The sequence below is a fragment of the Thermobia domestica genome, chromosome 8 (genome assembly GCF_964235325.1).
Source record: "Thermobia domestica chromosome 8, izTheDome1.hap1.1, whole genome shotgun sequence".
Taxonomy (NCBI): domain Eukaryota; kingdom Metazoa; phylum Arthropoda; class Insecta; order Zygentoma; family Lepismatidae; genus Thermobia; species Thermobia domestica.
The window spans coordinates 121,838,861-121,953,809 of record NC_137461.1 but is presented as its reverse complement, the minus strand read 5'-3'; the positions used below and the strand labels follow the sequence as shown (position 1 = coordinate 121,953,809).

At 33.7% G+C, this 114,949-nt stretch overlaps 1 protein-coding gene across 1 annotated transcript; it reads left to right on the top strand.

The window, feature by feature from the left end:
* Nucleotides 1-344: 344 nt before the first annotated feature.
* Nucleotides 345-76,388, top strand: LOC145691833 (uncharacterized). The gene is made up of 6 exons (XM_081767150.1): nt 345-467; nt 36,203-36,293; nt 45,645-45,709; nt 73,101-73,224; nt 74,771-74,835; nt 76,299-76,388. Exons 1-6 carry the CDS (start codon nt 393-395, stop codon nt 76,326-76,328), a joined length of 450 nt encoding a protein of 149 aa, XP_081623276.1. The 5' UTR covers nt 345-392; the 3' UTR covers nt 76,329-76,388.
* The last annotated feature ends 38,561 nt before the right edge of the window (nt 76,389-114,949 follow it).

Below are 114,949 nucleotides of genomic sequence, written 5' to 3'. Positions count from 1 at the left end.
AATGAAGTTGCCAATAAAACACACACATAGTATGCTGTTAACAGGCAAAAAAGTAATATGCTACAATTTCTTATCGAATCGGTTCGTTAATGATTTGTAGCTCAAGGAAACATACACAGCATTAAAATGCATTCCATAAAATAACATTCGTACTGTTGTTGATTTAATGCGTGCCATATAAACATTTCATCGTATTGTCCTTTGTACGTGTTGGATTTCTGTAATTTCTCAAACTATAATATTTTTTTAAAACTTTATCCTTATTCATGTATATCTAGAATTAAATAGGTGAAGAAAATAATATTTAATATTGTTACAAGAACAATATTCCGTGTTACTAAATTTCTCGGAAAACAGATGTTTCAAAAGGCAAGACGAATGCGTCATCAGATATGGCGTACATATTCACAATTATTCTGTTAATATGTTTAACATGCTTTCAGGTTTTTGCACAGGGACAGGCACAGGTAATTATTATTATTATTAATATTATTATTATTTAACTTACACTTATGTATTCATTAATTCGACCTTTCACGTAATGAAAGATTGAAAGTGTAAATTGTATCAACTGATATACTTATCAAAATAATTTTTCTCTACAATTTCAGCTAGTTTATACGTATTAATTGTACATAAGACATGGCAAACTCATCTGATATTTACAAAATAACAACTACTAGCGCTATCACCTTAGCACATGCCTCTGCAACGAATTTCAGCTTCTCTCTACTTATATATGTAAAAATATAACTACATCAGTAATGTGTGCAACTGAATTATAGATTTTCTATGGTAGTCTTTACTGATATGATTACAACACACTTTGTATGTTCTTAAGTTGATATAGTATACATATTTAATTTCAGTTAACTATTTAGCCTAATGAATGCATGAAATGATATGATTTACAAAACATTAAATAGAAAATGAAGTCATTATCAGAAGAAAGAACGCAAAGACCTATAAACATAAAGAGCATTTTTTATAATTGTGAAATAACAGAATAATGTTTCAAAATTATATATTTATCAGTTAAAAGTTTTAAAAAATGAACAATAGAGACCATTAAAATATTTCCTTTTCAAATTTTATTAAAATGTAAAAGCCATTACATTTTATGAGATTGTCTACAAAGTATTAAAATATAGTGATCTAAGAATCTGTTTTTTTTTACAACTTATATAGTCATGGTTAGGTAAATACAATATTTATCATTATATTTGCACTATACAGTATATACAACTTAATAACAAGTAACATTGATGATGAAAGATATAATGGCAAAATATTGCTGTAAACTACAGGATTATAATGTCACAAGATATCAAAGCTGCACAAAATAAGATTTCTGTTTCAAAAATCAATAGCATCAAAATCAAAATCAGTAGAATCAAAACTCAATCATAACTTTCACAACTTCTGCACAAGATTTTAGTGAGGACAATACCCAATAAATATAATTTATTGATTAATTTTGGATCATTAAGTACAGGGTTAGCCTAAAAGAAATAGACATATTTAGTGGTTCCCCAAATGAAGAGTTTTAATGACATGATGACATAACGTGCATGAGCTGTAGGGTACATTTGGAAGTTTTTGTGGTACAACTAAAGATGTTCTTTGTGTGATCCTTTGGTTACACGGGAAACATCTAGTCTGTAGTCCAATTCTTCCCAAACACGCACCAAAGTCTGACTGTCCACCAATGCAACAGCATCTTACGGGGAACTTACACTTTATCATCTATGAAACCCCAAAGAAAGTAATCACACGGTGTGAGGTCTGAACTTCGTGGTGGCCATTGAGTTATAGTCATATTTTCATCAGTTGAACGGCCAATCCACCGCCTAGAAAGAACATAATCAAGGTAACTCCTTACATCGGAATGCCAATATGGTGGGGCTACCCTGCACAAATATGACATTGTCACTATCTTCTTCAAGTTGTGGTATCAACTAAAGCTGCAACATGTCCAGATACGTTCTTCCAGTATCGGTTTCTTCTTGAAAAAAGAACGGTCCATACACCTTTTTGGGCGATACAGCACAAAACACCTTAATAGTTGGGGAGTCCCTAATCTGCTCCACAATCTCGTAAGAGTTATCACTTCCCCACATACGCACGTTATATTTGTTCACGACACCACTAATGTGAAAGGTTGATTCGTCCCCAAATGTAAGCAGCTGAAGGAAGTCATCTTTTTAATCACAAAGATTTTGTATGAACACACAAAACTCTCAACTTTGTTGTTTGTTCCTTTCACTGCAGTAATTGCAACTGATATGGATAGAACTTGAGACGTTTGCGTAGAATGTTCCTGACAGTCTTTTGAGGGATACCAAGTTTCTTTTCTGCACGCGTCGTTGATTTTCTCAGGTTGTGAGCGTAGCTCGCATGAACGTGCTCAACTGCTTCATTTAACACTGGTGGTCTTCCCGTGGATTTATTCTTAGACAACCTATTCCTTCAAATTTATGCAACCAGCCATAAATGGACTGCCGTGTGGGTGGTTGTTTCCCATACTTTGTCCTAAAATGACGTTGCACTACAGTAACTGAATTTGCCTTGGGATATTCCAGAACACAGAACGTCTTCTCAACTTGACTCGCCGTATTCCTCCAAGCCACGTCAAGGTGAAGTTCAAGGGCAAAGCCGCTTACCTCATACACTCGTCACTGAAACAAAAGAAAAACTGTCAGCCGCAAAACTTCAAGTATATACGCATGTATCACAGGTAAAATCTTTTTGCTAAGAAAAATACATTACATTTTATACATAGTACAATTTGTCTATTTCTTTTAGGGTAAACCTGTAGGGCTTCTTTTAATAGTATCGTATCGCTCTTAGGAGAATAATAACAATAAATACAGTATTCTACTTAACAGTGAATGTTTTTACATGTAAAGTGAAAAGGTAAATCATATCATTTCAAATCAATTCATATTCTTCTGTTGCAAAATGAATAAAAACTCTAATTTATTATTGGCTACAAAAATACACACTTGCTCGTCGTAAACTTTTTATTTTTGTCGATTTTTTGTCCAAACTTACAGATTAAAAGAATGTTGCTTCATTCATGTGACTCAAACATGTCAGTTTCTTTTACCATTTTGATGTTCTCTATCGATCCAATACCATATACCTCATCTTTGCACAATATTATATAGTAATTAGAAATCAAAGTTTGATAGGTAATCGTAATTTTCGGATATGTATCGTGTACCATGTTGTGTAGTTTCATCATACTATTATTATATCGAAGATGCTTGACAATAGCATACTTCACGATCAGTTTTATGTCAATAAGTGGTATAGTTTATTGTAAAACATCAATTTGTTAATCTTGATTTTTTAGAAAACTTTCGTGAGGATTGACATTTACTCATAGACTATCATTGTGTTCAGCTCAACGTGATCTATCAATTGGTATATGTCTTATGTTTAAACTAATCTTTTCGTTAAACAATAATAACATTTTAGATTTTTTGTTAACTCGTTTAAAATACTACATACTAAGTTATTAATACCTTTGATTTTCGTAGCAGTCTCTCATTCTGAATTTCAAAGTTGACAATTGATAAAGGCTCAAATGAAGAATTTTCTTCCGTTGTTACCAGTAGTTCCAATGACAGCAAATGACATATTATCATCTGATTTCAATTATAGGAAATAAAATATATAAAACATTTACTCCAATGTTTCCTAAATATGAACTTTATGCCAAAGGAGACATATGATTAATGCAAATATATGAGATGAAAGGAGACCGTCATATTTATTAAATTCAACGTTCTCTGTTTGTTTCTATCTAAGATAAGAGTAAGAAGAGTAAAGGACTTCCAACTCTTCATTGTAAAAACTTAGCATGTTAGTTATGTCTAATATCTTGACATCTTTTAATTTTAAGCTCTCAAAGCAAACACTTGTTTTCTTAGACATCAACGCAACAAGTAAATGAGCTAGAGTACCTAAAATACAAATTCTTTAACTTTTAGATGACATTGGGAGTGTTTACAAAAGCGTCGATGCTCCATTTAGGAAAAGACCTCTTACGTTATTAGAATGAGTCTGTTGGTTCAGTAGCACAATATATCATATTTGAATAGCGAGACAATGATAGAAATGTCACAAGACTATAAATTACCCTTGCGAGTTCCTTTAGTTGATTATAAGGAACCGTTCGGCTTATTGAATATCAATGAATTATTAACACTTGTAAATGAAGTGACGTCGAGAAAAACGTTTATCTTAGTTACCAACAGTGTCTATAAAAAAGACAGTAAGAATATGAAACTGTTTGGTCGTACAATCTGTAAGAAAATTTCAGAAGGATCTAAGACAAGTTGATATGTAAATTATAAAAGAAACGAGAAAAAAATCATATATCCAAGATAGAAGAGCCTAACTTGAAGAGCAGGAAAGTATGATTGAAAATGTAAATGGAAGTAACAAAAATGGTGTCCGCAGCTTTACAAAAAAATAAAGAATAAAATATTTTTTTTTAAAAATGTGGACTTAGAGGAAGGGAATAGGTATGCCTCTTGCTCGAAGGAAAGGTGTCCCTGGATGACAATCCTAAATAAAAAATTGAAAAATGTATTAAACTGGCTTTGAGTGGAACCTGTACGGCTAGAAAGGATGTTATTTGTAGTAGTAGTCCCCCCCGTTGGCGCGAATGACTCATCCTCACTCTCTTTTATGACCGGGGTGAAAGGTCAATGACCTGGCCCGGGGTCAATGACCTAGGGGTACCTAGGACCACCCCCTCTAAATTTTGGCAGGGGTACCTTGGCCCACCCCCTAAATTTTGGCAGGGGTACATAGGACCACCCCCCTTAAATTTTGGAAATTGCCAAATCTAAAAATTTGGTATGGTAGCCTAGGACCATAGTATGTACCTCTATCAGTATTGGGTGTCTATGTCGTTCCCTTTTATGGGTAAAAAATTGCCAAAAATTCAAATTTCGGGGTTTTTTGACCTAATTTATCCCCTTTGATGAGGTGTTATTACCCTATATAGTTATATGGGTGTATACAGGGGTCCATTACCTTTCATAACATATGGGTATATTAATGCACCCCTTTAAATTTTTGGGAGGGGTACCTTGGCCCACCCCTTAAATTTTGGAAATTGCCCAATTTCAACATTGGGTATTATAGTATAGGACCCTAATATGTATTAGGTTAAATTTGGGCGGTCCACCTCATTCCCTTTTAGGGGTACAAAATTGCCAAAATATAAACGTAAGCAATACGTTATACCACGTGTTTGGTTTTTGGTCGATTTTATCCCCTTTGATGAGGTGTTATTATCCTATATAGTTATATGGTCATGTATAGGGGTCCATTACCTTTCATAAGATATGGGTATATTTGTGCACTCCTTTAAAAATTTGGGAGGGGTACCTTGGCCCACCCCTTAAATTTTGGAAATTGTCCAATTTAAACATTTGGTATTATAGTACCGGATCCTAACATGTATTATGATAAATTTGGGTGGTCCACCTCGTTCCCTTCTAGGGGTACAAAATTGTCAAAATATAAACGTAAGCAATACGTTATACCACGTGTTTGGTTTTTGGTCGATTTTATCCCCTTTGATGAGGTGTTATTATCCTATATAGTTATATGGTCATGTATAGGGGTCCATTACCTTTCATAAGATATGGGTATATTTGTGCACTCCTTTAAAAATTTGGGAGGGGTACCTTGGCCCACCCCTTAAATTTTGGAAATTGTCCAATTTAAACATTTGGTATTATAGTACCGGATCCTAACATGTATTATGATAAATTTGGGTGGTCCACCTCGTTCCCTTCTAGGGGTACAAAATTGTCAAAATATAAACGTAAGCAATACGTTATACCACGTGTTTGGTTTTTGGTCGATTTTATCCCCTTTGATGAGGTGTTATTATCCTATATAGTCATATGGTCATGTATAGGGGTCCATTACCTTTCATAAGATATGGGTATATTTGTGCACTCCTTTAAAAATTTGGGAGGGGTACCTTGGCCCACCCCTTAAATTTTGGAAATTGCCCAATTTAAACATTTGGTATTATAGTACTGGACCCTAACATGTATTATGATAAATTTGGGTGGTCCACCTCGTTCCCTTCTAGGGGTACAAAATTGTCAAAATATAAACGTAAGCATTACGTTGTACCACGTGTTTGGTCTTTTGGCCCAATTTATCCTCTTGGATGAGGGCCTATTACCTTATATGGTTATATGGTTATGTATAGGGTCTATTCCCTATTATAAGACATAGGTATGATCTGTCAGGAAAGTAAATGTACACCTATTTTTCGAGTCTGGCATTCCTGCACTCCATCCGTGGAGAGTATGAGAATTAAATCAATCAAATGCTTACTGAGGGGCAAAAAGAAAAGCTTAATCTGAATAAGACATTGCAGAGGGGCACAAGCTGTGAATACGAATAGTGCATTGTGTAAATAAAGGACGACACCGAAAGAGAAAGCCAGAAACAGCTGTTAAACTTACAAAAAAAGAGTAAAAATTGTCGAAGTGGGAACATAAAACACAAATACAAGAAATACGCCGACAACTAAATGCTGAAAATGCCATGGTCTTGGTGTAGTTGTTAAGGTGCTGGCTTACAAATGCAAAGGACGCAAGTTCGAATCCTCGGCAAGGACATTTTTAAAAATTTTTGTTAATAATACATACAACTCATGAGAGATGGTAAAAGAGGTCGTATTTAGTTTTTCGTAGTAATTATTATTGGTAATGTTTAGTACTGATAATACTTTTTGTCTTTGCGTATTGCTTTTGTTCTTGTCTTCATTTCGAAAGAGAAGAATATCCGAACAAATGCCACCAAAATTCCTCATATTTTGAATGTAAACGCCATTTGCAATTAGTAAAGAATAAAAATTGAACGTTCCGAAGTAACTGCAAAAAGTAAAAGGAAAAACATGGAAGTGGACCATACTCATGGTTACTAAAAATACAATTTCTACATGCCTTACACCTCCCGACCACGTTTCTACGTTAGCAAGTAAGAGGCTTGTGTTTAGGTTAGGCTCGTCAATACGTTTTGCAAAGGGGCCCGGTTTAGCTCTGACGCACCACAGGTGCGAGAAGGGAGAAAAACACTTTTTCTCTCTCCCTCTGTATGTCTATTTATCTATCTATTTGTATATATATATCGCTATTTGTGAATGCCATAACCACCCTAATTTTCAGCGGATTGAGACGAAACTTGGCACAAACATTAATTGTTGAAATATCTTGATGAGTTCGTTAACCAGAATAATCAGATGAAAATGTTCAAAATGGTGGCCCTTCAAACTCTTAAAAAGTTCCAAGGGAACCAAATTTCGCCCATAAATAGGTATTCAGAAAGTTTGAATAAATTTTCCTCTTTTACTGAAATATTTGTGTGCAGAAACTTATTGAAATATTGGCCCCGATTAATCGCCTAAAGAAGGTTCACACCCTTTCGCTACTGTTTTTTTTTTTTTTTTTTTTGCATGAGGGGGTTATTTTCCTATCGGAACAAGATGATTTTTAGTGATGATATGAAATTACACATTGAAAGTGAAGTAACTTGTGTAACGTGTTATTTGAAAGAATAATATAATAAATGTGCATTCCTCTAACACAGAGAACTGTAAATCATGTATTTCGAGTCGGGAGCCTGAATGGCGAGGAGTGTTATTTGATTTGCTTTTTAGTAACACATTGCACTGCAAATAAAGGTAGGCAACATTAGTGGTAAGTAAAATAATAATAATAATAATAATAATAATAATAATAATAATAATAATAATAATAATAATAATAATAATAATAATAATAATAATAGGTGTTGTTTGTGGCAAGGCAATATCTTCCTCAGTTCTTCTTCAAACGTAATGATTGTAACGCCATATCTCCCTTACAAACAAAATATTAGCAATTTATATCGAGAGAACGGGAAACTGTAGAGCGATGGGACCAACGTTGGACAGTATGCACTCATAGTACTCAGAAAAGTAAGCGATTTCAATGCAAAAGGAACGAAGAGTCATTGTCATGGGTACTCATGGGGCCACGGCAGAGCCCTCTTTAGGCAAAATGTCGAAAGCTTATATCGAGAAAACAGGAGGTGATAGTGGGATGGGATCAACGTTGGACACCGTGGACCCATAAGGAGCATCGAAAAAATTAGGGAGGCGGGCGCCAGCCAGCCTTACTTATTTCCACATAATAATATAAAATTATATTGTCGAAATACACACACGAGTTAGCTACTAATATTTCATATTATTATTATCATCTACAGCGTCTTTTCATTACGTGAGCATGTTTGACATTAAACCAAAGAGAAGATCCATCCTGTAGCGAAATCAAGCCGAGATTGATTCGAACTCGCATGGACGGCGCGAAAAGCCAGTGCTTTGTCCACTATTTTGTTAACTGACTCACCGAACGCGTTTCAGTAACTTACTTATTGCTAATTTTACTTGCTTCACTCGTTTAACTTGCTTTTTCTAATAACTTATAACGACAGGGACACGAACACAGAAACATCGAGAACAGTTAAAAATGATAGATTCTCTCCCGCCGAGAATCGAACCCGAGACTCCATACACTCAAGGCTCACGTGCTAGCCTCTAGACCAGCGGAGATGGCAACGCTCACTCTCTGTGTCGTTAGGGATTACGACCACTGTATTGCCAGCTATCACTTCTGTGGGTTGTATACTATGATCACATGTTTCTTCTTTGCTGGAAGAGTAAAACCTACATTATATGTAATACATGAGGTATTTAGACCTACATGCTCTTCATATAATGTAATAAAAGGGTCATGATGTCGGATTTTAATACATGACGTATTGCAGAATACAACATGCTTTGCATTACTTGTTTGTTTGTAGACAGCTACTAGCTTAGTGTTCTGAAAGGTTGTGTATAAACTAGGGAGAGCCCGTTCCGGAATTATTAGTTTTCGGACTCCCGAAAGTAAAGCCAGACAAATTCCGGAATTCGGAAAATTCCAATTTTGTAATAATTTCGGATTTCGGAAAAATCCGGAATTTAGAAATTTCTGATTTCGTTAACATTCCGGAATTCGGAAAATCCGGATTTTTTCGAAAGTCGGAGTTTTTCTCAATTCCGGAATTTTCTAAATTCCGGATTCTTTCCGAGTTCCGAAATTCTTCTGAATTCCGGAGTATAACTGAATTCCATAATTTTGCGAAATCCGGAAAGTGAAAGTTCCGCTTCCGAAAAATGAATTTATTTTGGTTAATATGAATCGTGGCGGAAATAAGACTTTGACCAGGTAATGGCGACTGCTTTGAAAGAAATGGGAAGTATGAGAATTCAATCTGTCATATTTGTAGTTTCGTGTGGAGAAAGAACGAACTTGTGAACCAGTGGTTTAAGAAAAACTCAAGTTATTAATGTAAACTTTGCCGACATCATAAAAGAAATACGAAAGACATTTTGAATCGAAAAATATAACATACAAGTTTGCAAGCGGAGACAAAGAAACCTAACGTAACCAGACTAAAGACGGATCGTTTACCGCGTAGCGATCGCGGTTCAGTGGTCTAGGTGCTTCTGCGAATGCACGTTGCAATTTTTTTTTTTTTTTTTTTTTACTTTAGAATTTTTGATGGCGATTGATCAGCGATAACATACGTTTTATTATATTCAGATATTTGAATACTCGGATGTTTCAATACTTGAACTATCAAATCTTCAGGAATAATAATAGTAATAATAATTATTATTATTATCTCGTAGAAGATTAAAAGCTAGAAGCTAAATTATCGCTCAGGTCATACCATTACAAGGAGAAACGTGACATTTGGAAATAATATTTCGGTTTGGTTTAATGTTGCTCACGAGAAGAGGAGTTTCTCATCTCGTTTCTAAAACAAATAAAATAACATGAGAATTAACATTTTACATTCGAGACGGGTCAGGGCTAAATCAAAATTTTCGTCTCTCTTTGGAGATGAGAATCGAGACGAGACGAAAAGTATCGTAAACATTTCCTGTCTTGTCTCGATTCTCGAAATAGTGTATGTCCATTCTTTAAGTAACAATTGCTCTGTAGACTGAATCTCATAGGCTATTTCGTTACATTGTATTTCAGAGCTCATTGAATTATGCTCTGTGTAGGTATTTTTGTAGCAAAGCTTTTATATTTACCTCTGCATATTCTAAAAATTAGTTTATTATATGCCTTACTGTCGCGTGATATTCAGTTAGAAAAATATATTTATTACAGTTATTTTCCTCAAAACATACTTTCTACATGAAACATCAATGAAAGGTTCTAGTTTAAAATGTTGGTAGTTGCAGAGGTGTCTTGAAGGTACGGAACCCTTTCCCCGAAATCTCTACTTTTAAGTAAGTTTTGCCAAATTTCAGGGCAAGTTTAAAACTTTTATTATTATTATTATTATTATTATTATTATTATTATTATTATTATTATTATTATTATTATTATTATTATTATTATTATTATTATTATTATTATATCAACTCCATGTATAATCTTTAAAAGATATACGGTTTGTATCTGAATAGTAAAAGCTAATTGACTATCGATCTCGGTCGTCTGGAAGTCTTCAGGAGGCAAAAATATCGGTCACGTTCTGGGTTTGAGTTCCGAAGGGGCAAGTATTCGGGCTCGAGCAAAAAATTGTTAAAAGTTATAGGCTTCATCCAAACATATTCAAAACAGCTGGGACCGGGTTTGGGCTTTCCAACGGCTCGAGCGGCTCGGATTACAGCTCATTCAATATCGAACCGAATCGAGAAGTGAGCCGAGCCAACAGCTCACCACACCGAGCCGATTTGAGCCATCGGCTTAGTTGAGCTGAGTCGAAACGTGCTGATGAACTAGTTTCAACTTAGCTGGCTCGAACCGGTTCACATGAGCCGAGTAGGTGACCCATCCCAACCGAGAAAGCTCGAGCCATCGGCTCAATTGAGCTGAGTCGATGGCTTGTTCCAACTAAGCCGGCTCGGGTCATCGGCTCATCCCAACCGAGCCGACTCGAGCTGTTCGCTCAGTTGATACGAGCCGAGCCGGTTGATATCACTACCCGAGTTGGTCTTCTGCTTGGGCTCAAGAATTCGACCGTGCAGATCTCAGCCTTGATTTTAAGAACTACAGTATATACTTATATTGGTGATTACGACATTTGAGGCTGTCTCGTAATAATAATAATAATAATAATAATAATAATAATAATAATAATAATAATAATAATAATAATAATAATAATAATAAACTCTTGTCTTCTCGTTATCTAGACGAGACGAGATACACTAAAATTGCCCCACGAGATGCACTAAAATTACGAGATGAGACGCACCTCTGTCGTGAGCAACACTAAAAGTATTCCACATTACTGCTTACATTCCTCATGGCTTTTGCTTTCCAGTCTGATCAGGCCAATATTTCAAAACGAGTTAAAACGAGCTGAACGAGCGAGCGAGCCATTATCAAACTCAACTCAACTCGAAACTCGACCTCGAAAACAGCGACTTGGCTCGGAACTCAATTCAAGAAAATTACCTTTGACTCGACTCAAATTGTACTCGAGTCGAATTGAATTTTGGCTCCACTTGTGCTCATCCCTATTCGTGTTTGTATTTTATGTTTCCACTTCAACAATGTCTACTCTTTTTTCTCCTTTTACCTGCTGTTTCTGGATTTCTCTTTCGGTGTCGTCCTTTATTTACACCGTGCTGTATTCTTATTCCCAGCTTGTGACCCGCTTCAATGTCTTATTCAGTTTAGGCTTTTCTCCTTACATTGACTTCACATGTGATTGATTTAATTCTCACTTTCCGCGCACGACCGATGAAAATGTTTTATTATTATTATTATTATTATTATTATTATTATTATTATTATTATTATTATTATTATTATTATTATTATTATTATACTATTGAACTTGCACGGCGAAATTACTGTATAATACGATATCATTTCTGTAATTTTACTCCATTGTATGTTATTTAGTTTATTAATGGGCACTAAATTGTCTCCAGATCAACGAATAAATTAACTACGGCATGCACTTTGCTGGAAATATCATTACAATAAGATTATTGGTTCGTTCCAAACATGTTCATGTAATGATATTTCCACCAAAGTGCATGCCGTAGTTAATTTACTCGTTGATCTGGAGACAATTTAGTGCCCATTAATAAATTAAATAACGTACAATGGAATAAAATTATTGAAATGATATCGTATTATACAGTAATTTCGCCGTGCAAGTTCAATAGTATAACAATAATAATAATAATAATAATAATAATAATAATAATAATAATAATAATAATAATAATAATAATAATAATAATAATAATAATAAAACATTTTCATCGGTCGTGCGCGGAAAGTGAGAATTAAATCAATCACATGTGAAGTCAATGTAAGGAGAAAAGCCTAAACTGAATAAAACATTGAAGCGGGTCACAAGCTGGGAATAGTGCATGATGTTAATAAAGGACGACACCGACAGAGAAATCCAGAAACAATAGGTAAACGAAGAAAAAAAAGAGTAGAAATTGATGAAGTGGAAACAAAATACAAATACGAATAGGGATGAGCAGGGGTCGAGCCAAAATTCGACTCGACTCGAGTTCAATCCGAGTCGAGTCAAAGGTATTTTTCTTGAGTTGAGTTCCAAGCCAAGGCGCTGTTTTCGAGGTCGAGTTTCGAGTTGAGTCGAGTTTTGTAATGGCTCTCTCGCTCGTTCAGCTCGTTTTAACTCGTTTTGAAATAATGGCCTGATTAGACTGGAAACCGAAAGCCATGAGAAATGTAGGCAGTAATGTGGGATACTTTTAATGTTGCTCACGGCAAGGGTGCGTCTCCTCTCGTAATTTTGGTGCATCTCGTGGGGCAATTTTAGTGTATCTCGCCTCGTCTAGATAACGAGAAGACAAGAGTTTTTTTTTTATTATTATTACGAGACAGCCTCAAATGTCGTAATCACCAATATAAGTATATACTGTAGTTCTTAAAATTAAGGCTGAGACCTGCACGGTCGAATTCTTGAGCCCAAGCAGAAGACCAACTCGGGTAGTGATATCAACCGGCTCAGCTCGTATCAACTGAGCGAAGTTGTTGTATTACTATACATCTGCTTCCGCCCCTGTCAAATCTGGTCGATCTCGTTGACGCGACATATTAGCTTTTTTATACCCCTTTCTTCGTTTACTGAACAAAACAGTAACTATTCTGAAATATACTACTGCGCATGCCTCGTAGAAAAATATTTCTGATGCCAATAGTTTCCGTTTTGTCCAAGGAATGTTCTTTTTCTTATTCCCAGCATGACCCTTTTATTACATTATATGAAGAGCATGTAGGTCTAAATATCTCATGTATTACATATAATGTAGGTTTTACTCTTCCAGCAAAGAAGAAACATGTGATCATAGTATACAACCCACAGAAGTGATAGCTGGCAATACAGTGGTCGTAATCCCTAACGACACAGGAAGAGGGCGGTGCCCTTCCCGCAGGTCTAGTCGCTAGCACGTGCACCTTTGGTGTATGGAGTTCCGGGTTCGATTCCCGGCGGGAGAGCATCTATGGTTTTTTACTGTTCTCGATGTTTCTGTGTTCGTGTCCCTGTCGTTATAAGTTATTAGAAAAAGCAAGTTAAACGAGTGAAGCAAGTAAAATTAGCAATAAGTAAGTTACTGAAACACGTTCGGTGAGTCAGTTAAAAAAAAAAGTGGACAAAGCACTGGCTTTTCGCGCCGTCCATGCGAGTTCGAATCAATCTCGGCTTGATTTTTTATCCATTTGAGAGAAAATATTGCTTCTTTACGCTACAGGTAGTCCACTCTTTTCGTATTTTTCGCTGTCGTTCACAGTTAAAGTAACTGACTATTATTCTTTCTACGAATGATGGATCTTCTCTTTGGCTTCATGTCAAACACGCACACGTAATGAAAAGACGCTGTCGATAATAATAATAATAATAATAATAATAATAATAATAATAATAATAATAATAATAATAATAATAATAATAATAATAATAATAATAATAATATGAAATATTAGTAGCTAACTCGTGTGTGTATTTCGACAACACAATTTTATATTATTATGTGGAAATAAGTAAGGCTGGCTGGCGAACCCCCCCCCCTATTTTTTTCGATGCGCTTTATGGGTCCACGGTGTCCAAAGTTGGTCCCATCCCAGTATCACCTCTCGATATAAGTTATTGACACTTTGCCTAAAGAGGGCTCTGCCGTGGCCCCATGAGTACCCATGACAATGACTCTTCGTTCCTTTTGCATTGAAATCGCTTACTTTTCTGAGTACTATGAGTGCATACTGTCCAACGTTGCTCCCATCGCTCTACAGTTTCTCGTTCTCTCGATATAAATTGCTAATATTTTGTTTGTAAGGGAGATATGGCGTTACAATCATTACGTTTGAAGAAGAATTTATTAAGATATTACCTTGCCACAAACAACACCTATTATTATTATTATTATTATTATTATTATTATTATTATTATTATTATTATTATTATTATTTTACTTACCACTAATGTTGCCTACCTTTATTTGCAATGCAATGTGTTACTAAAAAGCAAATCAAATAACACTCCTCGCCATTCAGGCTCCCGACTCGAAATACATGATTTACTGTTCTCTGTGTTAGAGGAATGCACATTTATTATATTATTCTTTCAAATAACACGTTTCACAAGTTACTTCACTTTCAATGTGTAATTTCATATCATCACTAACAATCATCTTGTTCCGATAGGAAAATAACCCCCTCCTGAAAAAAAAAAGCCTGACCGTAGCGAAAGGGCGTGAACCTTCTTTAGGCGATTAATCGGGGCCAATATATCAATAAGTTTCTACACACAAATATTTCAGTAAAAGAGGAAAATTTATTCAAACTTTCTGAATACCTATTTATGGGCGAAATTTGGTTCCCTTGGAACTTTTTAAGAGTTTGAAGGGCCACCATTTTGAACATTTTCATCTGATTATTCTGGTTAACGAACTCATCAAGATATTTCAACAATTAATGTTTGTGCCAAGTTTCGTCTCAATCCGCTGAAAATTAGGGTGGTTATGGCATTCACAAATAGCGTTATATATATACAAATAGATAGATAAATAGACATACAGAAGGAGAGAGAAAAAGTGTTTTTCTCCCTTCTCGCACCTGTGGTGCGTCAGAGCTAAACCGGGCCCCTTTGCAAAACGTATTGACGAGCCTAACCTAAACACAAGCCTCTTACTTGCTAACGTAGAAACGTGGTCGGGAGGTGTAAGGCATGTAGAAATTGTATTTTTAATAACCATGAGTATGGTCCACTTCCATGTTTTTCTTTTTACTTTTTGCAGCTACATCGGAACGTTCAATTTTTATTCTTTACTAATTGCAAATGGTGTTTACATTCAAAATATAAGGAATTTTGGTGGCATTTGTTCTGATATTCTTCTCTTTGGAAATGAAGAAAAGAATAAAAGCAATACGCAAAGACAAAAAGTATTATCAGTACTAAACATTACCAATAATAATTACTACGAAAAACTAAATACGACCTCTTTTACCATCTCTCATGAGTTGTATGTATTATTAACAAAAATTTTTAAAAATGTCCTTGCCGAGGATTCGAACTTGCGTCCTTTGCATTTATAATCCAGCACCTTAACAACTACACCAAGATCATGGCATAGTGATGGTTTAGTTGTCGGCGTATTTCTTGTATTTGTGTTTTATGTTCCCACTTCGACAATTTTTACTCTTTTTTTGTAAGTTTAACAGCTGTTTCTGGCTTTCTCTTTCGGTGTCGTCCTTTATTTACACTATGCACTATTCGTATTCACAGCTTGTGCCCCTCTGCAATGTCTTATTCAGATTAAGCTTTTCTTTTTGCCCCTCAGTAAACATTTGATTGATTTAATTCTCATACTCTCCACGGATGGAGTGCAGGAATGCCAGACTCGAAAAATAGGTGTACATTTACTTTCCTGACAGATCATACATTTGTGCACCGGGAGGGATACTTTGGCCCACCCCTTAAATTTTGGAAATTGCCCAATTTAAACATTTGGTATTATAGTACTGGACCCTAACATGTATTATGATAAATTTGGGTGGTCCACATCGTTCCCTTCTAGGGGTACAAAATTGTCAAAATATAAACGTAAGCAATACGTAGTACCACGTGTTTGGTTTTTTTGTCGATTTTATTTCCTTTGATGAGGTGTTATTATCCTATATAGTTATATGGTCATATATAGGAGTCCATTACCTTTTATAAGATATGGGTATGTTTGTACACTCCTTTAAAAATTTGGGAGGGGTACTTTGGCCCACCCCTTAAATTTTGGAAATTGCCCAATTTAATCATTTGGTATTATAGTACTGGACCCTAACATGTATTATGATAAATTTGGGTGGTCCACCTCGTTCCCTTCTAGGGGTACAAAATTGCCAAAATATAAACGTAAGCATTACGTTGTACCACGTGTTTGGTTTTTGACCTAATTTATTCCTTTGGATGAGGTCCTATTACCTTATATGGTAATGTATAGGTGTTCATTCCCTATCATAAGACATAGGTACATTGATGCACCCCGGGAGGGGATTCGGTATCATAGTACATGACTCAACATGTATTATGATAAATTTGGGTGGTCCACATCGTTCTCTTTTAGGGGTACAAAATTGCTAAAATATAAACATAAGCAATATGTTGTACCATGTGTTTGGTTTTGGCCCAATTTCTCCCCTTTGAGGAGGTTCTATTACCTTATATGGTTATATGGTCATGTATATAGGTTCATTTCCTATCATAAGATATGGGTACATTGATGCATCCTTTAAAAATTTGGGAGGGGTATCTTGGCTCATCCACTCGGTTTTAGAAATTGTTTAATATAAGCATTTGGTATCATAGTACAGGTCTCCAATATGTACCACTATAAATTTGGATGGTCCACATCGTTCCCTTTTCATAGGTAAAGAACTACCAAAAATCAAATTTCGGAGGTTATTGACCTCTATTTAGCATGTTATATGGATATGTACAGAGGTTTATTACCTTTATATGTTTATGTTCCCTTTTAAATTTGGGAATTATCAAATAACAAAATTCGGTAAACGTTTTCTAAGCCCCATTGTAGATGTTGATGTTCCTCTTATGGCCAAATATTCAAAATTTAAATGTTATTGACCGGCTTTATTATTGAATAAGTACAGGATTTATTACTTTTTCATAAGACACAGGTGTATTTGTGTACCAATCTTAAATTTTGGAAGGGGTACATTTCTTATTGTCGTATCAATAATTGGTAATTGGATAGTATTTCATTCATTGGGTAAATCATTAGGATCACGTGATCGGTTATTGACCTATGATGGGATTAGGAGTCCAGGACATTGGTACATTGAAACTTTGTAGGATAATTTGATAATGCGTCATTGGTTTTGATTATTCCAGCCAAATATAAACGTAAGCAAGACGTTGTACCACGTGATTGTCCTTGATGAGGTAGTGTACAGGGATTCATTTCCTTTGTTGTGGTACTTCTTAAGTTTGAGTACACACACACACTTCTAGAAAACAGTTGGTTCTACTCAGGTAAACAATTGACGGACATTATTGACCTTATTGATATGATTAACTCTAAGACTTAGGTATATCAAGAGAAGTATTCTTTAAATTTGGGAATGGTGATAAACAGAATTTTAACATAAGGTGTGAAATTTGAAACAATACATTGAACTTTAGTCACAGCTCATAGTCTAAGATCATTGGTGGTGATTGATTTGAAATCTGATAGCTAACCTTATTGAATCTTATGATTCATAGACGAAAGGCAATACATGCTACAACAGTTTAAAATTTAATCATAAGGTGATGTAATCTGACACTAGCAAAGTTATTGTTAATGTAATTTGATTGGATGATCACTATCTTTCCTGCAATCTGATTGGTTGATCACTATCTTTCGTGCAATCTGATAGGTTGATGAGTTTTAAATCTTTTTCTGCATTCAGTTTTGTTTTAACATTTAAAAAATTTGAAACTTTGGTTTGACATTTTTTCGTTTCCAAATTTTTTGTTTAAATTTTTTTGTTTCGAAATTTTTGTTTGTTTCAAAATTTTGTTTGAAACTTTTTGTTTGAAATTTTTGTTTGAAAAATTTTTGTTCGAAAATTTTGTTTAAAATTTTTCGTTTGAAATTTTTCGTTTCCAAATTTTTTGTTTGAAATTTTTTGTTTCAAAATTTTGTTTGAAATTTTTTCGCTTCAATTTTTTTGTTTGAAATTTTTTGTTTGATTTTTTTTTTCGTTTCAAAATTTTGTTTCAAAGATTTTTGTTCTAAATTTTTGTTTTCAAAGTTTGAGTTGACATTTTTAAAAGTTTGTGCACTTATTAGTAAAGAACTGGAACTGTTTAGAACAAAAACCTTTGACAACATTGTGGTGCAATAGTACACGTCAGAACCTGGGGTTTACTTGAAAAAACACAATTCATTGAAATGGATCATTTTATTACACTCCACATACATCCATACCAGATAGTGGTTCTGGATATTGTCGATACAATGTATTTTGAACTTCTTGCACTAGTTTGTCTTTAGCATATAATTTTAATTCCAGTTGAAGTCTTTTAAGGTCTAATGCAATATCAATTGGTGGAAACTCAATGTCCATTTGATCACAAATAAACTGTTTATCAATACAGTTATGCACCCAAGAACGATGTTGACAACCATCACAATATCTAGATACATGTTGTACAATATGCATAACACATTTTTCAAAATAGTACTTTTTCAGGAATATACTAGTTTTGTTGCACACTTCCACTGCATGTTTCACACACTGAAATACGCTGATGAATTTGTTCCATTCCGTTTGTGTTAGATACACCATGTTGCGAGGGACATGAAATGTACTCTTTTTACGTAACAGCACCATCTTCTCTTCGAGGACTGTACGCAGCACCACTTCATGATTTGAGCCTAATGATTTGACTATGGTCACATTTAGCTCATCATGAAAATAATCGTTCATTTGGTCGATTCGTGCCATTCTTCACAGGTCAGTTGTACACCAAATTGTTCTGCTTTGCCCAATCGAATCACAGGTTCAAATGTTTTAGCACTGATACCAATCATCACATGTTTTGTTTGAAATATATTTATTGGATAATAGCTTGCGAAGATGAACTCTTTATCGTTAGAAGTACACATCTTTCCTCCTGAAAAGCACTTGCTCAAATGATTTCGTGGGATGACACTGTATTTGCTGGTTTATAGTTATTGCTGACGTCATTGGAAAGGAATGTGCTGACGTTTGAATTCAAGATTTCATCACAGTTGCTGACGTCATGCCGACCAACCAAATTCATACAACTACGGCTGACGTCATTGGAAAGAAATGTGCTGATTCATGATTTCATCACAATGGCTGACGAATCTGGCTGTGTACTAAATTCAAGTTGATGACTTCGACCCAAGAATCCTTTGTAACATAAAGATACAGATCCAGTATTTAAGAAACGCAGCAGTTCTTCTTGTTTTGATGCTTCCATGGGTAAATATCTTGCTGGTAAAATTATATTCTTATCATTTTCAAGCTTCACTACGATTCTTAATCCAAACTTTGTAGGGATCATTTGGCTAGCTAAGATTCTATAAGGTACATTCTGTTGTAAATCAGTAATTTTGGTAAATGATTTCATCACATCACGCGTGTTTAGAAACTGCAGACAAGTAGCCATGATGACGTTATCATGAATACTAACTCGAACGATACTTATATATGATGCAAAACTGATGACGTTGCATTATCATGTTCTGACGTGCACCACAATGTTGCCAGAGGTTTTAGTTCTAAACAGTTCCAGTTCTTTACTAATGAGTGTACAAACTTTTAAAATGTCAAACAAAAATTTCAAAAAATTTCAAACAAAAATTTTCAAAAAAAAATTTGAAACAAAATTTTCCAAACAAAACTGTTCAAACAAAAATTTTTTAAACAGAAAAAAATTTTGGAAACGAAAAATTTCAAACGAAAAAATTTTAAACAAAAAATTTTGAAACAAAAATTTACAAGCAAAAAAATTTCAAACAAAATTTTCAAACAAAAATTTTTTCAAACAAAAATTTCAAACGAAAAGTTTCAAACAAAAAATTTCAAGCAAAAAAATTTCAAACAAAAAATTTTACGTTTCACGGTTAACCGTCAAACTTTATCCGGTTTTTAACTATTCATTAACAAATAAACGGTTTTGATCATATTTATCAGTGAGTGCAAAATGTTGAACGAAACCAAGATTTTTAAATGTTAAACAAAACTTAAAACTGAATACAGCAAAGATTTGAAAATCATCAACCAATCAGATTGCACGAAAGATAGTGATCAACCAATCAGATTGCAGGAAAGATAGTGATCATCCAATCAAATTGCATTAACAATAACTTTGCTAGTGTCAGATTACATCACCTTATGATTAAATTTTAAACTGTTGTAGCATGTATTGCCTTTCGTCTATGAATCATAAGATTCAATAAGGTTAGCTATCAGATTTCAAATCAATCACCACCAATGATCTTAGACTATGAGCTGTGACTAAAGTTCAATGTATTGTTTCAAATTTCACACCTTATGTTAAAATTCTGTTTATCACCATTCCCAAATTTAAAGAATACTTCTCTTGATATACCTAAGTCTTAGAGTTAATCATATCAATAAGGTCAATAATGTCCGTCAATTGTTTACCTGAGTAGAACCAACTGTTTTCTAGAAGTGTGTGTGTGTACTCAAACTTAAGAAGTACCACAACAAAGGAAATGAATCCCTGTACACTACCTCATCAAGGACAATCACGTGGTACAACGTCTTGCTTACGTTTATATTTGGCTGGAATAATCAAAACCAATGACGCATTATCAAATTATCCTACAAAGTTTCAATGTACCAATGTCCTGGACTCCTAATCCCATCATAGGTCAATAACCGATCACGTGATCCTAATGATTTACCCAATGAATGAAATACTATCCAATTACCAATTATTGATACGACAATAAGAAATGTACCCCTTCCAAAATTTAAGATTGGTACACAAATACACCTGTGTCTTATGAAAAAGTAATAAATCCTGTACTTATTCAATAATAAAGCCGGTCAATAACATTTAAATTTTGAATATTTGGCCATAAGAGGAACATCAACATCTACAATGGGGCTTAGAAAACGTTTACCGAATTTTGTTATTTGATAATTCCCAAATTTAAAAGGGAACATAAACATATAAAGGTAATAAACCTCTGTACATATCCATATAACATGCTAAATAGAGGTCAATAACCTCCGAAATTTGATTTTTGGTAGTTCTTTACCTATGAAAAGGGAACGATGTGGACCATCCAAATTTATAGTGGTACATATTGGAGACCTGTACTATGATACCAAATGCTTATATTAAACAATTTCTAAAACCGAGTGGATGAGCCAAGATACCCCTCCCAAATTTTTAAAGGATGCATCAATGTACCCATATCTTATGATAGGAAATGAACCTATATACATGACCATATAACCATATAAGGTAATAGAACCTCCTCAAAGGGGAGAAATTGGGCCAAAACCAAACACATGGTACAACATATTGCTTATGTTTATATTTTAGCAATTTTGTACCCCTAAAAGAGAACGATGTGGACCACCCAAATTTATCATAATACATGTTGAGTCATGTACTATGATACCGAATCCCCTCCCGGGGTGCATCAATGTACCTATGTCTTATGATAGGGAATGAACACCTATACATTACCATATAAGGTAATAGGACCTCATCCAAAGGAATAAATTAGGTCAAAAACCAAACACGTGGTACAACGTAATGCTTACGTTTATATTTTGGCAATTTTGTACCCCTAGAAGGGAACGAGGTGGACCACCCAAATTTATCATAATACATGTTAGGGTCCAGTACTATAATACCAAATGATTAAATTGGGCAATTTCCAAAATTTAAGGGGTGGGCCAAAGTACCCCTCCCAAATTTTTAAAGGAGTGTACAAACATACCCATATCTTATAAAAGGTAATGGACTCCTATATATGACCATATAACTATATAGGATAATAACACCTCATCAAAGGAAATAAAATCGACAAAAAAACCAAACACGTGGTACTACGTATTGCTTACGTTTATATTTTGACAATTTTGTACCCCTAGAAGGGAACGATGTGGACCACCCAAATTTATCATAATACATGTTAGGGTCCAGTACTATAATATCAAATGTTTAAATTGGGCAATTTCCAAAATTTAAGGGGTGGGCCAAAGTATCCCTCCCGGTGCACAAATGTACCTATGTCTTATAATAGGGAATAGACCCCTATACATAACCATATAACCATATAAGGTAATAGGCCCTCATCCAAGAGGATAAATTGGGCCAAAAGACCAAACACGTGGTACAACGTAATGCTTACGTTTATATTTTGACAATTTTGTACCCCTAGAAGGGAACGAGGTGGACCACCCAAATTTATCATAATACATGTTAGGGTCCAGTACTATAATACCAAATGTTTAAATTGGGCAATTTCCAAAATTTAAGGGGTGGGCCAAGGTACCCCTCCCAAATTTTTCAAGGGGTGCATTAATATACCCATGTCTTATGAAAGGTAATGGACCCCTGTATACGCCCATATAACTATATAGGATAATAACACCTCATCAAAGGGGATAAAATCGACCAAAAACCAAACACGTGGTATAACGTATTGCTTACGTTTATATTTTGACAATTTTGTACCCCTAGAAGGGAACGAGGTGGACCACCCAAATTTATCATAATACATGTTAGGATCCGGTACTATAATACCAAATGTTTAAATTGGACAATTTCCAAAATTTAAGGGGTGGGCCAAAGTACCCCTCCCAAATTTTTAAAGGAGTGCACAAATATACCCATATCTTATGAAAGGTAATGGACCCCTATACATGACCATATAACTATATAGGATAATAACACCTCATCAAAGGGGATAAAATCGACCAAAAACCAAACACGTGGTATAACGTATTGCTTACGTTTATATTTTGGCAATTTTGTACCCCTAAAAGGGAATGAGGTGGACCGCCCAAATTTAACCTAATACATATTAGGGTCCTATACTATAATACCCAATGTTGAAATTGGGCAATTTCCAAAATTTAAGGGGTGGGCCAAGGTACCCCTCCCAAAAATTTAAAGGGGTGCATTAATATACCCATATGTTATGAAAGGTAATGGACCCCTGTATACGCCCATATAACTATATAGGGTAATAACACCTCATCAAAGGGGATAAATTAGGTCAAAAAACCCCGAAATTTGAATTTTTGGCAATTTTTTACCCATAAAAGGGAACAACATAGACACCCAATACTGATAGAGGTACATACTATGGTCCTAGGCTACCATACCAAATTTTTAGATTTGGCAATTTCCAAAATTTAAGGGGGGTGGTCCTATGTACCCCTGCCAAAATTTAGGGGGTGGGCCAAGGTACCCCTGCCAAAATTTAGAGGGGGTGGTCCTAGGTACCCCTAGGTCATTGACCCCGGGCCAGGTCATTGACCTTTCACCCCGGTCATAAAAGAGAGTGAGGATGAGTCATTCGGGCCAACGGGGGGGACTACTACTTTTGTGCCTTTATGGGACACTAAATCTTAATTCTAGTACCTTCCAATTTACTCATGGTTAATACTCGAACACACCTTAATTTCAACCAGGAATCGAACTAGAAATACATAGATGTGGATAATTTGTAAAGATGACTCCAAAATACTGAATCATTTTCTTCTATTCTGGCTTCGAGAGTTCCTTTAAGAATTATGTTCTGCACCTTTGCTCAACATAACGCAAAGGGAGTAGCTATACAAAAGTAAGTCATGTATTCAAAACAGCAACTAAAGTGTAGAAACATAGTATTTGTGTCCTGAAAAATAAATATTTGTTTCTGATTGACAATATATGAAAAGCTTATTTGTCAAACGTCATTTCGTCTATCACTCTTTTCAAATACACTTAAGCAAATAACTTTATGAATGTCGTCTTTCTTTACCATAAAACTGCAAATAGCATAGCTTATAAACCATTGTCTTACTATGTACACTGCATAATATTGCCTTCCGTCACGTTTCGCTCGTCTTTGTACGGTATTTACCCCTATTTTTTATATTCTTTTTATTACTGATATAAGAACAAAAGAATATCCACTAGTACTACCGTAACAAATCTGTACAATAATATTATTAGTTAGATTCATCTCTCTCCATAACCAAGTGTAAGTAGCAAAAACTGTTGTGGAAACAGTAAGAGAAAGAAAAAGCAATAAAACAGTGTGCTTACGAGTCCTCCCTGTAGGTCAGTTATCTATCTCATCATATTTTCTCATATGAAAATAATGGCATTACAACAAGTATCACCGTTAATGTAAGATATTCAAGACTATAAGGAAAGCTTCCTTCAAGAGTGTGCCGTGTCGCAATGTTGGTAGCCTTTGTGGTACTAATTCCCTACCAACAACACGAGAATTCCCCCCTCCTGTTAAATTTTCCCTACCTTGTAAATAGTATTATTCTTGCGTTTATGGCTTTTGTCTAGTTGACTCATTCATGAGTAGAGGAGAACAGAGCTCTGCCCTAGTTTGTATTTCCGAAACTACCCACTCCTCCAAAAGTAATGTAATCTATACTAATGTACAAAAGAATCTACGTGTGTGTGTCTGAGAGTCTGTTACAAGATTTTCAAATAAAAAAAGAGTCACTTCATCGAATCATCAAATTTTGCGCATAAAATTAAACCAAGTTTAATTCACCACCAAGCAGTTTCTTAAAAATATTTTTTCGAATCGAGAAGATATTACGGAGTCAAATTTTATTTAAAAATTACGTAGAGTGAATCATAGTACCTGGGACGTAAGCAACTTTTTACCTGTGGTGGAGGTTATACTTCCCGTTATGGTTGGGACATTGCGTAAGAAGAGATTGCATCATGAGGGACGTCCTAGAGGGTATGGTGGCGGGAAAGAGAGGGAGGGGGCGAAGGAAACTACAATTAATGGATGATATTAAAACAGAAAGATCATACGCGGGGACGAAGAGGTTAGCGGAGGACCGTGGAGCATGGAAGCTTCTCAGCTGCGGTAAGTGACCTGCCAATAAAGGCAGAATACCTATGATGATTATGATGATATACAGTCCGGTCCAAACAAAATATCCCCACTGTCAATATTTACTTTAAACGTGTATTTTATTTCAGATTTTCAAACAAATTTATTTCTTATCATGGGTTTTAGGTTAAATGGATATTGTAAATAATTCGTAGTATACTTAGGAATAATTCTATTGATATTGCCTCTAATTTTATTGATTTTGTTAGAGAATAGATGTCAGGAAACAGGTTGGCCTGTCTTATTTAACATATTGTAATATGCAATAAGTTAAAATTACAGAAAGATTTCATTCCAAAATTTTAAAATTAGTGCAACAATCGAATTGGAGATGACATTCGCGTCTTTTTAGTTTACAAAAATATCCCCTAAGTGTCTTTGCTAATCACCATTTCCTGGTCTTTTCCGCTAAGCACGATTTCCCGCTCGAACACTTTCCCGCCATTTTCAGTCAGCTGTTGTTGCCGAGTGATGATTTTTCAGTGAACTGTTGTTCGATTCTGAATTTCACAGTGCTGTAGAAGTGTATTTGTGTACTTTAATATTAATTTCACTCTAAATTTTCAGTGTTTACATCATGGGAAAGGCGAAAGACCTGTCTCCTCGGAAGCAAGGAAAAATTTTAACATGGAATTCGGAAGGGATATCTAACAGGGAAATTGCTAGAAGGCTACTCATTGATCATAAAACAGTTGGTAACATTTTGAAATGTCAGGCAGAAACCGGAATGTCAAGTTTAAGGTATAGATGTGGGCGTAAAAAGAAGACAAACGACTGCCTCTGTAGGACAATCAAAAGGATTGCTAAGCAAGATAGGAAATTAAGTTCCAGGCAGATTGCTGTTAAGATAAGTGAAGAAGTAGGGGAGTCAGTTGCACATCAAACAGTGCTCCGACGGCTTTCTGACACGAACATTAAGAAGAAAAGTCCTGTAAGGAAGCCACTTTTGTTACGCAAACACTTACGGGCAGAACGCGATTCGTATAAATGTTTGAAAACTGGACAGCCGAAGATTGGAAGAAAGTAATTTTCTCAGATGAGAAGAAATTTAGTGTTTTTGGGAACAATAGTGGTGTGAAATTGTGGATGGAGCCTGGAGAGAAGTTGCAGAAAGAATGCATCAAAGAAACAAAAAAGTTTAGTGATAGTGTTACGTTGTGAGGAGCGATGTGTTCAAAGAGAGTGGGAAGATTGAAAGTGTGCGTTGGTTCAATTGATGGTTTGAAATACTGTTAGATATTAAAAAGGGAACTCTTATACACAGCCAGGGACCATTTCAGTGGAGTTTACTTAAGACCGTTCATTTTCCAAGACGATAATGCTGCGTGTCATCGCTCGAAGATTGTTAACAAATGTGTGTCAGATCTTGGTATCCAGAGATTTTGGTGGCCTGCAAATTCACCGGACCTAAACCCTATTTAAAATTTGTGGGCCATTATGTCGACTAAACTAAGCAAATATTGTATTAAAGGGAACTAATTGAAAAAAAATGTTCATGTGGGTATCATGAAATCGAGCCAGGCACTTGTGACAATCTTGTTGCGTCAATGCTGAAACGAGTACAGGCACTGAAACAAGCTAAAGGTCATCACACAAAATACTGAAATCGATGTCAGATGTGTAAAAAAATTGAAACTATGTAGTAAAATAAATTGCGAAACACATCATGCACAATCATGTTCAAATAGTCTCTTATTATAGTAGCAAAACTTGTTTTTCAGCAAAACATTCAAGTGGGGATATTTTTTTTTGGACCGGACTGTACTTCCCGTGGGAGATGGGCATGTTAGTCGGTACAAGAATCAATAGGAACAATGTTGAGGCACCCCCTCATGATTATATATTTCACTCATCTCAGTTTCAAAGATTTTACATAAATATTGTTCCTGCCGAGCTTAGAACAGGGGTTTTTATGAGTTTCGTAAGTACTTATTTCCAGCTACCAAATTAGAAAATCTGTTGCCCATCTGTTCTTAGTACAGTACAGAATGAAAATTGTATACTTTCGTCAAGTATTTAGACTTCGTTTAAGTTACAACGATCAAATTGTCTTCGATAAATTGATCTAGCAATGAGTTGCAGGTACAAAAATTTCATAGTTCAATACAAGTTTATGCAACAGAGTAATTCGAAACTTTTATAATCTGTAATGCAGAAACGCGCATCTGGGAAAAGAACCAAAATATGCCACTTCTATGCACCAACCTATCCAGTTTAGGTGTTAATCAGCCCCTGGAAGAGGAAATTGAATTTGAACAAGATGTGGGCTCTATTTGACCTAAAGTGTGTAAGCTTTGTCATCAGTTCTTGTTTTCTCAATAATTCAATCTTTTCCCAAATTAGTAATGGAAGGTAGCGAGATACAAGTCTGGGTCATTTATAAGAAGACTTCCAAGACAATTAAAAATAATTTAGTTTTATAGATTGTTATGAATTTTAAGTATGGCTCAAAGCAATGAATTCTTTGAGTAACATGAATTCTAATAGTACATAGACAAGGTAAGAAGTATCGCTATCTGTGGTACTTACCTACCAAATATCAGTAAATGTAGCTAGCGTGTAGTCAATTTGCAGACTGATAACTATTATGACGATGATTTAATTGCAACTTAAGATCTGCATCCTTCAATTTAATCATTTCAAAATGGATAATGATGATGAGGATGTATTTTGCTGTTTATTATTAGGATTAGTCAAATGATTAGAGATTTTAATTAAATAGGATATTAATTTAGAGAATACAGAGAGCCAGGGACAGCGATTAGAAGGGCAAGAGGGGGCAGTTGCCCCTTGCAACCAATGGTCACAGTTAAGGTAGTATATATATATATATTTTAACAGTCCGGGTAATTTTTGATCCTACTGTGTATTGTCGGACTTTACTAAATAATTTTCGGTTTACGTATTAAATCCGTTTGCTTCTTGTCCAAATCAAATTTAACCTAGAAGCTTAAGAATAATTAGGAAAATATACAGGTATATTTTGGGAAATAATTTATTTATATATTATTTTATCGTAAATTTCTGTTATGGGCACCTCACTTGGATGATTATGGAAATTATACATATTTATTTCCATGTAAATGATAGGTCAACAATTGGGTAGAATTTTCTGAATTTGTGCACCAATCAAATATTTGGTAGAATATTTTAAACTCCCTTCGTCCCTCTGAGATGCCAATATCCTGCTAAAATCCGGTTTGATCCAGTTTTCACTATTTTTCATTCGCTTTATATTTTCCACCGCGAAAATTCTCGTGCTATGATTGCGAACTATAATCTACTTCAGTATTCTGGCGCGATTTGCCTCGTCTTTGTTTGGAAGCAATCGTCAAGTAAATTTCGTAGGTCTCAGTGATGCAGTAAAATGACCTAAAAGGACAGAAATTCCATTTAGTAACCAGGTAATAGTAATTGATTTGATAAATAAACAGCTTGGAAGCCTGTGAGAGTTCTAATTTGTTGGAAGAGCGTCAAAATTGGGCAGAAATATGAAAAATGAAGCTGCATGATGGGATCGCCATATTTGATTTCAAGGACAGAGTGATATGTATTGGTTTTCCGATTTTAAGTGATCTACAAACTAAGATTTGGTACTTTAAAAACGTTTAGGACATTCCTTTCATCCTCCTGAATTCAGCTATTTTGCAGAAGCCTGTTCGATACGGTTTCTCTAAGTAGTTTATGTGGATTTTTTTTTATGGCGACATATGTAGGTTCTTTGGTAGTTAAGTTTCACCATGTCAGAGTAAACTCGAACAGAAACTCCTGTTTTACTCCTGAATTGATCTGGATCCCACAGTAGAATGGGTTAAATAGTTTCGTAAAGGTTCCTTTCCTTTTAGGATAGGAATCTTTCCCTTAATAGTTTTGATATGTCCCTCCGGGGTCACAAACAATACTCTCCTAACTGAGAACAAATGGGTGAGAACAAATGGCTCTAAAATTTCTCTTCTTTTTTTAGCATCAAAGCCGATAGAAAATGTGCTGATGTTTAGAAATGTTTAGTGTAGATACGTAGAATTTGAATTTCTATAGTAATATGTATTATATGTGTAGTTTAATATATTGTGGTTAGACGAAGTGCATACGTGAGAGTGATGTTAACTTGTTTAAGGACAGTGTATTGTTGGTTCGGCCTAACATAATAAGTAAATTCACCCGTAAGGCAAATCTTTAGTGATTCTGTACTGTTATCTCGTAATATAGCTAGGTTTCATTATAGTACAAAGGGTGTTCTTCAGTGCAAAGTTTACTTTATACCATAGCGCCATCTCGCGTTAGGTAAATAACCGCCCGTCGTTAGTGTTTTATGGTAACTACGGTATATGTGAATAGTCAAATCAATAACATACATAACGGATTAACTATACTGGAAAGTACAAGACATCATGTAGTTTAGTAACCAAATAATAGGAAAAAATCAACTTCGCGTTTATCGTTAACTATAAAGCCAATAGATATGATGCTATCTTCATCCTTAGATCATAGTTTTAAAATATTCTTTCTTTCTTTCTTTTTTCTTTCAGTAATTAATTTCACTGTTGTTGTCAGAATACAAGCAAATCTGTGAAAGTGTACAGTAAATAATATTGAATTTTACTTGCGTATATACGATCTTTAAGCTGTGAAATGTAAATATAATGTGGCTTCTATTGAAAGAGTTGAGTCTTGGTTCATGCGAGTTCTCATTTATCGGTCAGTGAGCGATAATTTCTTTCGTGGCATGCAGATTTTGAAAGTATAGAATGTGACTGCTTTGAACAGTCTAGAGTATAATTTAAGAATAGGGTGTCTAAATGTGAATAAATTTGTGTAATAATAATAATAATAATAATAATAATAATAATAATAATAATAATAATAATAATAATAATAATAATAATAATAATAATAATGTATATATAAATAATATAGTGAGTGTAACTAATGATATAACACCTTAATATATATGAGCCCAGTGTATTCTTTGAGACTTGCTAAGAATTGCTAAGGTTGTGGTAGTGACCTCTACATCGGAATTTCGTATGAGAAAGAGTGTTGTGTAGAAATGACCGACTATGTTTCCACTTCGTAGCTTGATGATCAATCGTAATCGTGCGTATTGACTGCCTATCTTGTCTGACGATGTGAGTGGCGTTTATGTAGTAAATGTTTTTGGATAGCTTAAAAGCAACTACAGAACTGTATAGCTCTTTCATAATTGGTGCAGTTTGAGTATACTTGTCAAGTCTTATACTAGCAATAGTACTTGGTAGCTTTGAGATTTTTTTTTTCAACGTTGCTTTACTAAGCCGAGTTCGAAACTCTTCATAAATGTGACAGAATGAGTAAGAGTAAATAGTATAGTAGATTCACTACAGTATCCGTACCAGACTCCAATGTTTTCTTCCCCCTTTTTTTCTTTTTCTTTACTGTATAACTATTTTTGAACCATGAATCCAAGGATAGCGCGATTGGGAGCTCTAGCAAGAATTTGGCACACAACTTGCTAGTACAAAATTATTTTATTTATTTTTTTAACTTTGGAAACTCCAGTTAGGATTTTCTTTATTTTATCAACTTCTACGCTATTTTTTCATACTTTAATCTGAACTCTTCTCAGTTTCTGAGGGATCGGATATATATATATATATATATATATATATATATATATATATATAGTATTAGAAATTTGTAAATTTAGAAACCACATCTACGTCCCGGTATTTCCGTGGTCTCCAAAATTACTTTACTAATTGCATGTTGCAGGTTATCCTAACCCGAAGTTATCATCAAGTCTATCCTGAATCCCATGAACCTGGAATTTTTCCATGCATTACTTTTTTCATTTTCCTTGACATATACAAAACTTTAAAACCCGAATATTGTGCCATCGTAGTAATTGTGGTCTTGGTGCGAAAGTGAGTAACAACTTCTGTAATCTCATACCAATTATCTTTCGATATTGGTAACAAAAATCTCTACGAATTTAGAAAATTTTGGTTAAATCGTACTAATATGACCACGAAAGTGCGAGTGTGCAATAGAATATAATATGACTATAATTTGGTATTGCTAACTAAGTAACGATCGAAGTAATGGAAGGAGTGATTCAGTGAAATCGAAAGCCAATGACAGAAAATTTTGTCGTTATTAATTTACGAATAGATAAATTATATAAATATGTAAATCCATAAACTGAATGTGTGATAGTTGCACATAAATAAATATTATTTCATGTGTATATCCGAATAAATACGAATTACGTGCATGGACGCCAAGTAGGTGCAGTATGACACGTGAAACAAAATGTTATTAGAAACGATGAGGAATGACTCATTTGACAATTATTAAAAAAAAACTATTAATATACGAGATACAACTTGATGTTATTAATGTCTAATCTATGTATATTTTTTAGTTTTTTCTTTCTTTTTTCTAACATTAAATTTATATTGACAACTTACCATTCGATATACAATGATATAACAATACGTGTACTTATTAGTATGTAATTCATGTCTTCTTTGTGCTTATTTTTAATAGGTGTAATAAACATTACCAAACTGTAGATAGGTGAGAGTTTCCTTCCAAGCAAATCTTAACCTACTTACCCGTATCAATACATTGTTCTGTATGTTTGTGTGTGTGTGAATGAGTGATAACTTAGCTTTACGTGGTAATCTCTAATGTTAGTCTATAATAATAACATTTCTTATGTATGTGTATGACTATGACATCTGTATATTGATTCGTGACCGAGGTCGTCAACGATAACTAATTCTAAATTAATACAAATCGGCTCTGAAAGGCAAGCCGAAACAATAGAATAAGCTGGGATAATGATAATCTTTTCAAGAATTTCAAGAACTCCGATTTGTGGAAGACATGAGCATCATTTTGAATCTTTTCTATCCTTGGCTAACTCAAACGTGTGTTCGACATCCATTATGTAACTTGCAATCAGTTATTGGATGAAAGTTATTTAATACTCAAAAATAACAGATAAACGAGTAAATTAATACTTCTCATCATCTCAGCTGGGTCAGAGTAACACCAACTTGTGCAGTTACTTGGAGCCAGGTCAGAGTAGTATGAGGGACTATGCGTCTAATCAGGAATAGTTCAGAATTGATTCCCGAATAATAAAATTCGGATCACCTTTTAGCATCTATTTAAGCTTCCTTACTATATTTCCATAATTATCCAATATTTCTTCATTTCTATTTTCTTCTTTCTCCTCTTTTTCTTCTTCTATATTAGACTATCCAGCATTCCTTCTCTGCAGCGTTTTCTTCCGGTCTCTCCCGACCTCCAACATAATATCTTTCGTTAGAAACTTTACCAACCCTTTTTCTTCCCTCTATTCTTCTTCTTCTTCTTCTCCCTCTTCTATCTTCCCCTTGACTTCATATATCTCTTCCTCAGTCTTTCCTACTTTAATGAAACTGAAGAGAATTCGTGACTGGGAGTTGTCACCATAAATACGGTCAATGGGTTCAATTAGATTTTTCTTCGGAAGTAAGGTATTAAATAACCAAATAATGGAACAAATGTAGAACAGCAAAAATATAAATTATTTTAGTTTATTTACTGAATTAACAGGTCGGGGTTCGGTTGGCGACAACCAGAAGGGTCACTTTCTTTTTCCCAATCCAGAGCGACTTCTCTTTTTACAGCCTACTTTTTTTGAAGTGACCCTTTAATGCATATAGTTTCATTTGGAAATTTAAAGTTCTTGTATGTATTAATGGTTCATAGAACAAAATGATCCCATATAACATTTGCCTTTGCGTGAGAAGGTATTGGTTATTTGTTTTTCCGTGTAGTTAAAAAAAGCTACAGGAATTGCTGTTTAACATCAATTCAAAGCAATTAAAATTGCAATTGCGTTTTTCTTTAAATGTCGTAGCATATGTTTGTAGCATTTGCTATCCTTCATTTTCTAAGAGTAATAACATACATTTAATGGTATGTGTGAAATTAAAAATATAAGTTGCTCATTAATCCCCAGTTTCAATATAACTTCTACAAAACAAGCCTTATTTTGTATTACTATGATTAATATTATCCTTTCTATTTATTTGTTTGGAAATTTCATGTTAAATAATCTGATCAGACAAGTTTCCAGACAGAATTTTAAAATAAGAAATCAAATCTCTTCTTACACTTTTGTTGTTTAAGATTATAAAGGGCTAGTACCTACTTATGTTGGTTTTGTCAATTTACTTAGTAAAATATGAAATACGATATACGGTATTTTAACCGAAAAAGATACTATCCTATTAGTTATACAACATTTCGTCAAACAAATATTAGAAACAACCAGGAAAACTAACATTGATATACAAGTATTCAGATCAGCCCTGCCTCCCATCCCAATTTTAACGTAAAATCGTCGCTACTGCGAAGAGCGAAAAGCTTAGGCGCAACAAATAGTAGAATGTAGAAAGAAATCAAGGCCATAAATTAACAAATAGTAGAATGTAGAAGGAAATCAAGGCCATAAATTCAATCTGCAACTCAAAATCAGCCTTTTCCTTACATTTTAGCATTTTGTCCTAAGAATTCCCTTTATTCCAATTTGATAAATTATTTTAGTAAATTTCCCTAGATTAGAGAAATTTATTTAAACTACGAACTTGCTGTCGAAGACAATTAGGTAGGTCAGATAGGTAGATTTCAAAGGCCGTTTTACTGAACTTCAATTACTATAGCTAGTGAACTTCTAATTTCTAGTAACTAATTGATTAAAACAAAGAAAGCAATGAAAAAGAAGGATCTTTAGAGTATTGAATTCATTAATATTGAATGCACCAAGGAAGACTTACTTCCAGCATCTTTTCTTTCCGTTGTGTTTCAAACAAATGTGCTATTCAGATTTTTGAAAGGAGAATCCTTAGAGAATATATAAATAATATATAATACATATAAATGAAAATGTATGTGAATGATATACCAACCACTTATACCTACTATATTTTCCTACAATTGTTTGTTTCAAGTCGAAAATTTAACCTTCGGAATACTTACATTTTAGTTGCCAGAGAAAGTAAAGTCATTACTTGACTCATCTGTTTATGTGGATGTTCTCTTTGGTAGTTTAGTGTTCGCACATATCTTGTTTTTACTTGCTTTTAGAATTCAGATTTGGCAATGTATGTGGCAGAACATACATGATCCAACTTGTAAGGACCAATTATTTTGTGGAATGCACGAGAGGTGACCACAACGTTCTTACTACCACTATTATAGAGATGTATATAGTGTAAAAATTTGAACAATGATAGGTAGCCAACTCACTAGCATGTGAGTTTTGTTTAACGGTGTGAAACTATGGTTGATTTCCAAACTATGCGAATAAAATATTACACAACTGGAAGTGGTACGTATAGAATTTTCTTGTTGCAGTAGATTAATAAGATCAAAGATAGAATATGTTCCTCGAATGCTGAATCCATATCAAAAAGTCATTACTCGCTATATCTTACTATTTTTTGAACAATGAAGATCAAGATTGAAACCAGAATTAGTAGTAAATTTCTTAATAGTATATAATACTAAAATAGTAGATAGTATATTTCTTCAGATTAATGATAGTATCTTCCTTCAGACCTGAAACAATCCCAAAATCTACTTACTTGGCGCTTTCTATTTCCATGTTTATTCTATGGCCATCAACATTGAAATCGGAAACGATTAAGTTCTGTCACTTTCAAGTTGAATAAAGGGATAACGGTGGAAATGAAATTATTTCCCCGAACTATGACTTTTATCCAAAAGACCATTTCTCTATATTTTTTACTGTTTTTGCTACGATATCTATGATAGACAGACAGATGGGCTGGTCAATAAAACTTCCGATAGTTACGCATATAGTTTGGATATCTAAATCGTCTGGTAATTTGTGTCCTTGCAGATCCTATTGAATTGATATTACAGCAGGAAATTAGAAGATAGCATCATGTTAGACGAAATCGAATACCCAGATGTGATCAGGATACTCAATACTCAAGGAAAATTGGGACAAAAGGTACATGAGCAGATGGCAACTGTGTATGATGAGAAATGCCCATACTATGGTGCAGTGAAATGCTAGAAGAGAGAACTCAAATATGGTCGCATAAATTTACAGAATGGTGCAAAAGAAAATCGTCCCTTTACAGCTACAGAATCACGCATGTTGGTAAAATTGATGAGCTAGAAGTTGAACATAAATTTATAATCATAAGTGTTTAGCTAGGGAAGTTAACATTAATAGAGAGCCCTTCACACCATAACATATGATGTTTTGCATACAAGCAACATATTGATACCTTTTCGAAATATTTGCAATGTGCACAACGCATTTTGAAACTTTACCACTAATATGAAGATAATGGACGAATGCTAGATTATCTATTTGAAACTGATTTAAAAAAGATTGGAATATATAATTAGAAACATACGTCACTCTCGTCTCCGAAAATGATAAAGTGCAGTATTCATCCAGCAAGATCATGTTGTTCAGGTTTTGAGACCATCAGTGGCAAGTGATAACTCAAAAATGGGGATACAATCACAGGAACATGAGTTTCTGCTAACGAACAATAGCAAAAGCTCACAATTTCTTATTTCACTAATTTTCGATTTCAATACTGTAATATTGGAAAGCAAACGGCACTTCTTCTAATTCAAAAATAAGGCTATTTTAATTTTATGTTTGCAATTATGTTTTAGTATTATACTTAACGCTGGACAGATATAGAATAACCTAAAACGTTTTACTTTTTAAAGGAATGAATCTAGGAAAAATGGCTATAACGTAGCTACATTGACTTCTTTTTACGTCTTAAAGCCTTTTAAATATTAAATTTCTATTTTTCTTTTTCATTAAAATATTGTAAAGTATTAAAATATAGTATTTTTACTTTCTTATTATTTATTTAATCATTTCTTAATGTTAAGTACATAATTTATTTCCTCATACTTACAGTATCCGGATGAGGATCCTGAAATGGAAGAAGTACTAAATGCTATAATAAAGCATTCAGATGAATGTAAGAAAGTATTTCCTGTAACAAATGGTAAGTATGAAATACTCACATAGTTTTTGTTTTAATGTAAACCGTCCTAGTGATAATGGAAGTACTACTTTCAGAAACTATGCAATTAAATAGGTAATTCTACAGGGGTAACCTAGTACTGGCCAGTACTTGTAAAGGCAAATCTTCAGTTTTCTCAAAAACAGAAATCGAAACAACAATCTTTTTCTAAACTTTCAATATTCAGAGCTTACAATCCAGAAGATAAGTTGCAGCAAGCCAACAATTAAATCAAACTTTAAAGCCAACAATCAATCGATTTCCACATATGTTCTTTCTGTTGTATCCCTCGAACTAGCGTGTTCCTTGTATCAGGAAAAGGGTCGCCATATTGCAAGTAGGTGTGTGGCGTTACAAAGCTCTATATATATTATACAAGTTAATTTTAAATTGAAGAAACTTCACTAAAAGCCATGGTAAAAAAAAGTAACCAGATGTGTAATTCCAGTTACATTTTTGTTTCATACGTTTGATAAAGTGGATACTTTCAAATATCCAGAATCAATAATAACAGACGAAAACCATATTCAAGCAGAAATTAAGTGTCGGCTAAAAGAAGGGATTCGTGTTATTATTCAGTACAAAATCACTTGTCGTCGCGAATTCTGTCGAGGAATTTCAAGCTTAAAATATATAAAACGATAATCATGCTTGTTGTTCTGTATGGTTGCGAAACACAGTCGATTACTCTGAGGAAAAACACATACTCAAAGTATTTGAGAACCAGATCCTGAGACGAATATTCGGACCCAAGAGGAAAGGGAATGGAAAATGGTGGAAACAACATAAGGAGGAACTACATAATTTATACTGTTTACCAGACATTGTTAGGTCCATCAAATCTAGAAGGCTCAGGTGGGCAGGTCATATAGCCGTAGTGGAAGAAAGTAGGAATACTTTCAAAACCTTAACTCGAGGACAAATCGCAAGACGACCATTAAGAAGACTTAGGCCCAGATTGGAGGAGAATGATAAGATGGATCTGGCAGAAATAGGAATACAAAGTAGAAACTGGATTCAGTTGACTAAGAATACATGTCAGAGGAGAGCTTTTGTGAACGAGGCATCGAACTTCCGGATTCCACAAGCCATAGAGTTAGAGTTTAGTTATTTCATGTCGAATAATATAATTTATTCATTAAATTATAAGTTTATTAAATTCCTACTTTCATTTGTGTTTGAGTAATAATTAATGTTTTTTATTGTTTGTTATTCGGACGATATAGGACAAATATACTGCTGGCAATATGGGAGATCATTGGATCGGTCTTCTTTCTTTATTCGTGTTTTTTTTAAAATTTGTATGGCTTTTTATTAGTATTAGCTTTGGATAACCTAGTACAATAAGAAGGTTTAAATGAAAGAAACCATACAGAAGATTATTATGAGAGAATGGCAACCAGGAAAACTAGTAGAAGATATTTGGATCTTTAGGAAATATGGTTAGCACAGTTCTTTAAGAAACAGGGTAAGGAACTTTTGGGCAGGGCAAGAAACATGAGTTATAGGATATTCATACAATAATGAGACACTTTAAATACTCCAATTAGAAAGCATTACTGTCACATAGCCATATTAAGATTTGATGTAACCAGCTAAAATCACTTACGAGGAAGGTCTATAAACCATGAGAGTTGAATTTTGACGACAATTAGTGACATGATTCAGTTCGAGTTTCTAAATAACGTGGTAATAGTCACTTGATGCGCAAATGCTTCGGTGAGCTGCTAAATTGATGCCATGGTGCCGTAGTGATATTCACTTTTGCATATTTATTGGTATTATGGAGTAAAATGAATGTAAGAGGATTTCATTTAAAATACAAAGAGCGCTGTTTTTTCTATTTTGACTTTTGTTTCTCTGGTAACCTATTCACCTCCCTTTTTCTTTCCTGTATTCCACTACAGTATATTTATTGGGATATTATAGAGCTTAGAGTTTTCTTAATTTAAGTGATCTAGTAACATGGTTTGAGTCTTTTGTCAATATGTCATGTGACTGCTATACTTGTATTTGATTGGTTGTTTATCCTTCCGATGAAGAAGCCATGAAAACAAGTGGTTGGGCTCATTACTTGTTCTCTTTGCTAGGTATGTGTAATACCATATTTTGTATTGTGTGTATTATATTTTATTTGTGAATTTAAAAATCATACTCTTGTTGTTATACAAAAATGTAGATAGAAAATTGCTGAATTGTCTAATTGATAAATCAGTTTAATTATTGTTATTGAATTACAGTGATATAGGTAATTATATTTCAAAAATGGTTCGCGTTCAATATGAGTTGCTATATAGCATGAGCCATCTTGGAATTTTAATTCATACAACATGTGCCTGACGAATTTTTCAGTAATGTGCAGATTTGTTATGGTTTTGCATGAATCGAATTTATTTAAATCTAGTGGTTGAAAATATTTTTTGTCAAAATCAGACAAAATTTTTCGAACGTTACAAATTCGTTGTTCTATTCAACATTACATATTTTTTTATTATTTTTGTTTAATAAAAATAAAATTTGTTAATGTTATCTAAATTGCTTTTGTGTCGTTTATCAAGTAGTATTAGTACGTTCCTGTAACCTTTGAAGACATATTATTATTTGTTGGGCTTTAGCATACCATTCTTTTTCAGTAACCTTCATTTTTGCGTGCGCTAAGTGGCGTTGTGAACCACATACCGGGCCGGAAAACTCTTCTCGGAGAGGTTACTTGTTTGTGTAGTGGGAGGGGAACACAATACTTTCTTTCCTGATTTTCAAATAATTAGTTTTTCTGAGAAGGGACGGTATAGCAACATTACCAACCTTGGTTGTTACACCGTCTTGAAATCCAGTAGGCAATGTCCAAGAATACATTTTTGGCACATAAATGGAAAAAGCTTTTTGGTAAATTTAATTTCACTATTGTAATCCGAGATAGAGCATCTATATGTGGGAGAACTTCCAGTGCATGATTGCCATCTTGAAAGGCGCCATCTTCAATCGCGGTCAAATGTGATAAACAGCAAGGGAATCATGTGGAGTATCAAATAGCACTGGAATTTACTTCTGAATCCATTTCCGTAATCAAAGTTTAAATATATGTTTTCACTTCAGAGTTAAGAGCTCTTTCACCCACAGGAACATATAAAAACTGTTAGGTTTGTGTTATGAAACGCGGTCTTGTGAGCAGTTGCATTGTTTTAACTAAAGCAGTAATAGTCACTTCATGTATAATAGCCACTATACCAATCAGGTTTTGAGTCTAGTGAGAGAAATCGTTAATTAAATTTGAAATTCTTGTAGTGAAAAATTGAATAGCAGTATGCTACAAATTATAGGTATTTTGAAGCGCGATGGAATACGCTGGTGGTCGATGAAACACACGTTCAATAGTACTGACGAGCAGAGAATACCTAAGGAATTGTTAGGATGTATATTAGAAAAATGATATAAACTAGTGCATATTAGCTGAATGAGCAAAGTGGTTCGGATTCCACTATACTCAGTAGGTCCAAGTCTCCTTCAGCGTAGCAGGGACAAGTGTGGGACATTAAACTTAATCAGACCAAAAATCTATTTTAGGCAATTTTCCATGGTCCATTATAGTTTGTTAAGCTTTCTTCTCCAATCTTAAAACTTTACGCAAAGACCCTCATTGTTGCAGAATATTGCATTCTTTTCCAATACCCATAATTGATACGAAGTTAAAATTCTTTAATGTACTTATTGTCAGTTTGTCTAAATAAAGTCAATTTATCGCCGACGCATTGAACAATGAAGGGGATTTTTAAAATTACCAGCTCACAGCCTATTCTTAGAAGATACACCTGGAAAATTACAATTCACTTTTCTTGTGTCCGTTCTGCAATTAGTGATAAGAGAATGCATACACCTGCTAAGCATAGATAGTAATAAAGATTATTATAAGATTCGATACCAAGTTGCAATCCATAAAAGAAGTATCTTTCTTGCTTTTTTCTTCAATATTAAATAATTAAATAACTGCATATTTCCACCCTTAACGATAAAAGACTCGCTTATAATAAGGGCAAGATTAGTTTTCATATGAAAACTGTGATAAATAACTAATTGTAGCAGGTATTCCTTAAAGTCGTAGGATTTATGTATTATTTAAATCACGTACTTGACAACTCAAGAAATTAATTTTGGGACTTGTTTATTCATTTGCTTTAACACTCACGAAGATTGGTTAAAAAGGAAATATTTATTTTAAAGAATACATTTTATCATATATTATAATCGTGAATACTTTTTTCCAGTCTTTTCCACTCCGTGGAAATGCATGATTTGCACGTACGTTAGAATCGGCTTGTATTTATAAATATTATTCTAACACATCACTTTTGCATCTTGAATACAAGTTAATGTCTCAATTATGTGATACTTGCTCTATAAGATTTGTTTTCAACGAATCTCTATATATTGCTAAGTTACGAGCATTTAAACTGATATGTATTGCTCTTTTTTGTGTTTGAAATACTCTATGGGAATGTAGTGAATTTCCCCAATATTGTACTTCGTATTATTAACAACTGACAAAGTAAACTTATTAGTTCTCTTGACTTTAGACTATTGTTTAGGGTTTTAAGACATAGCATGCAGAATTTAGAGTGCTTTCCTACAGGCAATTATAACATGGGTGTGCAGTGCAGTGTATGGTATCTGCCTTCGAATGACAAACGATAGTATTAGTACAGCAGTTTTGGTGCGGGCAGGCGTGTGATGTTCGGTAAGGACGCATTTGTTGGTCCAGTGAAACATTCCTTCCGCGCATAAAATGCAAACAATTAATCCGATAAACGTAGGCAACATTTTAAATCAAGCAATGGTGGAAAAATATAGTGTCGTGAGTGAGACATTTGCAGGCACATTGCTTGCAATGATAGCAAGCAAATATGATTGTGTCTTTTCTATAACAGTTAGTGACACATTAGATGTAGGCACTGACACAGAGAGTAAACATAAAGATTCTACAAACGAAATGGATTTGGAACAGATAACTAGTCCATCAATTAGTGACAGTGAGTCTTCTACGAGCGAGTATGAGATGTAATCTCCAAGTCGAACTAAATCTGTAAGTGTAACAGAAGCTGTCATCAACAAGTACAAACAAATTCGAGAGCACGTTGCAATATTGAAAAGGAATGGGAACGCAACACTGTTGCAGCTGCAGCGAAGAAATTCAAATGACATACGGCGTTTGTGTGTAAGGCTTTGAAATTCCATTACAAACCTCCTCGTTCTCATGTCATGTCATAACTAAAATACGAAGTACTGAAGACATTCATCATTTATCGCACTAAAGGACTTGCGGTTCTTGATTATCATTTGAAAATGTGAATGTTACTGACAGCGAGGAAATTGAACTATCCATCCCGCGCTTCTCGTGGTTTCATTACAAATTAAAGAAAAAGAGAGTACGTCACAAGAGCAATAGTTGGTTCATTTACAAATATTCTGGAGACTACGTTGCAAGTAGAAAATAGTGTATGTGGTCATGCAGATTGTGACGAAAGTACATTTGTTAACTGTTTGTACTGTTCCACGATGCTGTGTGTTAATCACTTCGTTATGGATCTCCATCATCACAACTGAAGAGCAAAAGATTTGTAGGTTAATATTTGCTTATGTCCACCAGTTTATATTATTTTTTTCTAATAATATTTCTATTATACAGTCATATGTGCCGTTGCACCTAACTTATACTGTAACTTATATATTACAGCATATATATATAGAAATAGGTATAATTTGCTATAGGTATAATAGAATAGGTATAATTTGCTTCGAAATAGGTATAATTTGCTACAGTGCTGCTATTCAATTTTTTACTACAGGAATTTCAATTTAATGAACGATTTCTCTCACTATGCTCAAGATCTGATTGGTATACTGGCTATTGTACATCAAGTAACTACTACCTACTGCATTTGTTAAAACCCAGAAACTGCTCACACGACCGCGTTTCATAACACAAATTTAACTCCCACAATGTTTATATATTACTGTGGGTGAAGGAGCTTTTAATTCTGAAGTGAAAACAGATATTTAAACTTTGGTTATGGAAATTGATTCAGGAGTAAATTCCAGTGCTATTTGATACTCCACATGACTTCCTTGCTATTTATCATATTTGACCGCGATTCAAGATGGCGCCTTTCAAGATGGTGATCATGTACTGGAAATACTCCCATATATAAATGCCCTCTCCCGGTTTACAATGGTGAAGGCAGATCTAACCAAAAGCTTTTTCATTTTTGTGTCAAAAATGTATTCTTGGACATTGTCTACTGGATTTGAAGATGGCGTCGGTGTAGCAGCTCAACAAAGCATTTGCGCATCGAGTGACTATGACTACGTTACTTAGGAACTCGTACTGAATCTTGTCACTATTTTTCATCAAAATTCAACTCTCGTGGTTTATGGACCTTCCTCGTTAATAAATCGGGGTTTTTGAAACCATAGTACCAATCTGTAGAGAAGCTGATTATCAATCACTGTTTCACCAAAACCAAAAAAAGTGGACTATGAAGGACTTTTATTATGATTTCATTAGGAGATTTAAATTTGAGGACAGCTGAGGTTTACAAGGAGCAAAGGGCTTCCATGAGGCTATGGTTCCCAAACTTTTTCTTGACTGGCTACAGACTTTACTGACTATTCACAACATCATGACACACTTGTTTGTTTTTAACGATTTTGATTTACCAAAACTCCACTAAATGTTTACCCTGTCTGTCTGCGTATCAAAGAGAGAAGAAAAACTCATTAACTACTTGATGAATCATCACCAAATTTGATCAGAATGTAGAGGTTCGAAAGTTAGGGAAAAAATTATTTTCGGAGGTGATATAAAAACGGGAAGTGGTAGACATCAATCTCTTCAGTTTCCACATTAATCAGTATAGGTTATAAACACGAATAGATGCAGAGAAATGTTTTTCTGCAAGTTATTAAACGTCCCAAGAAAATATTTTATCTTGATCTTTAACATTCTACAAAAACCGCAAATGAAAGTAATCCACTACAATTTCCGGTTTCAATATTGATATACAAATTAAGAACAATAAGAGACAAGGACATTTAAAAAAAAAATCTATTTAGTGTTCTATGAATAAGAACCATCTTCTCTCTGCGTGTCGTATCGAAACCAGAAGTGCCGGAAAACAACCACTTCAAGTTTTGCGTTGCTCATTATATGGGACTCAAATCTTTTCAGTTATCATTAAGTTTCCTTATAATTAATTGATGAATCAATTTTTCCATATTCTGTGTATATTCTCCAAAATGATTGTTTTTAGTGATATTTAGTAGTCATTTCTTTCGTAAACCTACGGTAATATACGAAAGAAATGCTCCTAATTAAACGTGTTAGGTTAAAGTTGTCTCTTATTTATATTTATGGGATTTGTTCCATGAAGGATATTACATCACTGACATTACACCAATTTTCGATATTTGTTCTTGACTGAAAGTAAGAGAAAATTTATTCGTGAAATGAAATATTCAGATTATAGATTTTTGTAATATTGTCAATAAATAAACTTGCGTAGGGTTTTTTTCTTATATTAAAAGAATAAACATGATAAGTTCATGGAGAATTCAAATTTCAAAGATATATTCCTTAACCTGTAGTTTTAATTGGCAAGAATATGATAGCCTTGTTCTTGTTGAAATAAGTTTCTTTCTATGATACCGTAATATAAGTTTATCGTACGGACATTACAATGATTTCTGGAACATTCACTTTCAATACTGACTGCTTTGGTTTGAGTTGGTTGAGATTTTTCATATAATGTGTTTAATACATAATCTACATTCTGGTGGGTAATGCGCATATTTTGTAAATTTGCCGGATAATAGCTAATTTTCTATTGTATATTATTGTTCCGATTCACAGTTTCGATTACTGTGATTGTTTTACGTGTCTCTTCATGTACTGAAACGACTTGTACTTAAACCAGTGAATCGGAACATTGAATCATGTGTGTGATAAACTGTCAATGCTCCGAAATATTCTTGTTTAATAACGAATCAGGAACTTCAGTTGCTTTTACGACTATTATCGTCATAGTACATACATAGATTATGTGTTCATCATCATCATCCGTCTACCTTCAGCCACAAGTTTTCCCCAAGTACATATTTGACAAAGATCCGGATTGAACGAGAATAGAATTAAAGAATTGTGCAGGTATATAATCTGAGAACACACATAAATTTATTACATCTTTACTTGTGTCTTCTGGAAATGTGCTTGTAATACGTTTTAACATTGTTTCTGCTGATAGGAGCTGCATGTCTGGATACAGATTCACTTTAGGATGGTTTAAACGTCATGAGTATAAATGTAGCGTCCTTTTGGTAAAATATCATAAAAACGACAGGAATTAAAGTGCAGAAAGCACTAACCAACTAGTGCTAAGTAGTCACTAAAAGCAAAAGTTGTATCCAACCCAGGTAATGGCAGGACGATGTTGGTGGACCCTCGCATGTTATGCATCCATACGGAGCAGGCGCGCTAGCGAGTAAATGAAGATAGTGAAAGAATAGCATTACATTTTATTATGTAAATCTTAACAATCTATGTTTGAATATAAGGAAAAATGCTTATGTGATTCCATGTGACAGTTTTGGGACACTGTCATCGTTGGTATTCATTAACTTTTAATTGCTTCGAAATGCCATATCTGTGGAACAACTCTGGGAGACTTTTTTGGTTACGCATTATGCTTAGCATACTATCTTTATGCATTACAGCTTATTAGTACCCTGTAAAATATTGTGTACCTAGATGTATTACGTATTCCCACTTCGCGCATGTGACATGTAAAATCCCCATATATTTTGACTATTTACTTATTTCTCCTTTTAAATCAGAATAGATATTTCTTCTACATTTTATAATCTACAATCATAGATTATGCATCAGCTTCCCAAGACCCATTGTGACTCACGTTGTTCAAGTTTTAGAGTGTTTTTTCATAATTTTGATGAAACACTTGAACATGTTTAGAAGTCCTTGCTTAGTTTTTGAATTAGTTTACTGTATTCAGTAAAGACTAATGTTAGTAAATAATATGATTGACTCAAGATAATCCATTCAATAGCTCTAAGAAGTTTTAACTTTGAATGCGAGCGAGAACTTACTGACTAAAATAGCTGGAAACCAATCATTTCTGATTGTTAGTGATCGTAATTGATTTTAGCGACAGTTCGTCGAAATAATCTCACAAATGCTATATAAAAATTAGACTGAACTTCTTTGTTAATGGAATGTTTGAGAGTAAAGGACAGTTTTCTATTAATGTGTTTTTCTTTCCTTTACAGAGGAGATTCTGTTTCTTGTGAACATTAGTAGTAACGTCAATGACACAAAATACAACCAAACGAAGGTGGGGTTTATCATCAGGTACATGATATTCTAATTTGTATGTTGTTTTGCAAAATATTAAATGTATATAAATAGAATAACTATAATTGAGCAAAAAATACTTTAGCCTCTTTGTGCATGCGTCAACAAGTGACAAGAGATAGTTGATTGGAGCTATTTTCAGCCCTTTTAGTGTAAAAGATTACATTATTGTGAGAAGATAGCACTAGCCACAAGAAATAATTCTTAACATTCCAAAAAGTACCTTCGATTCTTTCCTGATTTGTAATGATTCTATGTTTTATGCTGTATTATGAAGTCCATTTAGAGCTAAATGATACAAGAAAATGTTAAACATTAGGGAAGTTGGGGAAAATGCATTTCTTTTTACTCAAAATATCATACCATTAGAAATAAAGAAGAATCATTCGTTTTACACAGTTTTTCTTCTATAGCGTTAAGGGTTGAAAACCACAATTGGTTGACTTCTACCACTTTCAGTCTGAAGGGAAGATTAACGTGCCAGAAGAAACCTATTTTTGGAATGTTGAATCGATTCCGAAAATGCCGTTTCTCGATAATATTACTAGTTTTGCTTTACGGAGATCAATATTGAAACCGGAAGTCTTAGTAAATTTCAAGCACTTTCAGTTTTTGTAGAATGTCTTCTTGAGACACTGAATCGATTCCCGAAACCACTTATTACTTTCTGTTACCATTTTCGTTCTATGCTGATCAACTTTGAAAAAGGAAACTGTTGATTTCCACCATTTTGGGTTTATATAGAAGGTTGACAGAGGAAATGGAATATATTGTCTGGATGTTAAATCGATTCCTAAAATCGCTTCTTAATGTGTCTTACTCCTTTTATTCTGATGCCTGACGACAGACAGACTGACATTCAGACGAAGCTATTACGTAAGATTTCCAATGCTTATGCATAGCATAATTTGGAAATGTGAACATTACAGCACCAATCAAAAGATATTGGAATTGCTGATGAAAGATTTGAAAAATCAATGAATTGATTGTTTTGTTATTCAACTTATCTTTATGTCTGTATCACTTAAAGCCATTCAAGTACCAGAGAACATACCTGAACTTATGTTCTATAATATTTTTTAACCAACTCTAATTCGGCAGATGAAAACCATTAACGTAAGTAACCGTCAATGTTGATGATTTTGAAAGTTGATAATATAAAAGATGAAACAGGAGGCACCCGCTAATCTAAGTAAAGTAAATCTAGTTTTCTGGTTCTGATATCTATGTCTGTACTAGAAAGTATAGTAGTTAATGTTGTGTGTAACTTCATTACTGGTCCTGATGTTAAATAAGAGAGTAATATAGGGACGCATATTGCTGAACAATTTGCTGCAGTTAGTGTTTCTTAGTTCTGAAACACTGCGTAATAGAGATTAGTCGTGTAAAGGATTGTGTAAAATTTGTATATGACAATTACAAACCTATTATGAATTTTGAAATATAATTCTATAGTAACACTAAACACTACACTCTAAACGGATGGTAAAGTCACATCCCATAAAAGCTTCACAGATCTGTGTTATGTGTGTGAACGCAAGTAACTATTTTTCCCTTTGCATACTGGTTCAATTTAGTCCACTTTTTTCCTTGTTATTAATACTATTATTCGTATTTCCTGGCTTTATATGCGTTGTAGTACTCTATGGCTGTCTTATTATTTATTATACGTAAATTATTAATCTTTATAACTGTAGCCTATATTGAAAGCTGCTCACTAATTTATAGTAGTAATTTAACTGAAATACTTTTTAGCAAAGGGAAAAAACGTTCATATACTGCATATGAGTTGCTCTACTTCTTGTTTGGAGATTTACCTTAGATAAGAAATTTCTGTTTAATGTTTTTCATTCAAATTGTTTCGACATTACTGCAAACTCTTTTCTTTTAATGTTCTGGTTAAAGTGTACCCTATTCTATTTTAAAACTGAATACCACAGGGGTTCTACTCAAATAAAACGTTACGTTCTACGCTGTAGGCCCTTCTTGAATTTTAAAACTCTATATTGTCTTGGAGATTCCCATTACTTAAGCCTGAACATTACCTTCCCTTACTTGTACTATATGTGTGTCAATGCAATTTATACTTCAAGAAAACATTTCTAGCTTCTTTCTCTTTTTGTTTGGTGTCAAAGAGATGCAAGAAATAAATTTCCATACTTTTAGAAATCAGTCTCCAAAGATTCTTCTTTTTCTTCTTTTTAGAATTTATCAGTTTTGCCTTTTGTTGTAAGACTTGCTACTTCTCTCCCAGGCTGTAATAAGTTATTTTCTGCAAACTCAAAGATTAAGAACAACCAGTTAGAAATCATTTAATAAACTGGTTCAGGCTCGATTTAACTTGGGTTCTTGAGTTTGTCCGATGACAGACCTTTATCTAATATCATTTCACTCAGATAAATTTAATCAACGTTTAGTGGAACCGTGCTGTTAAATCCTTTGCAGTAATAAAATAGTTATTACTTTAGTTCATATGAATGTGTTACTTACCATTAACAAATGTAGAAAACATACGAGTAATAAAGTTATACTTTGCTGTTTGAAGAAAGGCAACAAAATATACTTTAAGTTATGTATCTGCGAGAGCTGATATATCTGAGTTTAAATTGTGTTAGTAGAAGATATACACAAAGGGTAAATGATTAATATTTGAAATCTATTAAATAACACTATGGACTAAGAATCAACTGAATTAATTGATCAACTGAAAAGAATTATCCTACCTACCAAACCATTACATGCAGATTTCATATTGCCCACTTCACTAATATAAAACTTATATTATTCTCACGGTCTCTTCTTTAGGTGTACCAGATATTTTCTCTAAGAAGTTTTCCAATGAAAGAAAATCTAAGCATTCCAAAGAATTAATAATTATGCCACTACTAAAAATATGTACACTAGGATAAATTTTTAATTTCATTTTTACACTAAATTGAGGATGCTGATTCTAACTAAACTATTTTTAAATATATCTGTTCATGAGGTCACGAGAAACATGACAAAAATTTCTAATGAAACCGTTTAATAAAATGTAACTAGTTCGAAACATATGCAACTAATCTATACCTAGAAAATTGATCTCAAATTTGGGATACAAATAAATATAAACTCACAGTTTTGATGTAATTTTTCTCGTGATTCCACTGACTGGTATGTTTGAAAATACTTTCATGGGTTTCAAGATCGTATAATTATCATACAAAGCGCAATTATAAATTTATCCATGCGTAAACACCTTTCACTATTGCCATGATCACTAGTTCATTATTTCCCATTCTAGCTAAGTGCTCTGTTGTCCGCTTAAGTGCTGATTTAATACCTTTGCAATATGTTCAGTTAAACAAGTAATACTAATAAACATTTCTAGTTCCAGCTGACTGTAATTTTATTCTCAGTACTGCTATGTCCAAGGGAGTGTTGTAATCTCAATAATATCAAGTTGTTATACGTATTGTGGAAGTTCAAGAAAAGTTTTATTTTAATTTTTCTGCAACTTACCATTTATCGCCCACCGACCAATTATAGAAATTCTTAAGCTTCCAGAGAGATTCACACTTGAATTACATAAAATTTAAGTAATTTAAGAAAGGTGCTGGACATAAAAAAATGATGCAGTGAATTCATATTCTATCCTACCAGTACATTCAACAAAAATCAACAGGAGTTAATCTGAACTGTAAAACTACACAAACTATGTTTCCTAAAAGAATGGAAGAATCTTTACTAAACTTATCATATAATATACGTACATTTTGAATAGGATCAAATTCATCGCTACAATAATCATACATTGCAAGATTAAGCGGCAATACAGATGATCGATAATCCTCAAAGAAACTAAAGCCAGATAGATAGATAGCACTAAACAGAATGATAGAATGAAGCAGCAAATTGCACCGAAATACATTTTTTCCCGTAGAGTTTTACTAAAACACTGTTTAATCACATATATGTACAAGCAAACTTTAAATATAGTATTCGTTTGATTTTAACCACTATAATGTCGAACCTCAAATAAAGAACTTATTTTCTCAGCTTACAGGAACGTTCAGAGCACCAAGTTGACCTGTTACTGAAAAGTAAATTTAATTGTTATTGTACGTATTAAATATGTGGCTTATCTTGTACAGTCAGCGACAAAAGTTCTTTCCGTTTGATGAAATTAGATTCGTAAATAACTTCAGAATGGAAGGACGATTTGAGTACAGTTTTCAGTAAATTAAAAAGAATTTAATTTTCTGTACGTTCCAGCTATACCACCGTTATTCCCAAAATAAATGTTGCCAAACGGAAAGAACTTTTTCTCTGACTATAAGTTACGGTAATTGTGTATTCTTCCAATTGGTATTTATAAAATCAAAATTAAGAATTAAAACATAATGAAACATAATATATACTTACCTATTGTGCTATCTGGATGTGAAACTTCTTGCCTAATGGCACTAGCATACACAGAGTGAAGATTTTTGAAAACAAAGTATTGCTAAGATCTAGTGCCTTAACAAGGTCTTGAAGTAAACGCATGGTGCTAAAAGAAAGTTTTGGAGAAAAGAGACAGCACAAAAGTAAAGCTCTGAAGAAAATATAAACCAAAAAAAGAAAATACTGAAGAAAATATATAAATGCCATAACCAAGTTTTTAGAAAACCATAAAAAGAAAATCTCGAAGCAAACAAAAATGACCAAAATAAAGTTTTGACGAAAATATATATACTTATAAAAGAGTTTTGAAGAAAATTTGTACTGCAGAAAAAAAGTTTTTCAAGGAAATGTACAGAGCAAAAATAACGTTTGGAGGATAATATACAGTGCATCATTTGGAGAAAATAAAATATATCGTTCCAAAACTGTTTCGAGAAAAGATACAGTACAAAAGTTAATCTGTAAAAAAAAAAACTATATACGGCAAAAGGAAAGCTTTAAGAAAAATATATATCATAATATAATAGAGTTATATAGAAAAAATAATGGTAAGAACCAAGCAACAAGCGGATGAAAATACAGTAGAAATTGATATAACACGAAACTACTCAGGTAAAATGATGTTACCTACATATAAACGATAAGTAAGGTGGAAGCATTTATGTTGGGAGACACGTCGCTTTTACCAGAAATATAGGGTGACATACATTGTTAATTTGAAAGCCTTTAGAAAGAGGACCCGTCAGTATCCTGAGACTAATACAGACGAAACTTTAGGGAAAACATAATAAAAATCCTGATTGTATTAGATTGCACGAAACTAGAATTCAACCATGTGGCATTAGGTTTGCTTAACTTAATGATTGCCTTGCTACGACGCAGTAATAAAGATAGTTCATTTTTAGATTGTATCAACAAGTTGCTTCATACTTATGATTATGGAATTAGCATACACTCAAAATTATAAATTTTAAACTTCTTGTTTTTATAGTGCTTCGGAGCCTGTCTTTATAAGAGACTCGGGTGGGTAAGTAGGTAACCTACATTTTAATAATATTAGATAAAATCAGAAAATATTTCTAATTTGTTAAAAATAGTCAATACATGTTCGTGATCCAGGTACTTGTCAAAATAATGGAGAACATTAACAAAAAAATCTAACTATTTTATGTGCAATTGAACAACCTTTTACGTCTGTAGTACAACTTGTATTTGTAGCGGAATTGAGATATATAAGAAGCGAATCGTTTCCAAATATCAGCAAATCATTATTCACGAAATTCAGCGTAAATTTGAGTCAGCGTGATGAAAGAGGAAATCTTTCCAGAACTTGTTGCTCTAAAACCGGCCATGGTGTTCAATAACATCCAAATTGGCGTATTGACCGAAACAAATAAAGTTAAACCCCGCAGTATGTTTTATGTCGGACATAATCTTTTTGATGTCTATCTCCCTGATCAGACCCACCCACGTCTCATTCAGCTCTCATTTGACTGTTGTAGAAAAAGATATGGCTTCCCTAAATGCTTGAACTCTGCAGTCAGTTACGGAACATTAGATCTACGATCGTACTTTATGATTATCCCTTTGAATGTTCTAAAATTTGCCACAACTTAGATTGGTTTCGTTCATTATTCCTCTTCTCTATTGATGTCACGAATTTTGTATGTCGTCATTACTTTGTACATTATTGCTCTAAATATACTTAGGATGTTGGGAGTCTTGGATGCATTTGCTGTAAATTACGATTCACTTAATTCGCAATCTTTGAAAATTGGAAAAGTTACCCATTATGTACGTCTTCCTCGCTGGAATTCTTACTACATTACTTCGCATATTACACTAGTTAACAAATTTAAACTTTTTGTTTGTTACATGAGAAAAATCACCTGATCTTAGAGGAACCTTTTGCGCTGAATTCGAATATGCACTCGGTTTCTCTCCATCACGTACAGTTTTCCCTAACAGAGGGATTTTCGGGAAATTCCCTCAAAAATTTCCCTTTTTCAGATATTTTATTCCCCTAGCTCCTGTCCCCTTACATATAGTAACATAGAAATTATACCTAAGTATACCTTGATTTATATTTAATAAACCCTAAAAGTTTCGTAAAAATCGCTTTGTTCTTTCTAGAGAAATAAATATATTTTTGTATGTATACTGTGTGCACTGTTTATTGCACCTGATAGTAATGCTTTCAGATCTCCTGAGTTGGGGTAAAAACGATTTGCTTTATTACTACAAACACAGACATAAAAATGAATATTTACAATAGTCAACAACACACTTGTATTGCTCTCTGTAAATTAGAAACGTGTATAAAAATAGAATGTACTTCCAACGTATATTTTTTTAAACGTACAGTATATATATATCTTAATACATGTACATATATATACAATTCTCCAAGTTTTTTCGTTTTGTTCATGAAATGGTTATTAATATTTGTTATCAAATGTAACAGAATGCAAAAGAAAGAAAGAATGGAATACAGACTCATTGTTGACAACAATGAACTAATGCAGTCTAAATTTTCCACTACGGTATCGTTTCCCCCCTCCCCCCGCGCATTTCTTTCTTTCTTGTGTTCTTGAACCTGGTGAGGGAGTTTTGTACATTTTTATATTGACGTGTGGTTTAACACTACTTCACTTTCAAAGTTGTCTTTGCTGCTAAGAGTGCTTTCATGTTTGATCTTAACGGCATTATACCCAACTAAGACCAGAAGTTTAGTTTGTGATCAGTACAATGGCGTCAAGAGGACGGCGTTCGTGTGTTAACTCACCAAATAGTTTTTGTTATGTGTGTGGCCAGTTTGTAGTTAAAGGACAGTGTAGATCCATTACGCCATCGGTGAAACTAGCATATTATATATATTTCGGATGTCGTGTGGGAGATCAGGACAAAACTTGGGCACCCAACATAATTTGTGCTACGTCACTTTACTTGCATGGGCCAAAGGGAAACGGAGGTTCATGAAATTTGCTGTCCCAATGGTGTGGAGATAACCCACCAACCATCTGGATGATTGTTAGTTTTGTCTCACAGTAGTTAAGGGACATTCTAAAAAAAGCAAATACACAATAAGTTATCCCAACGTTAAATCCGCAATTAGACCTATTCCGCACGGGGATGAACTTCCACTTCCCGAGCCACCTACCAACTGGGAAGAGATATGGCCAAAAGACTCTGATGATGATCATGACCTTGATGAACCATCGACATCAACATGTACATCCAAGGATCCAACGTTCATCCCTGACTGTGTTCGCGAGCCACATTTCATCCGGCAATGTGAACTTAATGACCTAGTCCGTGATTTGCACCTGACAAAACAAGAGGCGGAACTTCTGGGATCAAGGCTCCAGCAGTGGAACTTATTGGATGCAGAAACGAACATATCAGTGTACAGGAAAAGGCATGTTCAATTTTCAAGCTATTTCTCAATGCAAGATAATGTGTGCGTATGTACGGATATAAATGTGTTGATGGCGGAGCTAGGAATTCCTTACGTTCCAGAAGAATGGAGGTTATTTATCGACGCGTCAAAGGTCAGCCTTAAAGCTGTCATTTTACATAATGGAAATAAAAAAACCTTCTATACCACTTGCGCACTCAGTGAAGATTAAGGAATCCTATGACACCATGTCAACTTTGCTAAATCTTATAAATTACAAGGACCATTGTTGGCAAATATGTTGTGATCTCAAGGTAGTTGGTATTTTATTAGGACTGCAGTGCGGTTACACGAAGTACCAATGTTTTTTATGTTTATGGGATAGCCGAGCTCATGACAAACATTATGAAGTGAAGGAATGGGAACCTAGAGTGAATTACGTACCTGGAGAATGCAACGTCAAATACGCTCCTTTGGTAGATCCTAATAAGATATTACTACCGCCACTTCATATCAAGTTAGGACTTATGGAAAACTTTGTCAAAGCCATGGACACATCTGGTGAAGGTTTCAAGTATTTGCGAGATAAGTTCCCTAACCTGAGTGATGCTAAGATTTCAGCGGGTGTGTTTATTGGTCCCCAAATTAGGAAATTAATGCTTGATGATAGCTTTGACAGCAAGTTAAACAGTGCTGAGCTAGCTGCCTGGACAGCATTTAAGTGTGTTGTGCGCAACTTTCTGGACAATAACAAAGCTGAGAGTTACACAGAAATCGTACAGGACATGATACAGAAATACAAAGAGTTGGGTTGTAGGATGTCTTTAAAAATCCACTTTTTGCACTCCCACCTCAGCTTCTTTCCTGCTAACCTAGGTGCTCTCAGCGACGAACAGGGGAAAAGATTTCACCAAGATATAATGGCAATGGAGAAAAGGTATCAGGGACGATGGGATCCTTCAATGATGGGGGACTATTGTTGGGGTCGTTGTTAGAGAATGCAACATTTCTTACAAAAGAAGAAAGTAGTGTACGTTTTTGTAACCCAATGGAAGTTTCATATATTGTGATAGTTTTGATTGTCTTTTCATGACCTTTTGGTACATTTGTATTATTGTTTATTGTAAACTAGCAGCGTTCACCCCGCTTCGCTGCGGTCACCCCGGAACGCAATAAACTTTGTTACTTAGATAATTTTTACTTTTTCGCTTTCAAGTGATATGATAAAAACCATAGTAGATTGCAGTAAATGTTAACATTATATCGCCTGTCATTTATGTTAACCCGCCGAGTGACACGGTCATGCGGGTTGCATATAAATACGTTTATTTTTACCTATGATGAACTAACAAAGGATTTGTACGTTATGGACACTTGAATGGTCAATTATCTCAAGACACTGGTAATTAAAAATTAAAGTGATATGATAAAAACCATCTAGGGTCCAAATCCTAATAACCCCCCAAAAATGAAAGAAATTGGTTCAGCCGTATTAGCGTGATGAGGGAACAAAGGATTTGTGCGTTCTCTTTTATATATAAGATTGTCACACTTGTAAATTATATTGTATTATATTTTATATATGTGTTTGTGGTAATAAAGCAAAACGTTTTACCTGAACTTAAGAGATCTGAAAGCATTACTATAAGGTGCAATAAACAGTACACACAGTATACATACAAACATATTTATTTCTCTAGAAAAAATAAAGCGATTATTACGAAACTTGGAGGGTTTGTTAAATATGAATCAAAGTATACTTAGGTATAATTTCTATGTTAGTATATGCAAGGGGACAAGATCTTGGGGTTTAAAATAAAAGAAAAGGGAAATTTTTTAGGGATTTTCCCGAAAATCCCTCTGTTACGGGAAAATCGTACTTGATGGAGAAAAACCGAGTGCATAAAGTTCCTTTAAGAACAGGTATTTCTTTTTATGTAACAAAACCTTTGTTAACTAGTGTTATTCATTATCGCTCAATACACATCGCAGTGCACAAATATTTAGCATTGCTAACTTCCAAATATTACTGCTACAGTACCTTCCATTAATGTGATAACTATCCTATTTATTCGAATCTTCTAAACATAAATGGCCACAAATTTTGATATTATCAATAAAACATAACTTTGTGTAAACAAGTCATAAATATTTTAAACGTAGTTTCAAAGATATCATTATGTTGATCTTTCACAAATTGTAAAAACAGTGTCACATCTATTACTTGTTTATTAGATGAAGAAAATATGCAAAGTTTAAAATATGTTGTTTATGTGAATGTAATTTAATCTTGTATTCAAGAAAACGATGCTGTAAATCATTCGGTGCATTGTATGATTTGATTTTGTTAGTACTGAGATTAATAGAAATCAATTATTAATAATATCCTTTGGTTTTCTGAAACGCTTTTAGTATGAAGGAAACTGGATTTTTTTCTAGATGAATGAGTCTGGGTAAGTTTCGTTTTTCTAGATACACTAACACAACCGTATAACATGCGTTTCCTATTGAGTAAATGGTTAAATTTGAGTCTCAGTGGAAGTGCATGTGGTACATGGCCATATAGGGTGACGTCTTATATAACTTGAGTATTTTAAATGAAAGAACCAAGCATACATGTTTTTGTAAATTTTCACATAAGCACAGCTGTACTTAATTTTTATTTACATATTTCACGTCTTCACGTCATTTGATTACAATTTGATTTCGAGAGAAGGGATGTTTCAGAATATGTGCGAAAACTCAAATGCACCATTCTCAACACTACATATGCTTCACCTTTTAAGAATAACCAGCAATAGGATGCAAGTTATGTGAATGAAACGTAATCACATCAATCGACAGGTGTTCAAGATAGCCAAGACAGATAACTAGTGAACAAAACAGTGAACAAACAAACTAGTGAACTTTCTCTCTCTTATAATATTAGGATTTGGCCGAACTATGAGAAAAGTGCTTAGGAAAATCATACATAGATATTAGTGCATTTTTGCCTACATAATAAAATGCAATTTGTCTTTACTGTTTGAGTTCTCGTAATCTAGTTTTAAGCAGTAATTAGCAATTAGTAAATTGTTAGTAAAATGAGTTCCAAAATATGAATAGATGTACCTGGAAGATTGAAGAATTATCTTCTATACATGTTTAATTTTCCCTGTGGAACAATAAAAGTGTATTGAAATACATTACGCTACAGTTTTAAAATTTTGTCTTAGGATATTATACAAATTTCGCTGTGTGTTTCATTCATTCATGAGAATTATTGAAGAATTACGAAGATCATTGTAGGAGAAACAGCTTACAATTACAACATACTATCGTATATTAACTAACTCACAGTTTTGAAGTTGTTTATATATTGACAAACTTATAAAAAATATTGACTCCAGGACGCTACCAACTATATTTCACAATTCTATCAACAAAGAACGAGGAAGAATGCTATATGAATTTAAAACTTCATACTAAGGGTTTGTATAATTATGATGATTTAGTTCTAAATATTAATAAATTTGTTTCTCATCTCATAAGGTATTATTGATATCATTAGCAGCACAATTTGTTCAAGTTTGTCATGTATGACCATAGTTCATTTCTGATACTAAGTAATGGACCATGACACCAATTTCCAAAATACCATCGTAGAAAGAGAAGGCTTTCAGCCCATTCTGGGTAGAGTTGTCGAGATATGTAATTACAGTCTAGCTTGAGTTTCGATTTTTTTTTTAATCTTTGGATGAGAGCAACTAGCCAGGTGTACCGACACTTTATAGAAAATTATAGTTTGTCTATTGGCAAGAGACATGATCAACCTTGTGTTTCTGATGACAATTTTCAAAGAGTAAGGAAGTAGTTTCAGGAATATCAAGGAAGTCAGGGCACTTAGTAAAAAAATAAACACGCCAGACATATGATGCTGTGAAAGGTGTTACGAGAAGTCTAAAGCTTAAAGAGTAAGGCATATGATTGGTGTAGATAATTATACGAGCAGAGAAAGTGAAAATTGTAAGGAGATGCAGATGAAAATTGGCAGAAACGATTTCGTGGAAGAATTCATTTTATCCGATAAAGAAGCATTTCATATCAGTGGTAAAGTGAACAAATACAATCACCTATCTGGGAAATTGACCAATTTCTGCACAGATACAGCACCGTCTTGACTTTCAAAGGTCATCTATGAAAAAGTACACCGCGCATTCTTCACTGAATTAATTGTGACTGATGGCTCATTTTAGGAAATGCTAGGAGAGTAGTTATTACCCAAGCCAAGCAATGATCATAATGAATACATTCTACAATTGGGTTAGGTTTGTTCGATTTTAACGTAATGTGCTCTCACAGCCTTGGATCGGAAATAATCATATTTTGCCGTAGGGCTATTCCTTTCACTGAATCTAACACCATCTGATTTCTTTCTTTGGCCTTGGTTAAATACAGTGTGTATGTACCAAGTTTCTGATCGGATAACGCATACACTGTAGATCATTACAGCTGACAAAGTCTGAGAAAAGTTTAGTTTCCATGGATGTATATCGTTTGGCCTATGTGCATGTGGCATGAGATATTGTTATAATTGTCATTGCCCAAAGAATGTATTGTGTGCATATCCAGTAAGAGTTTTTAATTATATTTAGAACTTCCATTCCTTTTCTCATCCTATACGTCATCAGATCAATAATCATACACATATTATTCATTATAAACAGAACATAAAAGGACTAACCCCTTCTTGGCTAGTAAGAAAGTAACATAGTTAAAAGAAAGTAGAACTTCATCTGTGATGATGACCTGAAAACACTAGTTGAAGTAACCATTCAATAACTGATCAAAAACTTGCTGCCAAACTGGAACTAGAAATAGCCACAGTTTTATACAATTTACCGCTCTGGAGAAGACGAAAAGCTTGACAAATTGGTTCCTCATAAGTTGACAGAAAGGCATAAGCCAATGTTTGGAAATCTGTTTCTGACTCGTTTAAACACATATGGCAAAAATTACATAATCTATGATACTTGTACACATTGAGCACAATGGCTAGGATTGATATCAAAAGACAAAACATACACTGAAACCAAGTTTAAACCTTTGGAAGATTGCGCTGACGATTTGGTGAAATCGAAAATGAGTTATGAACCACAGCTTCCTATGCGTAGATGAAACCATTAATACTGTGTAATTGTCAACAGTTTGATAATGTGCAACAGAAATTGTTGTCCTCAAAGCTAGTTTTGATAAACAGAATACAAGTAATTGTTCTCCGTGATGATGACCACATGTTTAGCGAGTGATTCTATGGAAAATATGGAAGGAAGTTTGCTTCATACAATATACTGACGAAGTTTATCCCTTACTGGCTACCACCTCTTTAAATATTTGGATACTTGCTTTCTAATCAAACACATTGTGAATCAGAAACAGTCAAAACAACATTTGAAGAATTTATTGACTTTAAAACTAAGGTAATCTTCGAAACTGGTATAAAAACACTTTGTAGTCGAAAAGAGGGGTATATTAATGCAGAAAAAGGATACTTTGATTAAATATTTTCAAAAATTATGTGCTTATAACTAATGTCCGGATTTGTATGAAATTACATATTTTTCCTTCATATGTAGGTTCGTCAAATCCTTAAATGTTTGTGATTTACACCTGTAAGGTGCTTCAACTCAAGTTTAATATTACATATTTTTACATATTTTTGCCAATATTACATATTTCTATGATTTCTACATATTTTTTTAAAGATAAAACTGTCTTAAAATTTTCTGTTTACTGAAATTTTAATTTAAAATAAAAAATAAACTCTCCGAGCTTGCATCTAGATTCAATTTTGTCATGTCTATCTTTTCGTTTATTTACCGAAAAAGAAATCTCTTTTTTTTATTTGTCAAACCATGTTTCGCAGATTTTTGAAGTAAAAATCCTCAACTCTGGAGGAAGACAGATCACGTGCCTGACAGGCGACTGGCTAGGAAATTACTAAAATGAAATCTATTTGATTGTTATCAGGTCGGACGGGAAAAAGGATGAAAGTAAATCCTGCAATTCAAGTTAAAACTGTATGCTAATGTGCTTCCAGGAAGTTACTGCAAGAGTTCGTTCCAAGAAGCTGGCGACAAAGGCAATATCAGAGCAGGTAACCTAAGCATTCAAAGAACTTCGCTTTTTCAACTGAACGATAGGAGGACAGTACTCTAGTATTGCAGTTGCAAAACGCACGTGTTCTGTATTGACCGTCGAAGTTAGAAATGGCTCCGGTTGGCTCGACTTTATCGCGAAATTGCAGTCGTGGGTAACTATCGATGATGCATTTACTACGGACGGTAAAGTGGTGTTGTGCCAAGTGTGTTATAAAAAAATTGGATGTTCAATGAAATCTCAGTTAGAACAATATGTACGAAGTGCACTCCATGCAAGAAATAAAACTTTGCGAACTACAAAAAAAATGTACTCTTGACACATATGCATCAAGATACTTCAGTGAGAGAGTTTGTCAAAGACTTGTGCCAAGGAATGATAGCAGCAAATATTCCTTGGGACAAAATTCAAGTGTCAAAATACCGTGCTTTTCTGGAGAAGTACTGCGGGCGTCGAATTCCTGACGAATCCACTCTTCGAAAATGTTATCTCGAAGTTTATTATAGAGAAGCTATAGATATCATTAGGGAAGAAGTAGGTAGTTCATATATTTGGATTTCTGTGGACGAAACAACAGACGTTATGTAGCAAATTTAATGGTTGGAAAATTAAGTGATGATGCTCCATCTAAATCCTATCTTATTCCAAGTAAATTGCTGGAACGCACGAATCATTCCATTATTGCTCGCTTTGCAAACGATGGTCTTAAAGTGTTGTGGCCAGAAGGAGTTAAGGAAGAAATAGTCCTTGTTCTGTATACAAATAGTGCAGCGTACATGTTAAAAGCGGCTAGAGCACTTACAGTATTTTACTGTCCTTAATTCATTGCATCTGTATGGCCCATGCTCTTCAGCGTTTTGCTGAAGAGGTGAGAGACAACTTTTGCGAAGTAAATCAACTAGTTTCTTTCACGAAAAAATGTTTGTTAAGGCGCCACAACGTGTTCAAGTTTACAGAGATCAACTGTCAGACGTGCCACATCTTCCGGAGCCTTGTTAACGCGATGGGGCACTTGAATACAGGCAGTACATTTCTACAATGAACATTTTCAAAAACAATCAAGCCTGTTGTTCATTCATTTCCTAACATACATACGTATTATACGCCACTAACGTCAGCTATATTTCAGCTCTGGTATATTACAATAATTTGTGTTATTCTATTGTTAATTTATGAATGCAGATATACTCAAAAATCTGCACCTATAAACTAAATCAATATAATTACGTAAACTAGTTAAGCACGCCACTTGCTGCTGCAACATAAAAAGAGGAGGAGAGAGAATGGAAGCTAGACAAAATTAAATTAATAGAATAATTTGTACTTTTCTTATTTATTATGAATTAGCGATGTGGAGTAGCAAAAATACTTGAAGAATTACAGAGGAAAATAATATATGTAGCTAATTGAGTGATCAAGCAATAATTCGTAGTCAACGAGTCGATGCAATTACTACAAATTAGGTATAAAATGACTGCTACATGTTATATCCGTTTTATCTTTTCTTTGGGTGTTGAAACATTTCTGTTTATGGAGTGAAATAATGGAATCATGGAGGCAGTTAGGTGCTACTAACGGTTTATTATTTCCACTGCAGAATAGTATGCCACCAAACTTAATCTTCACGACAACATACACTGATATCTGGATGACAGAAGTCTTGTGAAATTGACATTCGGAATGAACAATTAAATAATCATCACTCTTGTTCGTAGCTTTCAAAAATGTTTTACTACAGCCAAATTTATTACTTATTGGAACAAATTTACTGCATGCTTGAACACATTTACTTTATGATCGACAACTGATAAGCACTAAGGTTATTTACAAATATCAGGAGTAGTAGATGCTTATATTCATGTTATGAGTAACTCATAATATTATTGGTTTATTACGTTGAATAGGGGTATTGGTTTTATACGTAATTCCTAGATATCATGAACAAGTTTGATATATCGTTTGTTGATCTCTCTCTTGATTGAATCATATTTTCAACCTGTAAAAGATGATTAAATAAAATTTTTACTCATTAGAAATGACTTATCGAGAAACGAAGTACACGAATATAGCTAACAGTAAAATTATTGACATGTATTGTAATAAATAGAAATAATTGAATAATAATCTCTAAATATAATTGAATAATTTAAAGGTGAAAGGAACTTGTTATGCTACTTAAAAATTTTAAATATATATAATAATGTAAATGAGTTTACTTACCAAATTATTAATAACATACTTCAGAACAAATGATACGTACTTTGAACATTGTAGTTAAATATCTGAAAGAAAACAAAATAATACATATTATTGCAATACATAAAAATTTATCAGTCTACAGTTTTCTAATAGCTAAATAATAACGTAAGCTAATAGAAATGCCACATACATGTAGCTGAAACTACAAGAAAGCCGAATGTTAATAACAAATATATACTTCATACTTCTGTTCTGAACATAGTAGTTCAAGTTAATATATTCTACATTATAAACTACTACTATATGCTACTTCAGCGAATTACTCTTCCAATGTACAACTATATCATTATACAACGTTTGTATTTCAACTAAGCATCTAAATATATATTGTCCTACACTTCCTTCTTATTTCTATAATAGTATCTACTGGGCAGGCTGAAATTTAAAGGTATTTCTATTGGCGAACACTACTACTCCAGTTGTCCAAATAGTGGTTGTGATCTACCCAATTTCTGTAATCTGTCTTATTTTTCAAGATATGAATTTGTCTAAAACCTCTTTAGTGAACTTAAATAGTACATCTTTCTTTATTATTTAGTAGGAATAAAAGTCATTTCAGTATGCTGGGATATAAAAATGTACCCACCCTAAAATTCCAGAGAAAGATTTTGGATGATCTTTTTGACAATCAAAGAATTTGTTCGTCGTATGTTGAAGGATTGATGGGGAAGATTGTTGTATGATTGGAAGTACTTGTATACAGCACTGACGTCCTGAATATACAGGGTGGTCCAAAAGTGTGGAAACATCCGAATAAAATGCACACGTTCAGAAATGGTAAAAAAGAAAAACAAATGATGACAGACAAGGCAGAAAATCTTTTGAGACATATGGCACCATTGGTCGCCATCTTGAAAGAGCAGGAGCTTTTTAATGGGAATCTTATCGTGTGATACATCAAATAGAACTGAAATTTGTCCAGAAATTTAGCAGATGAAATGTTTTTGGTTCTACAACCAACTGTTGCAAAGTTTTAACACATACTCTGCACTTATCCGGAGATAACACTACAGGCAATGTATGGCTCACTGATAACGTTTCGACAATTGTTTAATGTGCCGTTCTTCCTGAGGAATCGTTACAAGTATCCGGTGCTGAATCTCATCCCTTACCCTGCCAAGCATGTCCTTAGGAATGCTGACACTCGCGTTAATAATAATGCGTTGAAGGTGGTTGATATCCTTGATCTTGGTAGTATGCACAATGGACTTAGCGGAGCTCCACAGAAAAAATCCGATGGAGTGATAACTGGGGAAAGCAGGACATTATACAGGTCCTCACTGGCCTATCCATCTCTGTGGGAATTGCTCATCGAGGTACTCACAAGCACGTAATTCGAAATGAGGTGGTGCCCCGTAATGTTGGTAAAACAAAGGGAAAGAGCCTTCTTCTAATTCGACGGACGGCAGGGACTCCTCCTCAAGTATATTGCGATAGGTAATTGCATTTTAATTGCCCTCGATAAAGATGACCCCACCACACGGGTACCCCACATACCGCACCATACAATCACATTGTCCGAGCCAACGACCCGAGAATCATCGTGTCAGTGTGGATTGTTGTCACACCAATATTGGTGATTTTGCTTGTTCACTTTACACGCTACAAAAAATTGGTCTCGTCCGAGAACAGCACGTCGTATGCGATTCGAGGACTCTGATTTTTTCCGAGGCTCACTCACAGAATTCGACTCGACGGTCTGGATCATCCTCGGTAAGATGTTGGAATAGCTGCAACTTATGCACAGATATGATTTACAGGAAGGATGTACGGAATACGCTACATTCTTGGGCTAGGGGACGGATACTGTGGATGGGACTTTTCGCGAATGATTCCAACACAGCAGTGGATATCGCTTCGTCCGTCGCTGTACGAGGCCTGCCTACTTTTGGTTTGTTTTCCACTCATCCGGTCTCCTTGTATTTTGCTATAACTTTTCACGCTGCACTATGGGAAATTGGCTCCCATTCTGGGTGACAAGCGTTGAACGTCTGTAATGTGCCTGCTGCTGCGCTTTCCTGAGATCAACACGATCTCTATCATCTATCCCTTGTTAATGCCATTATGTGTTACGCTACCTGAAACAAAAATCGGTTAAAACTTTGGAATTGTTGGTCATAGAGCGAAAACATTTCATCACTGGATTCCTGGAAAACTTTCAGCCGTGTTTGATGTACCACATGATAGGGTTCTCATTTTAAAAAGTTCCCGACATTTCAAGATGCTGATTTCAAGAAGACAGCCGATGTTGCCATATGTCTCAAAATATTTTCCCCTCGTCTCTTATCGTCACTTTTTTTTATTCCCAATTGTGATTTTATTTTGGTGTTTCCACACTTTTGGAGCACCCTATTCAATGCTTATATATTTATAGGAGCCCGGATATAAGATGAATCCATACTACCAAGAGGTAGAGTCCAATGACAAAAACTTGGCATCAGAATATTCCGTAAAAAGTTGAGGATGGGTTCCAGTCGGACTTTAGGTGATATTATCTTCTGATGTAACCCACACAGGTCGAGCACAGGACGTATACAATCTGATGATTTCAAAATACAATTCATCAAGTTTCTTTAGGGGGAAATTTCTCCTCTGCAATTGTATTCTTAACTCGTTTCGTTAATTCTTTGCAAAATTCGTATATTCCAACTGTTAAGTGTTGCAAACTACGCACTAATCAGAAATAACGAAAACAATGAATCCTTCCCTTCTCATATTTCCTGTCAGCACTATAAACAACATTCTACTACAGTATTATGCAAATAAAGTTCTAGAGGGAGGTTTGGGGGCTGCATCCCTATCAAATACATGTTTATGGAAGATCAAAAATTACAAAATATGTAGAATGTGTTTCTTTCTTGAAGTAAGTTGAAACACAAGAGATGTTTATATTCATGAAATATGAACTTCCCTTAGCTGGAAATGCACGCTTACTTCCTTAGAAAGTGTTTCTTAAGAGACGAGTTGTATTAATGGGGGCAGATTGACTTTAGCAAGGTTGATTATAAAACAACGTGTGCATAATGGCATGAAAACTACAATGAATAAAACACAAACCTACTTGCACAAGGTCCAGCAGGTGTCCACTGAAAAGCACGAATGTTATCTAACTGTGTCATGGCAAAATCGGAGCTTGTTATCAGAGCAATGCGAGGGGAATGTCCGTAGGAAGCAGGTGCGTCAATGACTTAAGATATTCAAATAAACAATGATAGTGGAAAATGTTTTATAAGGCATAAAAACACATGCCTTGTGTGTGGCACAAATTTGCGAGACTTCTATAATCATTTTGTGCATTGCCTTAGCATAGCACATCACTATCGAATACTACGTGCTAAAAAGCATATTTTCTATTTCGTATTTCAACCTTAATATACATAGAAGAGGTTTCATCTCGATATAATTATATAATTTGTAAAAACCTATTGTGAAATCAAATAATATATTTCTTCTGCGTATTTTACAAATTTGTACCTCTACAAAATAAAATAACACTGAGAATGTTGTCCCATTCCATTCCTACATTTGGTTCACATACAATTCCCTTTTTACTAGTTTCCGCTCTACATTTCTCTATTTCTTTCCGTTAATGCATCATATACTCCTTAATTTAGTTATATATACAGCGTGTTAGAAACACTGCCGTATTATGAAGTATTGCGTATTATCTAATATCATATCAATACGAGAATTCATAAAATCCAAAATGTAACTTGACTTTTCTCAGTAATTAATCATCCTACACTGAAGACCTTCATTACTTTTTATTATTCCCATGCTGACATTTCGTCTAATTATGTTCGTTTCACTATAAATTTTGTACTTTTGGTTCTGCATCTGTGGCAGTTAATCCTAAGTTTTATTGCGATTCTATATCATGAATTGATATTAAATTACAAAAGTATTTATTAGCGCAGTGATATTTGTATAGCTTTGTTTTTCTATTTTCGTTGCGCCAGCACATGACCAGTTTCACCAGGTCACATAATTATGCTGAATTATTTATAATGCATAAATATAACAAAAACATTATATTATATGAAATTAGGTAAAAGGAATGTAATATAATTCTAGCAGGACTGCAATGCCACTGACGTTACTCCTTCATAATACAGGCTGAACCATATATCATGAAACGCCTTTGTAAATTTTCAACTAAATTTCAAAAAGCGATGAAATTTTGTAGTACGCAACTACCGATTGGGAATACTGTTAATATACACTGCAATATCACCCGATTATCAACCCTGCATAAACTTTTACCTTTTAAATGACACAAAGTAAGATTATTACTTATAAAAAGCTACATGTTAAACGAAAGCAGCATTACAAACTAAGGACGCTACAGTATCACAAACATACTTCAACATCTATCTCTACAGTAGTAACAACCAAGTCAGCAAGATGTAGACGTGTTAATGCACTTCGAGAATACCTTATGGTCGTATACTTCGACTTCGATATTATGTATTTCTAACGTGTCACGAATTGAAAATTCCAATTTCTTCAACAGGTTTAATTTAAAAAATGTTACGTCCAATCACTTAGATAGTTTACTAAACGTGCAGATTTGTCATCTCAATCTGTTCCGATTTTTGAAGCACATTGGTAGAAATTAATATACTGCATAAAATGCCATAGTTGTGAGAAGTTGTTATAAATGTGACTTTCGTCTGCTTCTATGAGATTATAACTACAATTTTGGTACATCTAATTAAAACAAGGAAAGAGGGATAACCTATCCTACCTACATGCGACTAAATTCCTAGCCATTATTGACTGTTGACGATCAAATGGCCTGGCCTAATTCCGATCAATTTTGCTTCCAACAGGGGCTAACAGGTTAACTTATTCTCCTGACTCAAAATTATGTGTATTACATTATTACACGTGGCGACCAAACAGTGATTGTTGCCAATCAAACGTGACTAAATGATCATCAAAAGATTTGGCCGGATTAAAATCATTTTTCTTCCGTTGGGGTATTAACAGAGTAAATACCTTATACTGTGAGTCGTAACTACAATACTAAGCTTCCGAAATTTTCAACTAGAAAGGTTTTGAAACAGTGATCAAATTTATTTCAAGATAACTTTTTTAGAAACTCTTTCAAAAATTAAACAAATATTTTAAAGTGATCAGCGAATCAGACTCACTAAGAATATTTTTCCACAATGACATTAGACTACGAATCGTAAGTACAATCCTAAGATTCAAAGTTTGAAGTAATTTAAATATGCTAAAAGGTTACTGTATTTACCTATCAGGTTTTGAGTTTAAAATTTGAAGTAAGAGATAGGTAATTAGATTTCTATCTGAAGAAGGGAACACACAATACCACGTGAATTTAAATTGTTATATACTAGAATAATTAGAAGAAAGAAAATGATCGATCTGGAAGATTTTTTATCAAATTTTTAGCGATTTTTGGAACCAGATCTAGTAACTTTTTGTAGTCTTTTATAGCCCCTTTTTCAATGTTTAAAAAGAGTAAGAGGGTGTACTCGTTTTCTTTTATAACACCTATTTTCAATTTCTATATAACATTGCAGAACATATAATTACTTTTCGCAAGCCCTATGTAACATAGAGAAAAGCTACTAACATAATAGAGGTGTACTCATTCTCTTTTACGACCACATTACCCAACACTTATGTAACACAGCAGAGATTACTATGTAACATATCAAAGACTACTAACACAACAGACAATAATCGGGGTGTAAAAGTTCACTTTACGACCACTTTCTTCAACCACTATTTTAACATAGCAGAAATTACATAAAACTACGAACACCAATATGTAACGTGGCAGAAATTACATAAGAGTACAAGCACGTAGCAGATACAATAAAGGAGTATGGAATATTTTTCCACCCCTATGTTATCATAGCAAAAATTACGTAAGACTATGAGCACAGTCTATTATTCTTTTACGGGGATAGCTACCCCCAAGCCTCCAATTTTCTCATCCAGGACTTGGGACTGGTAATGGCGGAGTTAAAAAAAAACATAAACTATCGCAAGGATTTAAAAAACAACATACACACACACACATTCATGGTTTACGGAGAACTTAATCTCACGCCAATTACCATCACACACACTGTTTACGAAGACGTTAATCTCGCTCCAGTGACCATCATATCCTCATAAACGAATAAAGCATATCATTAGCATTATTAGTGGTGAATGAGCATCTGTTTAAAAAATCTCTTAGTGAATAACCAGAAACACGACATGCTAGATATAGAATATAGTAATGTCCGCAAAATTGAGAAAAGTCACCTTGAATACGTCTATTATTCCATGTATAATACAAACAGTTTCGTTTAAACAAAACTTATATGATATTGTATGGAAAAGAGTATACCATAGCTATCGAAATAGTCATCCACACGCATATTAGATATATCAATTGCAACATAATGTTCACCAGGCTTATTACTAGAATTAGTATTTATGATTATGGCTGCCGGAAATGTGTAAATAAACAGAGGTAGCTCATCTGCAGCATATACACCTATAAAATGATTTCTAGGCAAATTGTGTTTTAGTGCCTCATAAAGTTCAAGGGTATTTAACATTTTTAAAAATTAATTAATATATATTTTTCTCTGGAAATCATTTTCTAGTTCTGAGGAGAATTAACCGTAAATAATTTCTGTTACAGGAGATGGCAGTACTTCTTTAAAATGAACCTCTAATCGTAGACTTCCTTGACCTTGTAGACTAGTATGAAATGCAACATTAACACTAGAATCAGAAGTAAAATCAAACACCAGCAGGGCATAACCCTTAGGATTTTCGACTAATGAAATATCATTACCTTGATTAGAATAATAAATACCAGAACCTGAAAACAACGTAGAATATCCTTGTATATGTAATTTACTATAAACCTCTGGTTGTAGCGGTTTGGATGGTACAGGTGTTCCATCAACACACAATGTAAAGAATGACATATTACAATGCTTAAAATTAAAAGGTTTTGTCTGATAAGTACCATTTAAAGCAACATTAAGTACCATTTAAAGCAACACAACAATATTAGTTACAAACCCAATAATAATACGTTTAGGCACTATGCTGGATAACAGTGGAAGTGTACTATCCATAATTCCTTTAGATAAAGTTTCTGTCTTCACCTGCACTTTTGTTATAGAATATTTCATTCTAAATTTAGGATTTTGTAATACCTTATTTTGTGCTATTTTAACCGCGGGTGTTACATCAACTTTTTTCGCAAGCAATGTTGCATCTGTAATAACTTTTTCATCAGCATTCGCTTCACCCATTAGACAAAATGCAGGTTTAGCTGGAATTAGTTTAATACGCAGTTGTACACCATTCATCGGAAATTTCTCCTCATTGAAAATATTAACATGAATATAACCCAATATTTCAAAGGACTAACTTAAAGAAGTGAAAAGAAACCGTTGTTTAAATCCTAAATAGTTATCTGCCGCACTGTTCACATGACCTGCAGTATCTTTAAAAAGCATTGATGTTTGAAGATGCGTTGATTTAGCATTAGCATTAAAATTTTGTAAATTTTCAAGATACGATCAATATGGACATGTATGTCAGGAGTAGGAAATAAATTGATTATTCAAATGTATTTGCACCTCGCTCAATATTACATTGAGAAAATCACTTACAAGACCAATTTTCTTATCAGCAGAAGTTAAATTAGAAAAATCTATTTTAGTAATTTTACCTTTAATATGTAACATTGTATGAGGTAAATCAATATAGTCGTCCCCATGACCAGGGACTACAAATTATATTGGTGCATTAGCAGATATTGAAGCGACAGGCTTATATGGAACTATTTTATTACCTGTAATACTTGTCTGAGTGGATAAACCCGCAAATAAATCTAATTCTGATTTCATACACTCACACTGCATTTTTTCGTACTATTAATACTCACACAAGTTAAATTTGCAATACCGTATTACTTGTGCAAAAATGTAATTTTACACATACACTCCAATATTGAAAGGGAAGTGGATTATCTATACTATCTCGTAAATCAATAATAACTTGATCAGACCGTTTACGTTGCACCGGGACATAATGAGGATTTTTAAAACTATTTACATTATTAACGCTATTCTGTGTAAGATTTGTGTTTATAATAGGTAACAAAGGAGCTATGGTATCACCTACCGGTTATGGTTCTACAATATCACTATAAATATACATGATTGTCGGTAGCGATTTTTGTAAATCTGGTGAATAACGAGCATGATGCACACCTACAATATCTTCTTGCTGTAGATGATCAAAACCTAGTATTCTGACTTGTTCGGGAGGTAGGGGTACTTCTATATGCTTCTGATCCTGATTTTTTAAAACTCTACTCACCTCAATTCGTTCTACCGATGCTTCAACTGTTAATTGAATCAGTGAGTAGGAAAAGGAGAATATTCCCCCAACACGTTACTTTTGAAAAACGAAAAGTAAAACTGCTTACCGGAAATACCATTGCTTACGTAAAAACTTCTGTATGGAAGATTTGTAGCTTTAGTTGAGACCTTTTATTTCCCAAAATTTCAAAAACGTAATGTGATTGGAAATTTTGTTATAGAGAAATTGTTACCGTGGAATGTTATCCTATCCTATCCTATATAACTCTCCCAAAGCTCGAAAAGGGAACATCAATGTACGCATGTCCAATATAAGAGAACACACTCTTTTATTAAACCATATAACTACATAAGGTGATAAATCATCATCAAGAAGTATAAATTAGGTCAATTACCTTCCACGTTGTACTGCGTATTGCGTAGGGTTATACTTTTGCATTTTTTACCCGTAGAGAGGGATAACTAGGACGAACTAAATTTACAGAAATATATATTTGGGTTATGGAGAACATTCACTAAATTTTGTTTTTGGTAATTCGTAAATTTAAGGTGTGGTTCAATGTACCCTACAAAATTATAAACGGATGTGTCATAGTACCCATGTTATATTGAAGATAATAACCCCTATACTCATCCATGTAACTATATAAGGTAGTAAAACTTCATTAAAAGGATAAACTAGGTAAAAATCTTCAAAATTTAAATTTTTGGCTATGTTCTTTTAGAGATAGATTACACAATAGAGATAAATTACTCACACTTACAGACATATATATTCTGGCTCTTTACTATCATACTAAATTTTTAAATTTGGCTATTTCCAAATCTTAAAGAGGGTAATGATATGTACTTCCACAAACTTTAGCGTTGGCCAACATACTCATTCCCAAAATTTAAAGGGTTAGTCCTATGTACCCTTAAGTCATTGATCCTGATCAGACTCTTAATCATTGACCACTGTATCCAGAAGATTAACTAATGAACCGACTACTAACGATCATTCTTGGCTATCAAATCATATCAAGTGATCCGGTCAAATTACGATCAATTTTGTTTATATTGGAGCTAACATGGTAACTAGTTAGCCCACCCTAAGAATTACGCATGTTAAACTTTATGTGTAACGTTTATGTGCAATTGTACAACGAGCAAGGATGTGGTCCTATCCGATCTATTTTGCTTCCAAAGTTTGGTTTACATGTTCTTATTAGCCCTCTACAAAATTATGTGTATTACGTTACTGTGTGTGACAATGAATCATGATGAAACAATCTGACTTAATTCCGTTCAATTTTACTTCCATAGGGAAAATAATTTAATTATTATCCCTGCGATCAAACGATATGGCCCAATTTCGATCAATTTTGCATCCGTGAGCGACAATCAAGTTAACTTGTTAGGTCCCCAGCCACAAGATTGTGTATTACGTCAATATGATTACCAACCAAACGCTGATTTTTGCAGATGAAATGCGATTAAACCTTCTGGCCAAATTTCGGTGAATTTTACTGAGCAGTGGGTCAATAGATTAACTTCTAAACCTACTAAAATTCTGCGTTTAATGTTACTTATCATCAACCAATAACGTCACTTATGATCAAACAATCTGACTTAATTCTAATTAATTTTATTCCATGAAGCGCTAGCAGGTTAGCGAGTTAGCACACATACGATATTAGTCGTATTGCATCTCTACACGTAGCGATCAAACAATGATAGTTGATGATCAAATGAGATCGAAGGACAATCAAACAAACCGTCCAAATTCAAACCAGTTTACCTCCCATGAGGAGCTAACAGGTCACTTTGTTAGCCCTACTAAAGTATGCGCTTTACATCACTACACGGGATGATCAAATGCTGATAATTCACTATCATACTCAGCAAACGAGGATCAGATTATCGATTAAAATCCATTTTGTTTCCATTGTGGGGCTACGTTAAGTTTTGAGCCCTCTACAATAGAATGCGTATTATGTAACTACACGTTCCAATCAAACGAAGCTGAACAATCAAACAATCTGAACCAAATCCAATCTTTTTGATGTGCTAGGTTAAGTTGATAGCCCTTCTACAAGATGATACTTTATTATGTTGCTAGATGCTACGATCAAACTGGTTTTGGCTATGAAACGCTATCAAACGACTACTGAATGATCTGGCCTAATTCTAATGCATTTTGTTACTATAGGTCTACAAAATTGGGAGTATTTCGTCATTGCGCGTGTTTACTAAATGATCTGCCCAAATTCCAAGAATCTTGCTTCTATGGGGAGGTTAATAGGTCACCGGAAAGTTTATGTTGGGTTACCAATACTGTTAGTTGAGTGCTGTTGCAGTGTATTAACGTCTGCCTGTCAATATTTGCATGTTACAAAATTTCATCACATTTTCTCTATTGGTTTAAAAGTTACAAATGCGATTCAAGATAAACGGTCCAACTTATATTACCATATATATGAACTGCTCGGGGAAATAAAACGATGTCATATTTTTTACTTTCCAATAATTGGTAAAGATGTTCAACATTGCCATTCAACGTAATTTAATTATGTATACCAAACAAGCTATCCCTGCCACATGCAGGTAAACTTTCGAAATTATACTACATACATACAGCTGTGTAATTTGCTGCCAAACCCATTCCATCTCAAGCTCAATTTCATTGAAACTGGCCCTTCTAGCATGGTCGCCGAGCCGCTCATATATATTCTTAGTACGCATATTTTACGCAATACATATTCAAGGAAGATTTATGCATAGTATTTTTGTACTAGATGGATGCTTCGGGCCACATGAACATGACTAGTCTAGTGGAATACTTTAAGACACACCTGTCAGACGAAGAGGAAACTGTAAAAAATTTAAAAGTGAAAGTAACGCAATGTATTCAAGAAGCAAGTAAGTGTAAATGGTTAATTTCATTACAACACCTTTCACTTTGTTTGTTTTTCGATTATTTTTTGCCTCAGAGTTCTATATTGTCTTACAGGTTAACTTCTACATATTTCGTGGCTGTTAATTACCAATGAACTCGAATTTACTTCATGCTTAATGGTGTGATTTTGTAATATCTTATGCCAAACACTTTCAGTGGAGTGTTAAAACTGATTGCGTACAAGTACACTGAGTTTCATACATATGAGTTTTATTTGATGTTAAATGCTTATTATATAATTAATATAAAGAATTATACAGAATACACAATGATATAGGCTATAGAGTACAATTCGAAATTAATTCTTTAAAAATTATACACAAGTTTGAATGATTTAGACTCAGCATCTAAACAAGACTCCAGTTGTAGTTTGTAAAAACTTAGTGACAAATCTAGACAACAATAACTGGCTTCATTTATTAGTTTCATAGGTTTTAAGTGCAAATGTTGCCACAATATTCAACAATTCCCATCATGGAACATACCATTTGTTTTAAAGTATATATATCCAAGAGCTATATACTAGTAGGTTGTCATCAAACACAATTACTAGATTACACTAGCAGGTAACGAGGTGGTAAGTAATTAAGTGGTTTGATTTTTTTGTGCTATGAAGACGTTTTTTTAATATTTGCATACATTTATACCTCTTTCAAAACGGAATATTTGACGTTTAAACTGTAACCTAACTAGCATGGAATTTCATTTGTGAAATAAAACTTTAAGGCACTATATTTTCTAAACATATTTTCGTATTGCAAAAGGGTGACTCATAAATACAGGGAAACGAAGAATGTGAATAATAATTATTGTATATTAGAATTAAAAGAATGTTACTAGGTATGGAGTAGTAACTCATCTGCGGTGCAAAATCGTAACACTTATTCTTGTTCATATGTTACAGAAGCAATAGAACAATGATTGTATACAGATCCTGACTATGTGAATATAATGAATGGCTAAAGAAAGAAATATCACGTCAACAGATTGATGATATGCCAGAGAAGAGTACTTAGGAAGATTTCATCATCCATCATAAAATTCATGAAAAAGGGTCGAATTGACTTTGAAACAACGAAATTCATTTGAAGAAAGACAAACCAACTATACTGTTCATGAAATACAGTATATCTTAAAAAGATTCTCAAACTTTTAAATTTATAAAAATATTTTGGCGGAATTTGAATTTTAAAGGCTCTTCTGTTATTTCTAAATAAACAAAACAATTATTTCCATGAGTACTTATTAATAACATCGCCCTGTAAGGAACAACGCAATAATTTAACATAATTGTCCAAGTTTCGACATAAAAATGTCACCTGTACAAATAACTTTATCACAAAACGAACTTCCTAATGTTTAACAATAGAGTAATTTGAAAATATTTTACTCCTTACTAAACTAATTATCACATAATAATGTTGTACTTACATTAATTGAAGTCAAATTATATACTAATAACTAATGGAGTATAAGAATAATTCATTATCTAATATTTCCCTTTTGCAGCAAATCAAGACTCTTGTGAAGAATTTTCACTTTATACAAGGTGTATGATTAGATCAGCACCAAAAGTAAGTACATTATACTTTGAAAATATAAGAAAGCATTTGTGTAAAATGTTTATCTTTTCTATGTGATTTTAGCGCAAGTAAAACACTGAACTATTAACAATATTGAATAAACTAACAAGTTTAATAAAACCCATTTCCACTGTATATAAAGCTTGTGTACAAGCACTATACACGATGATAGTATCACACTTTTCGCATAAATTTATCGAAATAATTTCAATCTGTCCTTGTCAAAAATAAATTTTAATGTTAAAGTTAGCATTCCCATAGGAATTAGCCTGTGCATCATACAAAGTTGTCATTACATTTTCTATTTGGTCTTTAAATTTTGATTTACAACGTACAGTGTTGTATAAAAGTTCTTGACATTTATATATCATCGCTTTGAGTTCTTAACTATATGAGAAAGTAAATAAAAAGTGTCCTTTATTTCGACTTTGGAATTAATTCTTCTCGAAAAGAGGCGCATAACCAGTTTGTTTAAAACAAAGGTATATCTTGCACGCTAGAGACAATGTGTTATTAGTTGTAACGAAAGTACTACGAAATTTGGGATTTTTGACTAATTAATGTTATGATTTACGTATTTAAATACGTTTCGAACGTTACAACATGTAACACATGTAAAGAGAATTGGCTGCCAAAACAATCAGTCAAACCACTGACATATTCATTGCTGACATAACAAATTCTGATATCGTCATTATTTGTATGGTGAACTCACAGATGTTACAGCCTTCTGTCTCAGGTGTCAAAACTCAGACATTTAAGTCGCTTTTAACTTATCGACGATAGTGCCGAATATTCTACTTCAATAGCTTAATAACGCATAATTTATCACCGGAATTATATATAATTATTTCGAACACTGCCCTGAAGTAATTTTTGAAGCTAAAATTAATACCTTAAAAGATCTAGAATGATTAGAATTCACGTTTTATGAATGTTTATGTTATGAAGTTGTGAACTTTTGAGATCAAGATATATCTAAAAATAAGTAGGAATAAGGATACTCACTTAAGAGCAAAGGGTACGGGATGTACTGTCAACCAACAGAAAATGTTTTTCTTTGAAGTTCTCTATTACATTGTATTTTAAGGACTATATTTAATTATAAACTAGTTGTTATATGGTAGCTGAAATTCAATAGATAGCACTAATTTGAGGCCAAGAAACTGTAGAAAGTAGTTTTGTTCAATTGTAATTAATAAAGTTGAGTTATATTACGAAAGAAGACTATAATTTAAATTTACTTGCCACGAAAGGTGACAAGAACATTAAAGTTTTTAATTTAAAATTTCGAAAGACTTAAAATTATAAGATAGTAAATAACTGAAAGTAACATTAACTTTTATTGTATAAATTTTAGGCTTATAACCCTTTGTAACTATATTGTAAATAATACTGTTCTTCAAAGCAGAATGTATGATGTTTCTAACTTATGGTCTCACGATCTTTTCCAGGACGTGAATGCAGTGAACTCAATTTTTTGATACAATTTCAAAAATAATTTAAACTTCCCTTCGTATTTGGACCTAACGAACCCACAAACAAAATGGATAACTTTTAAAATATTATTATTAATAATATCACAATTGGTAACAACAACAAAATTTACAAGATATCCTAACTCATGTATGTATGTATATAATAGTGTAATAATCTTGACAATTGTTTTGCTAGTAACAGGTTCACTTGCTTCGTCTGAGGTAGGTATCCATTCTATTTAATTTGTTGATCATTGAAGTGAGTAATACAATTAATTGTCAAAATCATCGCTAACAAAATTATCACTAAACATGTTACTCCGAAAATATTAAAATCTTTTGACAATAATATATTATAAACTATTTCACAAATAAAAATAAAAGTGATTACTAATTGTGAGATGTTTAATACAAATTAATACCAATGTGCGTAGTAGAATCTATTATAAACGTAAAAAATATGAGTTATTACTGTGTATTATGAAATCAATTAGTTAAAAATTAATGCTTTAGAGACTTATGAGTTGTAGGTGACAAAGTAACAACAATACTGAAAAGCGTCAGTAACCAGATGCCTACCAAGCTAGCAGATAGGAAATGCTTGTCACGTCGTAAGTCATCATAAGATTAAAATTGTAATATTCGGAGATTGTTTTGAATCAATAGTAATAAAATACTTTCAAAAATATAGAAAAACTGTCGTGAATATGGTAAAATTCATTGTATGCCTCAAGTCAAATTACCAATATTTCCAATACTGTACACCACGCATTTTCAGATAAATTTAAGGTAATATTTAAAGGTGTGATACACTTGTCTTAAACTAATATAAATACTATTATGTACTATACTATATTTATTCTAGGAGGAATATGCTGGACCTGCATTAGATGGAAATTGTGTTTTCTAAATAAATACATATGTTGTGCTTATGAATAAATGTGTATATTTATAATTTATGTAAGACTATTATATAAATCAAGTTTGCCAAAAGGACAATACCTTTACCTCATCTACTTCTAAAAATTCAAAGAATAATCTGTGAGTATTAAATATCAGAATTGATAGAAACAAAACAATGAAATTTGTGAGAATGTGTTAAACCAATGTACAGAAAGTATCAGATTTGCTTTCTAAAGTATTTATGTCACTTGTTACTGTCTCGAAATAACATTTAGAAAACTTAAGATTTTAACTTCTGAGTTTCCAGGGTAATATGCTCTGTTGTCAGATAAATGAAAAATATTAATAACCAAATTTTATCAATAGTAATATAAACTATTGAGTAAAACTGTAGACACTGAAAGATAAATAATATTCAGTATTCAGGAAATTATTTGATATATCAAGTTAAATTGATATCTATGCTGCTTTGTCGTTTAGGTAAAATATAATAGGAAAAGGTAAAAAAAAAGCTACCAAAATTTACCGATGGTGAGAAAACTGTTCTCATACTGTATTTAAGGAAGTTGTGTTTGAGAGTTCTAAATCACTACTTTTTAAAATTGAAATTGTTTTATTTGAATTTAAAATATGACAACATTCAGAAAATATGACATATATTCAGATAACAACATTCCTTATCTTTAAAATATTCACAGCAAACGTTTATATATCAATATTTATATTTTAAGTACGTATCTTAATTTAAATTGTTCTTTCAAGTGTAAGATTTTGAACGATATATTAAATATTTGGCCGATGGTTATTTATATTTTAGCATTTATTTTAATGAACACTAAATGTATCTATCAATGACATACATTCGTGATAAAGCACACTTTAATATGGAAAATATGTTATACACTTAGTGTAAAATTTTTCTCTGTCCTTACCTGAAAAGTTTTTTCTCCGTAAATCAGGACTCATTTTTTGGATAATGCATATTAAAATATGTCTTGTAAATTATGTTATGTTTAAATGTATACAATCATTTGTAGAATATATGATTTATGAAAGTATTAAGGCAGGTCATATTTGTCCCTTTTAACATTATACTTAATAAGTATATATCTGTGAAGTCATACTAAAGCAGATAATTAGAAATGCTATCCTGATATTCTTTGCCTACATTCTGCTATCGTTCAATTACAGGTCAAAATATCCATTTTTTAATGAATCGTTCAACGTATAAAAGAATCCATGAGATGTGGCTTCCTTAATAAAACTACTAAACTTCACTTGGTGATGTCACCATTCACAAAGGAACAGGTTCGCCACATATGCCTTGATTGGCATGATTATTAGAAATAACCAGATGACAATTGTTATTTTAATATTGAAGCAGCAATTGGATTTGATCAATACGCAACTATAACTTTCGAAACTGACGTCTCTGGTTGGTTACTTTTTAATTTAAAACCGCCAACCAACGATCAATTCGGTGGTTAAGATTAATGTCCGCTTACTGAATATACTGAAACACTGAGTTCACAATTTCCTATGTACCTCATTCATAGATGGAAAGTCCGACAATGGCGATATTACTATCATATTCTTCAAGAAAATAGGATAGAAGACCAATTCTAGTAAAGGTAAAACTATAAACAAAAAACTATGAACAAATAGGAGGAAGTAAACCCAACTTGAGAACAACAAATACAAAACAGATAAACGCGAAGATTGCTGATGCTGAATTATATATTGAAACAGTTTCTTCATCACCTTGACTAAGACTGAAGAAAAGACTAAAGTAACCCCCAATTAGAATCTGGAGGATAAACCAACATATAAGAATTCCAAGATTACTTTGATTCAAGAAACTATCTTTCGAAGAGCCCTTTCAATGACGGACCTTCAAACAGTCAGAATGATAAAGACAAACTCAACGAAGTAGCTATTGAAACAAAGAAGGAAAAGCTAGAAAAAGGCAGCACTTCAAGGCAAAACAGTTAAATCAGAAGACTTCACTACTATTTCTACTCAACTAAAAAGCTGTAAACCAATATACAACGAAATTATCAGCTACTCTGTTTCTTTGTTAACAGACATTGCATTTCTATAAAATATTAAATGTAACACAAAACTGTGTCGTAAAATACTAAAAAGCTGATGCATAAGAAACTGTGTTTTCTAACTGCTACAAGAGGTTGGTTCTACTCACATTTCGCCCACAAGAATAATTCATAACATTCTAACTTATTATTGCGGGTTTAATTTCCTGCATTAATAGATTTTCAAATTCAAGAAGTAGCAAATTTTTATGATAACAATACACATAAAATAAATCTACAGCCGTTATCAGAACTATGACCGACAAAGACATTGTAGAAGATATGAGAGAAAGAAGTCATTATAACACCGAAATAAAGATCATACCGATAAGACAAGGTTAACACAGATCAAATAACTTACTCTGTTATTTCCTTAGTGTCTCTCTTAGAACAACCAGGGGTAGCAGTTTACAGGGCAAAAGGCCACAAAACCAACGCTTCACGCTTGCTTCTTGTTCCTATTCAGAATGATATATGTTCATATCCAAAACATTATAGAAAATGCATTCGAAAATAGCGTATCTAGCTAGATGTCTTCTCCCTGATAAGAGAAATAAAATATACAGTGACGTTGATTTCCTAGATAATCTTTTCTTTTTTCAGCTTATGTAAGTATGAGTTACGTAATGTTAGTTTTAATATTAATATAAATATGGCTTAATATAAATAATATAATACATTAATATAAATATGCGTAAATATGGCTTTTAATGAGCAATATTGTTTCCAAATTTACTATCTCGATTATTACAACTATATCAAAAACATTAGTATGCATATTCCAGATGTTGGTCTATGAAACTTAACGTTAAAAGCAATGTAAATTATTATTGTTATATCATTATCGGTATATCGGAGCCTATTAAATTATAGTGTTAAGACCTTTATTTATATTAAGATTTCTTTCTGTGGCACTGCAATATCGCTTACATTATGATCATCTGCTTAGTCTTTGGATATGGTCCATATAGTATTAAGGAAATAATAGCATCTAACAACTAGGAAATAATAACACTGTTAATCAAGTTTCTTCATATAATTAGCTTATTCATATAAAAGGTGAGAAAGTATCATTATAACACACTCCAGCTCATAAATTTACAATTCCTATTGCATTAACATTAATGATAACCTAATACAATTCATCATTTTTGTACATATCTCACTAACGTTATTTTAATAGAAAGAGTATTTCAGCTCACCAATACTTCCTTCGTCAAGATGTATCGTACGAAATCCAGAAACTACATACAATCAAGCATAGTGGACAATTTTAATTCAAGAGCAACGACTTTTAATTCATACCTCACTACAGGTTTAGTTAAGTGAGCTACAAAAGATGTCAAATTTTAACTGTTTTTCTCCTAAATGACTTCACGTTCATATATTGTTAATTCTCCACTGTTAATATCACAAGCGGAAGAAAATCATCTGTAATATTACTATAACTTTTACAATAATCTGCAAATAATATTCTTAATTTACTCATAGATATTTTATGAGGTAGATCAACACGAAACAACGCAGCAATTTAAGACCATGAGTTTCGATTAATAAGCAAGGTTTTCGTATCATTAAGGTATTTTCAGCATGAATAATGTTCACACAACATTGTAATTTTTATGTGGGATCAGATTTTACACGATTATAATACATATAATATCATATTATTGTGCTCTATCTCGTGCATCATAATAGTGCTTATTTATTTGTTGCTTCCAGATGAAGTTTGTTGTATTGTGTTATATTGTTTTTGTTTTATAGTTTATAGTAAAATTCACCACATTGGAAAGTATTCATAATGTTTATAGCTACCAAGAAATACCGCAGCTGGTTGCGATAAGAAAGCACATGGTAAAATTTTAGATGTTTGATGGATTGAAAACCGATCAACATACTCTTAGTATACACCCTGTTTCAAAAAGAATATATGTATTATGAAGAACTATTTTGTCCAAACTATCGATCGCTGGGCCTCGGCTCGGCTATTGGAGAAACGAATACATAGTATAGTTTATATTAACAGCCGCTAGATGTCAGTTGTCTTCTTTTTTGCTTGGTAACCGTCATATGTTTAAAATGGCTACTTCGCAGCAGAAATCATTTTGTGTTCTCGAGTTTGCGAAGTGCAATTCCGTGATTACAGTGCAAAGACGTTTCAGGTTGAGATACCAAATTGATCCTCCGAATGGGTGGAACATTCGTAGATGGTACCGACAGTTTGTAGATACAGAATGTGTATGTAAAAGAAAGAGTCCTGGCCGCCATCGTGTTCCTGAAGAAAATGTTGCACGAATTCAAACTGCTTTCCAACGTCGTCCTTCAAAATCAACTCGTCGTGCCAGTCGGGAGTTACAAGTGCCGACAACAACAATTTGGCGTGTTTTGAGACGTCGGTTGGTTGTGAATCCGTACAAGTTACAGCTGTTAGAAGCTCTGCGTCCTGATGACAAACGCAAACGTGTAGCATTTTGTAACGAAATTCTGGATGCTATTGACAATTATAACACTTTTGCACAACGCATCGTGTTCAGCGATGAAGCGACTTTCCTTGTTAGTGGTCAGGTAAACAAACAAAGTGTTCGAATTTGGTGCCTACAGAACCCACATGCAGTCATTGAACATGTACGACATTCGCACAAAGTCAATGTGTTTTGTGCGATATCCTGATCATATGTTTACGACCCATTCTTCTTTAATGGAAACACGGTTAACAGTCAGCAGTATCTCGTTATGTCACAAAACTGGTTGTTTCCGAGGCTGCACCAAGACAACTTCAGTTTTCAGCAAGACGGGGTACACCCTCAATGGAGTCGCCAAGTGCGTGAATATCTGAATGAAACTCTAAAGAACCGTTGGATTGGTCGTCATGGAGCTGGCGACTTAGCATGTCACAGTTGGCGTCCACTGTCACCGAATTTGTACCCTGTGACTTCTTCCTGTGGGGTTTCGTTAAAGACTACGTTTATGTACCACCACTTCCACAGAGCCTAGAAGAGTTGAAGAACCGGATCCGTACTGCCATAACATCAGTGACACAGGACTGCTTACCCGAGTATGGGAGGAATTTGAGTATCGATGTGATATTGTTCGTGTCGCTGATGGAGGACATATTGAACATCTGTAATTTGAATTTTCAACTGTAGTTTGAACTTGAGAGGTTTGTAAATATGTGTGTAAAATTTCATATTCGTATGTCTTAAAGCTTAATAAATATGCATTCGAAATACGTATATTCTTTTTGAAACAGGGTGTATTTTAAAGCATAAAGCGAGAGTGAGACAACAAGTTTGTTTAATAAGTAGCAGATATTTGTACTTAAATGTAATTCATTTTTATACTTTGGAACAATTTTTACTTTACGCAGTTTGTGCTTTATTGTGATTTTTATAACATACAATTCTAGTGAAATATGTGTGTCCAGTATCAAAATCTTTCTATGTCAATTTAATAGTTTAAATAATTCAGTCTGAAACAGGCAATTTCGGACTCATGTCGGAACATTTTTCCTGTCGTATGACGTGTAACTATTGATAAAGTTTGACGCAATTTGCATCAATTTAATTTAATTATGGTTTTAATACAGACTGCTTTAGCTTAAGTCTGCAGTCATATGGTTGCGCGTGTTCATGTAACGAATGAAAGAACATAATACAGAATTGTTCAGAAGATATTCACGAACATAACATTACTATACCAGTAATTTCGCATTATTCTTGCAGAAGGAATACGTAAGGAAAATAGTGTTTTTAGAATTTAGAAGATCCAAAATCTATTCATTATATCTTTAAGCGTCAAACTCGTTTGTGTTGGGTAGGGAGACAATTTATGATGGCAGTGTGAAGAAAATGTTTTTTTTTCTTCCTGAGAGCATTCTACCTCTCCCCGCCCTGACATTAGAATAAAAATACAGTTCTCTATTCAATGCTGTCCCAGTTTAGGTAAACATGTTTACATTCAGAATATATTCACTTCTTTCATCGGTATTTTCACTGCTATTGTCTTACACAGGAATTCTTCATGGACGGTTGGCACCACTGCGAGCAGAATAATTTAGAATGGCTTACCAGTTATGACTGGAAATAGATCGCTATGGCTTATGCCATAGAAACTATAATACAAAGAACACCAACCAACTTATCCGGGGAGGCCACTAAAAGCGAGAATGCTATCTAAACCATGCAAGGTAGGAACACAATAGTGTTGGTTGGTTCTACTGCAGTGAGCAGGCGCGTCAGCGATGGTGGGTATCCGGGATCGTAGAGAAAAACTTTATATGGCTTAAAATTACAAGCCGTCATTACTACAACTTAACATATTGAGGACCTCAGTTCACTTCACTTGTTCATGGTTTTCTCATGAAGTATTTCGTAGTAGAGAATACATTTTACATGTCGTATGTGTACCTTACTATACTAGTGAGAAGTAAGATACCGATATGTTTCCGGTACTTATACAAGGACTGAATAAAAAGTAATGGCCACATTGTTATAATGTGTACCTGGCTTTATGCACAAAAGAACACCTGTTACATTCCTTTCATGTAATTGCCTCCTATTTCATTCACCTTCTGCCACACACATGGATACATATCAACACGTCAATCTTCGACAATGTCCTACAGGGACAGCAACATGGCACGGATGGGATTTTCCTGTGTTTTATTGCTCCCCGTGAAATGGTTTCTTCATTTTGTCTAAGAAGTAGTCACGAAGTTCATGAAAAAAATGTTGTGCACTGCACTCACGTGTTGTTCAATGTTGATCCAAGCACGTCGTTGATCTTTTCAAAAAAAATGTTATAGCGTTTCCAAATTCCTCTTCAATTTTACGGCATTGCTGCTTTCCGCTGAATAACTCTTTCCAGCACAGAAATTCAGTTTTGTTATAACTCACAACTTTCATTTATCCCATGTTACATCGGCGTAGTGCAGCGTCGAAAACACACTCAATTAGTGTTTCAAGTTTTTGATTGGTCAGTAGGAGGTGATGATCCTAGGTTACTACTGTGCCACAAGCTACATCTTCTGGAGGAACGATGGATGCAATTGAGCTGTTCAATAATAGAATGTTCACTTCTGGTGAGTGGATACTTAGTTTCATACCAACTATTATTAAATGGGTTTATGGTGCGTTTTCTCGAGTCACTCTCTCAATTCCTTCCTCTTTCTTCATTCAACCATTTCATTCATTCTTATCACCATACCGTGTCTCCTTTAGCATACACAGCATAATCATTTGACGCAAAATTGAAGATTCATTTCATTTTTTGTTAAAATTTTTCGCTATGCAAACACTTAGGCACTTAACAGGTGCTGTACTTCCATGCAGTTCTAACTTCTTTATTGGGAATGTTGATATTTTATGTAAAGCTTTGTACTTTTTAATTGAACTCTACTGGCAACATAAGTTTATTTTTCTTGTACAGAAATGAATTTACGCTTCCTTATAATCGCACGTTCATTGACGGAAGTGGCAGCTTCGATTCCTTATGTTACTGAGTATCAAATCATCTGTAACATTACCAGGTGACGATGACGCTGTTTTTGGGGATACTGTGTACTAGCACTCCTAAGTCTATAAATACTTTTCTAATTTGTCTCGGTAATTCAACTTAAGTCTCAGGATTAGTCACTAAACATAAGAACTGGGAATTCAGCTTTAGATTGTTCATTTATCATTTATGTCCTTAAAAAAGTTACCGATTTCGCTTTCAGAACTTGACGGGAAATTTTTGTGTAAATAAATCATTGACATCCAGAAGTCTCTGAATTTCAAGGGATTCAACGCCCTTCTACCACGTCAAGTCATTTGTAAAGGATCACAATGTTTCCTCAGTCATCGGACTTCGAATGTTCAGAAAATACAAGAAATATTTATTTACGTGTTTATACAGATAATTGTCACTTGTAATTCATAAGAAGAAACAGAAATGATTATTTTCCAGGAAATATGGTACGCATAAAGCTTGATAATTCCAAAACACTATCTCGAGTTTCATCTAAACATAATATCTTTCTGGCACTTACAGCACATATCTAATATTCACTGCAGAAATTTGCCCTATATTTCTGACTCTACATTAACATAATCAGAAATTATTGAGAAAGCACTCCTTACTCTTTTTTGTTATTATAATTAATCCAGTAATAGATTTATAATACATCTTAGTGATTTTACTAATACGCGTGCTTACAGTGTCGGTGGTGACGGGTCCCAACCGTAGTGGGAGCATAAAAATAAGAATGTCTTCACTACGCAAATAGTATTTTTAATTTCATAGTAAACAAGAGCTAGGACACTTTCTTAGCCTCAACGCTACGTAAGAATGTACAGAAATCAATACGTTTACCTAAAGCTGTGTAGACAAGTGAAGTAGTATACCTATTACTTTTTACAGAAATAAATGCAAAAAAAATATATGTATTTTTATAAATGTTTATTATTAACTTCTTACATATTGTTTATAGTAATATTTGAAAAACTGATTCAAAGTAACAGCATATAAACGATTAGGATCATGCAAAACTGAACATAAACGATATTTAGAAAAAGAACTGACAAAACAATTTCACAAAATGACAAATTGCAATTTTGTAAATTCAGAACACTTCCTGATTTCATTGAAGATGATTTCATATTTAGAACACTTCTGTAACAGTGGTGATCTCGGGTAACCACCTACTTATCACTAGTGTTGTTAGTATATCAATTAGTGATTTATGTATATAGTAAAGCTACAAAACGTGAACTTCGAGAGAAAATGTTACAAATTTTACAAAATTAAAGTTTACTTACCTCAAAATTAAAAGAACACACACAAGTGATGAATCTGCATTCACACTTAGCAACTAAGTCTACCATAATTGATACTACACGGCTTCAGCATCGTATAAGCTAGCTTCCATCTGCTGACAACGAAAACAAGCTTCAAGTAGTAAAATTCTGGCACCAAGACTGTCTTAACATCACATGCCTCAACCAACAAGAAAAAAATATCAAATATGTGGCAAGCCACGGTCACCACGGTGCTTCAAAGAGATAATACACAGTTGCTATCACTCTCCATACTTCATCGTCTCACATTCCCTTATGAGTTACGGAACTCTTGTAGCGCTGAGATTATAACATGTTGGATCCGATTTTTGTAGCTGTCTCCATTTCAGAAGGCAAATTCATAACAAGTACATTGAGTCCTAGGTTCTTTTCAGCGACCAGTGTCTCCGCACCACAGCCAATATAGAATCAAATTAATGAGCATTAAATGTCTCATTACGTTGCTCCATTCAGACAAGCTCATCTAACATATAAACCAAAATAAATTGTCTTACTCTATCATGAGACTTAAGACTACTATGCCATTTGCTTTCAATACTTCAATTCAAGAAATTTAATGCGTTTTAGTTTTCTTACACTTTATTTGCGACGTGACTCTTATTTAGTCTTCTTTTTTTTTATCAGATGCTTAAGTTATACTTACTGTTACACATCACAAATTAAAATACGTAATTCTTCAGAACACTAAACTGTATAATAAATTGAGGGGGTTAGCGCAACAGTGGTGTAACCCACATTTTGAAAAATGGAGAAAAATCAAGTGAAACTTAAACACATGTGTTTTTCTGTACAATATAACAAAAGCAAGCACAAGTTGTTGAATGTGTCATACATTGTACATACATATATTGTAAGAAACACATGTGTTTAAGTTTCCCTTGATTTTTCTCCATTTTTAAAAAATGTGTGTTAGACCACTGTTGCGCTAACCCCCTCAATTTCACTATGAAATTATTTTACCATTATGAAAATTCTCCTTTTTATTTCTTTTAGCCCATGATTAATAATGACGTATTCGCTCGCAAGTAATTACCAATTTGTACTGAGTTCGGTTAAAAGAGTGAGTTCTATAGCCGCGATTTCACTTCTTTTTAAAAATTTTCACTAAATAAGTATTAAGAAGCAAATAAAACATTGCTTTTAAAAATTTAGTGATAGTTTCCACTTCAGATCATTTGAATTTATATTGAAAGTTTTGACGAAGCGGACAATTGGGTATTCTTCACTGCACTTTAGGCGCCGAACTGAAGTTGCACACTTCATTCACTTATATTCCTCTGCCGATTGAGTTTTGCACAATCCGTGATGTCTTTGAGGGGGGGGGGTATGAAATTTTCATTATATCTAATATGGTTATCGTGCGATTCAGAAACTGCATACGTATATTGACACTGCTAGGGGTTGTTTCAGGGATGACTGCTGCATTACACTCTTAGAAGCGACAACAATTATCATAGGAGGCACTCAGAGGATACTCATAAGACACATCCATTTGAGGTAAGAACAGTGTTGCCACTGCTTTTTATTCAATCTATTATATTGGTCTTCGAAACTAACATAACACGTGTTTTGTACAACTTTAAGAATCTATGTTAACCTAAACTGGGACAGAAACATCGTTTCAAATCAAAATGTTTGAGTATTAAGTTTATTAAACTGCATGCTAAATCACAATGTCATGTTCTAGAAGTTCAATATGTCGTTCTGTGTTGCGAATCAGGAAGCATGAAATCATTCAATCTGTCTAGTTGCATGCTGTGCTTTCTTTTATAAACAACACATATGCTTTAGAAAGTTTTGTAAAGCTTAACTTTATCAGAGAAGGGTCCAAATAAGAAAAAAACTTACAAAGTCAGTCAATAAATTTTGGAGTGGTATGAATTAAACATAAGGGAGTACTACATGGAACTGTTGTATGGATATTTGTTACATGGTATGCATTAAGGCTTCGCTGTAGATAAATCATACTAGTACCTGGAAAAAAATTTAAAATATATAATTAAATAAAGATAAAATAAGTGGAAGGAAATATTAAGGATAATACATCCCGGCAGGATCTTATCTGGTTCGGACTTCATGTTGAAAGAAAATGAAATGAAATCTTTCAGTTTTAATTAACACAGTTATGCTGGTTAGGCTAAAGAAGACGGTGATGATGGGGAATGAACGAAATGGTGGAATGAAGAAAGTGGGAGGTAACGAGAGAAGCCCGAGAAAACCCACGAGCACGGTGTTTGTCCATCACAAAATCCACATGCCGCAAGCTGGGATTGAACCAGGGACCCCAAACACCGGAGGTGAACGCTCTACCACTGAGACACCACGCCCCTGGATTTCATTCTAAGCTGTAGGTCTACCTCTTATGTAGCCTTGTTTCTGTAAGGAACGGTAAACTAAAATTCTACCAAATCCAACCAATAAGAATAATAGTCCATTATGTGGGATTACTATGAATAATATAATATAATATAATATAATATAATATAAATGATTCGTACAACTATTCGGAAAGAACACTATTTCAACAGTAATACTTCTCTACTACGTACTATTATTTATGCATGATAACAAATAAACCTAACATAGTACAATCTAACACAACAACCAAGCATAATAACTAATATATCCTAAGATTACAAACCAACTCTTCTAGAAGAATAAAGTTACTAACATCAAATATTCGCAACTAGGATTTGCTTATACTAATGAATACTATGCTCACCTCTGTCTACTGCTACTGTTCTGTGAAAATACATTGCTAAAAATTAATAACAGCAACACTATTACTGCGATTCTATAGTAATGATAATAAAACTAAAATAGTACTTACTACATGTCTTCCTGCGGTCTGCATCTGTATGTTTTACTATGACGCACCTAAAATTTAACATATTTAAAGTAGAAATACTAACCTTCGATGTGTCGTTGCATACTTTGAGTAAAAGTGTGAGGAAAATAGTTTTCTCACAATGTTAAAAATGTAACATTATGAAACATAGGTTTTGACAGTGTGTGAAGTTAGAACCACGGGTTATACTAGGAAATATACCATCAATAAATCATTCATAAAATAACAAAATTTGTTTATGTCAGTTATTTTAGAAAAGAAATTTTGCCATTAAATAGGTATAGATGATGAAGAAAACATGAAGAAGAGAAGAGGTAATATCGAACTCAAATATTGTTTTGCAATACTAAAGAGATAGATTCGTAAGTTTGTGTATCGAGTTAGTTTTTTTCTTAGTTTAATGTTCCACGATAGCCACCGAGATTAACGGAGATTATGATGATGAAATGGATTATATTGGTGGAATGATGAAAGGATGAGGAAACGGATGTAACCCAAGAAACCGAAGAGCACGGTGTTTGTTTACCACCAAGCCTACTTGGTGGTAAATGACACTAATAAAGAAGAAAATTTTAATTTCAATTTTGTTTATTTTAATATTAGTGTGGTTTATTTTAAAAATTACTTTTCTTTCATATTTTGTTTTAAATATTTTCCACTTGCTATAACTATTCAACAAGTTACACTACTAGAACAGGTAAATTCCATTTTGGGTGCCACGAAATTGTTAGGGAGCCGGAGATTAGCGTCCAGTGGCTAAATCCTTACCGGAATCAGAAACAACAATGTAAGGAAGAAAGAGCGGAGATAGCTAGAAATAAAACTAAGACATTCCACGATACGTGCCTAATGCAGGGTCTAATAAACTAAGTCTTAATGTAGAGTCTACTCCAGACCGACAGAACTTGACTAAAGCATAACAAACATATCATTTACTGCCAAAAGTTGTGTACAGCCCTAATAATAACTGAAATGTGTTGTTTAAACGGAGCTCAGATTAATGTGTGTATGTTGCCGTTACAGGTGGATAATGAAAAGAACGATGGCAAGATTTACGTTTGTTGAATTAAGAGGCATACATATCTACAATGAAGCTACACGAGGGAAGACTAGGGCGGCGCAAAGAATTTATCGTGAATTATACCCTCAGCCACAGTGTTCTGAATATTTACTGCTCATCATCGAAAATGTACTGTTGTCCATCGTCGTCTTGGTGAAATGGAAAATATTCAAGGAAGGAGAACCAATGATGGACGAAGGCGGACAATGTGAACACCGTACATTGAGGGATTATTCTTTGTTACTTTGAAAATTACCTTATATATGAACACAAAAATGAACGCCAAAAATTAATTAACATCCTCAAGATGAGAGTTGAACAGCTCCTGAAGAAACGAATCACGGTCCTACTGTCCAAAGAGGAGAAACTCTACGTAGAAAGCGATTATTTCGAACGCTCCAGCAAAAATAACTTTAGCAAAGGGAACGTCCCCAGTAGGAACAATAATTCAACACATTAAATATTATGTATACCAACATCAGATGATTAAGTATTAAAGTAATGGAAATCGGATGCTAGGCCAAAGGACAAGAAATAGACGTCATAATTGTTAATGAAGGATACCTGACAAAAAGCATATAATACATATAAATGGATATGCAGGAGCCACAGCTGACAATAACACAGCAGACGGAGCAGTTACAATCTTTGTAACAAAGTAAATCCCTTTCAATATCACACCTTTCTCGCGTAATTTTCAATACCCAATCAAGACACAATTGATTATTCAACTGAACTTGAGAGAACCAAAACACACCACTACTATTTACAACTTCTCAAATACAAATATAAATAGATCGTTTCAATTTCCAGACTACCTCAATACGTTCAAAAACTTATATTTGCAGCCGATATAAACTGAAACCACACAATGATTGGAGACCTAATCACCAACAGAAGTGATCGAATATTCTGTCCGTATCTGACTAACTGCTCCATCATTCAAGTACAAGCTAATGATCCAACTAGAAAAGCACAACATCCCAGTCGGGACCAGACAAAGTAGCGACAACATCAAACCTACTTTATCACCAACCTAAAACTAAGACAGACTTCCCATTCAAATCGGACCAAGGACTGATCATCATAACTTTAACCAGAATTCGCAAAAGAGTCAAACAAAACAATCAACAACTTCCATATAATTTACTGGAATAGCTTCAGATAATGTATACTCGATAAACTGATACAGCGTAACTCTGTCGAAGGAATAGAACACACAAATAAAGCTATAATAGACGCCAACAAACCAGCTGAAAGATCACACGTACCGACCTCCAAAATCAATACCTAGGTAGGACGCCTATCCGTGCCGCTACTGGCACAAATAAAACTAAAAGGATACATTCTTAAGCAATACAGCCACAGTAGAGATGCAGCTACAAAAAAGTCACGTAAACCATCTAAACAGAAAGATAACAGAAAACATCAAAAAGTACAGAAAACATAAGTTTGAAGATCGCTGCGCTACAGGGGAAATCTACAGAACAAATCAGTCTAATTCTGACAACGCTGTTATATAAATACAGAGGGCAAAACACGACACAGATTTCAGACGTCATCGACGATAAGCAATATACCTCGAACAAAAACTTGTTCTTTTCGAAGAAGTAATACAAACAAATTCAAAGAAGAGGAAACATACGAGAGGAGCATAAGTACATAAATAAGAAGGCAGAACTGATTAGAAACATAATAAACCACCACGAGAAAAATCTACTAGATGAGCAATAGATAAATAGAAAGTTACTGGCGCCGACCACTAAGGAAAAGAAGGAAGCGTCTGCATCAGGGGCGGACGGCTGAACACAATCTACATTTAAAGAATCTCCAGATATGTATTCGAAGTTCGCGCTCAATTGTACACAACTAGTGTAGACAGAAGATACATTCCCGTAAACAAGAGAAAAATTGATGGGATCATGAGATTGACCATGATGTTATCATGAGGTAACTAGGGGAAGACAAGTCCAAATACGAAAACTACCTACCTACCACCGTCACTTCCATATTATCAAAATCTCCGGAAAAAATCAAGCCTACGCAAATACCTAGATGAAACAAACTAGATGAACCCATATTAAGTCGGTTTTAGGTCGAAGCATGGGAATGTAGACTGAATAATACGGCTAGCTAAAGATAAGAGGTAAGTAACACTTAACAAATTCAAGGGGGGAACACTACCTTTAGATCTCTCAAGCGCGTTTTATATCGTTTGGTATGCTGGACTCCTGATAAAACAAATCAAACTAGGTCTCCCGACGACAATCGTCAAATGGTTTCACAACTTACTGCATAATATATACATTTAGGTCAAAATTCAAGACCTAACATCAGAGGTAATCACACTTTAAAGGGGGTAGACCCTAACTCAGGATACTACAACAGAGCCATAACTCTACACATTATACGTCAACGGTACACCGTTGAAAGCAAACCACAGATGCCAACTAGGCTTATACATCAACGACACGGCTCACCAAACACGAATAAGAATGCCAAAGTTGAGCAAACAAATCAAGGTCTTCGCAGAATTGTGTAAAAATGGCGGTTGATAATTAACTTCAAAAGGCCAGAAATAATATTATTTTATCCCAGCAATATAGGTACACACAAAAGCCTCCAGAAAGAGATCATCCTAAACAACACACACATACACCCTAAAAACACTGCTGTATGCCTAGAAATACAATCGAACAGCCGCCTACACCTCCGTAAACATATAACAGAAGCAAAAAGAAAAGCCGAAAGAGACATACCAGCTACGAACATTATATAGTAGGAGCCACACTTAACGTGAAAAACAAATTTCATGTTTAAAAACAATAACTAGACCAACTCTCGTATATGGGCATCTTATCTTTGAACAATAAACCCAGAAGAGTAACACGCACGGAAAGATATTGGCTTCACCTAATGCTGAATAACTATACAGTTGAACCCAGGACAATATAAGGGTGTTTCAAAACAACACCGACAACGTTTGGGAGGTGATTCCTGACAACGAGATAAGACAAAAAGTATAGACCAATCTGGGTGCTCCAATGCTTCCTTTCGGAGTTATAGGTTGCTGGAAACACACACACACACAAAAACTTTAAACGTCCATACCTCCAAACGTGCCTATCCTTCGGCACTTCTACAACAATTTTTATAGAGGTAATTGTTGAGCACTTCAAATTATATGCCCGTAGCCAAACACCCTCTTTAAAAATGTTTACGTGAGTATTTTGGGAATCTGAGACATGTATTTTTGGATAGGGCACATATTAGTTTCTAAGTGAAGTCTTGACCCGACTACGATAGGTCCCATAATTTCGGAGCTATGGACCTTGACATTTCATTTTTTCAAGTTTTCGGCAGCCTATAACTCCGAATGGAAGCATTTGTGCATCCAGGTTCGTCTATATTTTTTGTCTTATCTTGGTGTCAGGAATCACCTCCCAAACGTTGTCGGTGTTGTTCTGAAACACCCTGTATAATGAAATAGGACTTACTTCACTACCAGAAGAAATTAAGAAACTGAGCAAAAAACTATGCTAATAGAACCAGACACAATAGCGTCGTCACATAAAACTACACTGTTCAGGAAATGACGCAGGAAAATCTAAAAAAAAGAAAGAAAAAAAGAAAAACCTTATCTTAGTCCCAATTTAATAGTACCAGATAATGAGCAATATTGACCACATTTTTAAAGCAAAATTTTAATACCAAAAATTGCATTACCAACAACATTGTAAATTAAAGCACAACAGAAGAAGAAATAAAATACACCTCTCAATTAACACACATACACACATACACACGAAAGAACAACGTAAACAAATGAACCAAAATAATTTACACAAAGAAGAATAAAAACAAATAAAACTGAAGAGTACATACAAAAGAACATAAAATATGAACACCTGAAAAACACAAAATACGCAAAAAAAAAAAAATACATTTATCCTTCGAATCTTCTTTTTAAAATACCTTGATTCCTTCGGAAATATACAGCATAATGCCAAACATGTAGCAGCAAATTTCATCACCGTAATACAATTCTGTATATCACAACTAACGTGACTTTTGGAGCCGAGACTTGGTGATCCGTACGCTACTGTGGTTATGACTGATTTTTCCTCTTGCTAGATAATCTATTAACCTTGACAAATCCTTGTAACCAGACACAATTACAAATTTTTACATATCTTGGATAAAATACCACTAATATCAGTCTCCTTTGGAAGTTAAACCTATTCCTCTCGGTTCGGCCCTCAACTCCTCCGTATAAGTTTGCGCTGGGACTGGTCACCCTTACCTATCTTCTCCGGCTGAACTTCCCAACCCTCAACTGCTGTAGGATAGAGGTTCTCCCTGACATTCATTTTATAAGCCCCACAACTATCAAGGGACGTTCAAAATAATCTTATTGATCTCAGTTTGATTTTAATTTGATTTGATTTTGAGTTTACCCGTTCAGAAGGGAGGCTATATGAGACGTGAATCTACAGTTTAAAGTGAGATCCGTATCACATGAGCTCCCGCAGGGAATCAAACCAGGGTCTCCTACGCCAAATGCAAAGACGCTAACCGATTAGACACGATGGAGTTCTGATCTCATTTTGTAAAGACGCTGTAACAACGGTGTCTTAACTTTTAATACAATGTTTTTTTTTATAATAATCAAAATGAGGGAGACTAAACCCGTGTACCATTGATTCTACCAACACTAGAAGAAAAAATACTACAAGATTATCTCATATGTAAAATGCAATATTACAATATGATCTCTCATTTTAATATAACGAATAAAGAAATTGTGGACAATTTATATTTCGATGGACCCCTTACTAGTGTCTTGCATGTTTACATACATACTTACTTCGTCCTCCCCTTCCATATTAGTCTATGTCGTGTATTTTTTTTTTTTTTTTGTACCTATAAACACTGAATTTTGAGGAACTGAAAATGTTAATTTCTATAAAATGAAAGAAGGTCTATTTACGGTATTCCAGTTGTTCTAGTAGACGGAACTGCATATCCTAACCCTTCTACAAAAATGTTGATGAAAGGTATTTTACCTAGGTATAGTGAATGCTACCTTCTGGGAAATTCTGAAAACGTGAACATTTGATTATTTTGTTTGTTCTTTATTTATCTAAGTTTCTGGATGCATTTGGAAATTATATTCTAGAAATAAATATGTTTGAAGAAATTCAATTAATTAGTTTTTATCATCATCAGGATGATCTTCAATATCATTGATAAAATATTTTTCATGTAAATATGATACAAAATAATTCATAGTTCTATGTTTATAACTAGTTATTGTTTTTGAGTTGTTAATGTTATATTCTTAGGCCTAATGCTTTCTTTGTATTTTGAATAGGTCTTTGGTAGTTTATGAATGTTTTTTCTTATTTGGGGTCATCGGTCACAATGTTATTGTGGCTAAACCTCTGAAATTTGGAAGGAATTCTCAGGTTTTATTTAGCTATTTTAAGTTTACTCTAACAAAATGGCGCAGTCAATCGAAGACATCTAAATAAGACAGAAAGAAAGTATGGAACTTGTAAAGGAAGAAAACCTGTTATAAGTTGATACGTTTTTCTTGAAGCTTGAGAATCGAGGTAAAAGAGGAGAAGAGATTCAGAATAGTAGTTGAAAATTAAGATATGGATATTCCCAAGAGAGACAATTAAATATAAATCGTGGTGATGTCCATAAGGGACTTTTAAATTAATAGGTTGATAATGCAATCAAGAATGGAACATAAAGGAATGTCACGGAACGGATCACTAGGATCATGAGTACATGATGTTTGTCACCTCGTGATGTGGATACGTTGCAGTTTGATATGCTAATACTGCACTATTTTGTTTCGAAGAAACATAGTGTTCCTTGTCCATACTTTACCTGTTAGTTTAGTCATATTCCACTGTTTGAGTGTTGCGTAAATCACCCCTTCACAGTTCTGCTCTATGTACTGAATCAAAAGTGCTTTTGGCTTCATGTTACCGTTGTGCCACTGAAATTGTAATGGTCCACGTGTCAAAGTGAGCATTGCAAATGCTATGAGTATTTTCCTTATTCGTTCTTGGTGCTACAATTTTCACAAACGCAATACATTTAGTAACAAACTTCACGATAAATCGAAACGAGAGTAATCCCGAGAAAGCACACTATCCAAATATGCAGAGCACACAACTGATGGTATGATCACATATTGATGTGCATGAAGGTAGAGGTGAAAGTGTGTGTCAATGAAATTGAGATATGCATATAATCTGGCGCACGTACCGCAAAATAAATACATAAATGCGTTTGAAGGGATAGTCGGAATAGTGGTGATCATCTTCGTCTTTGGTTGATTTATGCTTTCGTAATTTTGATTTGTGTTTATCTAAATACAAAAATTACTTGTGTATGAGTTAGGAGATTGCAGAGGCCAAGACTGCGTAGTCCCTGTGCTGATGATTTTTTCGAATGTAGACATTGTTGAATTCACTCGTAGTAATAGTCGATGTTGCTGTAAAGAATGTGGTGCTATCCTGTTAAAATAAAAAAATAAGTTTGCGGTCAATCATCTACGATAAGTTTATTGGTAGATATTGAACATTTCTTCTACGTAACTTTTGGAGCTGACTATTTATTTAAAACAAACATGGATACAAACTTACACTATGTACTATTAATCAAATATGGAATCGTATAATGCGTATTTTCCCCAGACCAGTGGCTAATATTCTGCGAGTTCAAGTAAGTTAATAACCAGTTGAAATAAATCACGGCTCTTGAAGTAAAGAGGTACCTTTTATTTTTGTAGTAACGTTTCCCTTTCCAAAATCTGTATTAACGTAGCCCAATCTACTCCATATTAATTGTGTATGACTGTTACGTTGTACAAATTCCATTTCATATTTTGTTTCATGACTTTCATGGCTGTTGAATATGTAAAAGTATGTAATTCAGCGTATTGATTTGTTGGCTTTTCATCCATAGTTGTACGCTTATCTGTAACAGTTTCTAAAATACAAGCTTGTTTTAGACGGTTTTATTTAGCACTTAACATAGATCTTGTTTGGATGCCATTTCGATAAAAACTTGTACATAGAAAGATTTGTCATATCTCCCAGCGGATTCGTAATTCAACTGCCAACAATCTTTATGCGTTTTCTACAACTTACATTCGATATAGCACTTAGCTACAAAAATTCTCTGTTTCAATGTAATCACCATTGTCTATTTCAACAATTTTATCCACTACAAATCTACCTCCGCATTCTGTATGTTGACAATCAACTCCAATATCCTTTCTCCTGCAATATAAAGAAACTCAAAACGTTAGTGTAACAATTAGACACATAATACACATAGCCTATATATTAACAACTAGCCTATATATCATGTCTGAGCTACTTTAGAACTCATCCTAAAGACAACTAAATATTATGCAATAGAGTACTTAAAATTTGCTAACTCTAACCAATATTTCAAAATGTAATATTAACTGTTGTAACTAAGTAAACAACAATCCATAAGAACAGTTCTCATATTACACTTCTAGAATACAAAGAGCAGTGATGAATTCGCTCTAAATTGGATCATTTCTTGCAGAAAGATCTCATTGATTTAAGAAGTAGAACGTGACTATTAGGAGAACGTATCTTTGTCCAATCGCTAATTACATGCAGATAAGATAAATTAGTATATTAGAGATCGCAAAGATACCAGTATATGAATATTATAGGACTAAGTCAAATAAATGTTTCTATATAAATTCAGCAACAAAGTGTTATTCATTTATACACTGTAGACTTAGATTTAAAAAAGAATAAATTACTGTCAGCTATCCTAACCCAAAGCTAACATCCTAAATACTTAAATTACATATTGAATTGCTCTTCAATGTTAGTTTCACTTATGTGATAGGCAAGCTACGGGCCATGGGCCACATGTGGCTCCCGTGGACACTCCAAGTAGCCTGTGACATGATTGTTAATCATCTGAATAAAGGCATTGGGTGCCATTGTTCTTTCTAACAGATTTTTCTTCCCACATAAAGCATATGTTTCTTGTTTGCCTCCCTTCTTAAAAATTTTCTGCAACATAAGTTGGGGTGACGCACATGTCATCTTCAATTAATCATTTAAGCAACAATATCCACGCTCAAAGATAATCCACAATACGGCTACAACGATAAAATGTATTTACTACTTTTATTTTACTTTATTTGGTGGACAAAAGTGTTATTTTATCTGGTAATAGTTACGAGTTCGAAGAAGAAGAAGAAATATTATAAAGATGTCAAGAATAATCTCGATTTTTGTAAATGTTTTATATTGCTGCCACTAGAGGTCAATGTTTGTATATACGTCATAATCCGGTTCTTATGGTAACAATTCCTGTTACCATGGTTTTGTTTGTATATAAGTTTAATATAACTTAGAAAGATGCCATATAAGTTAGAAATGTATGGAATCACTAAGAATCAATTATCAGTTATTTAAAATATGGTGTTCCTAAATAATCAAAATAGTGTCTAATTATTTGAATTATCATCATAGTAAAAGGTACCAAATTGTAATAAGCATATACTAAGGTTAAAATAAGTAAAACCCATCGAACTGGTGAGTGGGGTTATACAGCGCGACCATATATATATTTTCATGTAAGGAAATGTGTTATAGTCTTATTATATATGCAGTAAACTTAATCCCTATAAATAAGAGTAATGTTTTCTCTTAATATCTGCTTCTTTCAATATATAATCTCAGTAAAATTAACATATCAATGTTACCTATAAGACAAAGAAAAAAGAGACCTTTCAGAATTTTTCCTCTGTACTATATGTGTAAAGTATTTATGTCTTTAGAATTTGCACATAAAACACATATTTCTCAAGTTATCAAAATTTACTTATACGGTTGTAAATTTTCCTGACATGTTCTGCACTGAATTGTATAGTTATTTTGTGTCAAAAAGTAGGAAAAGAAAATACAAAATTTCTAACTTAAAAAGTATGCGTAATAGTGCCAATTGTTCCCTATCTAAATTTTACATCGAGCAATCTAGAAATTGTAACTGAACGTGTTCTTTCTCTATGTACATATGATTGGCGTTGCAAATATGATCAGATTCCGCACATATATTATATGTGTATAACTTATAGATTTTTTTTTGTTCCCGTCACTTTAAAAATAAACACACCATAAATTTTATGTGTATCATATGAACCATATTTATGTGATGTTGAAAGAAAAATAATAACACGTCCGATTAAACACAATAGGTAAAATTACATGGGACTCTAAAACGATTCCTCTATAAAGAAAACAAAAATGTTTAGAATCTCAATGATTTTTTCTTTGTTTTCTTTTGTACTCTTGTTTTTCAAACAGCATAAGACGTGTGCATGATCTGCTACCGCTATATGTTCTCTACAAGAAATATAAAAGTATTTACGTACAATATTTAAGTATAGAAAAGAATTCCAATCAGAACATTCGTAATGAGAAGATTTCTATTTGAATACAAGGCAGTATGCTGCTGGACATTTTTCTGACCATACTTTTATTTTATGTAGATTCGTCTGAAGAGGTAATCATTGTTTTGTGTTTTTATACTCTAAAACTTGAAATTAGTATCAACAATTCACAGCAATACACATATAATACAAATTTGTTCTAGTGTGTTAACATGGAGATGCGTATACATTTTGTATACGAAACAAGTTATTTTTATTTTAGTATCTACACATGACGTGAAGAGAAATAGCTGTTACGTGCGTTGTTTCATTGTCTTATTATATTACGATAGTTGTTTCCTCTCGACTTTTACTTAATTTGTATAACAATAAAATAACTCTATATTTATATTATAGATCAAATATTAACAAATATATTATTTTAGTGTAAATTTTAGTTTCTCTAATTCTTTAGCATCTGATGTACAAGGAGAAATCAATTCTTAGTGAATAATGTTAACCCTTATGTAGTGTCAAGGCTTTCCATGTCCAAGTGGTTAACGGATGTGTTTTATGTGTTCTGGGTTCGATTCCCGGTAATAGTTTGCTTCAGACACAAACCCAATGTATGGTTGGGATTCCATTTAAAGCAACAAACCTCATCTTCTGTAGCCCTGGTACTGAAGAAGAGAAGTCAATTTCTAATCAATCAATCTTAAGAAATTGCATGGATTTTTTACTCCATCCGAGTTTTTACAATATTTTCCAAAATAGGTTGGTTGCACTGTTGTGTTTCCAGGCTTTTCCTCATACAAAATTGGCATCGAGCTGGTTAAAACTAGATGCCTAAAAAGCCATCAGTTACAAAGAAAATACATAATTTTTGTGTAACAATTGTTTAATATAATCATAGGCAACAGTCCTAAATCAACAGTTAGAATTATTAAAAATGCAATTATTTTGCATTTTTAGTTTATGTTTATATTTACTCATTAGGTTCAGAGACTATGTTCTGTCTATCGGGTCAAACGGTCGAATAAGTTAAAACTGGTCAAACGGGTCAAACGTTCCAAACAAAACAAATCGCCCAAGTGGATTTAACGACTCATATGGTACTATCTAATCAACCTGTTTCATACTGATAAAAGTGCAATATTGATCCAACGGGCGTATAAGCAGGCTGTCCAGAATCGATTCAATTTTTCGAGTACTAATTCAGATCATAGTACTCCCTCTCATACACATATTTTTATTCTGCCAACAGTATGCAGTATTGCTTCTGGAATCCGAACGCTCCAGAACTCAAACTTAGAATACGAACATCAAATTCGAGCAAATTGTGTCTCAGAATCCGTACATTCCTTTCGAAAGCAAATGCTCGCCACGGTATTCGTCTGTGTTTAATGAGTGCTCGACATAAATTTTGTTGTTCAATTCATTGTTTGAAACTGTAGTGAATGTATTAAATATTCCATGTGATTTTTCGCCGCTGATTTTATGTTTTCGTCCCTGTTTTACCTTATTTTATCTTGTAGAACATCTGAAATAATTTTATCTGTAATATTTTATCTTAAAATCTAATTTCTTTACTGTTAAAGCCAATTTTAAAATTGATAAATCCATTTCCTATTGATTTAAAAAAAATGGTCTTGGATCTCGGGCGGGGTTTCCAAAGGTATTACGCTTGGATTTCAGGGTTCATTGGATTTCTTTTTATATATAGTTTCTTTCCTGTTTAAAGATGCCGATCTCAGTAAACAAACAAAAATTCATTTATCTAAATATGTCTATATAATTTGGTTGACTACAAACATAGTAACAGTTTCTTTTCATCTTGTATCAAAATGACTGAAGTACACTTCTAAATAATGGTAATAGTCAAAGCTGAATACAATACCACACAGCTTTAAAATTAATATATATGCATCAAAACACTTATTAATCTTCTGCACCAACACATGTAACAAGTACAACTTAAACATTAAACTATACTTCAGGTTTGACTCACTTCTTTGATCCATTGTCAAATAAATACACCCAGAATTCATTCGTTATCATTAATGAGTTTATAAAATCGTCCATGTTCTCGTGATATAGGTTCAAGATGATTTGTACACATTGTGACGCACGTTGCTGCTTCTGGAAATATGTCAACAATCGGGGAATCCACCTTGCCGCTATTTTGCTCATACGCAGAATGTCATGTAATATGGAACGTGTTAAGATCTATTACAAATACACAAAATTGAAATCTTCTCTTATCCTTTATTCTTAATCTGTGCCTTGACTATCTTCAGAATCTCTTAAATCTTTATCACTCATAAACTCACTATCTTCTAATCCTTATCGTACTTCTAAACATATATAATCTTCCATGTAATTTTAAATTACAAAATCAATCTCTCTTCCAACTATATCTCATTTACGTTCTATTTACACATACTAACTCCCATTTTCCTTAGCAACAGTTAGTTTCAAATTCGTAAACACTTTGAACCATTTTCTACTCCAACACTTCTCCCCCCCCTTTACAAAATCAGTACTTATACCACATGCCTTATAACCTTATAACCTTACAGCGAATACACTAACCACTCTAAGAATCAGAATAAAATCCATTATTTTCCCATTTTTCTGACTTTTTCCTCTTCTTCCGCTCACACCATCTATTCATCAGGAAGTCAATCTGCGCCTGCATGATTTTCTGGTTTTCAATGAGTCGGGAAGTACTTTTGTTTAGATCCTACAGGTGATCGGGCATAAAGATGTTCTTCGGAGTTGTAGTAGAACCCCTCTGGATATTCTTTAGATCAGTGGTATTCCTTAGTTCACATCTTTTACCTCTGTTAACAAACCATTTGGAAAATACTTGTTTAGTTCGCTTGGGCGAAGTAACTTGATTAGTATCAACTGTGTCCATGGACAGGTAGTTGGCTAAGTTTCCTTCGCTTAGAACTGACGTAGACGGTAGCTCGAGTCCCACTTTTGCCTTATCTGTAACTTCCATCCTCATCTTTCCTTTTTCTTCAGCCTTCTTGACTTTTTTCAATGATGTTGGCGACCATTTACTATGGTCATCCATTCTATTAGACTGTGCAAAATTTTTATTTTCTGCAAGATTTTTACTTTCTTCTGCTAAGCCTAAGTGGTGGGAATATCTTCTTTGCTTGCACTGAGCTTTGTTATTGCTTGAGTTAGTATATGGTTTCTGGATAGCGTGCGTTTCAGACAGAAAACCACAGAACTCACGATCCTTGATACAGTTCTGTTATTTATAAGCTGGATTAATTCTTTTGGATAGACACGCTCGAGCCAAATGGCCAAAAAATAAGCAACGATGACATCTTTTGTTTTTGGCAGGGTAAAGTTTGTTTCCATGTGCTGTACTGCACCTTTTGCATACATGGGCTGTTGCAATGCTCGATATCATATGTCCAGCGTAGCTGTATCTTTGATTCTCGTTTGAGACACCCTGTTTGTACATTATTATCTGTTTTAGGATCGAAACTTCCTCTTTTAATAATGCTATCTGCAAGTCCGTTGCTCCAGTTCCGCTGTCACCCATCTTCTCGTATCACAATCTAAGGATTTATATTCTTCTGCATATGATGCTGAAAACATAACTTCGTTTATGTGCGACTGCGCCATTGTTAAGATCTATTACAAATACACAAAACTGAAATCTTCTCTTATCCTTTATTCTTAATCTGTGCCTTGACTATCTTCAGAATCTCTTAAATCTTTATCACTCATAAACTCACTATTTATACATATCTTCTCATCCTTATCCTACTTCTAAACATTTATAATCTTCCATGTATTCTTAAATCACAAAATCAGTCTCTCTTCCAACTGTATCTTATTTACGTTCTATTTACACATACTAACTCCCATTTTCCTTAGCAACAGTTAATTTCAAATTCGTAAACACTTTGTACCATTTTCTATTTCAACAGAACGAACGGATTTCTAGCTAATTTTCACATCCATAGCCAGAAAATTTATATTAACAACTCTACGTACAAGTACTAGTTGCTCTACCACCACACTTGGGTTTCTATTTATTGAAAGATGACTTTCCCTTGGTTCATACTGTAGATTTGTACGAGTACATTTGAATTCTCTTTTCCAATGTTTAACTGACAATGAGACTTACGGAAGTGTCATTCACCGACTTGAATGAAACTTTGCATACTTGTAGAACATCGAAAAATAATCGACAAGTATTTATTTTTTGTTTTTGTTTCGGAAATGGTGAAGATTTAAGGGTGCAAACCACGCTTTGAAAATTAAGAGTAATCTCTAATCATAGACAGAAAACAATCATTTAATATAGAAGAAAACATACTGCCAGGGGGGTAGGACAGTTGATTCAGAATCTGACGTCAAAAGTACAAAATTCAAAATTGGCGGATTCAATATAGTGATTACAATTACAAAATGTCTTCTGGTTTGAAATTCTCTGCACTTAGCCAAGAACAATTGCAGTTGTCAAGGGTTACTACGAAAATGTTGCAGACCGATTTGAAATCCCTTTCTATTGATTTGAAACTCCTTTATTTTAACGGAATGCTTGATTAAAGTGAGTCTCTGAAACCTCTCACTATGTCAAAACTTCGCATATTCTCAATTGTTATAATTATGAATTTATTGAGATAAAGCTTCACAGTAATGTTATTTCGTGAATAAAAAAAAATGTGTGTAATGTATAAATATTGTTTACACAAAGCTCACCTTAATAAAGCAATAACTGTGAAAAATCGCAAAATGCAGCACAATCTTCTTCCAAATAACTGTTTTTGTATCACACATATCTAATAAGATTTACAAATCTCGGAGAAGAAAACTAATTATGAATCAGTGATTTGGATCTAAATTATATTATTACGGAGACGTAAAAATGTGTTATAGTTGTAGAGGACAATATCAGTAGAATGTCTCAAGAAGTTTTTCCACGGACTAAAGACGAACACATCAAGAGACTGAATCCTATCAGTTGTTAGTGCCGAATGGCTTCTATTTTGAGGTATTCTTTCTGTTCTTAAAATAGGTTGAAAAGTTAATTAATTGTGACCACTTTTCGAATCTAATAACAAAATAAACTTTGCATTAGACGCTGGGAGAAAAAACATCTTGTGATCATTATCTTACAAGACCTGGTGTTAATTTTCCTGAATTTGATGCTTACACAAGGACAGTTTCAGATTAGAATAGGTTGTTTCGGATTATAGAGCCAAATGTTCCATTCTTCTTCTGCAAAATAATTAACAACGGTGATTACAGAACATCATTTCCAGAAATTAAAGGCTGTATGGTGTAGCTGTGAGTCATAGATTTATTGACTATGCTACACTTTGTACTGTTTGTTCCTCAGTAAACGCTATATTGAGAGGTGCAGAGACTCACTTTAATCAAGCATCCCATTGAAATGAGTACAGAAAGGGATTTCAAATTGGTCCGCAACCTCCTCGCACTAATCTCTCCCAACCAGAATTGTTCTTGGCTAAGTGCAGAGAATTTCAAACCAGAAGACATTTTGTGATTGTAATCATTCTATTGGATCTGCCATTTTGAATTTTGTAGTTTTGACGTGAGATTTCCACCCTTAAACCTTCACCATTGCTGAAACAAAAAAAAATACTTGTCGAGTATTTTTTGATGTTCTACAAGTATGCAAAGATTCATTCAAATCGGTAAGTGACACTTCCAAAGTCTCCTTGTTAGTCACACAAAATACTTCTCACCATTTCCAACCGCCATCTTTTCGTGTATTGTTTGTCCCCATTTTCCTTATATATGTAAGAGATTTTGTGTTGTTAATCACAGCTCACTATTCAATTTTGTTCTACATACTGCTGCTGCAAAGTTTTCTGGCTGTAACAATTTACGTTATTAATACATGTCTATGCATTATTTTTTCATTCTACTACTATATCTCTATCATGGTGAGGGTAGGAACTTTCTGACCTTTTCTCCTACCCATTGAACCCTCAACAAAGTGAGCTTTCCTTAGGCGTTATTTTTATCATATCACTATAACTGTTCTGGCAGAGCTAGTCTGCACACAAATAGAAACTGTGACATCTGCAACATATAAAATTAAGTTTCATCTTTATCATTAGGTGAGAAACTAATAAGACACATAAATAGTTTTTCTATCTTGGTGAATTAACTGAAAAACAGTGTCAATAATAATAGTTTTATTTCGCTTTAGTTATTAACTGAAGTATTACTGTATGGCACAGTTGAAGGAATCAACATTTTTGTAGTTGCTAATAATTGGCGCCAAAAATACTACATCCGTTTAGAATCGCACATCATAAATATTAAATATCTTATTTAGAGTATTATCTTGTATTATGGTATAAATTAAAGGTACACTGAAATTCAGTTTCCTTTCGAAGAACAATTTTAAATCATATTTGTACTGATATTTGAGATAAAATACATTTTGTCAAAGTTGTTAAGAATAACTACTGAAGGGTACTAGGACCCTAACAATGAATAATCTTGCCGACTTAATTATTATAAGGAAAGTTGATACTTACATACAACTGAATGATGAGATGTACTTTTAGTCTCAATTATGTGGTTGTTTCATCTGACTGACTGATTACATTAATCCGTCTCTTTTTGTATTTGCTTTAAGGTACTCAATCACGTGTCTAAGATTGAGTAACGTAGTGTGACCTACTGCATTTCTGAAAGGTTAAAATTATAACAATTTATCAGTTATGGTAGAATTGAGTGGTGTTATTTCAACATAACTACTTAACATTGATTTTTAAGAAATCATGATTTCAAATCGTCTGAATTATCTTTATTACTTTTTATCTGTTCACAACCAGTGAGTGAAATATAAATTTGTATAATAATAATAATATTTAGAGAATTGACCTATTATAGAATAATGTCAGCAATATTATTTTGGTTGTTATTTTTTATTATCTGTTATGAGTGAGGTTTAAGCTTGGAACTATTTAATACATCGTATTCTTGCTTTGTAATGTGTGTTGTAGGTAGTTAAGTTCATTATAATGGCAGCAACAAAGAGATCTCAGAAAGTTTACTATACCATAACTATGTTAGAGTTCAATGTAGATGACAAACAAACATGTTTTTCTCTAAACTTCATGGCAATTTTAATTATTTCTAACGCGTTTATTTTCCTTTCCTGACTATAACAAGTTGTAAAACAGTACATATGCTACGTTTTATAACCAGAAAAAAATCCTGGTCGAACGCTGAACATATAATTCTCTCCTCTCCTCAATTTTACTCGTATCTTATGAGGTGAATTCGTTTTGCGGTACAGTGACTCCATAGCATCAGATTAATTCCGTATAAGATCGTGAAATTAATACAGAAGTATCACGTGATTCAGAAGTACAGTAATTTTGATGAAAGAACCGAGTCACATGGTATGGTTCACTGATAGACCTCACTTTCTTTAATAACAATAATAAGAATCTTAATCCATAGCACAATAGCTCGATTTCCAAAACTTGTCTTAAGAGAAGAATTTTCTGGTACAATTGAACATAAACGTCACGCTCGGACAAAATACCACACCAACGATGTGGTACTTAGGTATGAGAGGAATGATCATAATAATATCGATGTTGACAACTTATTCTAATCTGCACATACATATAAACAAGCATACACATTGTGTTCGGAAACAACTCCAAAACGTTTTGGGGGTGATTCCTGACACAACAAAAACGTAAAAAGTATAGACGAACCTGGGAGCAGAAATGTCACTTTTCGGTTCTAAGGTCAGTCAAAAATTTTGTCGAAAAGATATGAAAACTTCCATAATTCGACAAAAAACGTCGAATCGATGTTGGATATAAAGAAACATTTACTACTTTTAGTTGTAGATATTGGTCCATAATATTATTAACGCATTAATGCGTAGCTCTCCAAGCTCTCCAAGAAATTAAGAAATTCTAAGAAATATTGCCCGAAAGGTGAAAGCAAGAAGAGCATCGGTTTCTATGATAAAGAATATAACACCCACATTCTGGATGCAGGTGAGTTTCCACACTTAAAAGAGTTCGAAACATACAAGAATGTATTCAGATATAACAATAAAGATTTTTGGGAATTATTCCTTATGAAATCACAAAAAAAGCTTATAGCTCATAATAGGTGCACAAATGCCTCAATCTATAGCTGTAGCTCACCGAAAATTTGACAGAACGATCCTGAAAAGTACCATACTTCAAGAACAAAGTGTTGAATTAAGGTTTGGTTTAAAACTTTAGCAATTATTTAATTATTAGGTTTCATTAATGTACCAGTGGATGTAAAACAGGGGTGGTGCAAGGATTAACCTCTAAAAGGAGAAGGAAGTTGATGAGGTCTTCTACCAAAAAAAGAAAGAAAGAAAATAATAATAAATCTGAAATAATAATAATAAATCTGAAATATTTAAGATTAAATGTTTTGAATATATTTAGTAATAATCTGAGTAAACAGGAGTGAACGATAGGGGATTAACACTAGGGATAAACTTCTGAGTAACGGAATAACTGGGAAAGATTCTTGAATCATAGTCAATTAAGATGTAAATATCGACACGCTACGAAAATCGAAAGACGTAATGGCTGTGACAGATCGTAATTACGAACAGAGTGTTTCCCATGACTACGTCTCCACCCACAAAAGGTGCTGACGCTGGTGTGGAATATTACAGTACTAAACTTCATTAACGCACCGAAAACTAACCACAATTATCCAGCAATGGTCAATAATGATAGCCATTTTGAAAAGATCTCATAAGTATGCTTCTTCTCTTTGAAGTTAACCCATGCGTTGGCCCTGCTCTAAATTTACTGGTATACTAGTGGAATTTAGGGATGAAAATAATTACCAATTCCTTTCACCATCCTTGGTCTAACACTTTGTTCTCAATTAGTGATACATATAGGCATCGTTTTGTCAAGTTTTCGGCTGGCTAAAACTTCAAAGTGATTCATGTGTGCACCTACTATGATCTATAAGCATTTTCACGTTTTTTTCTAAGGAATAATTTCTCAGAGTTCTTTCATATTACCTCCGAACACCCTCTCCTGTATGAGCTGAAAACTTCTCTCTGTGGAAACTCATCTCCATTCAGAATTTGGGCCTCATATGGCCTATTATGGGAAAAAGAGTTTTCTTTCTGTCTCTAATAACTACTTTCTGCTTTTACATTTTGCACAATACAGAAGGAATATTCTAATTTCTTTGGAGGTTACTGTTGCGCAGCCCTGTATCACATTCAATTTTGGATTAATGATCTACACTCAAAAATAATGAATGTTTCCTTTTGTCCGACCTAGGTCCAACATTCTGTTCTCGAATTATGCTGCGAACTATTTTCTTTTAGAAAAAAAAATAAAATGCTCATAGACTTGAAAGGAGGCATTTCTGCCCTAAGTTGGCCTATACTTTTTATTTTATTTTATTATTATTATTACAATATTTATTTACTTATGGTGTCAGGAATTACTCCTGAAAAATTTTGAAGTTGTTTCCGATAAGTAAATTCAAATGACGTTATGCGTTTTCATATTTCTATATAGCACTTTTAACACAAAACGCTTTTCAAAGATCATAAGTATTTCAACTTCACTTGTTACATGGAACAAAACATTATTTTATAACTTCATTTTAATAATCGAATTGGTAAGATTGGGTGTAGAAAATAATTTGCAAAACAGGATATACTTTTCACACTGCAACAAAAAATGCATTCAAAATACTTTAAGTGCCATTATGCCTCTTATATCGGTACCACATAACCAAACATACAAAAATTGTAACCAAATAAGAAAATATTACTGAAGTATCATATTTTGTAAACTGAATTTCTTCGTAAATATTTATCGGTGTTCCATAGTTTAACGATGGATTTTACCTTCATTTAAAATGGATCTCTGAAAAAATGGATGTGCACAATGACCAAATGTATACATTAATGGGCAATTCTAGTCTCAGCTTAGTTCTCATCACGAAAATAAACCAGAATTGCAATGTTTCTAATCTCGTCTCGATTTTAAAACTGTAATCTCTCGAGTAAAACTACATAGGCAATGAATTCCGTCAGTTATTACCCTGATTACAAAAGTTGTATTCTACTTTGATGAATATGAAGTGTGTATTAAAAAGAAAATTTGGTTATTTACAAAGAGAATCAGAAATCAAGAATAAAGCGGATGCCTACGGTGAATCAATAACAAAGTGTTCAGTATAAGCAAAAGGTAACGTTATTCATAGGGCACTTTCTATTCATTCAATTCTCTGCTTAGAACGTTTACTTAAAAAAGAAATTCACATTTCAAGTCAATTTTACCCTTTACCACTAATGGTTCTCAATTGTGTAGTCACTTGATCAAAGGTGTCAATTATTTATTCTTGTAATTTTGGGATGCGCAAAGAATATTTAACTTACAAAATCATTTCGGGTACTGAACCAGTATCCATATATCATCCTGTACCTGAACTCCTACGATTACATGTGACAAAAATATATTTATGGATTCAGATACCCCATTCTCCGTTAGTCAATGACGCACCCACTATATTCAGCTGAGTGTTCTCCGAAAGTGCGTTTATCCTTACACACTTAAATCTTGGATGTAGAATTGATTAAAACGGGTTGTTGTTGTATAAATTATAGTTTTTAACCAAATTCCTCAAACAGATTCTTATTAGATTCAACAAATACGCTCTTGTTTCCTCCAAGACGTAATTTGAATCATAATTCTTGCTTGTGAATACACCTTATGAATGGCAACGTTAGAAAAGTATTTCACGGACTTTTGAAGCTAGCCTAGGACGCATTGGAAGGTTCAGAATCAATTGAAAATCAAAACACCAATGTGTTTGAAGCGGAATTATTTTAAACAATATGTTTAATTTATTTTGGTATATAAATTGTTATAGGAGTACGCTGAAATTTAGCTTCTAATTTCAGCAAGGAGACTATATAGAGCTATAGTTTCCGAATCATTGTAATGCTTTTAACCTTCTCCCAATTGAAATCGAATTGAGATAAGGTGCACCAATGTACCCGTAAAAGCCACTGAACAAGGGGAAGACCCATAAAAATTGGACACGTCAATATAAATGAAATTAGGTTTTCACCACCATTAGACTACTCAACGAAGGATAGCAATGGGTTAGGAGTAGAAATGTGAAACACCTTATTGAATTAAAATTGTTTAGGAAGGTACTTGTAGGGACTTGCAGTTAGCATTCCATTGGCAAAGATTAATAATGATAATAATATATCCAATATATACTTAGGTATGTAATTTTATTACAGTATATACTAGAAAATAGGCATGCACTTATAAAACAAATTGTAATGAATATTTTGTTGAAGAAAATCAGAGAGTATAATGTTACTATTAATAAAAGTTCTGAATCAATAATACATGTTCTATTTATTTTCATTTTATTTTGCTTTCAGGGTACGGGCTTCAACTTCATAAAAGCTTTCGAATTTGAATCAGTTTTGACATATTGCTTAATAAACTATCCGATTGATAGAGGTAAGGTTTTTTATGTATTACTAACAAACAGAAAGTAAGAGTCAGTTTGCAATTTTCGAGATTTACAATGTAACACACTTATTTTCTTTGGTGAATTGTTTTTAGGTTGTTGATACTTTAGAAACAAACAACTTTTAACTTTTAATCGTGTTTAGAAAGTTGACGCTAATGTTCTTCCTTCACAAAACGAGTAGTTGCCGTATTTTTCTGCAGTATTCTACATACTATATAGAATATTGTATACTTCAATACTGCATAACTCTGTTTCTTAATACACCATTCTCTGGAATTTGTAACACTCTCTCTAACTAAGGAACTACGTTTAAGGATTTATTTTCTTCTAACCATGCTTTTGTGTGAAAATTACGTAAGTGAAGTACAACATATTAATGTGATTAGGTTAACATAAAAATATACCTATTACCTTTGGTTGCTCTCCAAAATTCAATATCATAATTCAGCACATTAACTAAGGTTTGAAAAGCAAAAAGAGTATTCAATATGTATATGACACAGTAGTAATAACATCTCGAACGTGAATCCAAAAGGTAGGGAAGGAGTGAAGAGAAGAACCATGTTCGCATGACCCTATAAACCTTGATCCTTAATATATATTTGATATTAAATATTACATATATTATTGTTCAAAATCATCCTCAGTACCTGAAAATTTTACTTATGCTACTACATAATTCAATAAATTGTCATTTTATTTCAATATATTTTCAAACTTTCACGTTTTCTTATCTCTAACATATTGTCATGTGAATTGTGTACATGGCTCTAAGATAGGTTCATACACAAAATACTTTATTATGTGTTATATTATGCAGCCATTATACTATAAATCCTTTACTGAAACTGAACATATCAACAGGCATAACATGCATTATTATCTATCGTGAATAATCATTGGCAAAAGCAGTTTTCTCATCAGCATCATTAAATGTGTAGTGCGTAATTGTTGGAGTTCAAGTGATTCGTTTTCATTTTCTTCTATGATTTTTCAAGTCGGAATACAGATGATATCATACATTTATTAATGGTGTACCAGCCGAAAAGTTAGAGTATAGTCCGCTTGTTACTCGTACCATTATGTGATTTTAACATGATCGTACTTTTGCTCATTATACAAGTCTGGTTACAGAACTATTAAATAGACGTATGACTAAACACTAGATTTGACATGGAAGCCCAATTCGTTGGTATTATTGATTATCATGTCTAACATAGAAAAGTCGCTTTCTTTCTTGTGAATATCTAAAAGACAAGATCACGCCCAAACCACCGCACTTCCTGAACTGCAAGAGCGTATTTGACATGCTTCTAAGTTAATACGCCAAAGATGTATAGTGCGCACAAATTTCTCTGTTGCCGTTACAGAAATGAGTGAAGTGGGTTGAAGACATTTTGAAATACTTTGTGCGAAAGTAAGTGTCGTCATTATGTTTCGTTTAAGGTTGATGTGTGTAAGATAAATGCAAGAACAAATAATATTGCATATTTTCACGCAGCAGTTACACCAGCATTTCTCTTTGGAAACATAATATTTGTCCATGGTTAAATCGTTTCTCTGAGTGTAAAACAATTTTGTCTGATGAATTATGTGCCTGATATTTTGATTTAAAATTGTCGTTGTTAGGTGAGCTACCAGGGACCTGGGTCTTTTCTTTTGTAGTCTGAAAAATAGAGCACGTCAGTTAATTCATTTTGGTCCCCGAATCAACTTTCTGTTATAGGTCGTAACTTTTTGTATCTGTGTAATATTCAATATCAAGTACATGAGAGAAAGAGGAAGTACTTTACAACAGGAAGTACTTCTTGCGACCAGTACCAATTGAGACCAAAGCGATCAACGACACTGCTAATCGCTAACTGTGCGTTCTCACCTAGTGTTCTTATTTGTAGTTTTTGAGTAAAGGTACGCTACTATACCACTAGAACGATAGATCCAAACTGTTCTTACTTGCAAACTAGAGTATTTATATTAGCAACTTTTATATATATATATTTATGCAGGAATTTAGGTCCCTTTTAGGTAATTTTTAAGTCTTCAAGTTCCGAGCTCTTGTAATAACTGTGAAAATAGAATGAAATATGCGTTGAAAGTGCTAACTTTGGTGAAACCATCTTCAGTCATCTGTTATTCAACGAGCAAAAGTCACAAGGATTTTGTTTCTGGTTAAGGTAGCTCAGAACATACAAAAATCCACTAAATAATATGGACTAATCGATTTTTTACATTTTACCTATAGATTTACTAATTCAGGTTGATCTGGGAAGTGATAAATCCATATTGGTATAAAAATATAATTTCTACTGTCGTTCTAGACCATTTAATCCTTTTGTAACACAATTTAAATTTATGGAATCAAAAGTATTAGAAACATCACACGGAAAGAATGTTTCTTGTAGTAGACATAATGAAATTATTTACTACTTTGAACATACGGACAATGTCAGTAACCGGATCGAACCAGCATTAAGGAGAAAACTTACTATTCTGCGCGGTTCACGGACTTCAAAAGTGGTCAGATGATTAAGCACCAAATGTACGAGAGTTAGAATTTCAATAGTACAATACTGCTTTAGAGATGCTACTCAACGAAATCAAATAATGTCCTTCGCAACACATGTTAGTTACATGCCTGTCTTAACTCAGCTGAAACGGACTCTCCCTTTCACGTCACAGACAAGAACAATAAACAAGTAGAAGAGAGCTTTGTGCACAATGCGCAGTATGTTATACACAGTGTCAGGCAAGGTTATTGTTGGCATGATGTTTTCGAAACAAGATCAATAGAGTTGGATAAAAATAAGTGTGTCAGTGGTAGTACATCATCAAAACCTTCAAGAGATTTCGAGGGAATCTCATGCCAAAATGTGGAAGACATGTAACGGTTTGATCATACCCGTGTCAGTAAAGAGGACGAGAATACTGTTACTAGACACTGATCGACACCATTGTATTAATGAGCTGGCCCAAGAGAAGATTAGCGCATATGACTGTTCTGCACATTCTGAAAAAACGCTTGGTCATGAGAAAAATTGCATCACGATGGGTTCCGCATGAGTTGACGGAAATGCGGATATAGCAACGATACTTGCTGCTCCCCCATTTGGAACTTTACAAGTGGTAAGAAGATACTTTCTTAGACCGTATCATTACGCTGGGTGAATGAACGAAATCGTACGAGCCACAGTTGAAACGTTAATCAAACGAATGGCGTCATTATGGTTCACCACAAAAGTCCAAAGTTCGTCAGAATTCCAGCAATGTGAAAGTTATGGTGAATCTCGTGTACGACTGGGATGGTGTAGTCCTAATGGATAATATTCCTCACATCAGACAGTCAACGTGCAGTATCACAACACAACTTGCGACCAGCTGTGAGAACAAAGCAGCAACTTAAAGCTGCGAGCGTACTTAAAGCCTGTGACTTTGCTTTGATTCCTAAGATGAAGGAGCATCTACGTTGTATTCATTTCAGACCTGTTTAGGAGATTTTTCATACAGTAGATCGGTCCATTCAAACTATCAACACAACAGGTGCTGCTATAGGTATAAAATGACTTCCACATTGCTAGCTACAGGTTATACATGTACATATGTCCTATACTATTCTGAGGGAAGAGCACAGACTGAAAGTATTTGAGAAGAAAATTCTGAGACGAATATTCCTTTCCAAGATGAACGGGAGTGGGGAATGGGAGAAACTTCACCGTTTCTGTACCGTTTACGGAAGATTGTCAAGATCATCAAGTCTAGGAGGCTAAAGCAGGTACGTCATGTAGCCAAAATGAATGAAACTAGGATGCTTTCAAAATTTTAACTGCAAATTTAATCGGATAATGACCATTAGGAAGATCTAGGCGTAGATGGGAGGGAAACA

Excerpts from the sequence above, each read along its gene's own strand:
- LOC145691833 (XM_081767150.1), top strand. The coding sequence starts at position 393 with ATGGCGTACATATTCACAATTATTCTGTTAATATGTTTAACATGCTTT. Across the intron at positions 468-36,202 it reads TTGCACAGGGACAGGCACAG|TATCCGGATGAGGATCCTGA; the intron begins GTAATTATTATT and ends TCATACTTACAG. Across the intron at positions 74,836-76,298 it reads TGATTAGATCAGCACCAAAA|GACGTGAATGCAGTGAACTC; the intron begins GTAAGTACATTA and ends GATCTTTTCCAG.